General features: G+C 45.4%; 1 protein-coding gene and 2 pseudogenes across 1 annotated transcript; all 3 read left to right on the top strand.

Moving 5' to 3' along the window:
* The first annotated feature begins 27,540 nt into the window (after positions 1-27,540).
* Positions 27,541-30,567, top strand: LOC101959441 (protein unc-119 homolog B pseudogene; annotated as a pseudogene).
* Positions 30,568-57,490: 26,923 nt separating this feature from the next.
* Positions 57,491-60,968, top strand: Cd70 (CD70 molecule). Its single transcript, XM_040291021.2, has 3 exons — positions 57,491-57,881; positions 58,586-58,619; positions 60,106-60,968. The coding sequence occupies exons 1-3, from the start codon at positions 57,564-57,566 to the stop codon at positions 60,501-60,503; spliced, it is 750 nt and encodes a 249-aa protein (XP_040146955.2). The 5' UTR covers positions 57,491-57,563; the 3' UTR covers positions 60,504-60,968.
* A 17,672-nt stretch (positions 60,969-78,640) lies between these two features.
* Positions 78,641-91,524, top strand: LOC144370704 (heterogeneous nuclear ribonucleoprotein A/B pseudogene; annotated as a pseudogene).
* The last annotated feature ends 22,245 nt before the right edge of the window (positions 91,525-113,769 follow it).

Genomic DNA, 113,769 nt, shown 5'->3' with positions numbered 1-113,769 from the left:
TTTACAATGACTTATTACCATTCTCTCTTCCCATCTGGTCCCAGAACCTCTCAGGGTCTGCTCCTGGGGGAGCTCAGAGATGCAAGTGTATCTGAGAACCTCCGACCGAGAGGAGCGCAGAAACTTTAACTTTCTTCTTACTTGGATAAAGCCACTTTATTTATATTGTAAGATCCCTTTGCCCAGGGTCCTGGGAGCTTGCTGTGGGGCCCTCAGGAACCGTCTGCTCTGCCTCCTCTTTGCCTAATGTCCCAGGGGGCGTAGGAGGAGGGCACCGCTTCTCAAGCTGCAGGTCCTCCCGTGCCCGCCCTCCGTCTGCTCCTGCTCTCTGTGGCCCACCCCCACACCCTGCAGCCGGCGGTGACACTCCTCAACAGTCCTGCATCCTCTGCTACCCGTGAGCCTGGCTCGCGAGGCTGCTTCGGGGCTCAGGAAGCTCTCTGAGGCCTGTGGCTTCAGCTGCCCAGAGATACCATTGAGTCATTTCCTTTCTGAGGGCCTGCAGCCTCTCTGGTCTCTGTCATGAAGTGAGAGGTCCAAGCCACTTTTATCTTTGAGGTCCCCGAGAACCCCTCTGGGGACTTTCCATCTTCCCAGGGCTCTACCCGCAAGGCAAGGTGCTGGAACTTCCACCAGCTGTTCTGAGCAGAGCTGGGTCCCCTCTCCACAAAATGCATGTGCTCAGGTCTTGGGCCCGAGTACCTCCGCATGTGACTGCATTTTAAAACAGGTTCTTCAAAGAGGTGATGAAAATGAGGCCATTGAAATGGCTCCTAACAGGACGAGTGTCCCTGGAAGAGGAGGGGATAGGACACAGACCCACACACAGCGACGCTCATGGGAAGACAGGAGCCGTCGAGCATCCTCGGGCCCAGGAGAGGCCTGGGGAGGAACCAACCCTGGCCACACCTGGTCTCCGCCTTCTTGAGAATCGGGAGGAAATGAACTTGTGTTCTGCAAGCCACCCCAGCTGTGGCACTTTGCCAAGGCAGCCCTAGTAGGCTACCGCGCGCGTCCAGCCCTGCCCTGGCACCCATCCTGGAGAGTCTGGCTCTCTGCTTGGGAGGTGGAACCCTCGTGAAGGAGAGAGAGAGGCAGAGCCGGAGGTATGACCACGAGGCAGACTCGGGGGCTGGGCCTGGGAGAGGCCTGTGGGCGAGGAACCTGGGCAGGAGGAGGCCAGGAGGCAGAGGCCCCTCTAGAACGTGCCAAGGAGCCAGCCTAGCCCACACCCCGACTTTACCCCAGACGCTGACCTTGGTGTGGGGCCTCGGTGCTTGACAGTTGGTCACAATAACCCTAGTAAACGCACGCCGCGCCCACCACGGTCCACCCCTTGGCCACCCACGTCCGCTGGCTTTGTGAAGAAGCTCGGCTGCTTCCAGCTGCTTCCTGGTCTCCGTCCCAACCTGAAAGCTGAGGCTGGTGGGAGGAGCTGCGGTTTCCAGAGCTGACCCCAGGGGACACAGTTCAGCTCAGGACAGCCTCGGCGGGTCACGGCGTCCCTCCCTGCCAGCCACTCTCCAGTCCCTTCATCTCTGCCTGGCCCTTCTCCTGGTCTCGGTGGCCTCGCTGGTGGGGCCTCTCAGATTTTCATCCCTGAGGGTCTGAGACCTTGGCCATCTTGGGCCCGAGGATGCTCCACGGCTCCTCGTCTTCCCATGAGCATCGCTGTGCCTGGGTCTGTGTCCTATCTCCTCCTCTTCCAGGGACACTCGTCCTGTTAGGAGCCATTTCAATGGCCTCATTTTCATCACCTCTCTGAAGAACCTGTTTTAAAATGCAGTCACATGCGGAGGTACTCGGGCCCAAGACCTGAGCACATTCATTTTGTGGAGAGGGGACCCAGCTCTGCTCAGAACAGCTGGTGGAAGTTCCAAACCTGGCCTTGCGGGTAGAGCCCTGGAGGGATGGGAAGTCCCCAGAGGGGTTCTTGGGGACCTCATCTGGCCTTTCGGCCTTCGGGAGTGGCACTCGCCCCCGACATTTCATGATGATGCAATGTCGCACTTTACGTAGCGTCTCGACTGCTGGGGTGTAAGGGGAATCAGTTCCAGAGGCTGCTTGGCGTTCTGCACGGAGCGCGTTCAGACGTCCCATCTGCTCCCTGATCTCCACGTGCCCAGGGCTTAACACACGATCATCACACAGTGCTAATGTCGCCTGAGGACAGACAAGGAAACCGAGGCGCAAGGAGCTACAGTAATAGTTCAAAGTCCTTGGTGTAGGAAGCAGCGGAGGCGTTGAGCTTCACAGCCCCTGCCCTAGACCATTCTCCTGTAGCTGCTGTGTGGTGCTCCAGCACCCAGGAGAGACCCTATTTTATTTCTCACTCCCCTGCTGATGGACACATAGGTTGTTTCACAGCATTGTCCACAGTGCGAACCTCGACATCCTCGCGGGTGTTGTTCTGTGTAGGGGTGCCCTTTCACAGGTCCCGGGTGTCCTCCGATGACCATAAAGAGCAGAGTCTGAGCTTCCCTGTGTTGATCTCCACGTGTCTCCTTCCCCCTTCAAGTAGTAGTTGACTTTGCACCATGATGGCAGATACAATCTTTGTTTCCTGTCTTCACTTTCCAAAAACTTAAATATGATGAAGAGGTTTGGGGCTTGGCCAAATTTCAGGGGAGAAATGAAGAGCATCCTGAACAGCCACCATAGCTCCAGAGCCCCCACGAGACCCCCAAGGGCTCTGCTGCAGTGGGCCACCCACAGCTCCTCCACCCAGCCTCCCGCCCTCGCCGCATGGGGGGTGAACTTCACCAAGACTTTGATCTTGGCTCAGTGAAACTGATTCCTGGTCTACAGAACCCCCAGCAGATCTGTAGTATTGGAGGCTGCTAAACACACGGCCGTTTGCTGTAACAGCAACAGGAAATGCATACAGCAGTAATTGGGGGAACACCAGTCCTCGTCCGCGGTCAACCCTTACACTGCTTATTTTCAGTCCTGGGATTGAACCCAGGAGTGCTCCACCACGGAGCTCCATCCCCAGTCATCTTATTTGTTTTGTTTTAATTAGTTCGACATGACAGTAGAATGCATTTCTGCACTTTGTTATATCATGGATAGATGGGATACAATTTTTCACTTTTCTGAGTGTACGTGTTGCAGAATCATATTGGTCATGCGGCCACATATATACACTCACTGATCATGTCTGTTTTTGTTCTACTATCTTTCCTATCCCCACATCCCCTTCACTCCCCTCCCTCCCCTCTACCTAATCTAAGGTAACACTGTTCTTCCCTAGTGCCCCCTGCCTTATTGCGAATTAGCATCCGAAGATTAGAGAAAACATTCGGCCTTTGGTTTTGTGGGATTGGCTTATTTCATTCAGCACAACATTCTCCAACTCCACCATTTACTGGCAAATGCCATAATTTCTCTCTCTTTTTTAAAGCTGAGTAATATTCCATTGAGTATATATTCCACATTTTCTTTATCCATTCATATATTGAAGGACACCTAGTTTGGTTCCATAGTTTACCTATTGTGAATTGAGCTGCTTTAAACACTGATGTGGCTGTATCGCTATAGTATGCTGATTTTAAGTCCTTTGGGTATAGACTGAGGAGTGGGATAGCTGGGTCCCACCACCAATGTGTGAGTGTGCCTTTTCCCCCACATCCTCGACAAGATTTATTGTTGCCTGTATTATTTTTTTAATTGATTTTATTTTTTAAATACATGGCAGTGAAATGCATTACTATTCTTATTACACATACAGAGCACAGTTTTTCATATCTTTGTTTGTATACAAAATATGTTCACACCAATTCCTGTCTTCATACCTTTACTTTGGATAATGATGTCCATCACATTCCACCATCATTGCTAACCCTCTGCCTTCTCTCTTCCCCTCACCCCTCTGCCCTATCTAGAGTTTGTCTGTTCCTCCCATGCTCCCCCTCCCTACCCGACTATGAGTCAGTCACCTTATATCAGAGAAAACATTTGGCATTTGTCTTTTGGGGATTGGCTGACTTCACTTAGCATTATCTTCTCCAACTTGCAAATGCCATGATTTTATTCTCTTTTATTGCTGCTGAGTAATATTCCCTTGTGTGTATATGCCTCTTTTTTATCCATTCCTCTACTGAAGGGGCATCTAGGTTGGCTCCACGGTTTAGCTATTGTGAATTGTGCTGCTATGAACAATGATGTGGCTGTGTCCTTGGAGTATGCTGTTTTTAAGTCCTTTGGTTATAGACCAAGGAGTGGGATAGCTGGGTCAAATGGTCGTTCCATTCCCAGTTTTCCGAGGAATCTCCATACTGCTTTCTATATTGGCTGCACCCATCTGTAGTTCCCCCAGTAATGCATGAGTACACCCTTTTCCCTCAGATCCTCACCAACACTTATTGTTGTTTGTCTTCATAATAGCTGCCATTCTGACTGGAGTGAGATACATTTCTCTGATTGCTAGAGATAATGAACATCTTTTCATATGTTTGCTGATTGATTATATATCCTCTCTGAGAAGTGTCTCTTCAGGTCCTTGGCCCATTTGGGTTATTTGGTGGTTTTGTTTTTTTTTTTAGTCTGAATTGTATTTTATTTTATTTTTTGTTCTGCCTCTGCAATTTATTTTTTATTTATTTTTTTAAAAAAAAGGTTTCTTTATTTCTGCCATCAGAGAACAGAATTATGACAGTGTAATTGAACAATCCTAATTGGCTTCATTTTTAATTTTAAAATCAGGGAACACTTCCTTCCATAAAACAGAACCATTTCCTGTGAGCCAAGCACTCATCAAAAATAATTTGAGGAGTTCACATGAGATTATTTATTTTTCTTACACAAAATAAGGACAAGGGAACCTCACTGTTTCGACAGTTGAGAATGGTCTTCTCCCCCCAATCCACATTTCTCTAGGAGGACCAGATGCGTCCGCTTGGTTTGACTGACTCCATGTTTTGTTTTGTTTTGTTTTTCCCCTGAAATATTGTCTCTGTGAAAAAGTGGCTTCACAAAGAAGGTGGCAGCAGGAAAATTTCAGATCCAAAGCTTTAAAATAAGTCTTGGGCAGTGTGGGGTTATTTTCTGTCTCTGGAAGGGATCATCCGGTGTCCGAGGTCTGGGGACAGAGGCAAAGTCCCCAGCCGCCCATCCAGGGGATGTCACTCTCAGTAGCGCCTGGTGTCCTGACCTGTACTGGCCCAGGATGACGGTGGGTAAGGAGCAGCAGGTCACAGGGGCCCCCTGACCCTCTGGGAGACAGAGCTCTCCCTGGGCAGACCCCGCGGCTGGGGGTCAGCAGCCAGGGGAGAATCAACGACTGTTCCCACCTGTGGTCCCTGAGGTCCTGGGGCAGGGATGCAGGAGGCAGCCAGTGTCACAAGATGTCCCCGGCCCCAGCCAGGCCAGGCGCCTGGCTAAGCGAGGAGAAAGACGGTGTCCCTCCTCAGGGCCTGGCCCATGCGCCTGGTCTCACTTCCTCCCCGGCACGGCCTGGAAGGGGAGGAAGTGACACCCAGGGGAAGGCCGGGAAGTGAGGCCACCGTCACATTCAAGTTCAGAGTGCGACAGCTCAGTCTGCCCCCAACAGGCCCCACACTCGGCTCCCCTTCATGGGCCACGTCCCTTCTGAGAGTCACGCCCTGCCCTTCATAGGCACAAGGACCCAGAAGTTCCAGGGACATGTCCATGTTTAGGCCCTCGGATCCGGAAGTGCCTCAGGCGTCTATGTTTAGGCGCCCAGATCCAGAAGTTCCAAAGGTGCACATCCATGTTTAGGCGCCCGGATCCAGAAGTTCCAAAGGTGCACATCCATGTTTAGGCGCCGGATCCGGAAGTGCCTCAGGCGTCCATGTTTAGGCCCCTGGATCCAGAAGTTCCAAAGGTGCACATCCATGTTTAGGCGCCCGGATCCGGAAGTTCCTCGGCGCACGTCCATGTTTAGGCCTTAGCATCCGGAACTGCCTCAGGTGTACGTCCATGTTTAGGCTCTAGGATCCGGAAGTTCCTTTGGTGCACGTCCATGTTGAGACTCTAGGATCCAGAAGTTCCTCAGGCGTCCATGTTAGGCCCCTGGTCCAGGGTGCCCAGCTTTTTGAGTTCTTTATATACCCTAGAGAGTAGTGCTCTGTCTGATGTGTGAGGGGTAAAAATTTGCTCCCGAGAGCTCTCTGTTCACCTCACAGATTGTTTCTTTTGCTGAGAAGAAGCTTTTTAGTCTGAGTCCATCCCGTTTATTGATTCCTGGTTTTAGGTCTTGCACGATAGGAGTCTTGTTAAGGAAGTTGGGGCCTAATCCCACACGATGGAGATCAGGGCCTACTTTTTCTTCTATTAGACGCAGATTCTCTGGTTTAATTCCTAGGTCCTTGGTCCACTTGAGTTGAGTTTTGTTCCTGGTGAGAGACAGGGGTTTAATTTCACTTTGTTGCATATGGATTTCCAGTTCTCCCAGCACCATTTGTTGAAGAGGCTACCTTTTCTCCAGTGCATGTTCTTGGCACCTTTGTCTAATATAAGATAATTGTAACTTTGTGGGTTAGGCTCTGTGTCCTCTATTCTGTACCACTGGTCTACCAGTCTGTTTTGGTGCCAATACCATGCTGTTTTTGTTACTATTACTCTGTAGTATAGTTTCAGGTCTGGTATAGTGATGCCACCTGCTTCACTCTTCCTGCTAAGGATTTAACTATTCTGTTTCTCTTATTTTTACAGATGAATTTCATGATTGCTTTTTCTGTTTCTAGAGGAATGCCACTGGGATTTTGATCATGATTGTATTAAATCTGTATAGTGCTTTTGGTAGTATGATCATTTTGATAATATTAACTTTGCTTATCCAAGAACAAGGTAGATCTTTTCATCTTCTAAGGTCTTCTTTGATTTTATTCTTTAGGGTTCTGTAGTTTTCATTGTATAGATCTTTCACCTCTTTCATTAAGTTAATTCTCGAGTATTTTATTTTGTTTGAGGCTATTGTAAATGGAGTCGTTTTTCTCATTTCCCTCTCAGAGGATTTGTCATCGATATACAGAAATGCCTTTGATTTGTGGGTGTTTATTTTATAACCTGCTACTTTGCTGAATTCATTTACTAGTTCTAGAAGTTTTCTGGTGGAGCTTTTTGGGTCTTCTAGGTATAGAATCACATTGTCAGCAAATAGTGGTGATTTAAGTTCTTCTTTTCCTGTATGTATCCCTTTCATTTCTTTCTTCTGTCTAATTGCTCTGGCCAGTGTTTCAAGAACTATGTTAAATAGAAGGGGTGACAGAGGGCATCCCTGTCTTGTTCCAGTTTTTAGAGGGAATGCCGTCAATTTTTCTCCACTTAGAATGATGTTGGCCAGGGGCTTAGCGTAGAGAGCCTTTATGATGTTGAGGTAGGTTCCTGTTATCCCTAGTTTTTCTAGTGTTTTGAACATGAAGCGGTGCTGTATTTTGTCAAATGCTTTTTCTGCATCTATTGAAATGATCGTATGATTCTTATCTTTGAGTCTAATGATGCAGTGAATTACATTTATTGATTTCCATATGTTGAACCAACCTTGCATCCATGGATGAATCCCACATGGACCATGGTATACCATCTTTTTGATATGTTTTTGTATTCAATTTGCTAGAATTTTATTGAGAATTTTTTAATTTTTCATTAGAAATATTGGTCTAAAGTTTTCTTTCTTTGATGTGTCTTTGCCTGGTTTTAGAATCAGGATGATTTTGGACTCATAGAGTGAGTGCTCCCTCTTTTCTATTTACTGAAATAAATTGAAGAGTATTGGTATTAGTTCTTTCTTAAAGACTTGTAGAACTCGGCTGTGTATCCACCTGGTCCTGGGCTTTTCTTGGTTGGTAGGCTTCTGATGGCGTCTTTTATTTCATCACTCGATATTGGTCTGTTTAAATTGTGTATATCTTCCTGATTCAGTCTGGGCAAGTCATATGACTTAAGAAATTTGTCAACACCTTCAATATCTTCTATTTTATTGGAGTGTAAATTTTCAAAATAATCTCTAATTATCCTCTGTATTTCTGTAGTGTCTGTTTTGATATTACCTTTTTTATCACGTATGATGGTAATTTGAGTTCTCTCTCTCTCTCTTTCTCTTCGTTAGGGTAGCTAAGGGTCTGTCAATTTTATTTACTTTTTCAAAGAACCAACTTTTTGTTTTGTCAATTTTTCAACTGTTTATTTTGTTTCGATTTCATGGATTTCAGCTCTAATTTTGATTATTTCTTGCCTTCTACTGCTTTTGCTGTTGATTCGTTCTTTTTTTCTAGGGCATTGAAATGTAATGAGAAGTCATTTATTTGTTGGCTTTTTCTTCTTTTAAGGAATAAACCCCATTCAATGAACTTGGTACTGTCTTCATATTGTACCAGAGTTTTGATATATTTTGTCTCTGCTCTCATTTACCTCTAAGATTTTTTAGTCTCCTCCTTGATGTCTTCTGCAACCCATTGTTCATTCAGTAGCATATTGTTTAGTCTTCTGGTGTTGGAGTAATTTTTATTTTTATTTTGTCATTGATTTCCAATTTCATTCCATTAAGATCTGATAAAATGCACGGTAGTATCTCTACTTTTTTGTACTTGTTAAGAGTTGCTTAGTGGCATAGTATATGGGCTTTTTTAGAGAAGGGTCCATGTGCTGCTGAGAAGAAAGTGTATCTGCTTTATGCAGCTTGAAATATTCTATATTTGTCAGTTAAGTCTAAGTTATTGATTGTATTATTGAGTTCCATTATTCAACTTTTGTTTGGAAGATCTATCCAGTGGTGAGAGAGGTGTGTTAAAGTCACCCAAGATTATTGTGTTGTGGTCCATTTGGCTCTTGAACTTGAGAAGAATTTGTTTGATGAACATAGCTGCACCATTGTTTAGGTCATATATATTTATGATTGTTATGTCTTGTTGGTGTATGGTTCCCTTGAGAAGTATGTAATGTCCATTTTTATCTCTTTTGATTAACTTTGGCTTGAAGTCTACTTTATTTGACATGAGGATGGAAACCCCTGCTTGCTTCTGCAGTCCATGTGAGTGGTATGATTTTTTCCAACCTTTCACCTTCAGTCTGTGTATGTCTTTTCCTATCAGATGAGTCTCCTGGAGGCAGCATATTGTTGGGTCTTTTTTAATCCAATCTGCTAGCCAGTGTCTTTTGATTGGTGAGTTTAAGCCATTAACATTCAGGGTTACTATTGAGACATGGTTTGTATTTCCAGCCATATTTGTTTATGGTGTTATTTAACTTTTCTTGATTTTCTTCTTTGATTAGCTTTTTCCTTTAAGGTACCACCCACCTCTGCTGATTCTCATTGTTGTTTTTGGTTTCCTCTTCATGGAATATTTTTCCAAGGATGTTTTGTAGTGCTGGTTTTCTAGCTATAAATTCTTTTTAACTTTTGTTTATCATGGAAGATTTTTATGTCATCTTCAAATCTAAAGCTTGATTTTGCTGGATACGAGATTCTTGGTTGGAACCCATTTTCTTTCAGATCTTGATATGGGTGGTTCCAGGATCTTCTAGCTTTCAGGGTCTGTGTTGAAAAATCTGCCGTTATCCTGATTGGTTTTCCCCTATATATAATCTGATTCCTTTCTCTCATGGCTTTTAAACTTCTTTGCTTATTCTATATGTTGGGCATTTTTATTATATTGTGCATGGGTGTGAATCTGTTGTGATTTTGTACATTTGGTGTCCTGTCGTCTTCTTGAATTTGTATTTCCAATTCATTCTTCCTGTTTGGAAGGTTTTCTGATATTATTTCATTGAGCAGATTGTTCATTCCTTTGGTTTGGACCTCTATGTCTTCCTCTATCCCGATAACTCTTCAATGTGGTCTTTTTATGCTATCCTGTATTCCTTGAATGTTCTGCTCATGGTTTCTTACCTTTATCACGGAGTGGTCTATGTTCTTCTCAAGATTATATATTTTGTCTTCATTGTCTGGTGTCCTGCCTTCCAAGTGGTCTACTCTGTTGGTGGTGCTTTCCTTCAAGCTTTTAATTTGGTTTATTGTTTCTTTCATTTCAAGGATTTCTGTTTGTTGTGTTTTCTTAGCACCTCTCTCTCCTTGTTGAGGTGATCTTTTGCTTTCTGTATTTGTTTATGTAGCTCCTTGGTGAAGTGGCCTTTCACTGCCTGTATTTGCTCTCTCATATCTTCCTTGAGTTCACAGAACATTGTAACCTTGCGCACCCTGAACCCCTTCTCTGTCATTCCTCCTGCTGTGGCTGCCAATGATCCTAATGAAGTGGTGTCTCATTTGTTTGGGGCACTTTCTTCCCTTGTCTTTTCATGTTGCTCGTGGGTCTTCCTTTCCAGTTCTGTGGGTCTAGACTGTCGCTGTTTTTACCCTACAGGTTTGTAGTGCTCTTGTAGGATTCCAAGACCTCTCCTTTGTGGAGAAGGTCAATGTTAACAGATTCCAATGTCAACAAGATACCACCTATGAACAATTAATTGTTATTAAGACGTTTACAGCTTAGTCTCAATGTACAGAAATGTTGGATTCAATTATTATCTAAAATATAATCAGTAGTTTTGTAAAAAGGCTTGCAGATTCTGATGGTGGACAGTGACAGGGGGTGGGGTGTAGGACGATGTGCGGAGGAGGTAGGATGTGAGGATACAGAGTTAATAGATCTTAGGAAGTGTGGAAGGGAAATCTAGTGAAGAGGGTTAGTAGGAAGAGAATAGACTGGAAGTAATTTAGGGTAGGCACGTGTGTGGGACGACAGTAGAGCACATAAAACAAGCACACGTATGTATTTAGAAAAATACAGGATGTTAAAACAGTAAAATTTGGAGGGGAAAGAAAAATGAAAGAATAAAAAGGAAAAGAAAAGAAAAAATGGCATATACAACACCTCTATATTATATCATCCGGATGACTCAGTCCTCAAAGCCGTGTTTCATGCAAAGTTCTTGGTTTCACATATGTTGGGGTGTGAGGGCCGGAGGACAGAGGGGGAGAAGCCAGGGTTGTAGCTAGCTTTAGAGCTCCGTGTCTGCCCTGCTTCTCTTCTCCTCCAGTAGGTGACGTCCTCTGCTGAAGCTGGTGTCTCTGCCCTCGGGATGGCGGAGGTAACCAGGTGGAAAGACAGGTCCTGGTGCAGGGTGCCTGGAATGGGGAGTGGCACCGTCAGCCCTGCAGGGAGACTGACCTCACGGGTCTCTTCCTGGGACCACTGGTATGACTTGAGTGCCCAGTCCTATCTCCCTCTCTACCTGGCGGTTTCCCAGCTCCTGGTCTTTCTGTTGGGCTCCAGAGTTTAGCCCCGCCTCCCTCTCCCCTGGCAGTTCCCAATTGAGGAACCTCTCACCCCAGGGCTCCCGTGGGTGGCTCCTTGGTTGCACTGCACACCTGTGTTGGGCAGCTACTGTGTTGGTTCACCGCTGCTGGGGAGGGGGAAGGTTGGAAGCCTGGTACCTGGCCGCTGGAGATCCCATCTGGGAACTGCCCCCAGCTAATATGGAGAAAAGGTTGAGCCAAGATGGCAGTGTCTGGGGAGGTGGGGGAGCCTGGGGAGGCGGGGGGAGCCTGGGGAGGCGGGGGGAGCCTGATGAGGGGGAGAGCCGGGGATGGCGTTGTGCTGTGGGTAGGGAGCAGCCGAGTGACCTGCGTGGGAGCGGAGCGAGGTCTTGGCCATCTGCAGATGTGCTGACAGGTGGTTCTGCTGTGGCGCTGGCCCAGCCTTGCGTGGGCTCGAACTTCGGGCTTTGGGCCCCGCTTGAACACCGGGCATCCCAGTTGAACCCTGAGGCCCGGGGCCCTGCGCAGGGTCTCAGCACTGGTGATTTCTGCGGAGAGCAGCTGGACAGGGGTCCTCCACCACTCTCAGAGATGCAGGATTCCCACCAGGTGAGACCTGGGTCATGGAGCCACACAGCATGCTGCCTCCCTCTGGCCCACCATCTTTACCCCCGCGACCTGTGTTCTTGATGACTGCCATTCTGACAGGAGGGAGATGAAATCTTAGTCTTGATTTGCATTTCTCTAATTGCTAGAGATGCTGAACGCTTTTTCATTTATTTGTTGATGAGTTGTATTTCTAGTTCTGTGAAGTGTCCACTCGGTTCCTTAATGTCACTTACGACAACGCATTCTCACCAGAACTACCTCACTCCCGAAGCCCAGGATTTGTCTTAGGGCAGTGCCCTCTGTGACCTGATGGCCTTCCATGAGGTGCCACCGCTTACAGGTTCCACCACCTCAACATGGCCACACTGGGCATTCCGCTTCCGGTACATGACTGTGCAGGGGACACATTCAGACCATACCCAAACCATAAAGGGCCATTATGATAAAGCAGTTCTAGGAACACTCTATATGGGTGCTGCCCTGCTCTGGCTGAGTGTCCCCCACAGAGTCCTGCCTGGTGTCCCCAATCCATGGTGCTGTTGGGAGGTAGGGAGGTGGGGCCCAGCGAAAGGGTGCTGAGTCCCTGGGGCTCCTGACCCCTTCCTCACTTCCTGGCTCCCACGAAATGAACCCCCATCTCCAAACAGGTGAATGCTTACGAGCAGCTTCCTCTACCACGTGCTCCCCCTGATTTACTGACTCAAAACCGGCTCAAAGCAACTCACCGACCAGCCAGGCACCGAAATCTCCAAAACCACAAGGCACAACAAACCTTTCCTCTCTTGATATCTCAGGTGGTTTGCACAGTAATGGAAAGTTGACTGACAGGTGGGGAGAAAAGTCGCCTGTGAGAAAGCAAAACCTCAGGCCCGCCTGACATGGGAGTGAACGGAATCTCTAGTCGCCACAAGGCGTGAGCGCAAGGAAGCAGGGTCCCCCTCATGACCAGAACCCAGAACAGTGACAACACGCAGGAAGTTCTCCAAGAGCACATGCGGAATGAAACCACCGTGACCTTGACCGGCCGAATGAGGCAGAGGGGCTGTTTCGTGGACTCTGGAGTCTTAGGAGGTCTAGCAGCTTCTGCTTTTGCCTTCTTGGAGCCCTGAGTGACCAAGTTAAGAAGTCTGGTCATCCACTGGGAGAGGACGGGTGGACAGAAAGGCCCTAGAGGGTGAAAGTCATGAGAACAAGGCTGAGAGTTCTGCCAGTCCCAGACGAGTGCCCCAACTCATGGAGGGGAAGCTGACCATCCTACCAAGCCCTGCAGGCCACTGGCAGAACTGGGGGCAAATAAAGCCGTGTTTGCTTTATGTCACTAAATTTTGAGGTCATTTGTTATGCACCAGGAGGTAGTGGAAAGTTCCTTCCCATCCCTTTTCCAAAACCGTACAGGCAGGACAGATGGATGAGCATTTGAATGGATGTATAGAATGGGGGGAGGGTTAGAGTGGAGGCGGGGTTGGGTGAGTGCCTAGATGGGGGTGGAGGATAGAGTAACAAATGGGGGGGTGGGAGGCTGCGTGAGTAATTGAGTAGGTGGATGGATGGACAGATGGATGGATGGACAGACAGATGGATGGGTGAATGAACAGATGAGCGTGCGGTTGGGAGGGAATGGATGCCTTTGTGGTGGGTAGATGGCCATGCAGATGGGGGACAGGCAATGAATGGAGGAATATGCATGTGTTCTAAACAGAACTCTTAACAGCCATCGATTTGAGGCTAAAAATAATGAGTAACTCACGTTTTAGCCAACCCTTGAAGGATGCACCTCAACTTCAGGTTGAAATCTGTACAACTCAAAGCCAAAAAGGGAGCCACCCTACGTCTTCCCGATTTCCATCTAACTGAGGGGAGGCAGCAGGTTGTCGTGTTACTACCATCCCGATGACAAGGATGACCCCGAGATCATCCTTCGTGCCCCAAGAGGAAGCGAGGCAGACACGTCCTGTGGCCTTGGCCAGTGTGTCCACCCTGTGCCAGAAGCACTCTGTCATCATGAACGCAGGGGACACCACACGTCCTAGAACACACAGCCCTCCCCGTGCCTCGTCCTCAGGACTGTCTCGGCCCTCTGCTCTGCTCGTCCAGCTCAGTGGAAACCTTGGTGGGCCCCGCTGGGTCCACAGAGCAGACTGGACAGCTCTGGTAGTTTGGCAACAGGGCCAAGCGCGGTGCGACTCCCTTCCACGGGGGACTTCCTTGATGTCTCTCTGAACACTGTTCCCTGGGCTGTTGGTTAATGAGCATTTTCTTCCTTTTCCTTTTCCACGTTGGAAGTTCCGAGCTTTCCCTACCTGTGTTAGTCAGGGAGCAAAATCAACAACCGGAGGGACAAGTGATAAAAGGGACCTATTAGGTTGGCTTCTGTGACCACTGGCTGGAGAGTCCGCAGTGGCCGTCTGCAGGCTGGACAGCTGGAGGAACGGGCAGCTGCACAGTCCAAGAGGCTGAGGCCCAGAACAGGAGGGGTCAGCAGTGCTGCCCTCCCTGAGACGGAAGCCCGCTCTGGAAGAGCGAAGGAGTGGAGTCCCACGTCCTCGGATGATCGCGCAGCGCTCGAGAGCCCACGCACGAGGAACCGAACTTGCACCCTCGGCTGAGGCCTCTGTTTTCTTCCCGCTTTTCTTCCACCCGAGCTACCATCCCGTCGGACGGTGCTGCCCACACCCAGGGAGGGTCTCCTCTTCAGTGGCTGTCCATCCCACAGGCAGTGGTTCCTAGACCCCCTCACCGACACGCCCAGAAGCCTCTTAACCCTCTGCATCTCTTGATCCCGTCAAGTTGACCGTTCAAATTAGCCGGGTCAGACCTGTTTGTGGAGTCTGGTGCTAAGGAGCACAGTCCCCACGTGGCCCCTGAAAACCCCAGGGCTGACTTAACAAGGTTGAAGGGGGGGGGAGAGAGAAGAGCAAAGAAGGCCCGGCCTCCCCCACCTCCGCGTGGGTAGGCACCAGGCCGGCTCCATTCTCATCCCGAGAGAGACTTGTGGATGTCCTCGCAGGCACAGGGGCACACGGGGACTCTGGTCAGATGGCGTGTCCAACTTTGCTCTCTGAAAACACCTGCCTTCTGCTTTTCCTAATTGGTCACCCTAGCAACAACACAGACTGAACCCCCTTTCTAGACAGGTGGATACTTGGGGGCACGGTGGACGTGTGGGGCCTGGTCATCCCGAGGTGGAGCTGCCCTTGTGCTGCGTCCCGGCCTCCACCTGCTCCAGCACCCACCCCAGAGGTCTCCGGACTCTGCCAGGTGTCTCCTGGGGTGGGGGGCCAAACCACCCCTGTGAGAACTGCTGAGTTAGGTGATGGCTGGACACTTTGCGTTTCCTATTTAAAGAGCATCTGAGTGTCTCTGTTTGTTTAGATGAAGTTTCTACTTATTTCCTCATCACATTTGGATTCCTCCTTTGACCTCATAGGGACCCTAATCTAGCACGGATCCCTCTGGTAGTGGTGTGACTTACGGCCCAGCGTGGGGTCAAGCTTTGTAAATATTCCCTAAGCAATTCTAAATGAGGCATTTTGAATTATGTAATGTAGTTTTAACATAAAACTTCCCATTTTAACCATTGTGGAGTGCCCTTTTCTGTGGTGTTACACGTTTCCACACTGTTGAGCGCCCATCTCCAGACTTTCTCCCACCCTGTGCAGAAACCGTCCAACACCCTGCAAGCCCTCCCGCCAGCCCCGGCACCCACCCTTCCGTTTTCTGTCTCTATGGATCTGGGACTCCAGGGGCCTCCCGTGAATGGAATCACCAGGATTTGTCCCTTTGTGACTGGTTTATTTCACTCTGCAGAATGAGAGTGATTTTGGTCTCGTTTTGGTTTGGGGTTTTCTTATAGAGATGGGGGACCTCACTATGTTGCCCAGGCTGGCCTCAAACTCTGCACCTCAACCCATCCTCCTGCCTTGGCCTCCCAAGGAGCCGGGGCTGCAGGCATATGCCACCCCTCCCAGCTAGAACTGCCCTCCTTTTAAAAGCTGGGCACTATCCTGTTGTGTGAATATAGCCCATTTCCATCCATTTATCCATCCATAGACAGGGAGATGCTGTAAGACGGCCAAGACCACAGGTGTGAACACCTGTTCGGTCCTGCTGGGGGTATCTGAGAATCATTGGATCCTACGGGGGTGGCTTTAATTGTTGGAGGAGGTACGTGGTGTTTTCCGTAGCTGCTCCGTCTACATTCCCCAGCTCCCCAGCACCTTCTAATGCATATCACGGGGTTCAGCAGCTTTCCGTGTATGTGGCCGTGAGATGGAGCTTGTTCATTGGGCTCTTTGGTTACTTCCCTGTTAACATTTTGTCTTCCTGAGTCATTCTTTGCTAAAGACGTGCTTTAAAACAAACAAACACACAAAAAAACATTTTAGTGGTGAAGTTGTGTAAGATAAGATATTTTACGTTATTTCTGACTCCCTGTCTGCAGAGCATTTTACATAAACAGCACATTTCTTTTCTTTTTAATTTGTTGTTTTTAGATAAACATGACAGTAGGGTGTATTTTGACATATTACACATACATGGAGTGCAACCCATTCCAATTTGGATCCCATTCTGGTGTGTTGGGGATGCAAATCAAGTCAACATGGCGCCTGGCAGTTTGCCAGGAGGAGTGGTTTGTGAAGTAACGCCAGCAAGCCATTAAGATGGTGGAGATTCCTTATTGGCTGACTGCTGTATCTAGATGATGTTAATTGAGTCAAGCTGTGTGTAATCAGTTAGGTATATAGACCTCTGCTGTCCAGCAGAGAGGGGGCTCCTGCTACCTTGGGTGCCCGCTACTTTGAGTTCTCGCTCAGTTCATGCTAAGTTCACTCGCAATAAAGTAGTTCCCTTTTCAACCTTCAAGTCGCTTGTCATCTCCCGGTTATTTGTGCCCAGCCGGGCTGTGGTACTGGTGGTTGAACATGATGTGGAGTTTCACTGGTTGTGTGTTTACATATGAACGTAGGAAAGTTATGCCCCATTCATTCTGCTGTCTTTCCCATTCCCAGTCCCCCACCCTTCCCTTTACTTTCCTTAGTCTAATCCAACGAACTTCTGTACTTCCCCTCCCTACCCTCCCTTGTTGTGTGTTAACATCTGCATATCAGAGAAAACATTTGGCCTTTGGTTTGGGGAGATTGGCGTATTTTGCTTAGCATGATATTCTCTAGCTCCACCCATTTATCTGCAAAAGCCATAATTTCAGTCTTCATTAAGGGCGAGTAATATTCCATTGTGTGTGTATACCACATTTTCCTTATCCATTTATCTGTTGAAGGATGCCTCAATTGGTTCCAGAGCTTAGCTACTGTGAATCGAGCTGCTATAAACATTGATGTGCCTGTATCACTGTACTATGCTGATTTTAAGTCCTCTGGGTATATGCCAAGGAGTGGGATAACTGGATCAAGTGGTGGTTCCATTCCATAAACAGCCCATTTCAATTCAGACCATCCACATCGTTTGAGCAGTTCTGTCAATTTTTGCTACATCAATTTTGAGGCTGTGTATTTGAACCAACACACTCTTAGAATGGCTTCATGACAGAGACTTAGTTGACTCTAACAATGCTTTTTGCATTAAGCCCTGTAATATCTGGTACTAATACGGTTAAACCAGATTTCCTTCTATTTCCTTCCTTTAACTAGTAACTTGTTAAATCATTTATTTCTTTCCACTTTCATGTAGTGCATGTTGCTGGATTTTAATTATTATCCAGCCTGAAAATGCCTGTCTAATATCTGAAGTATTTAGACCATCACTGTCCAATAGGCATGCAATATGAATCATTTATGTATTTAAAAGCCACAATTAAACAGTTTTTAATGTGGTGAAATGAATTTTAATAATATATTTTACATAACAACCTACATGGCATATCCAAAATATTATTGTTTCAAAATGTAACCAATATAAGGATATGTTACATTCTTTCTTTTTCATTTAAGGTCTTCCAATTCTGGAGTGGATTTTAACAGCACATGCCAGTTGGGAGGGTCCTGTCCAGGAGCCTGAGAGCAACATACCGTCAGGTCACTGTACTGAAGAGTGCACACCATTTGCCTTAATTCTAATCCCTAGTAAATTCGGATTTCTTTTTAACTGTTTGTCATCCCAGGCATCTACTTCTTCCTTGTTTTGGATTATTCTCCTCTCGTTTCAGTTTCTTCTCCTACTTAATTTATAAACTATGCCTTCTTGGGCTGGGGCTGGGGCTCAGTGGTAGTACACTTGCCTGGCATGTGTGAGGCACTGGGTTCAATTCTCAGCACCACATATATAAACAAATAAATAAGTAAAGGTCCATCGATAACTAATAAAAATATTTTTTTTAAAAAATTGCCTTCTACTCCTATTCTTCTGGAAACTTCCTTAGAATTTTTAGTTTATACACCTAAACCATCAAAGTCTATGGCTACTACTCCATCTCCTCCACCTCCAAAGTCCTGGACCAGGTCTGAGCACAGCCACTCTCGCCCCCTACAGGACGGTCGCCACACTGCAGCCGGTGGGAAGCTCTGCGCCAGCTTCCATGGTATTCACAAACCCAAACCAGCTTTCACGGGGAACTGGCCCCTGCCTGCTGCTGCTTCCCAACCACAATTCCCAGAGGGAAAGACTACTCTGGATTCTAACACCATGACAGTCTGCCAGTTTTTGAATTGTGTGTGTTTACTGGGCTTTTCCTTTTGGTTTGGTTTGGTTTTGGTACCAGGGACTGAACCCAGGGGCACTCCACATCCCCACCCCTTCTTTTACTTTTATTTTGAGACAGGGTCTTGCTAAGTTGCTGAGGCTGGCTTTGAACTTGCAATCCTCCTGCCTCAGCCTCCCGAGCTGCTGGAATTATAGGTGTGCACCACCACGTCTGGCTTGAATTGTGCCTTACTGCAATAATGTTTTCTTATCTCTTGCTTCTTGCACCCAACATTGTTTGTGAGGTTCATCCTCCCGTGTGGAAGCAAACGGCAGCCCTGTGTTCATTTTGATTGCTGTGTAATATTTCATCTGCTGTCTTGGCTCCTGTGAAGTTGACTTGTTTAGACTCCACACAGTGAGATCGCGCGGTATGCTCTTTCTGTGACTGGTTTGTCTCACTTAGCATGACGTCCTCCAGATTCAACCGCGTTGTCACAAAGGGCAGGACGTAAGTCTCGGCAATTTAGCAAGACCCTGAGCCACTTAGCAAGACCCTGTCTCAAAATTTTAAAAAATACAGAAAAGGGCTGCGAATGTGGCTCAGCAATTGAGCACACCCGGGTTCAATAACCCCTTATTCCAAAAGAAAGAAAGAAAGAAAAAAAAAAGGACAGGACTTCACGTGTTTTAAAGCCAAGCAGCCTTCCATGACACATCCGTGTCACTCACTTTACCCATTCATCCCTCGAACAGCGCTTATGTCTCCCTGTCTTAACTATGGGGACTAATGCTGCAGAGGATGTGGGAGGTGTGTGTGTCTCTGCAAGATAATAACTTCCCTTCCTCCCTGGCCCTGGAGCTGGCTCCTGGAGCATACGGCACCTGCTCTCCATGTTGGCTGCACCCACGTGCATCTCTCCAACCCTGGAGAGTCCCCTTCTCCCCATCCTCACCATGTTTGCCACCCTTTTCTTCTTGGTGATGGCATGCTGACCGGTTAAGGAGATGCTCCTGTGTCTAGAAAACCGTGTTCCCCTGCTGAACGTGAAGTGAGCATGTTTTCATACACTAGTGAGTTATCTGGGTCTTCTTTTGGGAAGTGTCTATTCTAGTCTTTTGCTGATGTTTAAACTGAGTTATTCATTTCTTTTGATATTGAGTTATATGATTACATACGCTTCTTACCTATTTTGGATATCAACCCCCAGTATGAATTGCATCCCCCCATTCCATTGGTTGCCTTTTAATTTCACTGATTATTTTTTTTTTCTTTGCTGAAAGGAAGTTTTTTAGTTCATTGTAATCCCACTGGTTAATTTTGCTTTTGTTGCTTGTGCTCTTGGTGTTGAATCCAAAAAAAAATTTTTTTGCTAAGACCAAAGTCACAGAGTTTCTTCCCTGTTTCTTCTAGGGTTTCATAGTTTCTGGTCTTAGGTTTAAGCCTGAGTCCCTTTTGAGTTGATTTCTCATTTGAGGCAGGTTCTCGCTCTGTTGCCCAACCTGTCCTTGAACTCCTGGGCTCCAGTAATCCTCCTGCTTTAGCCCCCTGAGTAGCTGTGACTGTTGACATTCCACCATGTCTGGATCGAGCTGATGTTGATATATGTATGAGATGAAGGTCTAGTTTATTCTTCGGCACGTGGATACCCAGTCTTCTCAGAACCGCTTGTTGGACAGACATTTCTTTCTTCAGTGTATGTTCTTGCTGCCTTTGTTGAAAATCAGTCAGCTAAAGACACTCGGTTTATTTCTGGGTTCTCTACTCTGTTCTATTGGGCTACATTTCTTATGCCAGTACCATACTGTTTTGATTATTAGAGTTTGCAATAAATTATGAAATCAGGAATATGATGTCTCCAACTTTGTTCTTCTTGATCAAAATTGCTTTGATTACTCAGGGTCTTCTGTAGTGCCATAAGAATCTTAGGATTGTTTTATTTTTAACTTCTGTCAAAAATGTCCCTGAAGTTTTGATAGGGATTGCATTGAATCTACAGATTACTTGAGGTAAGTTATGGACAGTTTAGTTAATTCTTCTAATCCATGAATATCTTTTCTTTTGTTAATTTACTTTTTTATTTATATATGACAGATGAACACATTACAATTCATATTACACATATGGAGCACAAATTTTTCATGTCTCTGGTTGTATATAAAGTATATTCACACCAATTCATGTATTTTGGATAATAATGTTCATCACATTCCACCATCATTTTTTTTTTAAAGAGAGGAGAGAGAGAGAGAGAGAGAGAGAGAGAGAGAGAGAGAGAATTTTTAATATTTATTTTTTAGTTCTCGGTGGACACAACATCTTTGTTTGTATGTGGTGCTGAGGATCAAACCCGGGCCGCACGCAGCCAGGCAAGCGCGCTACCACTTGAGCCACATCCCCAGCCCCCCACCATCATTTCTAACCCCATTTCTCCTTTCTACCTCTTCCACCCCTCTGCCCTATCCAGAGTTCGTCTATTCTTCCCATGTTCCCCCTCCCTACCCCACTATGAATCAGCTTCCTTATATCAGAGAAAACATTCGGCATTTGGTTTTTTTGGATTGGCTAACTTCACTTAGCATTATTTTCTCTAACTCCACCCATTTACCTGCAAATGCCATGATTTTATTCTCTTTTATTGCTGAGTAATATTCCATTGTGTATATATGCCACATTGTTTTTATCCATTCATCTACTGAAGGGCATCTAAGTTGGTTCCACAGTTTAGCTATTGTGAATTGTGCTGCTATAAACCTTGATGTGGCTGTGTCCCTGTAGTATGCTGTTTTTAAGTGCTTTGGGTATAGATTGAGGAGAGGAATAGCTGGGTCAAATGGTGGTTCCATTCCATTCCCAGTTTTCCAAGGAGTCTCCATATGCTTTCCATATTGGCTGCTCTTTTTATTAATTTGTTTCTTCTATAATTTCTTTGATCAGTGTTTTTCAGTTTTTGAGTGTTTAGATATTATCTCCTCCTTTCGCTGGAACTATATCACCTGCTCTCCTAGGTCCCCATCTTGCCAGCTGTAGATCTTGGGATTTCTTAGCCTTTATAACCATGTGATCTAACTCCTTTGGAGAGGGAAGAGAGAGAGAGAGAGAGAGAGAGAGAGAGAGAGAGAGAGAATATATAGCTATCTATCTGCATATCTTCATCCATACCTACATCTTCTTAGTTCTGTTTCCCTGGAGAACACAGATAATGCATTGAGAAAGCACAATGCCATTAGAGAAAAGCAAAGAAAGTGAAAATCCCACGGGGCACTTCTCAAGCAAGGTGAGAAACAAATCACTTGCGAAAGTCTGAGAGTCCTATGAGGCCCTTTGCCCATGGATCTTGGAAGGTGTTGGCCAAAGCTGTGGGTCATTCTGGAAGAGGCCAGCAGATTGCATGGGGCATCTCTTCAGCTGTGCCAAAGAATCCTAGTACTAGGGGAAGCCCGGGACTGCACTCTTGGAGAATGCTAATGAATTATTTGTATAAGTTTTTCAGTTCTGATAATGAACCTTGGTCCTATTTTTTTAGCCCATAACTCCCTAATTTCATGTGTTAGACCAGACTACAGGTCCAACAGAGGGATTCGGAAAAAGTTACGGCCCTCTGACCATGAGACCAGAGGTGGCAGTAGAACTCCCAAAGCTGAGTAACTCTAAGAGGATCCCTGGTACTGGCCAACACCCTAGAACGCAACAAATTCCTGAAACTTTAGAAGAACCCTCAAGGATTGCTTTGCCCTACAATCCAAAAAGAACTTAGAGATTCAGTTAGTTCCCCTCTGCGGGTATTCTTGCTAAAGTTAATAAAGGAAAATGGCAGAGAATGAGGTGCACTACTACAAACCTTTCACCCCCCCACACACTTTTTTATTTTTTAACCATAACTAATGCATGTCTACTTGAAAGTGTTGGAACTGGGATTGTCGAGCTCACAGCTGACTGCAAGAAAACAATACAAAATCAAAGGGTAGGAAACAAGCCTTGTGAGATACCATGCAGTATGTTCTAGCCCATCCCAAGGATTGAAACCATTTCAGTCATCGAACAGCTTTTCTGTAAAATCGGCAGGAGATGACATAGCAATTTCCCTATTTTCATAACTTGGATGTCATGGTACAGTGTTAAGAAACCTAAATGAGCATTTTTATGATTCCAAATTCCTAATAGATGTGTCTTTGTCTTTTCCCAATCCCATTGGGAGCTATTGTATGGAATAGGTGTAACACAAAGAAACTGATAAGCAGCATGGCGCCCTAATTGTTGTCTGACCTTAAGACTCTGTATGTGGTCACCAAACTCATGACAATGGTTTTCTAATTCATTAAACTTAGCTTCAAGTTTGTCATAATAGCCTCCTGACCTGGAAAGGCTCCTGAAATATTTTGTGCCAAAGCATTGATGATGGGGAGTGCTATCTACCCATTTTCTTTCTTTTTTCTTTTTAATTTTTTTAAATCAGCTTCCTGTCTTTGTTCCAGTCTCATCCCCACCTCCAAGTGAGGGAACCCTTGCTGCCCCAAGGGGAAATGGGCCATGAATGCTCTGGATGGTTCAGGCTGAGAGGGGGTAACTTGGGGCAAGCAGTTTGGGGTTTTCTTTTAGGGATGTTTTGCGTCAGTCAAGAGTTCCATGGCCAAAGTCTGCTTAGGAGAGCACAGTTTGTAAGTTCATCTGAGAGGTGGGCCGCTTCTAGGAAAGAAACATGAAGACATGAGCACTGGGGTGAGACTCACACAAAATACACCAATAGGATGATGACAATGGACACCAGCAGTTTTTATTTACCAGGAAGTGTAAAAGCTACACTTTTACACTTCCCTTGACAACCAGGGATGACGTGAACTCCTTCTGGGAATGTAAATCTTCAAGTATATTAGCTACGTTGTCAGAGTTAGCGGGAATGTGAACACAACACTTAGTTTTATAATGTCACAGATGTCCCCATAGGATGTAGCTCAATACCTGTTATTGGCATCTCCTCTGTGTTTGGTAGACACTCCTTTATTTCTGTCACTTGTGATAGATAATCATACTAGCAAACAGACTTAAGTCTGTCTAAGTAGGAGGTTAGGATTTTTTAAAATTTAATCTTCAAATTTTGGTTGTAATCATCCACACGCCAGTTTCACCAGACTTAGAGTAGGAGTGCTGGGTTTTAACTTTAATGTCTATAACTTCACAGTTATTTACCTCTATTATTTAATTGGGGTCAGTATCAGTATTGGAAGTTAGCCTTACATCCTATTTGTTTATAGCTGATGACCTATTATCTTAAATTAACTCAGTTTGTTATATTAGAAGTTGTACTTTTGTAAGGTAATAACAGACAATAGTTATAAAGTTTACAAGGAAAATACAAAATGAAATTAACAAGAATAAAAACATAATTAGTTCACGTATTAACTATGAACTAAGAAACATGATTTTTATCATTGTAAACCTTTACTTCAAACTTTAGTTTGAACAATACCAGTTTGGAAAAATGTTTTTCTAAACCTTATATTTTAAAAGATTTGTATACTTAGAAGGATACATCTACTATACAAAAAAGCCAGTAAGAGTACCACAATTACAATGACGTTCTTATATTAACCAAGTTTAGCTTTTAAAGAAAAACTTAGAATCTGCAATGTAGTGTAGTATTCTAAAATAAAAATTGTTGTTTAAACAGAATTGTACAAAATCTAATTCCTTTAAGACCAGTTTCTCTAAATAATAAAAACTTAATGAACATAAGAAATTATCTCAATAGATAAGAGTGGATTAATGTTTTAAGAAATTCTTGTTACTTTAACACACAGAGAATTAAACTTTGGTTTCTATCAGTACATTAATATTTGACCTTAAGTGAAAGCCTTAAGTAACTTTAACTGATTGTGAAAATCACATATAACCAATTTAATTGCACACAAACTTTTTGAAATTTACCATGTATAAATCTTCTATAACTTATGTAGACATTTTGCAATATTTTACTTTATCACACAAAAGACTTTCACATCCAGAAACATTTTTCTTTCCCTTTACTTTTTGTATGAAAACATAATTTTTTTTATTTTGCTTATTTATTTTTATGTGGTGCTTAGGATTGAACCCTGTGCCTCATATGTGTGAGGCAAGTGCTCTACCACTGAGCCACAACCCCAGCCCTCATGAAAACATAATTTTATACCCAGAACTCTCTATATCTCCTTCCTAGCTATTGTCCCCTATTTAAATTTACATTTTGAAACAATTCTATAATAAATTTTGAATTTAGATAAATTACTCCACTTTAATAAGATGAAATACTTTGTTTTTATGGGACTTCAGTTAAAACCCAACTAAAACCTTTTGTAATTTTTGTATATAAAATTACATCTGGGGGCTAGGGTTGTGGCTCAGTGGTAGAGCATTCACCTAGCATGTGGGAGGCCCAGGGTTCGATCCTCAGCACCACATAAAAAATAAATAAATAAAAACAAAGGTATAAATAAATCAATCAATAAATAAATATTACATCTGATAGAATCTTTCACTCCTATTAACTTTGTTTTTAGTGAAGACACAGAAACAAAACAATCTCAAACTTTTTCTATTTACCAATGTATGAAAACACATTTAATGTTTAAACATACTACTTTATATAATTTAATAAGTCAAGAGTACTTGATTTGGGCTGGGGATGTGGCTCAAGCGGTAGTGCGCTCGCCTGGCATGCGTGCGGCCCGGGTTCGATCCTCAGCACCACATACCAACAAAGATGTTGTGTCCTCCGAGAACTAAAAAATAAATATTAAAAAAAAAAATTCTCTCTCTCTCTCTCTCTCTCTCTCTCTCTCTCTCTCTCCTCTCTCACTCTCTCTTTAAAAAAAAAGAGTACTTGATTTTATATTTAACAGTTGATGTTTACACTTCAATTTTGTAAATTAATCAGATGTTTTAATTTTTTTAACAAACATATTTATGAAAATTGATCCCATTTATTTTAAATATAATTTACTTATTTTGAACTGTAAAAATTGGGGTATCAGACAAGTATAGTTAACAGTATTAGCCATTACTTCCTTGTTAAAGAAAAATCCTAGACATTTTATAGAAACCAACATTTTATTAATTGTCTGACCCCCTAGAAAAACTTATAAGTTAGTAATTTTAAAGACATTTTTATTCTCATTTGGTTTCTTAATTTAAATTGAAACTTATTTTTAAGTCATGTGAATTAAAAGACATTTAGATCCATTTTCATTTAAATTTTAAATTTTGAGCACTCGTTTATCTATATGTCAATTTTTATGTCATGTACATGATATACGGTCACAAACACACATATGTAGTACAACAATACAATACACAGGTGTGCATGCATACATACATAAAACAAAGATCTTGTAGTCTTTTGTAGGTAGATCTCCACAGGTAGGAGGTAACATTACAGATGTTTATTAAAGCTTCTATTAGATTTAACCTGTTAGAAATTAAAATAGAGCCTATCAGACTTTTACATTATGACTTAAATATAGAGCTGGCCTGTACAGTTGGAAATGCTAGGTGTAAAGTTGGACAGTCACTTGTTCTTGATGGCTATCAGGTTTATCCCCAACACCACCATGTTTATGTCCTTTAGGATTTTGTAAAAGGAGATATTTTAATGCATTTGAGAGTCCACCCTTGAAAAAATTGGCCTTTGAACAAACAGAGTGCAAAAATCTCTATAGTTAGATAAAATCAGACTGATCAGAAAAATATATTAATTTAGGAATGCAGAATCAAATATGAATTTACCATAAAACTATGAACTCAAAATATAGAATTTTTAAAAACAGGAGTTCTAAAAATTATATGCCCATAATTACTCTAGTAAAGGAGTATGTAGAACTTTTTTTTTTATCAGATCAGAATGTTCCATTTTTTACTATTTATTTTTTGTTCTTTTTAGTTATATATGACAGTAGATTGTATTTTGATATATTATACAATGGAGTATAACTTTCCATTCCTGTAGTTGTATTTGATGTGGAGTTACACTAGTCGTATATTCATATATAAACACAGGAAAGTTATGTCCAATTCATTTCGCTGTCTTTCCTATTTTCACTCCCCCTCCCTTCCCTTCATTTTCCATTGTCTAATCCAATGAACTATACCATTTACCTGTAATGTTAGTGGAGAGCATAAGAAAGGAAGGCTAGTGTAAAACCAAAATATCTTGATCTTTGTTATGTCTAGTCACACAATTAGTGAGATTACACTTAGTACACTGTACCAAATATCGATCACGGTCCATTTTGTGATGTAGTTTTTCCTGTTAATATATAAGGAGTCTGGACACAGGCCTGCCAACCATAACATGCGTCAGTAATGCAATCATTGGTTAGATCTGAAGCAGTTGACTAGCAAAGTTAACAAGATCCAAAGCAGCAGTTAGACACCATAAATCCTTCTGAATACCTCCTGAACTTGTGGTCAAGACATGACTAACAGATAGTTTGCAAGATGGTGGAATAGAGGAAGTTGCTTTCTGGGCTGCTCCGTGGAGTAAAACCAAGAACGCAGACAGGGAGCTTCTCAGCAAATTTAAGTGACAAAAACAAAAGTGGGAGGACATGACCAGAATTTAAAAGTTTCAAAGTGGACATTCAAAGCAGATCAGGGACTCAGGATGTCAGATATAATAAAATAAAGAAGAAATCCCCAGCAGCACAGCCACTGCCACTGCACCAGCCAGAGCAGTCCCTCTGAGATCAGAGTAGAGGGACAAGGGAATTAAAGGAACCCACATTTTTGAGACGCCCAAGACATGTCTGGGTACAGAGCATTTAGAGATCAAGACATTGTCTGGCAAACCTGAAAGACCCGCTGCACAGTATCCATGCGCAGGGAAAGACACCACCAACTCCCTCCAGGCAGTGTGCCTGCCCAGGACGAAGGAAGGGACCACTTTGCAGTGCAAAAGGTGACAGCTGAGGGGGCCAAATCCTGGCCACCCTGAGTTTGGCCCAACATACAGGCCCAATAAATAGCGCCGCATGACCTAGAGTGTGCTTAAGTGACCAGGAGAAAATCAAAGGTGGCGAGGGGCTGATACGGGGGACCATTGGTCATGGAGACGTCCAGCTCCACCTTCCCCCTCCAGTACAGCTGCTTGCAGGACCTGCTGGGAGAGACGCATCTGGCTTGGAACTCCAAGAGGGGGGTGGGAGAGATCGTTTAGAGACCCAAGATCAGGAAACATGGGGTCTGCAGGTGACGCAGGGAACTAAGAATTGGGTCCCCCACCTCACAAGTGGAACCCATGGAGATCCCTGGGGTATAGCTTCCAGTTTGGACCAGCAAATACTGGGTGCTGGAGGTGAGCGGATTTAAAATCTCCAGACCAGCTGTGGAGGCGGCGGCCACCTCGGCTGTGGAGGCGACGGGTCGAACCCCAAGGCTATGGCCGCAGGGTGGGCTGCGGCCCGGGGGCTGGTGGCTGGCAGGGAGGAGAAGAAGACAGCGCGTGGTGGCGTCCTGAACCGGCTCGGAGCGCGGCGGCAGGCGCCCCCCGACGCGGCCGACGACGGCATGGGGCAGCGGTCACCGGGCAGGAGCTGCTGGCCCTGGACACCATTCGCCCTGAGCACGCCGGGCGCCTCAGCCGGGTCACTGAGGATCACTTGAGTAAACCTGAAGACAGCATCGATTTCACCCGCTTCAGAATTCGCGATTTGGAGACGTGGACAGTGCTTTTTGAAATGGCCAAACCTTGCGTTTCAGACCAGGAGGAAGAGGAGGAGGAAGAGGAAGGCGGAGAGGTGGACGTCACTGCAGGACGCTGTGTGCGACGTCAGTTCACGCCAGCATTTCCCCGCCTCCGGACACGGTGGAGTCCACAGTGGGAGACAAACCTGTGTCAAACTTCCCTGAGACAGAAGGGCACTATTTCCGGGGACGCTTACGGAAGAACTCAGACTTGGGTTTTGGCTTCGGCATTCCCCGCAGTAGGAACACTTGTGAACGCATCCATGAATTTCCCCAGCCTTCGGAGGACGTCATTCGTCTGATGATTGAAAACGCGACAGCTTCTACGCTGTGGACCACAAGCTGATGATGCCCAACAAGGCTGGTCATGCCTGTAATGGGGGCCAGTGATTGCTAAGGAGTGCACAAGGGAGGTGCTTTGCTGCAGCCATGTAGTCCTGGCCCACAGAGGGGATGCGGGCTGCTCTCTGTCAACACAGCTGGAGCCTGGCCCGGGAAGCCAAGGATGGGGTAGCAGTTTCCTGTGCTCCAGGGAAGTGCCAAACAGGGCTGGGTTTTCTTCCCTAATATTTTTTTCCCCTTCCCCCCTTCCCTGTAGGTCACAGAGGTATTATAGTAAAGTAAGATTAGAATAGGGCTCTTGGAATCCAGATAAAAAAGGAAGTGGATTTCCATGTGATTCTAGCTCTCTGCTGCTTGTCCTGACAACCTCCGTCCCTCCAGGCACATGTGCGTGGGTGAGAAGGCTCTGGCTGGGCCGCCTGTGGGTTAGCAGGACCTCCATCTTGAGGTCCCTGGGTGCTGGGGGTAGCTGAAAGGTAGGCCATCAACACAGCCTGCCCTCACCTGTCGTCTTAAATCAGCGGGAAGAAACCTGAAAGGCAATAGAGGGGAGAGGTGGGGTGCTGAGCACTGAGGCACCGTGGACAGGAGATGCTGCCAACCTGAAGGATCCATTTTTTGGAGAGGCCTGCTTGTCTGTCCGACTACAGGGTTTTCAGCCAGTCCTCCTGGAGATGGACCAAGGTTTCGGCCCGGCAGTGCCTTCTCCTTCTAGGATAGATGAGCTTGCTCTGCCTCTCCTGGCTCCTCACTCTGAATATCTCCTGGAGTAAAATGTGTCCGTTTTGCTCCTGGAGCATAGTATCTCCAGGCCAGAGCAGGCCTCCTTTTATTTTGATTTTTTATTTTTACACTTTGGAGAAGTTTTTACAAAATGTCGGTGGTATTCCCAGCACATGTGATGTGTGGTTAGACTTCTGATAGTATTGATCAGCCTCCCCCGGGGCTAATCTGGCTCCTGTAGCAGGAGGTAATTACAAACCAGCAGCTACTTTAAAGAGAGAGTTGGTTTTCTCAACACAGTGTAGCCAGGAAGGTTTGCTCTGGGTGGGGGATTTGCCTCCCAAACTCATTGTGGATTTCTTATTTAGGGTTTTCCCAGCTGCCTTTCTAATGAAGTAGTTTCTGGGACCATCTGGCAAGACAGACTTAAGTAATGAGTATTCTGATCCTTCAAGCTGCTAGTTGGAATTGTTTGGGGTATTTGGAAAGGGTGAGAATAGGCCAAGGTAGCCTGTCAAAGTGGTATGTTCTCAAAATAGCTTCCTTGCACTTCCTGTGGGTTGCTTGTGTCCTCAGACCCTCATTGGACAGACCCCCCACTTCCTTAGCTCCTTATGGTCATCTCTGTGGGTGACTTTAGGTGCTCAACTCAGACTCCATGACCCTCTGCTGTGGGTGGGGTCCATTTAGTATTGATAGAAGGTGTCAATAGCAAGGGGCCAGGTGGGGTGAGTCCCTGTGAGACGTCGAGGTGAGTACCTGTGATAGGAACTGCGTCCCACGGTGATTAGGAAAAAACCACATGGGGCCAGGAAAAGAAGGGCCAGCACTTTGCCCCAGAAGGCCCCGTGGCCAGTGTTGCTCCCCGTTGGGCTTCTAGAGCATGAGAGGCCCTGAACCCTGGCCCGGTGCTCAGTGCCTGGCTGAAGAATCAGCGATACCCCATGCTGGCAGCCATCTCCCCGAGGAAGCCCTTGAGTACCCTGTGTGCTGGCACTGGATTCACCCACTGAGGGAGGGAGGAGACCTTGCGCCCTGCAGCATGGGTGCTTCTTCACCAGATTGGCGAAACTCAGAACTGGAGTCACTTCCAAATCCAGGTGCCTTCAGTGTGGCTGTATCCCATATGCTGCTGGGGAAAGCCGCCATTCCCTCCTCCTCACCTGCGGACAGACATCAGCACTGTCTTAACCTTCTCTTTCTGTTTATGGTTCCTCTAACGAGATTTGTGTGTCCCTAGCAAGCTTCCGAACGCTCCCTTCTCTCTGTAACAAAAGCCCAATTGGGAGCGTTTCTGCCACCCGGAATTGAAATAGTGACTAGGATATGCTTTCTGGAGCTGCCCAGAGCTCTGCTGAACAGAGTGTGTCTTAAAGATGTGTCCCCGGGGCAGACTCTCTCCTGTGCGCTAAGGGGCTGCCTCTAACCTGCCCTGTTAGCTTCTGCCAGGCAGAGTACCTGGAGGATGGAGAAGATGGGCACCCTGGCTCGAGTAGTGCTGTACCCCCTTCCCTTTTAGCTGGCCTTAGTCTCACTGGAGACCATTTTGAGACCAAGTGCTCACCTGTGCCCAGCAGGACAGGAATTTGCCATCTTCTCCTGAAAGCCCAGGGTTCTGCCTGGGGTTCTCTGGAGTCCTGTGTCTAGCTGCTCAGGAAATCTCAAGAAGCATTACCACTCTGGGTGTTAACTGAAATGAATTAAAGATTTAAACATTTACACCTGAATCCAGGAGGGAATTGGAAGTCATGCTTTCTCGGAGAGTAGATGAACCAGTCCGAAGTAGAGCCAGGAGGCTGTGCTAAGGGATCTGGACTGTTGATAGCGGTTTTCTGGTACGTGACATAATACGAGGGAACAAAACAAGCCCCATGCAGGGGAGCCCGCGCCCTCTGTGAAGAGCTGGCATCGGAGGCAGCTCCTGGAGAGAGCTCACTCCAGCAGCCCACTTGGGGGCAGGTCCTCTGCCTCGTCCCTCTGTCCCCTGTCCCTCTGTCTTGGAATCCCTAGAGAGGGCCTCTCCTTTCCTGGACAGACTTCAGGCTAAGTTGCCCTCCTGGGAAGACCCGATGGAAGATTCTGGTTTCATTCCGTGTTCTAAAGTGTACGACTAGAAGTGATTTGAGGCTTAAGAAGGCTGTCAGCTCTTTTGTGAGCTCCAAGTTGCCTGGTGGAGAAAAGATCCTCCAGGGGTGTGGACTTCCTGAAGAGACCCGAGGCTTTGACACCTGATTTCTGAAACCTAGGGACCGTGGCTTCAGATGTCTGGCAGTGACCACAGAAATGTCAGTGATTGGTGATCTTCAACTTCGTTTTTTAGTGACAGTAGAGCCCATTTCTGGGCTGGATTAATAGATTGTGTCTAAGGTGCAGACTTCAGTGAGTTGGCATCTATGTGTTCTGCCAACATGGTGAACTCCCAGGGTATTTTTTTTTTCCCTTGGCAAAGTCACTTTCTTCTGGTGACCAATGTCACCATGGTATCAGTGGGTGTTTGGGAATGGGAGCAGTGTGTCTTAAGAATGACCGCGTAGATCCTTGTCGGTGCACAGGATTCCTGTTGAAGAGCTGCCGCCATACCTAGTGTAGGAGCCTAGTCGTTGAACCATCTCATTACCTTCCGTGTCCCAGAACCTCCTAGCCACAATAAGGATCTGATGGAGATGGATTTACCCTTTGATTTACAAAGTATCATGTAAAGGCATTAAAATTGTGAAAATCTATTTTTTCCCTGTAAGTCTATTTCTCACAGAATATAAGAAACGTCAGTGACCTGATCTGTCCTTCCTCCTCTTCCTCACTTCACCTGAGATCCTCATTATTGTTTGTATTGTTTTTTGTGTCCAAAGTAATCTAGGTGACTTATTTGTATAAAACGTTATTTTGCCACAGAGACAGTGATTAAAGAAAGATTTTCACAGTAAAAAAAAATAAAATCTCCAGACCAATTGGCTTTCAGGGAAGAGCCTAGAGTCCACCTAAACCTAAACCCTGCCTCCAGGAACTCTGCCTGGGGGATCACGTCTCTCACTCCAGCTATCCAGAGGCTGGAGCATCACACTCCAGACCACCCACCTAGAGCTACTAAGAGGAGAAGCTGAGAAGCTTCCGCGCTCCAACAGGAAGAATTCTTTAACTTTTTCTCAAGGTCTCTTTTTATTCTTTTTCTGTTTAATTGTGACCTTAATGATACATCAACACATATTATAGATGTCATAGTAGGAGCTATTCGGTTTAATAATGTACATTGTTTGCATTAGTTGTTATTATTTGTCTTCCCCTAAACAGTGATGTACTAGAAACCTTCAGGGACTCTCTAAGTCCACAAGGTAGAAACTCGACTGCCCGAGATCCCTACTGTTCGTACTGTTGGATGGGTAGACACACAAACAACATGAAAAAGCAAGGAAACAAATTGTTCCCAAACAAACCAAGATACTCCAATAACAGAATCCATTGACCCACAGTAAAATAAATAGAAGAGAAGGATTTTAGAATGTATGTAGTGAAATTGATCAACAAAGTACAGGACAGTATAAGAAATTAAATCAAACAGAAAATACAGGAAGTGAAAGATCACTTCAACAAAGAGGCAGAGATTCTGGAAAAAAAAAAGCAGAAGGAATCAGTAAGCCAAATTAAAAATTCAATAGAAAGCATCACCAACAGACTAGACCACTTGGATGGAAGACAGAACCCCAGGTACTGAAGACAAAATATATAATCCTGAAAACAGAGTTGATGATGAAGAGAAGATGTTAAGAAACCATGAACAAGAACTTCCAAGAGCTATGGGATAACATTTCGAGACCAAATTTAAGAATATTTGGATAAATGAAGGCTCAGAGATATAAACCAAAGGAATGCACAATTTTTTTTTCAATGAAATAATATCAGAAAATTTCTTCAACCTAGAGAATGAAATGGAAAATCAAATACAATAGGCTTACAGGACCCCAAATATACAAAATTACAAAAGACCTACACCAAAGCACGTTAAAGTGAAAATGCCTAACATACAGAATAAGGATAGAATTTTAAAGTCTATGAGGAAAAAAATATATCAGATTACATACAGGGGAAAACCAGTTTGGATCTCAGGTTGATTTCTCAATCCAGACCCTCAAAGCTAGAAGGTCCTGGAGTAATATATACCAGGCTCTGAAAAAAAATAAAAGGACACCAACAAAGAATCTTATACCTAGCAAAGTTAAGCTTCAGAATTGAAGATGATACAAAAATCTAACAACAAACAAAAGGTAAAAGAATTTGAACTAGGAAGCTTGCACTACGGAATGTTCTCAACAAAATATTCTTTGAAGATGAAATGGGGAAAAAAATGTGAAAACCAGTAAAGGAAGGAACAACACTAAAGGAAGTCACCAAAGGAGAAACTCACTCAAATTAAAAACTAGAAATAAACCCAAATGACCAGGAATATAGGTCATATCTCAATAATAACCTTGAACATTAGTGACCTAAACCCATTAATAACAAGACACAGACTGGCAGGTTGGACTAAAACACAAGACCCAACGACATACTGCCTCCAAGAGACCCACCTCATGGGCAAAGACATCCATGGGCTGGAGATGAACGGATAGGAGAAACGTATCACTCACAGGGACCGCGGAACAAGCAGGGGTCTCTATCCTCGTGTCAGATAAAATGGACTGAAGCCAAAGTTAATCAGAAGGGACAAAGTAGGCCATTTCATACTGTGTAAGGGAACTATACATCAACAAGATCTAATAATCATAAATACTTATGCCCAAAACAATGGAGCATCTGCTTATATCAAACAAACCTTCCTCAATTTCAAGAATCAAACAGACCACAACACAATAACACTGGGTGACCTTAGCACGCCTCTGCCAACAGTGGACAGATCCTCCAAACCAAACTAAATAAAGAAGCTATAGCAGTAAAAAATACAATTTGTAATTTATACCTAACAGACATACAGGGACTATATCATCCATTAATGACTAAATACACTTTCCCCTCAGCAGCTCACAGATCCTTCTCGAATACAGACCGTGTTATGTAAGCTATCACATATATCAGCATACAATTTTAATATTACCTTAATATATTTTTAGCATCTGTAGAGTTACTCTGAAATAATTTTGATTATTATCTTAACTTCTCTCTGATACAAATACTTTAAGTTATAAATATTCATCTGAGTACTGTTCCATCCCAGAGATCCTGCTATTTTAAGCTTTTATTATCACTTAGCTCAAAGTACTTTTTATTTACTTTCCTTGTGTCTCCTCTTCCTTGACCTCTGGGATATTTATAAGTGTGCCACTTCATTTTGAAATAGTCAGCATGTGGGGGTGGGGCTCTAAATATCTGAAGGTGATTGATGTCTGATGTAATAAATTGCTGCGCCCCTCCCCTGACTCAGGCAATGGCAAGGCCCTACTGAGGTGGATGGCGCAAGGCGTCCATCCTCTGGAGGAGCGCAGTATGTTTCTGGGAATGGGCTGATTTGTTTTTGTATTCCTTTAATAAGTATGGTTTGGATTTCTCATATGACCATTAAGTATAAAGGAAAAATCATGACTTTCCCAATTAATGTAACTACTTCTAAAGCATAGATCTGTTTGCTCTAAATGCAATGATTCAGCTGTGGAGTGTAAATTGTTAATGTCTAAAGAAAAACTCCCTGTATTCCTGTCAAGGAAGTTTTTGAGAAATTAAATTAAAATCTAGAGAAAAAAAATTAATGTTAAGAAGACAGATTAGTGCTTAGTACTGGGCAACTTGTTCTTGTTCCTGTGCACAATGGTTTGTGCTCTTACTTCTGTTTGATTAAAAGTAATAACAAGTCAACCCCTTGCCATAACCATGGCACCGGTTCCAGTCAGTAAGTCAAGAAAGAATAGTCAAGGTATAGGCCAATAGTTTGGGACATTTGTAACTATTATTAAAAGTTAACTAAGCAGAAACTGCTCAAAGCAAAACGCAAACTGAAAGTACAAATGCTTGCTTATGCATAAGCCAAGATACATTCTTCTATTCTAATTGTAGCTATGTAATATTTTGTTTTGTTTGAATAATGATTCCTGTTTTGTAACCACAAAGTACTGTAAGCCTGCCAAAATTAAAAGTATATATGATCAACTTCACAAGTAAAGATTGGGATCAACACCTTCACTTTGGTGTCTGTGTTGTTTCTCCACCCCCTCTTTCGCCGACTCCTCACCATCCGTTCGTCTCCTGAGACCCCCTGTTGGAGCTGGTCTCCGACATCTGGCGCCCCCCGAACAGGGACGATCGGTAATCCGTAAGTCTGATGCATTCATTTCATTGAGAAGTTTTCGGGTGAGGATAGGATCTTACCTAGGGTACTGCAGACCCCTTAGCAAGGTGCTAAGTAAGTGAAGGGTAAGTAATCAGAGAACTTATTTTGAGAAGTCATGGGCCATAAAGAGTCTAAAGAAAGAGGACTCTTTATTGATATAGCTAAGCATATGCTCCATAAACGGGGCATTTCAGTTTCTTCTAAGCAGTTAAGACATTTTTTTAATTTTATTCAAGAATGCTCTCCTTGGTTCCCTGAGGAAGGAACCTTGAATTTAGAAACATGGAAAAAACTAGGTAAAGAGATGAAGGTTTATTATGATCATCATGGGCCAGAAAAGATTCCTGTAGATGCTTTTGCATTATGGAATGTTTTTAAAGATGCTTTGGATCCGACCCATGAGGCAGTTTGTTTGGCTCGTCAAGTGACTGAGTCTGAACAGACCCCCTTAATTGAGGCTGCTGCTACATCTAGATTTTATAAAACTACATCCCCTCAAAAACAGTCTCAATCTGATGATGAACAAGGGGATGAAGAGGAGGACAAACAACTTTCTCCTCAAGATCAGGAGGACTTAGAGGAGGCTGCAGCTCGATACCATAACTCTGATTGGCCACCAAATTTGTTAGTCTCTATGTCTCCTGGGCCTCCTACACAGCCCTCTGCTCCTCCTGATTATTCTCAACAAAATAAGACACCTAAAAAACAACCTAAAAATCTTCCCTTTCTGGGAGCCATCACTGAAGCAAAAAATCAGGGTGATTATTCTTTATGCTTTCCTGTTATCCCTCAAGGGGAATTTGATGATTCACCTCAATGGGAACCTCTTCCCTTTAAATTAATAAAAGAATTAAAAACCTCTGTTACTAATTTTGGTCCAACTTCCCCTTATACTTTACAATTGGTAGACTCAGTTGCTGCTGAATGGCTTACGCCTTTTGACTGGCAGCAGACAGCCAAATCCTGTCTAGCTCCTGGACAGTATTTACTCTGGAAATCTGAATTTGAAGATCAAGCAAAACAATTAATAGGAAGAAGTATTATTAAAAGAGGACAAAAGTATACTCTAGGTATGTTACTGGGTAGTGGAGATTATGCTTCTCCTCAGAGCCAACTTTCCCTTAACAAAGAAACCTTAACTGAAATCTCAAAGTGTGCTGTTACTGCATGGCGAAGCTTACCTAGTTCTGAAACAAAACAAAATTTTCTTTCTAACATTAAACAACAGGCTACAGAGTTATATGAAGATTTTGTGGCTCGCCTACAGGAAACTGTTTCTAAGGTTATTACTAATACTGAAGCTGCTGATATACTTATAAAGCAGTTGGCCTTTGAAAATGCTAATCCCACTTGTCAAGCTTTACTTCGACCCATTAGAAAAACTGGGTCTTTATCTGATTTTATTCGTATGTGCATGGATTCTACTCCAGCCCATATTCAGGGGATTGCTATTGCTGCTGCATTACAAGGCAAGACTTACTCACAGTTTTTAAAGGGTTATGGTACTAAAAATAACAATAAAAATTTTCCTTCAAAAAATAATACTCCTAATATTAAAGGCCAATGTTTTTCTTGTGGACAGACAGGACATTTTAGTCGTGATTGCCCAGATAAACTATCTAATAAAAATCCTTTTATACAAAATAATCCTCCAAAAATTCCCTGCCCCAGGTGTCATAAAGGCTTTCATTGGGCCAAAGATTGTAGGTCAAAATTTGACAAGGATGGAAACCCTATAGTCCCTACTTCTCAGAATCCAATGGAACCAAAAAACGGGGAATGGGGCTCTCCCCGGGCCCCACAAAACAACAGGGGCTTTCCCAGACAAATCCCTTCTTTCGTGGGCTCTCAATTAGCGACTTGGCCCGAGCAACTCCAGGAAGTGCAGGATTAGACTTGCCCTCTTCAGTTCATGCTATACTTACTCCAGATTCTGAAGTTACTTTGATTCCAACTGGGGTCTATGGACCTCTTCCCCAAGGCTATTTTGGTCTAATATTAGGGAGAAGTTCTCTATCTTCCCAAGGCATTTTTATCTTGCCAGGTATTATTGATTCAGATTTCCAGGGAGAAATTAAAGTTATGATTCAACCTCCAGTTAAAACTGTTCAAATTAGACCTCAACAAAAAATCGCACAAATTTTAATTATTCCTTATTTAAACAATCCTAATGCTGTACTTAAAAGTAATAGAGGAGATCAAGGTTTTGGTTCTAGTAATGTTGTTGCATGGATACAAAAGATTAAACAATCTAGACCTATGAAATATATTTCTGTGGAAGGCTTACAAATAAAAGGTATTTTGGATACAGGGGCTGATGTTTCTTGTATAGCTGGAAAAGACTGGCCTCCTTCTTGGCCCACTAGTAAGTCTCCTTCTACTCTTATAGGATTGGGACTTGCCTCCAATGTTGCCAAGAGTACACAAATATTACATTGGCAATGTGAAGAAAAAACTGGGACTTTTCAGCCTTATGTCATCCCCTCTTTGCCTTTTACTTTATGGGGACGGGACATTTTACAACAATTTAATGTTGTTCTGACAAATGATATACCTCAGATTTCAGAGCAGCCTTTTTCCTAGGGGCCACTGTCCTTAAAGAGGCTGATCCTATTGTTTGGAATTCCAATAACCCTGTTTGGGTGGATCAGTGGCCCTTAACTCAGGAAAAACTGGATGCTGCCTCTCATCTAGTTAAAGAGCAATTAAAATTGGGACATATAGAACCATCTACTAGTCCTTGGAATACTCCTATTTTTGTTATAAAAAAGAAATCTGGCAAATGGAGACTCCTACAGGATTTAAGAGCTATTAACAAAACTATGGAAACTATGGGAGCTCTGCAACCAGGCCTCCCTTCTCCTGTGGCTATACCAAAAGGACAATATCTTGTAGTTATAGATCTACAGGACTGTTTTTTTACCATTCCTCTTGCAAAACAGGATTGTAAACGTTTTGCTTTTAGTTTACCATCTTCTAATTTACAAAGACCTTTTCAAAGATTTCAATGGAAAGTTTTGCCTCAGGGAATGAAAAATAGCCCCACCTTATGTCAAAAGTTTGTTGATGCAGCCTTAGTCTCCACAAGAAATAAGTTTCCATCTGGATACATAATTCATTATATGGATGATATTTTATTAGCTCATGCTGATTATTTGATACTCCAACAAATGCTTAATTTTATGATTACAAGTTTACAAGACTGGGGATTAAAAATTGCTCCTGATAAAATTCAAACTCAGGCTCCTTTTTCTTACCTTGGAAGATTGATTAATTCCAACAATATAACTTCTCAAAAAATACAGATTAGGGTTGATTCTTTGTGTACTTTAAATGATTTTCAAAAACTTATTGGGGATATTAATTGGATAAGGCCTTACTTAAAATTAACCACTGCTGACCTTAAACCTTTATTTGAAATTTTACAGGGAGATTCAAATCCAAATTCACCTAGACAATTATCTCCTGAGGGAAAGAAGGCTTTATTTAAGGTGGAGAAGGCTATTTCAGATCATTATTTACAACAAATAGACTATAATAAGCCCTGGATGTTAATAATCTTACAGACTTCACACACTCCTACTGGATGCCTATGGCAAGATGATCCTTTAGAATGGATTCATTTGCCTTCTACTCCAAAAAAGATTAATATTTCATATCCCACCCAGGTGTCATCATTAATTTGTAAAGGTAGACTTCGAAGTAGAGAGCTCTTTGGACGAGATCCATCCTCCATTATTATTCCATATAAAAAGGAACAATTAGATTTCTTATTAAATGTTAATGATGAATGGCCTATAGCATTACAGGGATTCTATGGAGAAATATTGTTTCATTTGCCTAACCACCCATTACTACATTTTATGACTAAGGTAAATACTATTTTTCCTAAAAACTTTTCTCATGTGCCCCTTGATCAGGCTTCTCTAATTTTTACAGATGGATCCTCTAATGGAATAGCTGTTACTATTATAGATGACCAAGAGCCAATAGTCCAACAAACAACTGAAACCTCTGCTCAAAGGACAGAATTAATTGCTATTATAACTGCTTTTGAAAAGGTTACACAGCCTTTTAATCTTTATACTGATTCCCAATATATAGTTAATCTCTTTCCAGCCATAGAAACATCTTCTTTGTCCTCTCATTCATCAATTGTTAATATATTACAAAAGTTACAAAAATTAATATTACAGAGATCCTATAAATTTTTTATTGGACATATTAGAGGACATTCTAACTTACCTGGACCTTTAGTGGCAGGAAATGCTAAAGCTGATTTATTAACTAGGACTGTTTATAATGTTATTGAACAAGCTACTAAAGATCATCAATTACATCATCAAAATTCTGCTGCTCTTAGAGCACAGTTTCATATAACTAAAGAACAAGCTAGACAAATTGTTAAACAATGTCAAATCTGTCCTACTCACTTTCCTTCTCCACAGATGGGTGTCAACCCTAGGGGTTTATTACCCAACAAATTGTGGCAGATGGATGTTACTCATATTCAAGAGTTTGGAAAGTTATCATTTGTTCATGTTTGTGTGGATACTTTCTCACATGTTATTTTTGCTACAGCCCGTACTGGAGAAGCTTATAAGGATATTGCCCAACATCTTTTTGCCTCCTTTGCATATATGGGATTACCTCTTCATATTAAGACAGACAATGCTCCTGCTTATATTTCAAAATCCTTTAAACACCTGTGTCAGACACTTAACATAGTTCATTCCACAGGCATCCCCTATAACCCACAAGGACAAGCCATAGTGGAAAGAGCTCATCAGACCTTAAAATCTCAAATTAATAAATTAAAAGAGGGAGAACTACATTATAGCTCTCCTCATCAAATTCTTCAACATGCTCTATTTGTCATTAACCATTTAAATGTAAATGATTCTAAATTAACTCCAATGCAACGTCATTGGTCTGAGCAAACAGTAACTCGAAAACCTTTAGTTAAATGGAAAGATCTTCTTACTGGACAGTGGAAAGGACCTGATATTCTCTTAACATCGGGGAGAGGATATGCTTGTGTGTTTCCACAGGACGCTACTTCACCTTTGTGGATTCCAGATCGACTCATCAGACATTATGACTCACCCATATCGCAGGCGGAGGTTCCTCCCCAAGCCATACCCAAGGATGCCATCGACCCAGGATGAAGAACTTGCCGAGGACACGACTAATCTTCACCTTCATTCCCCTCGACAGGCACGAACAACATTGACATCAAAATTACCCTCCTGGGGTCAAATAAAACATCTGACCAGTCAGGCACAAAACTTGGTTGTTAGCCAAGGTGCCTCTGCCTCTCCTGAAAAAGTGTTTCTTGCTATGCTAGCACTCTTATCCTGTCAGGTATCACTGATTTCTGCTAATCAATCTTATTGGGCTTATTTTCCTGATCCTCCTCTTTTAAGAGTTACTGATTGGGGAAAACTTAATATTAAGGTGTTTACTGATAATCCTGATTTGTTAGGAGGGATTTCTGATTCCCTTATTCCTCATAAGATGTCCTATAATATTAATTTCAAGGGTTTAATAGAAGAGACTCCTATTTGCTTTGCTACTGATAATAAATTCATCCCTCAAGGATGTATGCCTATTAATTATAGACAATATTTTACTGATTGCCCTCCTGGCTTCCCAAACATGGATAATAAAAAGAGGAGCCTTTGGCTCCTCGAAATGGTTTCTTTAGGATATTATATAGTTAATGAAACCTATGTTAATAAGACATTACCTGAAGCCATTGATCCATGTGAATTAAAGAATAACAAAAAAGATTTTTATTGGAATAATATGATTGATCCTTGGGAAGAATTTCCTCATTGGTTTCAATGTGGATTTATGCAAAGGGCACAAGTCTTTCAGCCTAAGTCTTCAGATGTTAAGATCTATGATTGGTCTGCTTCTGCCCCTCATTTTGATTATAAAAATTATTTTAAGACTAAGTTTCAAAAATTTAATCATACTGAAGGAATGTATACAAGTTTTCCTATTCATAGATGGTTCTCACCTGGTTGGGTCACTCCCATATTTCAGAGTGAGCTCCCTAATGGAAAGGTTTCATACTTCCCAGATCTCTTTAGATTAATTGCAGCTACTAATATGGTTCTTTTAACCAGACCTGGTAAAACTCCAGAACCTTTCAATATTCGTGCTTGCATTAATGCTCCTCATGCTATTTTAGTAGGTAATAATAATACCTTGACAATTAATCGTAACAATAGTGTTTATTCTATTTCCTGTGATCAATGTATGTTAACTAATTGTATACATGCTAATCTTCCAAAAAACTATACTACTTTTATAATTATACATCAGCCTTCCTATGTAATGATTCCTGTCCTTCTTAATGATGATTGGTATGATGATGAAGGGTCACAAATTCTTAAAAAATTTAATGAATTAATTAGACCTAAGCGATTTGTTGCAACATTAATTTTAGGAATTACAGCATTAATAGGAATTATTACTTCTTTAGCTTTATCTACTACAGCTTTAGTTAAAGAAATTCATACTGCTCATCATGTTAATGATTTATCTCATAATGTTTCATTAGCATTGGCTATTCAAGAAAAAATAGATAAGAAATTGGAGGCCCAAATTAATGCCTTAGAGGAAGCTTTATTATATGTAGGAAACCAGATTCAAAATATAAAAACTCAAATGACAACCAAATGTCATGCTAATTTCAAATGGATCTGTGTTACTCCCTTAAAATATAATCAAACTAAATATGGATGGAATCAAGTACAAACTCATTTATTAGGGATTTGGAATAAAACTGAAATAGGCCCCAATATACAAGATCTACAACAACAAGTAAAATATATAAGTAAGGCTTATTTATCTACTGACTCTACAGCTGACCTTGCTGCAGACTTATACAAAAATGTACAAAAAACTATTTCCAATAGTACTTGGTGGTCATATATGATTAATATTGGTTTTGGCTTTTTATTCATTGTTCTTGTTTGTCTCATTCTTCCAGTCCTCTTCAGACTTGTCTGGAAATCAACCAGAAGCATCTCCGTCCAAATCGAACATCTCAAATTAAAAAATAAAAAAGGGGGAAATGCTGCGCCCCTCCCCTGACTCAGGCAATGGCAAGGCCCTACTGAGGTGGATGGCGCAAGGCGTCCATCCTCTGGAGGAGCGCAGTATGTTTCTGGGAATGGGCTGATTTGTTTTTGTATTCCTTTAATAAGTATGGTTTGGATTTCTCATATGACCATTAAGTATAAAGGAAAAATCATGACTTTCCCAATTAATGTAACTACTTCTAAAGCATAGATCTGTTTGCTCTAAATGCAATGATTCAGCTGTGGAGTGTAAATTGTTAATGTCTAAAGAAAAACTCCCTGTATTCCTGTCAAGGAAGTTTTTGAGAAATTAAATTAAAATCTAGAGAAAAAAAATTAATGTTAAGAAGACAGATTAGTGCTTAGTACTGGGCAACTTGTTCTTGTTCCTGTGCACAATGGTTTGTGCTCTTACTTCTGTTTGATTAAAAGTAATAACAAGTCAACCCCTTGCCATAACCATGGCACCGGTTCCAGTCAGTAAGTCAAGAAAGAATAGTCAAGGTATAGGCCAATAGTTTGGGACATTTGTAACTATTATTAAAAGTTAACTAAGCAGAAACTGCTCAAAGCAAAACGCAAACTGAAAGTACAAATGCTTGCTTATGCATAAGCCAAGATACATTCTTCTATTCTAATTGTAGCTATGTAATATTTTGTTTTGTTTGAATAATGATTCCTGTTTTGTAACCACAAAGTACTGTAAGCCTGCCAAAATTAAAAGTATATATGATCAACTTCACAAGTAAAGATTGGGATCAACACCTTCACTTTGGTGTCTGTGTTGTTTCTCCACCCCCTCTTTCGCCGACTCCTCACCATCCGTTCGTCTCCTGAGACCCCCTGTTGGAGCTGGTCTCCGACAATAAATCATGCAGGAAATACCATCTGCATGATTCAAATTAAAAATAAGTAATGGAAGTGCGTTTTATGTTGATTGTATTGGTTACACACATGTCCAAAATGATCAAATTGCATACTTCAAATATAAACATTTTGCCTATATTCCCAGCAACTCAGGAGGCTGAGGTAGGAGAATCACAAGTTCAAAGACAGCCTCAGAGCATGGGGTTGTGGCTCAGCGGTAGAGCACTTGCCTCGCATGTGCAAGGCCCTGGGTTCAATCCTCAGCACCACATAAAGGTAAATAAATAAAATGAATATATTGTGTCTAACTAAAAAATAAATATTTTTTTAAAGCAGAGAGAGAGAGAGAATTTTTAATATTTATTTTTTAGTTCTCAGCAGACACAACATCTTTGTTGGTATGTGGTGCTGAGGATCAAACCCGGGCCGCACGCATGCCAGGCGAGCGCGCTACCGCTTGAGCCACATCCCCAGCCCCAAATAAATATTTTTTAAAAAATAAATATATTGTGTCCAACTACAACTAAAAAATAAATATTTTTTTTAAAGCCAGCCTCAGCAACTGAGAGGCACTAAGCAGCCCAGTGAGACCCTGTCTCTAAATAAAATACAAAACAGGGCTAGAGACGTGGCTTAGGGGTTGAGTACTGAATCCACAGTACCCCACCAAAAAAAAAAAAATCACGTGCATTTTATTGTACTTCAATTTTACCTCAGTAAAGCTGGTGGTAGGGAAGTGGGGTCGAGATACTACTAACACACACTCCAGGAATCATGGGTTCATTATGAGGATGTGCTAGATCCAGTCTCTCAGATGAGCCTGAAAAGTGTTATTTCTTTCAGGAACTACGCTAGCACAATGTAGCAACTGAGGAAAAATCCCCCGCTCTGAAGTGGTACAAATTGGGCAATAAGGAAATGGAGGCTGTTTGACAGAATTAACTGGAATTAGGAAATTCTATTTTTAAAAACACTTTTTGTAGTTGTAGATGGACAGCATGCCTTTATTTTATTTGTTTATTTTTACGTGATGCTAAAGATTGAACCCAGAGCCTCACACAGGCTAGGCAAGCGCTCTGCCACTGAGCTGCCACCCCGGCCTGCAATTTAGACTCTTAACGTGAGATTCCCTTGGAGACCCAGGGCAAGTCTCATCTTCAATTCTGAAGCTTAATTTTGCTAGATATAAGATTCTTTGTTGGCTTCCTTTCCCCCCCGCCCGAGCATGGTATATATTATTCCAGGACCTTCTAGCTTTGAGGGTCTGGGTGGAGAAATCAGCAAGTTGATGACTTGTCACGTTCCACAACTAAACACTCAGCTCACTCCAGGTGACCTGGGCTGGCACTGGATAATCACACAGAGACAGAGAAACACTTTTTTCTTTGGGTCCTGTGACGGCTCCTCTGACCTTAGGGGTCCGTGGAAAGAGAGAGAGGGAGGAGCACGTGCTGAACCCTTTTATTGGGCAAAGGTTAGGATTACAAAGGAATAGGTGAGTGTAGCTGTACCTCCATGAGTGACACCTGCACCTGAAGACCCAGCTTGCTCTCTGAGCTGGGACAACGCCCAAGGCACCAGGAAATGTCGTGATTGGTCAGAGCCTCGTGCTTCAGAACTGGAAGGTGTGCCCATTCAGAGTGGCTCCCCACCATGACCGTTGAGGGACGCCCTGGAGCTTTACCCGTTACTGTGAGCACTTGCACATAGAGTTTCCTCTTGGGAGAACTGGAATCTCCCATGCTTTACACCCAGGGACTGGTATTCTGCTACTGATATTCACTCCTTCTCTGTGACTTCTCATCTCCTCTAAGTTTTGACAGTTATCTTTTCTTTTGTTAGGATGTCAAAAAAAATTTATGCTCATATCCCAGAAGCATCTCTCCATCTGGTTCTTTCTGTTTGAATTCCCCTCTACTTAAGCTCCACATTGGTCACCAACTGCCGCAACCCACGCAGCATCAACAAAGGCTCTCAAGTAGGGGTGACGAGAGATGGTGAATAATACAGAGACATTGTTAAACACGGCTGGGCCCAGGTGGGACACTGCCCTCTGATGGAGGAACACTGACCCAGAATTAGCTCTGTAAGTTTATCATATAGCATATCACAATTAGGAGGTTAAACGATAGGGGCATTGGTAAATTGTTCAAGGCTTGTGGGTTATCAAGAGGCTTCTCTGTGCACTAGAAAGTTACAGAGCAGGCTAGAGTTGCGGCTCAGTGGTAGAGCACTTGCCTCGAAAGTGTGAGGCACTGGGTTCAATCCTAGCACCACATAAAAACAAATAAAAGCATTGAGTCCATACACAACTAAAAAAGTTTTTTTTTTAATTAAAAAAAGTTACAGAGCTAAACACATTTTTGCAGCTATCCTACTGTTGCAGTGCTGGGAACATCCTGCTATTATCCTGCTGTACCCAGGAAGCTCGTTGTCCTGGCATGTCTGATAACTATTAGCAACAGAGCCAGCTGTCAAGGCTGTTAACATCCTTACCTTTTGGGCAAGGAATGCTTCCCAGGCTTGGCTTTTGCTGACACCACAGGATCAGCCAATGACCAGGGGCTCACCCACTCTCCACAGACCCTTAAGGATTGCTTTGCCCCCCCAATCCAAAGAGACCTTAGAGATATAGTTAGTTCCCCTCTGGAGGGAGCTAAAGTTAGTGAAGGAAAACGGCAGAGTATAGGGTGCATTTACTACCCGCCCCCCATCTGCATCAGCAGCCACCAGCAGAATACAAACAACAACTGTGACAACTCACAGGGGCCCACCGTGCACCATCTCCAGCTGTACCAACTGGTCTACCGGGCTTTCTGCTCCTTCCCTCTCTTGCAGGAAACCTGTGGTCAATTCCTGGAGCCCATCTCTGTGACAATTGGGTGCTCTTCCATCCACACACTGTGTTTCTGTACAGGCATCAGAAAGCTCCACCGGTTTTTTCCAGACCCCTAAGTTTTTAGAAGTGAATTTTTAGACCTTATCCTCAGGAGTACCAGAGGCTCCATGCCAAGGATAGAGTTCCGTGTGGAGGCAGATTAAAAAATTGCCTTTCTTGAGCCTTTTAGGTCTCATGTCGGGGTCCCGAGGCCCAGACAAATGTGAGATCACGTGAAAGCAGAAAAGCTGTTGGCACAAAACAACATGAAAACCGATGACACCATCAGGTTTAGGGCCCTCGGCCGTCACCACTGAGACTTTTACCCAAGTCATAATATGAGCGGGTCCCTTGGGGTCCCCCTAGATCTCCACTGTATGATCCTCGGGGCCAAATGTTTAGTTGGCGCAGGTACTGGTGTATTCTCTGTGTGCACCCTGTCAGCTTTCACACAAAGTGTTCCTCAGGCCTTTGTTTTTTTATCATAATGAAATACCTGAGAAAGGCTGACTGGATAGACAAGGAGGTTTATTCAGCTCATGGTTTGGGAAGTTCAAGGGCATGGCAACCCAGCAGCTCAGTTCCAGCAAGGGCCCTCTCAGCCATGTCACGTAATGGCAGATGGCAATGGCAGGAGCGTGCGTGAGAGAAGTGATCACATGAGCAGGAGAGACGGCGGGGTGTCGGCTCGGCTCGAGCTTGTACACAAACCCTGCCTTAAGAATCCATCTGGGTCTCCCAAGAAATACCTTAATCCCTTCCAAGGGCAGGCCCCTAATTGGCCAAGGGCCTCCCACTGGGCCCCAGCTCTCAGAGGTTCCATCCCCTCCCGTGAGCCTTTGGGGCCGCGCTAAGCCATATCAAACCATAGCACATGCCGCACCCTGCCGGGAGTGGGCTGCACCCAGTGTCCAAATGATACAGCTTTGTAATACTGCAAACTTACCCGACTTCCCGGATGGGGCAGAAGCCCAGCCATTTTAAACAGAGCTGCCGGAAAGCCTGGGGGTGGCACAGAGAACGAGTCCTACCGTGGGGACAAGAGCTTTGGGAGAAAATAAGTTTTCTTCTAGGAAGGTTTTTGTTACTCAGATGAATGGGGCCCAGACAGACCCTAGGTGGGAACAGGGATCACCTGCAGGTCACGCTTAGCAGCAGCTGAATGTGCGGAACGCCTTGTCCTCCACTCTAGAACAAGCAGATGTGTGCCCACGTCTTGACATCCCAGAAGGGAAGACCTATGGGAATTCAGACTCTCCGAGGGAGGAACAGCATTAGTCAGGGTGTGTGTGTGTGTGTGTGTGTGTGTGTGTGTGTGTGTACCTGCACATGGGCGTGTGAATTGCTCCTGAGAGGTTCCCCCTCCTCCTAAAGGAAAGCTCCAGCTGCCTTTCTGAGCTGCTGTGGAGCTCTGGGGTCAGAGGGGCTGCCGAATCCACAATCGTGCCACTCAGGGCTGACCTCGAGGCAGCCCGGCATGGCCTCAGCTCCGGCACTGTCCTTGTGAAATGCCTACGGATACATCTTAGGAATTCTGCGCTTCTCTTGGGAAGCTTGACCTTCCTAAGGCCATTACCCTCGGGACCTCTTTAGGCACCACAGTTATCACTGTTTGTTTCAAAAGGTCCTTCCACAACAGGCCGCGCTGCAGAGGCCACGGATCCGTTACTGACTCACACCTCGGCAGCATGCACAGGAGCGGGTCACAGCTACACATAGCAGTACGCCAGACCTCTTGGAAGAGGGGAGCACGGGTGGCCTTCACCTACTGAAGTGCAGGCACAGGCAACCATGAATTATGGCAAGCTGCTGTCTTTGGGAGTTTATTACCTGTTGGGGGCTGGCACAGAAGCAGGGAACAATTTACATGGTGACCTAGAACCCCCACAGGTGCGTACACACACAGTCATTGCACTAAATGCTTAAGTTGTGTGCATTTTAATATACATGTATTATACCCCAACACTTTTAAGGTGTTACTTTTGTACAGATTTAAGATGTACTGCATGACACTTTGATATACATAGCAAAAGATTATTATAAGCAAATTGACATGTCCATCCCTGTGTGAATCAGCCTTCCATTACTCTACCAAAATACCTGAGACGACTTTGTTACAAAGAGAGGTTTAACGAGGATCACGGTTTCAGAGGTTTCAGTCCCCTTAGGGGATCAGTCAGCCCCCTTATTTAGGGCCTGGGACCAGGCAGCATATCACGGCATGGGGATGTTGTGGAGCAAGCTGCTCACCTCACAGAAGCCGAGAGAAAGCAAAGACAAGCATCCCCTTGAGGATGTCTCCAGTGACCTTAGCCCTCCAACTCCAGCTGGGCCTCACCCCTTAAAGGTCCCACCACCTCCCAGTGGCACCAGACTGGTGAAAAGACTCTGAATACAGGGACCTTTGGGGGACCCCAAGATCCAGGCTATTGTGATCACCTTCCAAAACTTCCCTTCTGGGTGTGTGTGGGTGTGTGGGCGTAAAAGAGAACCCCAAATCTCCTGTATTAGGGAATTTTCAGTGTCCAACACAGAATTCTAACTATGGACCTCCTGCTAGGCACTGGATCTCTAGCCTTGAATTTGTGCCCTATAGCCTGCTCCTTCCCACCAACCACACTCCCAGTGATCCCTCATCTACTCTTTGTTTCTGTGACTTTAAAAACATTCTGCATGAACGACCACACAGCATGATTCCTTCCTGTATCTTAATTTACTTCACTTGGTATAATCCCCTCCAGGTTAAGATGGCAAGTTCAAAGCCAGCCTCAACAATGGCAAGGCATTAAGCAACTCGGAGACCCTGTCTCTCAGTAAGATTCAAAATAAGGCTGGGAATGTGGCTCAGTGATCAAGTGCCCCTGAGTTCAATCCCCAGTAGCCCAAAAAAATAATAATGAAAATAATTTCCTCCAGGTTGATCCTTCTTGTCACAAATGGCAGTATATCCTTCTTTTTAAAGGCTAAACAATATTCTACTTTGAATATATGCCACAATCTCTTTATTCATTCCCCTAGCAATGGACACTTAGGTTGTTTCCATATCTTGGCTCTTGTGAATAGTGCGAGGATGGACACAGGAGTGTGGAAGTCTTTGTGAGCTGTTGACTCCATTTCCTCTGAGTACATACCAAACAGAAGAACTGCTAGATCTTATAACTGTTCTGTTCTGAGTTTGCTGAGGAGTCTCTGTACTCTGTTCCAGAAAAGCTCTACTAATGTACATTCTACCGACCGTGTGCAAACGTTCCCCTTTCACTGCATCCTCGTTGATAGTTGTTATTTCTTGTCTTTTAGATAATAGCCAGAATGGAAGAAAGACCAAATTTAAGACTGGAAACTGTGAAATCTTGAAAAGAAAAAAAATACAATAATTTCAATGCATACTGCAAAATAATGTTTCAAAATTCAACATCAACTCATGACAAAATTTTATCAGTAAACTTGAAATAGAAGAGACCTTATTTGAACACCTAAAGGGCTTTTACAGAAAAAACCTACAGGTAGCATTATATTCTGTGATGAAATAGTGAATCTTTTGTGCCTAAAAATCAAGAAAAAGGCAAAGATGACCACACTTACTCTCTTCAACATTGTACTGGATATCCCGATCAGTGCAATTAGGCAATAAAACTAAATGAGACAGATGTCTTATAAATGAAGAAATAAATGCTTTAAATGGTCTGGATCCACAGATTCCCATAACCTTCTACAAAGAAAACACTAAGCAACCTAAAAACCACAGTAGAACTACTAAGTAATTTAGCAAGTGACAGGACACAAAGTTATGGACTGAATTACCCTCCCCCCCCAAAATTCAAATGTTAAGGCCCTAATTTCCAATGTGACTATATTTGGAAATGAGAACTGTAAGGAGGTAATTAGGGTTAAATGAGGTGATAGGAATAAGAAACTAATTCCATAGGACTGGTGTCTACATAAGAAGAGGAAGAGGCACCAGGAAGGTGTACCGACAGAGAAAAGGCCCATTTGGACCTAGCAAGAAGATGGCTGGCTGACAGGTACAGAGGGCTCACCAGACACCAGTCCTGCTGAGGTCTTGACTGAATTCTAACCTGCAGACCTGTGAGACAATCCATAGCTGTTGCTTGCGCTACCCAGTCTGTGATAGTTTCTTCTCTCAGCCCTAACAAAGACCACGAGTGCAGTGTACAAAAATCAATTGTCTTTACACATATTTTATCCATTTTACGCAATAAAAAAAATTGGAAAATGGATTTTTGAAATTCGATTTGCAATATCATCCAACAAGAAAATATTTATAAATAAATTTAACAAAATATGTGCAAGATCTGAATATTAAAAACTACAAAACATAAAGAGACATTAAAGAATAACTTAATAAATGAAGATGTACACAATGATCATAGATTGGAAGGGTCAAATTAAGATGGCATCCTATCTGTAATCCTGGTCAAACTCTTGTCAACTTTTTTTTAAAGCAATTGAAAATTATAATTTTTTTGAAAAAATTAAAATTATAAAATAAACATAGAAGGAAAAAAGGGCCTAGAATAGTCGAACAATTTTTGGAAACTAGCCAGTAGAACACACACTATTAGATTTCAAGACTTTTTAATTAAGATAAATAATCAAGATCATATGGTAATAAGAATAGACACAGATTTACAGAATATAGTAGGGATCAACATATAGAGCCACATGTATATGGTTAATTGATTTTTGATAAAGGTACCAAGTAATTCAGTGGTGACGTCTTTATAAAAAACTTAACCTTGACCCTTATCTCATAGTCACACCAAAAATTAATTAATTCAGAATACATTACAGATCTAAGTATAAGAACTAAAATTATAAAAACTTCTTGGAGAAAATCTCTGTGACACTGATTTGAGCAAAGTTTTCTTAACCAAAACACTAAAAGCATAAACCACTAGAGAGTGATCAGGTGGACTGTACAAAGATTAAAAGTGTCTGCTCTTCTAAAGTTAAGAAAAACAAAAAGCAATCTCAGAGCAAAAGAGAATAGTTACCTATAAGATCATGCGTCAGCAAGGGGTTCATGTGCCGCATATATAAAGAACATGTACGACTTAATAATCCGAAGACATCTTCAGTGAAAAAATGGTCAAAAATTTGAGTGGACATGTCCCAAAAAAAAGATATGCTGATGGCAAATCAACATAAAAAGCTGATCAAGGGCTGGGGCGGGGCTCAGTGGTAGCGCACTTGCCTGGCATGTGGGAGGCACTGGGTTCGATTCTCAGCACCACATATTAATAAATCAAATAAAGGTCTATCAACAACTAAAAAAAAATATTTTAAAAAGCTGCTCAACACCAGTAGTCCTCAGAGAAGAACAAATGAACAAATTAACATGGCAACAAATTACCATCAGATTGGCCAGGACTAAAATGAGGAGCCAAGCCAAGCCCCCTGGAGGAAGTGGAGTCTCTTAGACCTCTCCATTGCCGGCTGGACTGACCGCAACGTGGGGTGGACTCTTGGGAGGACAGACAGCAATTTCTGACAAAGCTAAACACACGTCTGTCTGCCTGTGACCCACAACCCCATTCCCAGGCTTTTTCATGATCACCGACACTTGGAAGCAGTCAAGATGGTGAGTGAACGGAGAAGTGAAATTTGGTACATCCAGACACTGAAATACCATTGAACACTGGGAAGAAATGAGTTGTCCAACTATGGAATGACCTGGAGGAGTCTCAAATTCAGGTCCCCCAGTGAAAGAAGCCAATCTGAAAAGGCCACTTTCTGCCTGATTCCAGTTTCCTGGGCTGGTGGGAAAGAAGAACAACGGTGGCAACAGAGAGATCAGCAGTTGTGGGGGGCTGGGGGTCAGAAGGAGCACAGAGGGTTTTAGGAAAGTGAAAGTGGACTCTGGGGTCAGAACCCACAGAATGCCCACCGACAATGAGCCCTGATGTGGACTGTGGACTTGGGTGATGAGGGTGTGTCATGTACTTTCATGGGTTGTAACAAATGTGCCACTCTGATGCCGATTGGTGGCAGTGGGGTAGGCTAGGGCAGTGGGGGCCAACTCTTTCTCTTTCTCTCTCTCCCTCCTCACCCCTCTTCCTTCCTCTCGCTCTGTCTCTCCACACTGGGGCTTAGCCCAAGGCCTTGTGCCTGCTGAACACGTGCTCCACCCCTGAGCTATGCCACAACCCACCCCCAGGCTTGTTCTTTAAAATGCTGGGATTGTGGCTCAGCGGTGGAGCGCTTGCCTAGCACCCGTGAGGCCCTGGGTTGGATCCTCAGCCACTTATATATAAATAAATAAATAAACAAATAAATAAATAAATAAAGGTACTGTGTCCATCTACAACTAAAAGATGCATTTCAATCCTGACATCAATGAGTGCTTGAGGTACTGTATAAAAGGATAAAGAGACCCCTGGAGTCAGAGCAGACTTTGTATTTGAATTTCCTCTTTGCTCTTGACCTTTAACAAGGTGCCTAACCTCTTTAAGCCTAAGTTTTCTCATGGTGGTTCAGGACATCTTTTCGTGTATCCACATCATAGAGCTTAACGGAGGGGGTGCTAACAGTGTCCTCTCAAGAGGGCAAGAGCCCTGTCTTGTGGCTTGGACAGAGCAGGGGCTCAGTCAACGTAAGTTCGATACTTGAAAAAAAAAAAAAAAAAAGAAGCAGCTTGGATTTGGCTTCTGAATAGTAACAGATCACACGGGAGAAACTGAGGCTCACCAAGCATCAGTGTAAGGGGCACTTCTTGGGTGCCTCTGTAGATACCACGCAGAGCAGGTGTCAACAGGTGTCACACGGAGCCCAGCAGCCCATAGAATTGCTTTTGTTTGTTTGTGAAAGTGCTTTATATTTTTATTTTAATTCTCTATTTGTTCTTTTTAGTTACACAGGACAGTAGAAGGTATTCTGACATACCACACTTACAGGCGGTAGAACTCCCCATTCTGGTGGTTAGACACCAGGTGGAGTTACACCGGTCACGTGTTGTTCATACATAAACATGGGAAAGTTACGTCTGATTCATTCTACTGTCTTTCCCATTCTCAGCCCCTTCCCTTCCGCTCTCCTCCAATCCAATCTGGTGAACCTCGGTGCTTCTCCTCACTCCCCGCTCCCCTGGTCCAGTCCTGTGAACCTCCACCCCCCACACCCCATTGTGAGTCACCAAGCAATCCCCCACCCCATTGTGAGTCAGTAACCACACATCTGAGAGAAAATTATGAGGGAAAAAATATCATTACTTTTGAAATCATTAAGTTTTCAGGAGGTTTAATAAGATAAGTGAAACCACATTTCTAGATCATTCCTTTAAAAAAAAATCAATAAAGAAGCACCCAAAAAATAACGGGAACTTTTCTCCTATGTGAATGTCTGTGCTGGTACATCACCCGTCTCTGCAAAGCATTCAAGAGTGTAAACTTTTTCTCCTGTGTTTCTGCCGTGCCAAGAGTGACGTCCAAGATCGTACACCACCATGGCCAAGTTCCGGGCAGCAAGAGAGGAAAGGGGAAAGGAAGGCACCCCCCTTCCTTTTAGCAAAAGTAGTTGCTGGAATCTGGTCTGCCTGCAGAAATGGCCAGAATTTAGTGGCTTCGCCAAATCCCTCTTAGTCATATGACCCAGGCAAGAGATGCTGGGAAATACTGTTCTTAGCGCTGAATAGCCACGCACCCAACTGGAAATGGAGGGTTCTGTCATTGAAATTGGTCTTGAAAATCAGGATGGGGTCTGGTCCCCCCAGCGTTGAAGATTGAACTGAGAAACGCTGGGGCAAGAGCAGAAAGTTTAAAGGGCAGCACAGAGGGGTGGCGGGAGGCTTCTCTGGAGAGGAGGGGGGTCCAGAGCTGGTGTTCAAGGGAGTGGGGGTGTCTGGCCCCTTTTATAGATTTTAGGTTTCCTTTCTTCTCATGGCCCCTCCTCCTCTTATCTTGCCTACGTGGTCAACGGGAAAGAAGCCACACACGAGGGTGCTTCTCCCGATTTTCCAGATCTGCCCAGAAAGGCAGGGAGGGAGCAGCCCAGGGGGAACTCCTTAACAACCCCTCTCCGACCGGGAGCAATTCCCCCAGGCTCTTGCCGAGGGGTGGGAGGAGGGGGAGGGCTCTGGAGGCCTCTGCCAGGTCTTCTGGACCCGGCTCTTCACCGTCTGCTCTGACTTTCCTTTGCCCCGTCTCATGGTTGTGAGTATAAGGAGAGAACACAGGAAGGAAAATGAGAAAGGCAGAGGTCGCCGGGTGAGTGGAGCACCCAGGAGCCCACTGGAGTCCAAGAGCATTCGTAAGATCTGTGCGGCCGCGCTTCAGAATTGCTGCTGCGTGTGCCCAAGAGGTTTCTGGTTCCAAGTGGGAGTGTCTCCTGTGGGTCCATGACACCCCACTAGAGGTTGGGAATGGAAGGGGTAAAATACCTTGTATTGGGGGGTCTGTGGACTTGTCGTGGAGATTCACACACCACCCGCCACGCCGTCTAGACCACTTAGGTACCCGAACTTGAGGTGGATACTCTACCGGGTGGCGGGGACGTGGGGTCACTTTCCAGGGAGTGATGAGTGGATTTTACAAGCAGGAGGGGAAGTGACCTGAGCTTTTTAGTAGCCGAATGGGTGGGTTCTGGTACTGAAGAGTGCTCTCTTCAGCCTGGTTCTTTTCAGGTCCACGCAGGCGCCCCACTTCCCTATATACCCTGAAGCTAGTCAGGGCCACGGGACATGCTTCGACCAGTGGAAAGTGAGTGGCGCTGACGTGAGTCCACCTGAGACTTTCTACTTTCCCTCCCGACTCTTGCGACTCTTGCGTGGGCAGGGAGCCTTCTTCAGCCGACCGTGAGCCGAACCCCTGGCTGGTATGCAAACAGTGTGAGCAAGAACGGGTACTGTGCAGAGACACTGGAGAGCTGTGTGTTCCTCAGCTTCACCAGCTCAGCCTGCTCGGACCAACTCGCCACCTTCAGGAGGAGGAGGAGGAAGTATCAGCTTGGATGACCAAATTCAGATTCCTTTTGTTGTCCTAACCAAGGCAGAGCCTGGGTCATGTGACCTTGAATTCTGGCCGGCAGGTTGTGAGCAGAATTGATTCCTGTAACTAGTGTTGCTAAAGAGGGGGAGTGCCTTTCTTTACTCCCCCCCACCCCGTGCTGACTGGCACTTGGCCAGGCACTGTGCCATCTTGGACTCTGAAGACCAAGGCTTCACTCCTGGCATGTGACAGACTCCGTCAGATCAGAGCTGATGTACCAGCCCAGACTTTGACCTAAGAGAACACTGTGTCTCCTTGCCTATTTCAGCATCTAACTCTCCCTTCTGGCTTGTGAGGGGCAGAGGGCACAGGGGTAGAGTAGGGGAGAATAAGTTCTGAGACACAGGCGTCCTGACGTCCCTCCTCCCAGCTGAAATCGCGGGAGTGGGGGGCCTGATCTTTAAGGTGGAAGCTCTAAGCCAAGGGGCCTTTGTCCCTTTTCTTCTTAAGGTTCTGACAAGGATCGTGTCAGTGGGCACAACCCTGTGGGGTGTGAGCCAGCCACATAGAAGGGAAAGAGGCAGCCAAGTTGGATAAGGAGGAAGCCTGGGTTTCCAAGATGCCCTCAGATCCCTGGGGCACGAAGGGAGGCAGAAGTTTCCAGGTGTCCCACGGGGAAACCAAAAGGCAGCGCAAAGGCGCCTGGTGGGTCCTCGGCTTCCTTTTGGGGGAAAATTTCCTTACCTCCCGCGTCCCAATTTTCCCCAGAGTCCCCTCAACTCCTTCTCCTGCATGGAGGAAGAAAAATAGTGAGGGAAGGAGGAAATGAGTTTTCAAGGGTACGGGAAGCAATAGCAGGGAATTCTCTTCCCCCAGCCTCAGCTATACGGTCTGCGGTCTGCGGGTGGGGAGGTCTTGGTTTCAGAAAACGTCAGACATCTCCCATGCTGTATGTATGAGCTTTCTGCGGCCATAATGAAATGCCTGAGGTAATTAACTGATCATGGGAGAAGGGTTATTTTGGCTCGCCATTTTGGAGATTCCAGTCCAGGACTGGACAGATTAACACTTGGGGCTTCTAATGAGGGTGCCACATGGCATTGGCAGGGAGTGCCCCGTGAAGCAAATTACTCACCTTATGGCCAGGAAGCAAAGAGAGCTAGGAAGTGGCCATGGACCCCAAAGACCTAAGGACCTCACATCAGGTCCAACCTCCTAAAGGAGACCAAGCCTTTAACAGTATCCCCCTTGGGGAATACTGGGTGCCAACCATAGCAACTTGTTCAACTTCCAGCAGGGCTGCAGGACGTGGAGCACAAACTACACCCAGCTCAGTCACCAAGTGGGGAGGCCCCAGCTCTTCATGTCACAATGCAAATCTGCTCTGCAGCATCAACCGTGCTCCATAGCAATCACTTCAGAAGGGCATTTGGTCAGGTGGAGTGGGGGAAGGAATCCAGGCAGACAGCACAGACCTGGCAAAAATCTAGAGTGGGACTGAGACAGGGTGCAATGTGACTGTGAAATGGGGGCTAGAAGATTCTACAAATGGAGCTAGTGACAGAACACAGTGGGGAGTGTATCACATAGTGATAAAGAAAAAGTCCCTAAGGTCACGCCCCCATGCTTGGGATATGTTAGGATGGGGAGTCATTTTGGGGTGCTGTCAGCTGAACCCCTAGACCTGGAATCTTCAGTGATTGGAGGTGGGTGGGGGGAGTGTATGCAGATTGCCTGGACTCTGAGGACTGTCCACCTGCAGGACTCCCTTTCGCCTGACCTGTCTGCCTGCTATAGCAGCAAATGAAATTGTTCATCTCCCTCCTCTTCCAGCCCTTGAACCCTAGTTCAGACCACCATCCTCCCTCACCGTCAAATGAAACTGTCCAGTTTCAGTGTCCACAGTCCCCCCTCCCCCATACACACACTCTGCTAAAGGTGACAGCGGCGGCTCCCAGGCCAGAGCCCGCTGTGATTTGATGCTCAGTGAAGCACTTACCCAGCACGCAAGGTCCTGCGCTCCACCCCAGCCACGGCAGGGAGTGACGGGAGTCCCCACACCGCCCACCCCAATAGATGCCCAGTGAGGATTTGTGAGTGAACGAAGGCGCACCAGGTGGGGACCCCAAAAGGAAGGTGGAATGCTCGGCCTGGGGGCAGGGCAGGGCGTGACGGGCAACTCCCCACCCCCCTCCACGCCCCTCGCACTCGGCTCGGAGCTCGGGGATGGCTGAGTGGGAGGGGATTTCCCTGCCCGCAGAACAGATCAAGCCCTTCGCCTCCATCGGACATCCCCAGAGAGGTCCCGGCAGGTTCAGGCAGGCAGAAGTTCAAGAGCTGGGCGAGGTGGCCGAAGCTTCCTTCTCTTCCGACCGCGCTCCGGGTCCCCTCGCCCTGCCCGCAGCGATGCCGGAGGAGGGCTGGGGCTGCACCGTGCGCCGCTCGCCGTGGAAGACCGTCTCGCCCTACGTCTTCTCGGTCATCCTCTTCGCTGTTTTGGCCGCCTTCTGCTTTCAGCAGCCGCCGCGGCTCGAGGGACGTGAGGTGAGTCGAGAAGGAACAGTGGAAAGGAGGCACACTCGCCCCCAGCTCCCGGGGCCCAGGGACCTCCGGTGGGGAGCCCGGGGGAGAGGCGCAGGGGCCGTGCGCCGGAGCGCCAGGCACGGCCGAAGAACGGAAAAGACAAAATGGAAATGAAACGATTCAAAGCAAGATCCCGTAGCGCAGAGAGAGCGGCGGAGCAGGAGGCCCCGCAGGGCCCCGCTGCCCGGGAGGTGCGGGGGATCCCGGGTGGGAAAGGTGCATCCGACTCGCGCAGGGACGATGACTCGTCCCTGGTGTTCCCCCGCGGACTGACTCAGAGGCTGCTAGGGGCTTCACAAAGCTGGCATTGGGGGCGGGGGCCCTGGGGAGGGGGCTGCCAGGGCCGGAGAGCCAGCAGCAGCCCGTGAGCCCGGCCGCCTGGAGACGCTCGGGCCGCTGCTGCAGGGAGGCGGGTGTGCGGCCGCTCCACCCTCGCGGTGGCTCCGGGAGGGAGCTCGGAGGCGCAGAGTTCCAGGAAAAGTAGGAAGTTCTTTTCAAGGTTTTGGCTTTAATGTCTCTGCCGTTCAAACCGACTTCCTCTTTAAGAGGTCTTTCAGAAATCACGCCTGGGCCCGGAGGGATGAGGAGTGGACGAGAAGACCCTGCCCGAAGGGGCGTGGAGCACTGTGCTCACGTCCTCTCTCCTTTCTGGTCTTTTCTTCCAGGGGGACATAGCCGAGCTCCAGCTGAACCTCACAGGTAACTCTGGTCTAGTGGGGGCGGGGGACACGGAGAGCCAGCAGGGCAAGTCCAGAGAGCCCGAGTGTGTGCCCTGCCGGACACCACCTTCCGGATATAGACCGTGTGCTCCTCACACCGGGTCTCTTCCCTTGGAAAAGACTAAAACTGCCCCCCTCACCCCAGAGCTGGCGCTGCCTTCATTCTTTTCCACCATGTGGAACAAAGGCCACTATAGGTGCCACTGTGGTGAACAAAGCAGGCAAAGCCCCTGCCCTGGGGAGTGTCCTGCCACCCAGGGGGATGACAGTGAGCATGGGCTTGTTTACCAGGGCAGCTCTGGGACCCAGTGCTGCCCAGCCTTTGCAGCCCTGGCTTCCCCCAGCACCTTCCCCAACACAAACTCACAAAGGGACAGGAAGACAAGTGGAGGGCCACAGGCAAGGGGAAGAATTAAGCCAAGTGGGGGTTGGGACTGCCATATGAAGTGAGGCCCCCGTGCTGTCTGCCGGGAAGAACTTCTAGCCTCTCCCTAATGCCTTTGGGCCCTGGCCCCCTCTGTGTGAGGCTGCCTGTCTGCCTCCCTCCCTCCTCCCCTCCCCCTCCCCCCTCCCCTCCCTCCTCTAACTGGCCTTGGGGGTCTCCGGAGAGTGGCTGTGGGCTCTGGCGCTGCCCTGACGCGGCTCCAGGACATTTGGTCTGGAGTTTACCATGTGTCCTCCCAAGGAGGCTTCTTGGTCCTGGCAGATGCTCTGTTTGCTCAAGTGTCCAACCCCTGACCAGGTGTCCCTCTCACAGGAAGCTCGACACTGGCAAGCACTCTGGTGGCTCTCCTCTGACCTGTGTCCAGCTCATGCCTCTCACGATGGCCCCTGTCTGGGAGCCTGACCCAGAGGAGAGGGAGACTCAGGTGTGCCTCAGGAACAGGATGAGACTGAGAATGGTGCACAGGGGAGAGAGGCAAGAGCCCCTCTGGACCTTGTAAAGGCCTCACCCAAGGCCTTTTCTTCTTGAAAGGCACAACAGGAATGGGTAAAAGAGAGAGAAAAACTGAGAGTGGTCCCTGTGGCCTAGCTGTACAGGCTGTTCAAGGTGCAGGGATCAGGGGACCAGTCAAAGTGACTGTCTTCAGGGAGGGGGCCACCTGGGAGTAGTCATGCCTGGCACAGAGGGGGCAGAGGACAGGACCATGTCACTGGTGACTCAGCCCTGCTTCTGGCACGAGAACGCCAGCTCATATTCGAAATGATGAAAGGCGGAGAGAAGCCCAGGACCCTGGCACTCTCCCTCCTTCCCTCCCTCCCTCCTCTCTGCCCCTCTGCCTGAGGTCCAGGCTCCTCTGGGTCTCCTCCATGTCTCTTCTTCCCTCCCTCCTCCCTCCCCTTCCTGCTCCTTGTCCTCCTCCTTTTGCCCCCTCCCTCCTTCTCCCTCGCACTCCCTATTTCTGTCCACCTAGGTTTCCCTAAATTCTAAATTCCACCTTCTGTCCCCCAACCCTCTGCCCCAGGTCCCCGACTGGACCCCAGGCTGTGCTGGCAGGCGGACCCAGCCTTGGGCCGCTCCTTCCGGCATGGACCAGCGTTGGTCAACGGGCAGCTGCGGGTCGTTCGTGATGGCTTCTACAGGCTGCACATCCAGGTGACACTAGCCAACTGCTCCTCTGTGTGGACCACGGTGCCTCCCAAGGCCACTCTGATTGTGGGCATCTGCTCCCCAAACACCCACAGGATCAGCCTGCTGCGCCTGAATTTCCACCAGGGCTGCACTGTCACCTCCCAGCGCCTGACATTCCTGGCCTTTGGGGACACCCTCTGCACCAACCTCACCCTGCCTCTGCTGCCTTCCCAAAATGCTGATGAGACCTTCTTTGGCATTCAATGGGTGCATTCTGGTCAACGTTCCTGATTGGTTTATTTGATCTTTTTGTTTGTTTGTTTGTTACTATTTTCCCCATTTTGGGAGGATGGGGAGGCAGGGCTGAGTGTGGGACCCAGGGCTTCCTACCGGATGCCAGACAAGCTCTGTATTTTTAGCCACATCCCCAGCCCTTATTTTGAAACAGGGTCTCACTGAGTTGTCTTCTCAGGCTGGCCTCATACTTGCCATCCTTCTGCCTCAGCCTCAGGAGTCCTGGGATTATAGGACTTGCTCCCCGGTACCAGCTCCTCCTTGATACACCTGTTGGATAGGCAGACAGCTTCCTGGGATGGACAGGAGCTACCTCACCAGCCCTGCTCAAAGCTAAAAATAAGAGCAGTGCTGTAGCATATCACCTCCCAGAGGATCCTAAGACACACAACGACTAACTGTCTTGGGAGAGTTATTGGAAAGAAAAATATAATAAATAGAAAATAAGAAAATGTAAATAAAGTGTGGGCCTTGCTTGATGACAATATATCTACCTTGGTTCATCAATTGTTAACAAAGGTATCAGACTAGTGAAAGATACTGCCTTGGTCCTTTGGGATGCTGTAACAAAACACCTTAGACTGGGTATTTTATAAACAGCGGGACAACCTCACAGTTCTGGAGGATGGAAGTCCAAGATCAAGGTACCAGTGGATTTGGTGTCTGGTGTGGGCTTCAAAGATGGCAGCTTCTTCAGTGTCCTCAGAAGGTGCCAGGGCCTCCCCCAACCCCTTTCTTTTTTTTTTTTTTTTTTTTTTTTTTTTTTTTTTTTTAATTATTATTTTTTTTTAAAGAGAGAGTGAGAGAGGAGAGAGAGAAAGAGAGAATTTTTAATATTTATTTATTTATTTTTTAGTTCTCGGCGGACACAACATCTTTGTTGGTATGTGGTGCTGAGGATCGAACCCGGGCCGCACGCATGCCAGGCGAGCGCGGTACCGCTTGAGCCACATCCCCAGCCCCCCCCAACCCCTTTCATAAGGACACAAAGGTGGAACCCCATGACTTAGTCACTTCCCAAGGAATCCACCTGACCATTGCCATTCTATTGGGCATCAGGTCCAGCACATGACGTACAGGGTGTACCTAGACCACAGCAGATGTTAAAAAGAGGAACATGTGCATGGGCATGGGGTATGTGGGAATTTTGTACATTCACTGATCAATTTTCCTGTAAGTCTAAAACTGTCCTGAAAATAAAGGCCATTAATATTTTTAAGTTAATAAATAAAAGTGACTCACTTTGTGGGAGGATATATCTCAGCAGGTTTCAAAATCAGCGCTGGGTTTGTGAAACTGGAGCCTCCGAGGGATCTCCACAATAGACACCAGAGGACAAGAACAGATGTGAACCAGAAGCTTCCTCTAGTATGCATTTGTGCAGGGTGGCATTGCTTACAAAAGCCAAAAAGCAGCCCACCTGACAAACACAATCTGGTCCACCCATGCCATGGAAAATCACACAGCCTTGAAAAGCAAGGAGATCCTCGCCTGCCATGATATAGATGAGCCCCGAGGACATTATGGTCCATGAAGTAGACATATCTGGTCTGATCCCATTCACAGGAAGTCCCTAAAGTCTTTGGATCCACAGAGAAAGAAAGTAGAATGATGGGTGGGTTAGGGTGGGGAGTTCATGTTTAACGGGGACAGAGTTTCAGTTTGGGAAGATGGAAAGTTCTGGAGGTAGGTCGTGGTGATAGTTACACGACGATGTGACTGTGTTTCATGCTGCTGGTGACTGTTATAAATTTTATGTTATGTGTATTTTGCCCCATAAAAAATTAAAATATGATCAGACAATAATGGAAGGTTTCCGACTCACCACCCTCCATCCCTACTACATAAAGACTCCCAGGGGAGACAAGGGAGGGCTGGGTGGGGATCAAGAGCTTAGAGATTGCTAGGTGACTGGGAAAGGGTCCCTCCGGCCTTTCCTTGAGGGAGGGACAGAAATTCCAGGGGGCTGTGGAGAGCAGCAGCGACATCCCACCATGTGGGGCAGGAGGGAAGTCCAGGAGTGGTCCAGGGTCCGAAATGACATGGGACAGCCTCTTGGAATCCACCCACCACAGAGCCAGCGACAACCTGGGGGTGTTGGGGACAGGGTTACTATGTGCAGGGACTAGTCCTTTCGATTTGAATAGGTGACACTTGTAATGACTTGTAATGGAAATATGGACATCTGCGGTGACCTCATCCCACACACTGTCACTAACTCCTTGCACACACTTATAGGAGCAGCTTGTGAATGTGCACAGACCTGTGCCCTGTCTTCTCCACTGCTCACTCTGTGAACTTTGCACCTTGGTTTTTTTTTTTTTTCACTTAATGCATTTCCAGATCATTCCGCAAAGACTGCCCCTGTCTGTTCTTCCTTTCTTTCCCTCTTTCTCCTTCTCTTTCCTTTTTTCTCTCTTCCCAGATTTAGTTTTTATTGATAAAGTTATCAAAGAAGCTATTATCTGTTATTTTACAATAAAAAATTAAATAGAAAACTTTGGACCCTACTCTTGGTGAGAAATTTTTTTTTTAAATCAATGACTGCTTTACCTTGTTTGATAACTCCTTTCTAAGAATTGGTGATTAGCTAATAATGACGCCTTCGGAGGGCATTCTCCAGAGGGGCCCTGGGGAGTGGCGGTGGCCCCTGCGTCTTCCCAGGCTTCTGTTACCCCCCCCCCCAGCCTGTGACAGCCGCCTGACAGGAGTCCCCTCACCTCACCTGCAGGGGTTCCTAGAAGTCCAGCTGGTGAGGAGCTCGGGGTTGTAATTTGGGCGTTTATTAGCATAGACAGCTCTTCGGCCTTCATCTCCCACCGTGCGTGCGAGGGCAAGGGCTCCGGAAGAGGAGCCTCTTAGAGGTGCAGCGTTTCAGGTCCTTTGTGTCATTGCTGGTCAAAAGGACGCTGGAGTCCGGCGAGGCCCTGCTATTCTGCTTTCTGTGAATCCACGGGCCCAGCACCTGACCTGCCTCTGAGCTGCATCCCAGCCGTAGGATTTTTTTTTTTAATGGAAATGAAAACGCACGCGACATAAAATCAGCCCTTTTAGAATGCACGGTTCCGCAGCGTGGGGTCCACCCTAAGTCCACCCCGAAGCACCTCTACCTAGTTCCAAAGCGGTTCTCACGGTCCCAGAAGGAAGCCCCGCGTGCCCTGGGGTGGATCCCCACTCCCTCCCCCCACCACGGCCGCCACCCACCCGCTTCCCATCCCCCGGGTCACCTCCCCTCAATGGCGGCGCCACACGATTTGCTCTGACTTAGCCGGTGTTTTCGAGGTGCACCCCCGCGGTCGGCACCTCACTCCCTCGGATGGCGGGTTCCTCACCCCTCGCTGACCCGCTGCTGCGGGGACCTCGCTGCTTTGAACCGTGTGTCCTTGAACTTGGGTCCTGGTTTCCGATCTCCGGGTAGCGCCTGGGGACAGCCTCGCTGGACCGTGTGGACGCCTCAGCCTAAGGTCGGGGGAAACACCAAGCCCCTCCGCTCTTCGCCCACCTTCTTTAGAAACCAGGCTCAGTCCGCCCTGCTCACGGTTCCCTTCAAAGTCATGTTAGGTAGAGCAGCAGGAAGGGATATGGGGACAGAGGACGGGCAGCAGGATGAAACAGCCATTATTCCTGCTCTACGCGAATGCATGTGTGCGTGACCATGTGATTCTGCACCGGGTACAGTCAGAAACGAGAGATCACACTCCATCTATGCAGGATCTATCACAGTGCATAAATGCATTCCACTGTCACGGATAACTAATTAAGACAAATTTGAAATTTTAAATAAAAATAATGACAAGAAAAAGAAAAGAAATTAGAGCCAGGCGTGGTGGCACACAACTGTAATCCCAGCAGCTTGGGAGCCTGAGGCAGGAGGATTGTAAATTCCAAGATTGTAAATTCTCAGCAACTGAGAGGCACTAAGCAATTCAGTGAGACCCTGTCTCTAAATAAAATATGGAATAGGGCTGGGGATGTGGCTCAGTGGTGGAGTGCCCCTGAGTTCAATCCCCAGTACCAGTCTCTAAAAAGCTGCAAATCTTTTCTCCTCTCTCTCCCATGACTGTCTCTCTCTCTCTCTCTCTCTCTCTCTCTCTCTCTCTCTCTCTCTCTCTCTCTCTCCCCCCCCCCTGCCCCATACAAAGAATTCTATATATTGAAGATAGCCCAAGTTGGCATTTTGGCACACATGTACATTACAAAGTGATTCAAGTTAATTTGCATACTCTCCTCCCCCACCCACCTAGGCTACTGCCAAATATTTCCTTTTCTATAGTGAGAACACTAACGGTCTCAGCAAACTTCTAGGGGACAGCACAGTACTGTTAACCTCAGTGACCATGGCCTCCAGAGCCCTTCTGTGATGTGGAACTGAAACTTCCTCCCTTTTGACCAGCATCTCCCATTGCCCCCGGCCCAGGCCCCAGCAGCCACCACTGGACTCTCTTTCTGAGCCTTGCCTGGCCTGTTTCCCTAACCTAATGTCCTTCAGGTTCACCCAGGGCTGCCCCAGTGCAATTTCATTCTTGTAGGTAAATGAATAAACTCCATGGTGTACATATATCACATTTTCTTTATCCATTCTTCTGTTGATGGGCACTTAGATTGATTCCATAACTTTTTTTTTCAACCTGATATATGCATTTTTAATGAATTTCTAATACAAGCAAGGTGGTATCAACATAAGTAAATAAATACAATGTGGGTAGCTGAGTCCATAAATAAGTAAATAATCTGACTCCTTGAAAGAGTGGCTGGAGATAAATAATGCTTACAAATTAATTATTTGAACAAATTAATATATAAATGCATTCCTTTGGAAAGCATTATAAAGGTTCATAACAAGAAATATTCAAATATGGTTTATAATTCATATAGTCAGTGATTCTATATATGTATATACGCATATATACATGAACATGTATATAGACATACTTATTTATTGCGTAGAACTGACTGAATTTAAATGTATTTCTAGTTGTTTCAACACACCATAATCATGTTAACATCTATGCAACATGACCAGTGAATATATAATTCCATAACTTTTTTTGAACAAGTCACATTCTATTTAGATCAAAGTAAACTATAAAAATCTGAGTTTCTTCACCCAAAATGACAGCAATATTTTCTGTATTATTTCTAGATAAACTGCAAAATATTTTATTTTGTAGATTTTCCAGGTTTTGCTTATAAATCATGACTGAAGGATACAGAAAATCATGTTTGTAAATGATTTCTTTCCCCTGGGAAGGACAACGGCCCTGAGTGCATACAATTTCCCTTATCTGTAATCCTTCCTCCTGTTGCTCAAGGCCTCTCTCCCTGCTGCAGCCCAAATTTCTCCTGCTATGATTCAACCAAAATTCACCTGCCCACCTAAAGCCCACCAAAGGTAGTCTCTCCTCCCAAGACCTGGTTCTGCTAAGGACCTATATAACTTCAACCTCTGTTGCGCCCGGCCCCCGGACATTTTCTACCCCTCTGAGGCGTGACTGATGGACTAGGCTGCTTCATGAAAGTCATTGCTGATCGGTCGAAATCTGCTCCCATTTTGGTCATTTCTGCTTACAAAGATGAAGGTATAATCGTGGAAAAAGACAGAAGAAAGCAGAAATGTCAGTTGCCCGTGGATGGCCTCTGATTGTCCTGTGGAGCGGAATGTTCAACAGTCACCTGCTAAAGGCTTTAATCATCACTTATTCATTTGATGAAGACAAAGTCTACATGGAAATCTGTTTGAGGAATTCACAAACGTGTCTCTCTGGTTGTTCCCTTAACTGTTCCATAACAGATTTTCAACACACTTGAAACTTCATCCCAGCTCCTTTGAAGACCCAGCCCTTTCCCTGCAGCTCCTCAGTGTATTTTTCTTCAAACCTCCATCACCAACAGCTGGACCCATGGTGATAGTACATGTTGTGTCCAGAGTGCCACTAGCAGAGGTCACACAGAAGTGAAGCATGGTGCTTCCTGTGCAGGTCCTCAAAACCTGAGAGCTAAACAGGGGCCGGGAACAGGCCGATCACCAACCTGTGGGCACTCGGTGACCATGTGGCCAATGCATGCCTAAGGCTTCTCTTCCAAATGTGGGGCATTGAAACGTCTTTCGGGTGTGTCTGACAGTTTCTGGATTATCTGTAGGAAGCCCTGACTTGCTTTTGTGCCGTTGGATATGTGTCCACCATTAACTCCAGATCCTGTGTCACATCAAAACTTATGTGAAGCAGAGCCAAGTTACCGGACCTTTGGTCTGTCCCAGTGTTCCTCAAGTACTTTCTTCTGTCTTCCTAGGTCTCCTTCTCCACCTGCATCACAGGGAGAGTGCACAGGACCCTCAGCAGGGGACCTGCATGAGAAGAAGACCCAGTGTCACCAGGGGGAGTGGGGGCTCTGCATCTTCCACTTGCTTCTCCTGCAGTGAAGAGCTGGGAGCTGTCAGCACTGGGCAGGTCACTTCCGGGCATATCAGCGTGGTGCTCCTCTGAGCCCAGGAATTGGAGCTGTCCCAGTACTGAGCTCTGAGACCTCTGAGGCACTGTTCGGAGAATGTGTCTTTAAATTCCTGGATAATGGGCTGCACTGGTGGAAGGCTCAGGGTTTCAGGAGCTGAGCTGAGATTCCCAGTCACCTTGCTGAACCCTGCAGAATTTCCTGAGGACTTGCATTTGGGTATCAAGTTTGGTTGCCAAATTTGCAGCCTCCTCAAACCAAGACTCATGGTAAACTTCAGAGCTTTCCATCACTTCACAGAGTGAGCGCAGCGCCACAGGAAAGCTACTGACGGCAAAGAAGACACCAGAAACGCAACCCCGGAGAACTTTCCCAAGGACCTCTGCGAAAGAGAAGACATTTTAAGAATAACAACAGCACCCATGAAATGAAGATCTGTCCCTGCCCTGTACAGACGCAGTCATCCCATCTGACATTTGTGTCACTGTGTACGGCATCTGACCATAAAATGAGTGCTTTATGAGGTCCACTAAAATCTCAAAAGCATCATGCCTGCCTGGCCACTGAGAATGGCTGATTTTCCTCAGTTCTTTACCCCTTTCTGCATCATCCTGAAGTCCCACTGTCCACTTCCCAAAGCACTTGTGATCAATGAGGAAAGACCACGCTTCCTCCCTTGCTCCCGGGCAGACACCCCCGCACACACACACACACAGGCACTGGCTTTGCCCACCCTGTGTTGAGGCCCAGGAAGAGCAGAGTGTGTTGCCAGCCGGAGGCTATTTCTCTGAAAGTCTAGCAGCAACGACTTTCACTTTGGAGGAGGATCCACGGTGTAAGCTGGGCCACCACCATACTCCAGATTGGGACCCTGGTTTTTAGTGACGGTGGTGTGAAAATTCACAGCCAGCATTTCTGCACCAGTCAGCTCCACAGGAAAGGAGGCCCACAGATTCCTCCCTTGGTTATGAGATTCGTGGAGAAACCTGGCCAGCTCGGGAAGGTGCTCTTACCCTGCTGTGTCCACCCGTCCTCCGCCCTCTTCGATCAAGACAGAGACTCCCCCGAGGGATTCCCCCCCAACTTACGGCCCTCCCAGGTATCTAGCCTGCATCTCTGCCACGCTTTCCAACAGAGCAGATGGCCACTGCTGTGGCCTTGAAGCCGTCTCTCAGGACCGGGACGTCCCTGGCCTCGTGCCCACCCAGAGGTACATTTTGTTTCCCCATAAGAATAAAAATCTCAAATAAGACTGCAAGGGGGCTGGGGATGTGGCTCAAGCGGTAGCGCGCTCGCCTGGCATGCGTGCGGCCCGGGTTCGATCCTCAGCACCACATACCAACAAAGATGTTGTGTCCGCCGAGAACTAAAAAATAAATATTAAAAATTCTCTCTCTCTCTCTCTCTCTCTCTAAAAAAAAAAAAAAAAAAAAAAAAAAAAAAAAAAAAAAAAAAAAAAAAAAAAGACTGCAAGGGTCCTTTGCTTTCCCTCTCCTCAGGGCTCAAGGTGAAGTGTGTCCTCCTGCTGTCATCCTCTTGTTTGAGCATCTCTGTTGTTGGCTTCTTTGTTTTTGCTCCTGTTCAGAAGTTTGGTGACTTTCTTTCTGTTCTGGTGTCCTGGTCTCCTCTTCTCTCGATTTTTTTTTTAATATCTTTATTTATTTTTATGTGGTGCTGAGGATCGAACCCAGTGCCTCGTGCGTGCAAGGCGAGTGCTCCACCACTGAGCCCCAGCCCCAGCCCCTCGATTGTTTTTCTTGGTGTCCACTCTGTGGCTTGTTCCAATGATTGGGATCAGATGACAATGGTGTTGCATTACCTGGAGAACCGTCTGTGAGGACAGATCTAGAGATGGACAGGTCTCCAAGTGCTCGGCACACACAAAACGCTGCCTTCCCTGAGCGAGGGTTTTGTCTTCCAAGTCAGCATCCTACAGTTCTCCACCCTCTTCCCGCATCCACCGGGATCCCTGGGAGCCCCAAGGAGACTAGGTCCACCTGTGTCCTCTGCTTGCAGCTGGGGCAGCCAGAAGTTGGACACTGTAGCCCCAGGTCAGGGTGGGGAGCAAAGCCAGGCTGAGGCTGAAGTCCGGCCCATGTCTTGACCACTGCAGTGAACCTGGGGACGATGGCATCACTCTGAGGTCCTGATTTCCTTTCCTTTGGACAAATATCTAGAAGTGAGAGGCTGTGTCGTACGGTTGTTCTGTTTTTAGTTTTTTTTGTGTGTGTGCCAACTACATACTGTTTTCTGTAACGGCTGTATACACAGCCAGTGCCCAAGGGTTTCTTTTTCTTCAACACCCTTGCCAACATGTGGTGTCCTTTGATTTTCTATTTTTATTAGTTCCTTTTAGGGTTTATTTTGACATAATTATACAAGCACAGAATATACTTTGCCGTAATTCAGCCCCCAGTACTTCCCCATTCCCTCCCTGCTTCCTCCTCTTCCCTTCCCTCTACTGACCTTCCTCCTATTTATTTATAATTTTTAAAGGCAGTGCCTTGTGGATGTACACGAGGGTGAGATTCACTGCAGTATATTCATATATGCACACAGGAAGGTTAGGTCTGACTCGTTCTGCTGTCTTTCCTTAGCCCATCCGTCCTGCCTCCCCTCAGTCCCTACCTTAAAGAAAACGTGGTGTATATATATATATATACTCAATGGAGTTTTAATCAGCCATGAAGAAGAATGAAGTCGTGGAAATTGCTGGTCAATGGATGGAACTGGAGAACATCATGCTAAGTGAGATAAGCCAGACCCAGGAAGTCAAGGGTGCAATGTTTTCTTTCATTTGCAGAAGCTAGACCAAAATAAGGAAGGGAGGGAGGGAGGGTGGGGAAAAGGAAGGAAAAGGGAAACATCCCTCTTAATAGATAGAGGCAATATCTCATCCTAGTTTTGATTTTCATCTCTCCCTAGTGATCAGTGAATTAGAGCAGCATTCTGTGTCACCTGTATGTCTTCTTTAAGAAATGCCTATCCAGGAGATTCCTTAGAAAACTTTGGAATGAAACCACCATTTGACCCAGCAATCCCACTCCTCGGTTCATGCCCAAAGAACTTAAAACCGGCATACTATACCAACGCAGCCACATCAATGTTCATAGCAGCACAATTCACAAGAGCTAAATGGTGGAACCAACCTAGAGGCCCTTCAATAGAGGAATGGATAAAGAAACTGTGGTATATATGCACAATATAGAATATTACTCAGCATTAAAAGAGAATAAAGTCATGGCCTTTGCAGGTAAGTGGATGAAGTTGGAGAATATCATACTAAGTGAAGTAAGCCAAACCCAAAAAACCAAAGGCCAAATGTTTCCTCTGATAAGTGGATGCTGGTTCATGGTGGGGGTAGGTAGGCGACATGGGAGGACTGGAGGAACTTTGGATAGGGCAAGAGGGAGGGAGGATAAGGGAGGGGACATGAGTATAGGAAACATGGTGGAATGAGATGGATATCATTGCCCTAGGTACATGTATGAAGACCCCAATGGTGTGATTCTACTTTGTGTACAATCAGACAAATGAAAAATTGTGCTCCATTTGTGTACTATGAATTGAAATGCACTCTGCTATCCTGTATAACTAATTAGAATAAATAAATAAATTAATTAATAAACAGCTGACTGGCCGACATATGCTTATTTCCAGGTTCTCTGTTCTGTTCCATCATTCTACGTGTCTATCTTATGCCCACTCCACACTGTTCTGGCTACTGTATGCTTAGAACATAGTTTTACACCAGGAACTGGGGGGCCGCCATCTTTGTTGGGTTTGCTCAAGACCGCGTTGGCTTTTCAGGGTCTTTTGTGCTTCCTCGTGAATTTTAGCATTCTTTCCCTGTTTCAATAAAGAATGTCAATGGGGTTTTGATGGGATCACATTGATTCTGTCGATCACTTTGGGTAATAGGAACTATTTAACAGCATAAATTCTTCCAGTCCATAAATATGGGGTGACTCTCCAATGATGTGTGTCTCTCCACTTGGGCTCACCACTGTCTGGCTTTAGTTTTCAATGTGCACACCTTTTGCCTCTTTGGTTAAGTTTATTCCAAAGTATTTTACTCCTTTTATTGCTATTGTAAGTGAACTGTCCTTCAACTTTCAACTTAGTTATTTTTGTTTTTTCTCTTGTGTTTTCTGTCCTTGGGTTTCTGTCTCTTCTCATCTGTTTTCTAGGCTTTCTGAATCCATGATGTCCAGAAGTCCACGCTGCTCAAAATCAGACCTCACAGCCCAAAGCCCTCCTGAGAGCCCAGCATCATCCCCTTCCATAGCAACTGCTCCCCTCGTCCCACTGGTGCTCACAGAGCTCTGGCCCTTCAGAAATCCCCAAATCCACCCACTGGCCAGAGGGTAGTGTATCCAGAGGGGTATGGAAGCTCCCTGTGCCTTCCCTTGCGGCCCCACTATGTGCACCTCTTTATCTGTACACATCATCAAAGCCCTTATGGTGAACTGGTGAGTGTGAGTGCTTCCCTGGGTTGGGTGAGCCCCTCCAGCAAATGACCCAGCCCCAGGAAGGGGCCACGGGACTCCTGATTCGGAGCCAGTCGGGAGCACAGAAAAGTGAACCTGGGCTTGCAGCTGCATTAGACGTGGGGGCCATCCTTGCAGGCCTGGACCCTCTGCCTGGAGATGAGACCATCTCTGGCTGGGGAGCGTCAGAACTGAATTGACCCTGGTGTGCATCCATCCCCCACACATCTGGGGCCAGAAGCGTGTTGTGAGCCATCACGGGAGAGATTGATTGACTTATTTCTGTGCTTCTCATACCAGAGGTTTAGTCATCTTGCAGTTTCCAGCTCTGCACCTCCTCCCAGTTCCTCAATATGATCGATTCAAACATCTGCTTTGCTTAACTTAGGAGGTGAGACCTCCCTAAGCTAGATTCAACCACTGACCCAGCAGCCCACACCTCGGCCACTGTCATCTCCCAGCCTCAGGGTGACAGCCCCACAGAACTCTCGCCTAAACCACTGGGAACCTGCTCAGATCACAGCCGCTGGTCAGGGCTTCAGCCCAGGGACCCGCGCTTTCTCTTTCTTGTCCTCCCTCACTGCCTAGAGCAGCATCTATGGATGGCTCCACTTCCTGCTGGCCCTGCCAGACCAGGTGCCCTCTTGGCTCCTGAGGAACCAGCTGCTTCCTCTCCTCTGGGTCAGGCTCCCAGACAGGGGCCATCGTGAGAGGCATGAGCTGGACACAGGTCAGGGGAGAGCCACCAGAGTGCTTGCCAGTGTCGAGCTTCCTGTGAGAGGGACACCTGGTCACGGGTTGGACACTTGAGCAAACAGACCATCGGCCAGGACCAAGAAGCATCCCAGGGAGGACACATGGTAAACTCCAGACCAAATGTCCTGGAGCCGCGTCAGGGCAGCGCCAGAGCCCACAGCCACTCTCCGGAGACCGCAGGGCCACTTAGAAATTTAAAAACTAGTAACACTCCGCTTCTCTAGTCTCTTCTTATCACTATGGCAACCACCTGGTCAGAGGACCATCTGCTCCAGGGGTCGGATCCTTACCTGGATTTTGAAGGTTTATACCCGACTGGTTTCACCGAGGCCTCGAAAGGACAGGTTCCCTGAAGTTTATTTTTTAGTTTATTTGTCCTTGGAAATGGGTCACCTATGAGGATCACAAAATGCAGATGACCCAGAAGGGGGCCCCCAAGGGAGAGTCCATCTGGCCCTTGTAAATAATGCACTTTAAAATAATCTCAGATCCGTAGGAGGAGTCTGGGACCTTTCTCTGCTGTCTGTTTATTTGCCGTGTTCTACGGACACATCCGGCGTCTGGGTGGCTACTCTGGTCTCCTGCTGCTGTCCTCCTTCTTTTTCTCCCTCCTTCCTTCCTTCCCAGGCCCTTCACCTCCTCTCTTGTCCTTCACTCCCTTCCCTAGGTCCTTGAGCCCCTCCCACTCACCCCTGAGCCTTCCTTCCGCCCTCCCTCCTCCCTGAACATGCCCCCCCAGGGCCTCTGCTCCCATGGGCTCTCTCTCCCATGGGCTCATCCCTTCGTCTCCATGGCAACATGTCCCATAGACTGTCCAAAGGCCGAGGTCAGCACTGTTGCTACTTTTCATGGGATCAGAAGTTGAAGACTCTGGCCTAGGGGCTGGGAGAAAAGGCCAAGCTCAAAAGAGGTCCCCTCTGGGGCCAGGGAGAGGTTGGTGAACAGGGGCAAAGTCGCAGTTAGATACAAGGTATAAGGGTTAGTGTTCTGTTGTACAGCCACCAGTCAGTCTATTACAAGATAAGTAGAAGACAGGGTTTAGAATGTTCTCAGCACAAAACGTGAGGAGTGTCTGGGCTGATGGAACTCCTCATCACCCTGATGGGATCATTACCCCTCCTACACAGGTGTCAACATATCACCCTGTATTCCTTAAACACGTACAGTCATACAAACTAAAATAAAATTAAAACGATGCCCTATTCGTTTTCTGTTGCTAATAACCCAATTCCACCGACTGGGTAAGTTTCAGGGTAAAGAGATTGACTTGGACCCCATCTAGAGGTGGCCCCCCTGCTGGCAGAGTCCCAGCGTGCAGGAAATCACATGAGAGACAGGAAGGACGGGTGCGTGAGCATCTCCTGGTCGTCTTCCCTCTCAGAGGGCTGCCCCGATCCAGTGACAGAGGCTGCACCCTGAGGACCACACCTGATGGCCAGGCAGAGGTCCTGCCTCCAGACACCTTCAGCAAACTCACCTCCCACCCTCTGACACCTCCCGGTGCGGGTGGAGATTCAGATTCATTCTGGAACCACAGAAGGCAGCCTCCAGACACCAGCCCCGAGGTCTCTCACGGGCTCTCCCATGAGGGCAGAGGTGCACCTCCTCTATACAGAAGGAGAAGGAGAGGGGAGAAGAGGAGCAGGATCTACAGGCCGCAGAAAGGAGTTTTGAATCATCTAACCTCAGTGGGAAGGTATGAGTTACCTGTACCAACTTTGAAATAGGCCAGGGTTAAAACAAACAAAACAAAGCAAAGAAACAGCCAGCATGGGTTAGTCCCCTGGGTGTTGATTCTTCAAGAAAACTTTTAAATAGTTCTAGAAAAAGGCAACTCTATCTCCCCCACCCCCACCATGGTACTGGGGATGAGACCCAGGACCCCACTTCTCTAAGGGACCCAAGCCTGAGCCCCAGACCCCAAATACGTCTTTAAAATAGAATTTGTGCATTTTTTCTCTTTTGAGCTGACTTTGGATAAGAAGTATGGAAATACAGGTGTGAAGGAGCCCCTTCACTCAGGACCACGCTGGGCGGAGGGCGTGCCCACAGGAAGTCTAGGCCGTGCTTGTGGGCAGGTGAAGCCAAGGCCCTCAGCCCCAACACATCCCTGACACTCATGTGGTATATTTTGGGTCATAATCTGATCCCTTTCAGAGCCAGCTCACTAGGTTATAGAAAGAGTTGGCCTTAAACAGTCCACAATCTCACTCACGGTCACACACTTGGGGCCAAGACTGTTTCGTCATGGAGTCTCTTACTCAAAGAGGCCTGTCCCCGGAAGTCTGTCTGTAGCCAACCTTCCAGCAGAGGCTAACACCAGAAATCCCCCAACCTCACCTAAACCCCTGGTCTTGGCCTCACCGAGAGTATATAGGAAAGGCTGTGCCTTTTTTTAGAGTTTCTATTTCGACCACAATCTCGCTGTCAATAGATTGCAGAAATCCAAAAAAAAAAAAAAAAAAAGAGAGAGAGAGAGAGAAAGAAACAGATTTTGTGGATCCGAAGGTTGAGAAGAAATGGGCCAAGGTGTCAATAACGGTCACAGTCAGTTGATGGGCACAGGAGAGGCTGGTGGCTGGCCTGCTCTGGCTCCTGTGAACATCTAGACGCAGGCTGTCCCATCTCAGTACCTACCTATGTCCTATAGTCATAGAGCCAGGGACACAAGCAGGTGGCTTAGGGCAACAGACACTTTTCCCTCAAGATTCTGGAGGCTGAAGACAAAGATCAAGGTGTCAAGGGGGTCCGTTCCCTCTGAGGGTGTGTCCGGCTTCTCCCAGTTTGCTGACCGTCTTTGGGGTTCCTCGCCCTGAACCCCACCTTCATCTTCATGGGGCATCTTCCCTCCGTGGGTGCCCAGGGTTCCCTTCGGATAAGGACACCATCCGATCGGGTCAGGGGCCCACTTCTCCAGTAGGATCCCAGCTTAACCCATGACATGTGCAAACTTGCTGTTTGCAGAAAACACCACGTTCCACGACACCGGGCCCCGGGGCTTCAGCGTGTGGACCTGGGCTGCTCCAGTTCAATCCACACCAGTTGGACACACCCCAGGACCGCGGTCACTCGAACGCTGAGGCAGACCTGTGAGGTGGGCTGCAGGCTGAGCTCCGGGAAGCGGCAGGGGGAGAATTCTAGCTCTGCCCAGCGAGCCGCACCAGTCACACGCCAGTCACACAGCGAGCTCCTAGACACAAAACAAAAATCGCCGTTCACCAACAGCACACTTTCAGAGTAAAACCATAAACTGGCCCCACAGTGCCAGTGTGGAGCGACTCTTCTGGGCCTCTTGACCCTAACGGCTTGGAGCAGTGACGTGTTCCAGCTGTGGCCGTCTGTTTCCTTGACTGTAACGCAACGCCTGAGGCAGGTGCTAGAATTCTGATCTGGAGTGTCGAAGGCCTGGCCCCCAGAGTGGCACTAGGAGAAGTGGTAGAGCCTTGAAGAGATGGGGCCTGGTGGGACACCTTCGGTCACTGGGGGTGTGCCCTTGAAGGGGACAGTCCCTACCTCTTCCCTGCTTTTGCTTCCTGGCTGAGGGAGGGTAGTGACTTTCCCCATCCCCACCGCGATGTGCTACCATAGGCCGGGAGCCAACCCCACGCACCCCGTAACCTGCAGACCCCGAGCCAGAGTAAGCCTTTTCTCTTTTAAGTCGCTTCTATCCGGTGTCTGTTACAGTGACAGAAAACTGACACTGCAGGCTAGCACCAGAAAGAAAAGGGGCTTATTTAGTTCGCAGCTCTGGAAGCTGAAGTCCAAGATAGCTCGGCACATTAGTTTTGGCCCTTGGCAAGGATCTAAAAACACCATGATATCTACCACAGCAGTGGAGCGAGTGTGGGAAGACGGATCACATCTCAAGACAGGACTCCAGCAAGCACATACCCCTATGACCTAAGGACTCCCCAGTCGGAGCCACCTCTTATATGTTCTGTATGGGCTCTCTGTCACTATAACAAAATGCATGAGGCAATTAACTTTTATTTTGGCTCACAGCTCTGGAGGTTCAAGTGTAAGATCGAGCGGCCTCACTGCTTTGGGCCTCGGGCAGGTCAGTACATCCTGGCAGGTGTGTGGGGCAGAGCAACCACCCGCTGACCTCAAAGAGAAAGGCAGGAGAAGAATCCCGTGATCCACATTCCCTGTCTAAGGGCACATCCCCTGTAACCTAAGGGCCTTCGTAGACCCCAGCACGACAGGTTTCAAGATATCACAAAAGTAGCAGGAGAGAAATTCTTCAGCATAGGGGCCTTCGGGAGACATTCAATGTCCCACCCCTCCCACAAGGCCACACTGGAGGCCAAGTCCCCACATGAGAACCTCTGGGCGGCCCACTCCACCACATCCCAAATACAGAAGCAGCTGGAAGATTCTCCTCTCGGCAGTGGCTTATTGTGTTTTGTTATACTCAGAATAAAGTCCCCAGAGAGGCCCACATTCTAGTCCCCAAATCCTGGTCATGTGTCTCCTCACATGGCTAAAGGTCTTGGCAGATGGGATTAAGAGTCCTGAGATGGAAGTCATCCCATCCAGGCGGCCCAATGTCACCACTGGCTCTTCTAAAAGGAAAACAGCCAAATCAGAGAAAAAAAATATAATAATGGAAGCCAAGGTTTGTGTCGTCAGAGACTGGGGAACGCTGGGCTGCCGGCTCTGGGGACGGGTGGAAGGGCCAGGAGCCGAGGGCAGCAGGCATCCTAGACGCTGGAAAGGGCAGGACAGGTTGTCCTCCATAGCCTGGGAACGGAACAACAGCCCTTCGGCCCAGGGAGATCCACTGCCAACAAGATTAGATCCAACGGCAAGATCAGAAGTACCTGTTGTATGAAGGGGTGAGTTGGTGGTGACAGTAGCAGCCACAGGGACCTGGTTCATGCCCCCTGTCCCCCCAGGATGGTCTCATGGGTCCCCAATCCTCCCTGCCTCCTCTCTCTTCCTGCACCTCACTCCCTGTTCTCAGGATTCTTCGGACCTTAATTGGTTCTGCTGGTTCCATTCCCAGGGAACTTCCTTTCCCAACAGTCCTCTCAGAAAGTATGCATCAGGACCACCAAGAGGTCTTTGTACCCCAAGACAGCCTCTGCCTGGACAAATGAGTGACGCTGACTGTCCGGAAGGCCACGGGCCTGCCAGCTCTGGTTTTAAACTGGTAATCTTGGTTTTCTTTCTGCTACAAAGCATTAAAAATAGAGCAAGATTCTCCAGGTGAAGACAGGGGAGAAGCTGTCCCAGAGTTAGGGGAGTGGGACACAGGGTCCTGTGAGCACTGCGGGGTTCTCGTCTTGTGAGCACCCACAGAATGACGTGCGCAGATGACAGTCAGAACTCAGTAGCCATTTATCAGAGGCCAGCCAAGGAAGCTCCAATGCTTGGGAGAGGTACCAAGAGGGCACCATGGGTGGCTGTCTGACTACGGATTTTACACTGCTCTGATGAAGAAGGAATCTTTCGCTGGAGAGTTCCCGGATTGTTTTCTTCCTTTGATCAACTGAAAGTTTATAATGTTAATTTCTTATTCCCACAACAGGGTGATCTAATGTTATTGTAAGCTGAGTTTGTCCTGTACTTGTTCCTATATATGTATCTGTGTGTGTGTGTGTGTGTGTGTGTGTGTGTTGTAGTTGAACACAACACCTTTATTTTATTTATTTATTTTTATGTGGTGCTGAGGATCCAAACCCAGGGCCTCGCACGTGCTCGGTGAGTGCCACCGCCCTAGCCCCTGTACTGGTTCCTTAAACTGAAGAATTGCTTGGGTTCAGACAACTCTCTGGGGTGAACTGATGTCAGGTAATCAGGCAGGCGGGGTAACAGCAGCACCCGTGGACACCCAAGTGTGAGCGGGGCTTCCAGTCCGCACCAAAATCCAAAAACAAGCCCAGGGGTGTCACCAGGAGTGGGGGGCCTGAGGTGCAATCCGGCCTGGCCGCGGATCACGCGCCCCGGGCTCAGGTGATGCGGTGCTCTCCGGCCGCCCGCGGCAGGTGAGAGAAGGAGGCAGGTGAGAGAAGGAGGCAGGTTCTGCAGGGCTTGCAAGGCCAGGCCAGGAACGGAAGGCGGTGCCTAGAAAGAAAGCGGTACCGCAGGCCCGGATCGCGGAGGGGCTGACCAGACGCGGGGTTTTCAAAGTCATTCCCAGAACCCCTGCAGGATCCCCAGGCCCGAGCAGGTGGGAGCCTCCTGGGTAACTGCAGAACCCCAGGTGCTTTCCTTGGTGGACTCCGCCGTCCTTCCTGTAAGAGGGCGGGAATCCAACTTTTTAAAAGGGCAGGGTTTGGGCTCCGGGTGGTGGAGGTCTCCCCTGCCTCGGGGCAGGGCAGTGGGTCGGTCCTGGGGGGGACACGCGGCCGAAGAGACCTGTTCCGCTCGTGGCCGGGAAGTGGGGGACAAAGAAGAGGAAGAGGCCAGAGTCCCGCTGTCCCCTCCGAGGGCATGGCCCCCCGCCACCAGGCCCCACCGCCTCCCGACAGCACCCCGGGCTGGGAGCGGGTCCTTGGCGACACCACGACCCCAGCTCCGCGCCTTCGGAGCCCCACGCGCCGGTTTTCTAGGCTTCCGCGAGGAAACGGCCCGGAGCGGGCGGCGGAAACGACCGACGGCGACCCTCCCGCAGCTCGGGAGGCGGGAAGCCGGCCTCTCCACCCGCCAGCAGAGGGGCCAGCCACCCGGGGACACCAACGGGTAGCGATCGCCGAGGTCCCGGCTGCGGAGGCCCCGGCGGCCGCCCCGCGGAACAGAAGGGGGTCCCGGGCCGGGCCGCAGCGAGGGACGCCGAGGGTCGCCCGCCGCCAGCCAGGGAGCGAGCGGGGCCGAGTGGCGCCGTGGTGTCCGACGTCCAGGCACCGGTTAAAAAGAGGATCGGGAATCAGGACTTAGAATAGAAAGAAAGAAAGAAAGAAAGAAAGAAAGAAAGAAAGAAAGAAAGAAAGAAAGAAAGAAAGAAAGAAAGAAAGAAAGAAAGAGAGAAAGAGAGAAAGAGAGAAAGAGAGAAAGAGAGAGAGAAAGAGAGAAAGAAAGAGAGAAAGAAAGAGAGAAAGAAGACAGAAAGAGAAGAAGAGAGAGAGAGAGAGAGAGAGAGAGAGAGAGAGAGAGAGAGAGAGAGAGAGAGAAAGAAAGAAAGAAAGAAAGCAATGGCTGGTGCGCTTGAGGTCGGTGACGCTTAGGGAACGAGAGCTCCATCTCAGTAAAGCTGTGGCCAAGGTTGAAAGAAAGGAAACGAGGAAGACGGACGGGAGGGAAGGAGAGGAGGAGAGAAGAAGGGACGGGAAGGGACCTGGGGGAGGGAGGAGGGAGGAGGAGGGCGCGTCCAGGCGGAGGTGCCAGCAAGGGCTAGAGATGGAACCCGTGTCCCCCGGGGAACTTGGTGGAAGCCCAGCCCCAAATTCTCATGAAATTCAGCAGCTTCTGAAAGCGTCCTGAAACCACTCTCTACTCATCCGGCTACCAAAATCCGAGGCCATTTCTTTCTCTTCTGTCCGCATTTCCCTTTTCTCTCTCCGACCATGCGCCCTTTCAGCCAGCCCGGTCTCTGGTCGTGCTGTGTGAACTTTCACCGCCTGAGATGACAGCACGACTCCCCACCACACATGTCTTGGACACGTGATGTGCATTACCTCTCTTAACCTTCATGATAGTTCAAAGAGGTGTCCTTGGGTGGTCACTGCCATTTTTAAAAAATATTTTTTTATTTGTACATGGACACAACACCTTTATTCTATTTGTTTGTTTTTATGTGGTGCCAAGGATCGGACCCAGTGCCTCACACATGCTAGGCAAGTGCTCCACCACTGAGCCACAATCCCATTTTGAAAATAAATGGGACACAGAGAAGTTAAGTCACTTGCCAGAAGTCACACGGCTGGGGGAGGCAGAGATGGGAATTAAATTCAGATTGTCTGGCTCTGAGGTCTGTGACCTGCTCATTACAAAAACTCAGTGACTCTGGCACCATTATTTCCCCATTTTTCCAACAATGAAACAGGCTCCAAGGATTTAAAGACTTGTCCACTGTCATTAGCGAATGGTAGCAGTGCTGAGCCCAGGTTATCCGAGTCCATGGCTGGTGATTTTCACATTCTCTGCACACTCTTTATTTCTATTTATCTGTTGATGATTGAATGCTAGGACTGGAACTGCTAAGCACATGTTCTGCCACTGAGCTGCACCCCAGCCCTGGTGCTTTTTTAAAAGGACAACAGAAGGGAAAAAACTGTGCCCCTTTAAGATTCACAAACCCTGCTTTTAAAAAAAGCTATGTGAGCATTCATATGTAATCTGAATTTCCAACAGACCTCACCAGCCCTAAGACTCATGTGAAATTATTTGAACCGAAAACTCAAATTGCCCAAGCTGGGTAAATCCACCCCTTAATGTGATATCAGCCCCAGAAAACACCCACATTCTTTCTACACTTCTCAGAATCCAGGGGGCGGGGGGTTGGTGTTAGAACTCACAGCAGGATGGCAATTTTAATGAAAACTGTCACTTTGCTCAGGAGGCTGGGGCAGGAGGATCGCCAAGTTCAAAGACCGCTTCAGCAACTTAGTGAGGCCCTAAGCAACTCGGGAAGACCCTGTCTCAAAACTCAAAATAAAAAAATAAAAAGGGGGAACTGGGGTTGTGGCTCATCTGTAGAGTACTCGCCTAGGATGTGGGAGGACCTGGGTTCAGTCCCCAGCACCACATAAAAATAGACAAATAAAAATAAAGATATTTAAAAAATAAAATAAAATGAAAGTATTGTGTCCAAACTAAACTACAACTAAAAAAATATTTTTAAATAAATAAAAATGAAAAGGGCTGGGGATGTGGCTCAGTGGTGAAGAGCTCCTGAGTTCAATCGACAGTACCAAAAAGAAAAGAAAGTGAAAACTGTCACCACTTCTTTTCAGATTAAGAAATTTTTTGGGGGGGGGGGCATCTGGAGTGCAGCTCAGGGTTCAAGCTCATGCTTAGCATGTACAAAGCCCTGGGTTTAATCCTCAGTGACAAAAAAATAAAAATAAATTGTGATAGCCATAATTCTTTTTTTTTTTCAGATTTACTGAAGCATGATTGGCAAATAAAAAAAAAAATGTGTGTACTGCCTGGCAGAGTAGCTCCCGCCTATCATCCCAGCAACTCGGGATGCTGAGGCAGGAGGATGGAAAGTTCCAGGCCTATCTGAGCAACCTACTGAAACTGTCTCAAAATTGAAAACAAGAAAAATAGAAAGGGTTAGGGTGGATATAGTTCATTGGTGAAGCTCTCCCGGGGTTAAAAAAAAAATTTATTTTTATATATCTATGGCACAAAAAGTGTCTGATAGACAGCTATCCTATGAAATGGCTGCCAAATCAAGCTAATTGATATCTCCATCAGCTCAGGCAGGTACTGTGCTGGGTTGGGGAGGGGTGGGCACCCTCAAGATCGACCCTCAGCAAATGCCAAGTCTCCAATGTGCTATCCTTCATGCCTGTCACCCTGCCACCAAACTCGGTGCCCACCTCTCCCCACTTCCTCCTGCCTCCTCCAGCCTGGCAGCCACCATTCCACTCTCGGGTACCATAACTTCCACTTTCTCTAGATTCCACCTGTAAGTGAGATTTTGCAACATTTGTCTGTCTTGAGCGGTTGGTTTTGGTTTGGGGTACTAGATACTGAGCCCAGGGCACTCTACCACTGCATTACCTCCCAGCCCTTTTTTTGTTTTTTTTTTTTTTTATATTTCCAGACAGGGTCTTGCTAAATTGCCTAGGCTGCCTTCAAACTTGTGATCTTCCTGCTTCCATGTCCAGAGTCACAGCTCACTGCTTGTCTTTCTCAGCCTGTTTCCCTTCCCTGGGAGTAGCTGGTTTCAACCACATTATTGCAAATGGCAGGATTTCCTTCTTTTTAAACAGGACCCAACGGAGTGGTTCCCTTCTTAATGGGAACGTCAATGAGCAGGAACAGGAGATAAGGACTGGAGAAAGATTCATCACTTGCAGCAAGGAGAGCCCCCCCCCCCCCCCCCGGGGGAGAGGCAGGGGGTGTCCTCAGCCTGCACACCTGCACACTCTCAGTCAGGGAGGCGAAGTAAGAGTGCTGCTCGGCAGAGCCAGGGCCAGCTCTGCTGAAGTCACAGTTCAAGGAGGAAATAAGGTGGACACATTTCTGAGCATGCCCAGCTCAAGGTCAAAGAGCACATGTCACAGGTTAGGGTGGGCACACTTGTGTATGCCTGCTTCAGTGCTGCCCTGAACCAGATTCCCCAAGATAGGAAGTCTGGGGGCCTCAGTGCTTGGAGGTGTATCTTCATAAGCTTCTCCAAAACGTTTTAGCTGAAACACAAGGAAAGAAAGGTCACCTTAAGGTGGGTTACTATGGGAACTTCTTCCCTGGTGATGCCTGTCGCATTGTCCAGCCAACAATGTCCCACAGTGTGTACAAACCACACTGTCCTTAGGCAGTCAACTAACACACGCTTGGCTATGGTGGGCAGCACTGTGCACCTGGGAGTCCCTGTCTCTTCTCTCACTCTTTGTCATATTTGCTGGAGTTCCCCATAGGGGTCGCACAAGACCTAGAGAAACTTAATAAAAATACAATGGCAGACCAGGGGCAGACTTCTCTCTCAACATCATATTACATCATCTTCCCCTCCTAAGTGAATCTTACCCTCCTAAGTTCAGCACTATGTGCTACGGGGAATGCACCATATTTTCGTCATGCAAATAGGCCCAGACAGGGTTTGTGCTTCCGGCCGCAGGGGACAAGCCCAGGCATGTCAGAGCTTGCTTTAGATTCCAGGCCATCTGGACTTGAATACAAGGTGCAAACATGCACACACCGAGAGCAGCCTACTCTGCACACTCGGCCACAGTCTTCCCCGCACATGTGTGGTTCTGCTCATGTGAGTTACGTGGTAACATCCACCTTTGTGAACTGGCATCATCTCTTTATGGGGAGTGCACACCAAAGAAGGCGTAGGTGACATTATCAGTGCGAGCTGCAGTGATGCACACCTGAATCCCAGCAGCTTCCTGGGTTTCGGGGAGGGGCCTGAGGCAGGAGGATCACAAGTTCAAAGCCAGCCTCAGCAACTTAGTGAGGCCCTAAGCTACTCAGGGAGACCCTGCCTCAAAATCGAAAATAAAGAGGACTGTGGGTGTGGCTCAGGGCTTACAGGGCTCTGGGTCATTCCCCTGTACCCAAACAAAACAAAAACAAAAATCTGTGCTTAGTAAAGGCTTGAGTCAAAGGATTTCAGTTTGGGTTTGGTTTGTTGCCGTACTGGAAGTTGAACCAGGGCTTTGCATGTACTAGGCAAATTAACTCCACTGTTATGTGTCATCATAATGCACTAATAAAAGCAGTTTATAAAGAAAAAGTTCTAAAATTTAAAAAAATCTGGATTCAAGATGATGGATTAGAGGGAGACTGCATTCCGGGTTTTCTGTGGCTGGGAATTCCAGCAGCAGGACTAGTGCTGCTTCCCGGAGAGGCAGGAGAAAGAGGGAACCCTGTTGACAGTTCACAGTTGACCCTGAGTCTCTCAAAGCCTCAGAAACGGCTGCACAGAACTGAGAACCAGAGGAGCACCTGGGAGCCGAGCTGCTGCTGCAGTGGCAGAGGCTGTGCTGGTCCACACAGAGGGGAGGGACGACACAGAGAGAGACACAGTGGACAAACAGGGCCCCCCAAACGCTGCAGAACAGAAAAGCAGCCCGAGCGAAGCTGACCCAGGGCGGGCACAGCCTCTGGGTGTTGGAAAGTGCTGTTTCTCAGCGGGCAGTGGAAAGCTGAGCGGGGCCACAGGAGCCCCAGGAGACCACAGCGGACACCACCAGTCCCTGCAAGCTCCTGCCCCGCTGCCAGGAAACACTGGTCCCCAGAAACTCAAGGCAGAGGATTGGGGTTTTCTGACTCTCTCTTGAGAGGCGGGGTTCTGGGTTCCTCTGACGGCAGGATTCCTTGTTCTGTTGTGACAATGACTGAACAAGCCCGAGTGGACACTTTGCCCACACACCTCCTTCTCAATGTGAGGGAAGGAGAGCTGGACTGTCCTCCCGGCTCACTTTGGTTTAGTGGCCCCCAAAGCCCACCCAGCTGCTTGCCACTCCCTAGGGAAGGGGCCCCTGCCCTCTGGCCTGAGGGTGCCAGCCCCTTTCTGGACTTAGACTGACCGTTCCAGTAAAGTCCTCCTCTGGGTCTCATCTGTTGTTTGTTTTGACCACTGTCCATTTATTCTGTCCTCTGAGTCACTTCCTACAGACTTCCAAACTGTCCCTCTTTCCCCTGCCCACCGGGGCACCAAGCCAGCAGGCCAGCAGCAGTGCCAGAGGGCAGGAGTGTAAGGGACAAACCAGAGAGGAGTGCCGGGACCCACACACAAGGTTCCAGAGCCGGTGGACCTTGAAGGGGGGCCGGGGGCTGGGCTGGGCAGGGAAGGGCTGGGCTGGGCAGGCAGCAGGACTGCCCTGACCACATGGCAAGGGGGTGCCAGAGGGGAGGACGCGGGGAGTCCTTCAGGATGAGGCACTTGGAAGTGTCCCAGGGTGAAGCATTGAAGTGTCCCAGGGTGAAGCACTGAGTGTCCCAGGGTGAAGCACTGAGTGTCCCAGGGTGAAGCATTGAAGTGTCCCAGGGTGAAGCACTGGGTGTCCCAGGGTGAAGCACTGCGTGTCCCAGGGTGAAGCACTGGGTGTCCCAGGGTGAAGCACTGAGTGTCCCAGGGTGAAGCACTGAGTGTCCCAGGGTGAAGCACTGGGTGTCCCAGGGTGAAGCATTGAAGTGTCCCAGGGTGAAGCACTGAGTGTCACAAGGAGAAGCCCTTGAAGTGTCCCAGGGTGAAGCACTTTGTAAGAGTCGCACAGGAGGCACTTTGAAGTGCTGCAGGTGCGGCACTCTTGAGTGTGCCAGACCACGGCACTTTGAATTGTCACAGGGTGAGGCACTTGGAAGTGCCCTGGGGTGAGGCTGTGTAGTGCTTGGAGGGAAGGGACCAAGAGGTGCCAGAGGGGAGAGCCGTGGTGGGGGGGGAGAGTTAGGGCAGAGCCCAGAGGGGAGGGCACCAGGAGGTGCCAGATGGAAGGGCAGCGGGGGTGGCGGGTGTCTCAGACTAAGGCACTTGGAAGTGCCCAGGCTGAGTCACTTAGGTGGAAGTGCCCTGGGTGAGGCTGTGTAGTGCTGGAGGGAGGGCAGCAGGGCGCCCTGAGGATTGACAGAGGTGCCAGGCCAGCTGGGCGGTTGGAGTGCATGTTTGGCAGGGCGTGCCTGGGGAGTCACGCCTGTGCCAGGACGGCTGGCCAGGGGGCTACCTGGACGTGCTTGGAGTGCGGTGTCAGGTGGGCAGCAGAGGTGCGGGGATGGGGACGACTGCAGGTGAGTCCCTGACTGATGGATTGGGCACAGTTGGGACAAATGCTCAGCATGCTGCCTGGATGGTGTTTCTGGCTGATAAAGAACCTGGCCTCTCCCCTGCCTTCCAGCCCCTTTTGCCCCTGGGGGTGTGACAATACGTTCCAGCACTGTTCCTCTATGACTTGAAAAGAATGGTCACTCCTTTTAAGACATGACAAGTCTCCATTTGGCAAGAGGAGCTTCCTCACTGGAAGGAAAGTGGATCTTGCTAAAATAGTATCCCACCCTTCTCCAACCCTGTCTTGGGATAAAATTTTGTTATGTAAATTAAATGCACAGATAACAATCATAAGGTCTGTTTCACAATTCTAAAAAGGTCCCAAAAATTTCAACTGAGTTTCCATTAGAGCACTGTACGTAACAAAGTATTTCATCTTATTAAAATGGAGTCATTTGTCTAAATTTAAAATTTCATCAAGATTGTTTTCAAATTGTAAATTTAAAAGGCAAGAAAGAGATGTAAGACGTTTTGTGATGGGAAATTAGATATAAGGTTTGTGATGGGAAAAGGAAAGGGAGAAGGTTTGTGTGACAAAAAGTTTCCTGCAAGTGACAAAAAGTTCTGAGGAAGTGATTTAAAAAAAAAAAGTCTGAGTAAGTTAAAGGTAAATTTCAAGGGCTGGGATGTGGCTCAAGCAGTAGCGCGCTCGATCCTCAGCACCACATACAAACAAAGATGTTGTGTCTGCCGAAAACTAAAAAAAATAAATATTAAAATTCTCTCTCTCAAAAAAAAAAAGATAATTTTCTCGTATTTGTCAGGTTTAATTCTTGGTGAAACTAAGTCTTAAAGAAATTAAGGTGAGTTCCTGTTTTAAATTCTTTTTTTTTTTCTTTTTCTTTTTTTTTTTTTTGGTGGTGCTGGGGTTTGAACTCAGGGCTTTGTGCATGTGAAGCAAGCACTCTACCAACTGAGCTATACCCCCAGCCTGTTTTAAATTCTTAAATGATTACTTTGTAACTGGTTAAACAAACAACTGTTATTTAGGTTATAACAATATTGTTGAAACCCAAAATATATGTGACTAGGAATATGTGTGCATCTGAGAAGGTATCTGCCGGAGCTTTGTCCAAGTGTTAGGTAAACGTTTAAAGACCTGCCTTGTATCTGTGGGCTTTGACTAAGTGGATCTCTGATCACTAACACTGTTTCCTGAATGTATAAGAGATTTAAGGTTATTCTTTGCTTTCCGTTTACCCATACAGACCTGTGATTATTGTTACCGTACACACTGGATTCTAAATTGTATTTTAAAAGTTAAAGATCGTGAAATGTAAAACCTAGGAGAACACTTTGCCAAGTTAGTGCTCTCCAAACTAAAATGGTGTGTAACAAAGGTTTCAAATTTGGGGCTCAGTGGCAGAGGCACTGGGTTCAATTCTCAGCACCACATAAAAGTAAAAGTATGGGTCCATTTACAACTAAAAAAATTTTTTTTTAAGTTTCAAATTTGTATAAAAATAACAAATTTGGTTGATATTTATTCATGTCATTTCATGTTTTATAACTGGCTAAAGTAACCTATTGTCAACAAGTTATATATACAATTTTGTGTTACTCTTCACACTAAATTGGAACTTAAATGCATTTTTTAATATTTATTTTTTAGTTGTAGTTGGATGCAATACCTTTAATTAATTAATTTTTATGTGGTGCTGAGGATCGAACCCAGGGCCTTGCCCTGCTAGGAGAGTGCTCTACCACTGAGCCATAACCCCAGGCCTTTAAATGCATTTTTAAAAGATAATAAGGAAGACTGGGGTTGTGACTCCATGGGAGAGCACTTGCCTAGCATGTATGAGGCACTGGGTTTGAGTCCCAGTACCAAAATAAACAAATAAAATAAAGGTATTGTGTCTACCTACAACTAAATTAAAAAAATAATAATAAATAAGGAGATCCTGGCCAGTTAAAAGTGACATTGTAAAGCATGGAAGCATTCTGCCACTTTTTCCACAAAGAGAAAATTAAAAGCTCTCTTAGCCTTTCTTTGATTCATATTTCAGATGTAACATTGTATTGTGTTATTCGTCAGGAGCCTGATGAGACAAGGCTCTGCCTCCCACCTTACTCCCTGTTAGAATGGCCCCTAAATAGGCTAGACTTGAACTCATTTAAAGTTGTGTTCAAAAGATTGATTTTCGTTGTAAAAATGGCTGTGATCTCAGACAGGAGATACAATGTATAACTAAGTAAAGGTTCAAGATCATAAAATTCATTTTTCTTGGTTCATAGCTATTACAAACCGAAATAAGTTTTTGCTCTGTTAATTTCATTTTGTATTTTTCTTGCAGACTTTATAACTGTTGCCTGTTAGTGTTTCCAGAGGTGCAGCTGTTAGGGGGAAAAAAAAAGTTAATTTGAGATAATAAGCCATCACCTACAGGAGAGAGAGTATATAATGCTGACTTCCAGTACTAATATTAACCCCAATTAAATAAGAAGGATAACTGTAAAATTATAGATATTAAAGTTATAACCTATTACTCCCTCTTTAAGACTGGCTTTCTGGATGTTTAGAAGCAAAAACTTGGAGACCAAAGTCAAGGAAGTGAAAGGGCTGAGGGAAAACTCGGCCAATATCTTGGCCCTTGCCCTCTATGCTCAGCTGGAGCTCAGGGAACAATGGGACTTCTCCAGACTCTGCTGAGTCACCCCATCCACTCATCAATGAGGTGAGGAAGAGACCCTAGAGAGCAGGAAGCCAACCAGCGCACATTCTGCAAAGGGGAAGTCATTGGAAACAGAAATGTCCCTGATGCTTCCAAGAGAAGCCACATAAGGTCAGCAAGACCTTGACCCATTCTAGGACAGATGGCCCTACTTGGAACTAAGAGGCTTCTCATAAGTCCCCAAGAGTGATCCCTGACAAGTCGCAGCTAACTCTTGAGCAGATAGGAACAAGGTCCGTTTTGCCCAACTTGGGCTTAAACCCCTGGCAGTAGAGTATACCCTGAGCACAGTCTTACATGGACATTTAAAAAAACATAGCTTTTTAAAAACTAAAAGATGCACATTTAAGATGCACATTTGTGTCAGTCTTACCCACAGTAAATAAAGCTAAAGACTATTTTTTAAAAAAAGGTTCTTAGGCTTGGGCTGTAGCTCAGTGGTAGATCATTTGCCTAGCATGTGTGAGGCACTGGGTTCCATCCCCAGCACCACATAAAAACAAATAAAATAAAGGCACACTGTCCATACACAACCACCAAAAGAACCTAAAAAGAAAAGGGTTCTTATGCAAAAATGCCTAATATAATGATCCTCAATACCCAGTATCTGCCCCTAAGCCAAAATCACTGATGGATGAATGGATTTTAAAAAAGTGGTATAAAAAATAATAAAATAATTTTTAAAAACGTGGTATAAATACACAATGGAGGGGTGAGGTTGTGGCTCAGCGGTAGAGCGCTTGCCTTGTACATGCGAGACCCTGGGTTCGATCCTCAGCACCACATAAAAATAAAATAAAGATATTGTGTCCACCTAAAACTAAAAAAATAAATATTTAAAAATATATGAATAAAATAAAGGTATTGTGTCCAACTACAACTAAAAAAATAAATATTTAAATATTTAAAAAAAACACACAATGGAGTTTTTTTCAGTGTTCAAGAAAAAAAATGAAATCATGTCATTTTCAGGAAAATGGATGGAGTTTGAGAATGTTGTGTTACACTAAATAAGCCAAGTTCAAAAATTCTGTCAAGGATCCTAGTTTTCTCTCAGATGTGGAAGCAGGAGAGGGACAAGGAAAAGACCTGGAAGTGATGGCCAGGAAATGGAGGGGGAACCAGTGGGTGGAGGAAAAGGGCCCTGAGAGAGGTAAGAGAGGAGGGAGGGGCTGACACTGACCAGTCATGGCTACCTGGTGTGCACCTGTGGATGTGGAGGATGAACCCTGCAGCCACCACTAAGAACAGGAGAAACAAAGAAACAAAAGGAAGCTCAGCCCCAAGAGACAATCCAAAAGTGGATACTCCAAGAAGGAGGAGCTTTAGCTTTAAAAAATATGTCATGCCTGGGATAAAGGGTCGATTCTATGGGGTAAAATTGGGAGTTCATAACCCAGTTCAATCTAATGTATGAAACATGATATGTCAAGAGCTTTGTAATGTTGTGAACAACCAATAAAAAAAATTTTTTTTTAAAAAGGGTCGATTCTAATTAAGGTAAAAATTCCAAGATAGTGATTCACATTAGCTGGCAACATTAGCTGGCCTCACTGTGGCTGGTTCTTATGTATAACACGTCAACACTTCACAATTCACCCCGCAAGCTTTTGGTGTGTATGTTTGTTTTGTGTTTTGTTTTGTTTTTAAGGTGGATGGTGCTCACTGGTAGACTTCTTGAGCTGCAGGCTCTTGGTGGATCCCAGCACCAAATAAAAATAAAAATAAAAAAATGTTTGCAAGGGGATTGGGGGATTCAATGCAACCCTGTCAGGACCACAGGCAGATGGAGGTCTGCAGGCATCTCACTCCTTGTGCAAAGTTTTTCTTAGATACAGAGAAACTAAGCTAAAAGAAGGATGTGCACGGAAGGGGCCGAGATCTGGGTGGGACTGCGGAGGGAGGGCTGGACTGAGCCCAGCCTGCCCTTGGGAGGGGCTGTGAGCTGGCTCTGGCCAGGGTGGGCCCAAGCTGGGGGTGTGGGAGGAGAGAGGCCTCACCAGGGCCAGCAGGACTGGCAGTGGCTCCCCCTGGGAGGCAGGCTGTGAGTCTGGGGGAGCCCCTCCACCTGAGCGTCGCCTGGGTCACACAGGCCAGGGCAGTTTGGGGCTGTCGCTGCTTTTCAGGACACAAAGAACAGGGGATTTCTTGGAGGCAATGTTGCCAACTCAGCGCGCCACACCGAAAGCCTCCAGGGACGGTGAACTTATTGGGGGACTAATAACAAAGAATTCGTTACCTATCTTCTTAAAAAATAAAAATTAAAAAAACCTACAAATTGGGCGGCACCGCGCGAGTCGGACCGGGGCTGTGGTCGGTGGGTCCTGGGTGGCGGCGGCCGAGGCGGCGGGAGCTCCACGGAGCGGCTCGGGCGGTGGACACGGGCGAGGTCCCGGCTCGCGAGCTTGAGCGAGGCCGAGCCCGCGGCGCCTTCCGCGGCGGGTGGCGACAGGTGGGTCCCTGCCCTGTCGCAAGCGGCTGAGGAGCAGCCCAGGGAGACCACGGGCGCCCCCGAAAGCCAGTCGCCGCAGAGGCTGGCCCTGGAGCCGCCGCGGGCTCTGGAGGCGCGACCGCGGCGCCCGGAGCGGGAATCGGATGGGAGCGCGACCAGGTCTACGCCGGCAAGGACCGGGAAGACCGGGAAAGGTTCGTGGGTGGTCTGGGCTGGGCCTCCAGCCAAGAAGACTTAAAGGACTGTTTTAGTAAATTTGGAGAGGGCCTGACAATGGAAATGGATCCCGATCCATAAAAATGGATCCCGACCCCGGGCGGCCACGAGGGCTGGGCGCTCTCCTCCTCAAAGATGCTGCCAGGTGGCGAGAAGGATCCCAGGCTGCAGGCCCGTCATCCACCCTACAAAAGCCATGGCTATGAAGAGGGACCCTGTCAAGAAAATCTTCGCAGGGGGTCTGCATCCTGAAGCCACAGAGGAAAGTGGGAGTCCTCTAGAGAGTTTGGGAAACTGAGGACAGTGAGCTTCCAATGGATCCCAAGTTGGATAAAAGACGGGGTTTTGTTTTTATTGCTCTTAAAGAAGAAGACCCTGTGAAGAAAGTTCTGGAGAAAAAAGTTCTATACCATCAGTGGAAGCAAGTGTGAAATCAGCCCAAAGAAGTCCAGCAGCAGCAGCAGCGGCAGCAGAGGAAACCGCAACAGACTACAGTCAGGGAAATACAAATTGCGGGAAGAGCCAGCGGACAGGAGGTGGTCAGCAGAAGGACTCCAAGCCATACTCAGGCCATGCAGGAGCAGCGGGATGACTGACCGCACGTGCTTTGTTGGATACGGAGTGAACGCAATTATGTACCAAATTTAACTTGGCGAACTTTCTATGGCCTGTTACCATGTGCATCTTACTTAAAATCCACCCCCCTGGAAATCACTCTCCTGCTTACTATTTCCAGAGCTCTAGTTGTTTTAAGCAGGGCGTGGTGTCTCAGGCCAGAGCAGCATTAGGGGTTGATTTTATTACCAGGTGACCTAGAACCAGGTGGAGGGTCTGCCTCCTGCTGCCCCTCTGCAGCCTGCACCTGTGGACCCTGGTTGTAAAGAGTAAAATGTATCTTAGGAAACCAGTGTCACCTTTTCCCCCACCTTTTAATTTTATATTATTTGTGTCTTACATTTCCTGTAACGAAAGTGTTAATTTCACTGTATTTTCTGGTACCTTTTGGGAATCTAATATATTGTGAGGTATTTCACACGTGTCCTGATTTTGCCATGACCTGGATATTGAAGCTATCCAAGATTTTGAAATAAAAATAACCCCCCCAACAAAAACCTGAGGGAGGATAGAAGAAATGAGAAATAGGCAGGAAGGAGACAGAAAGGAAGATGGGGAAAAGCAATTGGCAGGGAGAGCAGGTATTGAACTCAGGGGCACTTGGCCACTGAGCCACATCCCAGCCCTATTTTGTATTTTATTTAGAGACAGGGTCTCACTGAGTTGCTTAGCATCTCGTCTCACAGTGGCTGAGGCTGGCTTTGAACTCCAGCCTCAGCCTCCTGAGCTGCTGGGATCACAGGCGTGTGCCATCTCACCCGACAAGAAATACAATTTTAATATGAGTGACTTCATACCTTTCTGGACAGTCATTTCTCAAACCCATCTCTCAGATCTGTCTGTCACTCCCAAATTTCTGAGAAATCTATAAATCTTAGAGTTACTGTAAATTTGCCTACTTATGAAAATTACAGGGCTGGGGATGTGGCTCAGGCGGTAGCGCGCTTGTCTGGCATGCGTGCGGCCCGGGTTCGATCCCCAGCACCACATACCAACAAAGATGTTGTGTCCGCCGAGAACTAAAAAATAAAATATTAAAAATTTCTCTCTCTCTCTCTCTCTCCCCTCTCTCACTCTCTCTTTAAAAAAAAAGAAAAGAAAATTACACTGTGCACTGTTAATTAGTCCACCAAAAATAGGTTAAGAACAGATCAATATTTTTTTTAAAAATCAATAATTTAGGGGACTTTCCTATGTCATCACCAGACCATGGAAACCACATCAGTCAAAGAATTCTGAAAATGACCAGACTGATATCAGCTCTCTATGCCTTCCAGGCCCATCTCTGACCAAGTTTCCTTCCAAAGAAGAGTCTGGAAATGCTGAAAGTGTCACTCTGGAGATGGCCTACATTGTCTCTGGAATGAGATTCCCTGCTCTCCCAAACCAATCTCTTTGCCTCTTCTGACCTGAGCTGAAATCCTCCCTCACCTAGATCAAGGACCCTGCTCGTCCTGAATCAGGTGCCCCTAGTCTCTGAAAACTACTCAGGACCTTCTTCCAGTGACATCTCTTCCCCAATTTAAATTCTGCAAATGCTCAATGAAAACTTTTATATGCTGCTAACTATCTTCTGGGAACATTACAGGAACACACTGAAGCCCAAGAATTGCAAGGTCAAGGATTGCAAGGTCAAGGCCAGCCCGGCAGCTAGCAACATGCTGTGGCAAAATTTAAGAAGGGGTGGCATTGCTGGAGCACAGATCAGGGGCTGAACACCCGGATGCACAAGGCCCTGAGTTTCAGCCTCAGCACCACCGACCCAAATGCATTTTCCTCTTATCTATTGTTCTAGGAAAAGTCAAAGCTAAGGGCACAGAATCAGGCTGTTGGGGGCTAACACAGCACAGAGGGAACTGTGCTGGGTGGTGGAAATGCTCCAAGTCTTGATGGAGCTGATGGTCACAGAATTGCATGCATTTGTGCACACAGATGATGGGGGAGGGTGGACAGGAGGACCAGGAAGGACATTGGGGGCAGTGGATATGCTCTGTATGATACTCAATGGTGGAGACATATCACTGCAATTTTATCAAAACTCACAAGAATAAGTCCCAGTGAGACTACAAATTGATGATGTGCCCATGTAGGTGTGTCAATTGTAAGGGAGGTACCAGTTCACACTGGGAACTGGGGACGTGCAGGGCACAGATGCAAACTTCCTATACTTTTTCCATTCTCCTCGACCCTAATCTTTCTCTTTAAAAAGAAGTTCTGTTTTTAAAGAAAACTCATCTATTGTACTGTAGATAAATTATACCTCAGTTAATGACCTCTTTTCAAAATCACATTATGGAAAGATGATTGACACACAGCCACCTGCGGCAAATCCAGCCGTAAACTGACGAAATCCAGCCAGCCTCTGAGGACACTCAGCCACGGTAACAACACCCAGGCAGCTGCAGACCTCAGCAGCCATCCTCTGACAAAGCACAAGTCATTCACTGGCAAATCCAGCCATCAGATGTCGACACCCAGTAATCGGCTGAAATTCCCAGCCGTTACCTGACAAACGCATCCATCTACTGGCAACACACACCCCCTCCGCGAACAAGTCCCACACAAACTGGCAAGTCCCAGTCTTTGGATTCCAAGACCCAGCCATCTGGGCGCAAGTCCTCCACCATCGGAACACGAGTGCACCGCCATTCGCGTGCAAGTCCTCCACCATCGGCGCGCGAGTCTCCCACCATCAGCGCCCAAGTGAGCGGCGCACAAGTCCCCCACCTTAGGAAAGCGAGGGCATCACCATTCGCGTGCAAGTGCCTCACATCGGTGCGCGAGACCCAGACCCTCCGCGTCCTTTTGTGCCCGATCCGCGAGCGTATGCGCCCGATCCATGCGGGTATGCGCCCTGGTCCGCGCGCGTATGCACCCGGATCCGCTGGGTTATGCGCCCTGATCCTCCGGGTTATGAGCCCTAATCCCCGGGGTATGCGCCCTATCCACGAGCAAGTGCCCTAGTATCCAAGTGCGAGAGCGCCACCTGTGAGAAGTCCCAGCTATTCGTAGGCAACGCCCAGCAAACCGCGGGAAATCCTAGCCACCTGCGGTCTAATCCCATCCTTTCACTTGCAAATTACAGCACCCGCTGGGAACGCTCACTGGCTAGTCCCATTCACCCGCTGGAAAATCCCACCCGTCCTTGGACCAAAGCGAACCGTTCTGACACTTCTGTTCTCAGGATCTGGAAAATCCTAGCTGTCAGCTGGGGAAACCCAACCATCCACAGAGGATACCTATTCTATTCACTAATGACCACATCCTTTGACCACATCTAGCCACCCACTGAGGACATTCAGCCATCAACGCGCTTCATTTCCAAGGTTTAGGGAAATTTCTTAAAACAGCTTTACCGAGCTATCCTTCAGGTATCCCACAATTCACCCAGTGAAACTTTACCATCCCATAGTTGGAGAATACGTTCTGCAGGTCCTATGGCACACACCTGTACTCCAGATACTTGGGAGGTGGAGCCAGGAGGAGCCCACATCAAAGGCAAGCTTCTGCAGCTTAGCGAGACTCTGTCCTAATAATTTCTTTTCTTTCTTTTTTTTTTTTTCCTTATGATCCTGGGGATTGAATCCAGAGAAACTCTACTATTAAGCCAAATTTCCATCCCTTTTTATTATTTATTTTGAGACAGGGCCTTGCTAATTTGCCCACATGGGGCTTGAACTTGCAATCCTCCTATGTCAGCCTCCCAAGTCACTGAGATTACAGGTTGCAGGACCACCCTGACTTCCCCTGAGAGGCCTGATCAGAGCATTTCTTCACCCCCACGGTAATCTCTTTACCAAATGGTTGTTCCCTCATACCCTTGGTGTTCTCTGCAGAATACATATTCCTCATTTTTTTTGTAATATGAATAAATTGTTAAAATACATACTCCTGGGATCCCTACCAGTAAATTCCAACTCTAGGGCTTAGATAGGCTCAGAGGGCTCTGTGTTGTTTAGACCTCCCAAGATGATTCTGGTCAGCAAACAGTAAAATCTTCCTAGTGGCTGTTTCTCCCAAGTCTGGAGAAGTTCTAACCCTGTTCAGTCCAGGCCTGGGTCAAGGGTGGGGCAGAAAGGGAGAAAAACACAATCTCTTAAAAGAGAGAGTTATGCAGAACCAGTCACAGGGGAGGGAGAAAGCTTCCACCAACATCATTTTTGGATTTTCATGTTCTGTAAGACACCCCTAGAAAGTCCAAGCTGCCAAAAGAGAAGAAACATGAATGCAAAACACGAAAGGTACAGGAGGAAAAGAGCTCTGAAGACAGCCAGGACGACAACTGAGCTAACTATCTGCCAGCTGCACCCTTCTAAGTCAAGGAAGACAGTAGCCTGTGTATTGCAGCAGGATAAAAAATCACACGGAGCGGCTGTGGGGAGTCCTTTGCCACTGCACAAAACCTGTTCACCTTGGGGTGCCATGTTTCCTGCAGATGCTGCACACGTACCTACGTTTCCAAGTTTCTTTGTCCACTTGAATAAAAATGGGTTTTAAAAAAAAATGTGGTATGAGCCTTGTAAATTCAATGTGTTCCAATGCCCATCAGCAATTCCACTTGTGATATTTCCCCCAAGAGAAATAAACATGTCCAGGGAGGGTCTTGGATCATGTTCTGCAACAGCTGTATTCAAAATGAGCAAACACTAGAAATAGCCCAAACCCTCAGTGAGACAACAGGGAAACAAAGTTCCCCATCTGTGCACTACGAGGTCACTCAGAGATGCAAGGGGCAAAGAATCGCTGCAGTGTGATACAGGAGTCAAACGGACAGATCACAGTCTTTTGTTCTTCCGGTAGGGCCTCACACGTGCTAGGCAAGCACGCTCCTCAGCTTCCCTAGTAGCATGTGCCACCAGGTGGCCCAAAGCCTAAGATGTAGTCAGTCTTGAGGCTTGAGCAGATCTTCTTTGGCTCAGTGATCTGCCTTCCAGACCCGTGCAGGAGCTGTGTTATCCCCTTTGGCTCAAGAGAGAGACCTGTCCCCTCAACTCCACTCCTCAGGCTCTCCACCGGGACTCTTGCAGCTGCAGAGGCCACCTGCAGGTGGGCCGAAGACAGCTTCCTTCCTGTGGGCACCGACGTTGACAAAACAGGAGAAAGCCACGCGGCTGCAGCCTTGCCTGAGAGCGCAGCCCTGAGGCCATCCGGCCGCCCCTGCTCACACTTGCCAAGCCAAGAATTTTCCAAATCTCCAAGTCCTGGTTCCTTTTTATTTTTGAACTCTGATGTGTCTCTTCCCTCCTGCCTTTTCCTGGAGTTTGCGAGAAACCCAAACTCTTCCTTTTACACTTTACTTCAAAATCTCTTCAGCTAAAGATCCAGTTTTATTGCTTGCAAGTTCAATATTAAAATAAGTAAACGAATGAAACACCACGAGAACACAATTCAGCCTTCGGTCAACCTTCCTCCGTTTCCACTCACCAGGCTCCTCTCTTCCATCTGAAACCTCGCCACAATGACCTTTATTCTTTCCACCATATTTTCACTGGTGCACACAGGAGTGGGATTCACTGTTATGTACTCGTACATGCACAGGGCACATGTGCAATGTCGTTCCCCGCGTTCCCCCTTTCCCTCCTCTCCCCTGGCCCCAGGTCAATTTCCTCAACTCCGCTGTCTCCCTTTGGTTTTCATGAGATCTGCCCCCACCTCTCTTTTCCTTTTTCCTCTCCAGCTTCCACATATGAGAGAAAACAGATGACCCTTGACCTTCTGAGTTTGACTTATTTCACAAAACATAATGGTCTAAGATCCACCCCACCCTTTTCCTAAAAATGACATAATGGCATTTTTCTCTCTGGCCGAATAAAACATTTTCTTTACCTCTCCATCCACTGATGACCACCTAGGCTGTGGCCTAGTTTGGCTATTTTGAACTGGGCTGCTATGAGCCGGGGTGTGCATGTGTCACTGCAGGTGTAATGACTTCAATTCTTCGGGGTAAATGCCAAGGAGTGGTCACAGGGTGTGGTTCCAAGCCTGCCCTTTGGAGGTCTCCCCCTGCTGACTGCCATAGTGGCTTTCCTAAGGTCCCATCGCCCGTGGGAAAGTTACTTTTTCTCCACCTCCTCTCCAGCACGCACTGCTGTTTGTGTTCTTGATGACTGCCGTTCTGAGTGGAGTGCCGTGAAATCCGTGCAGTTTTGATCTTCATTTCTTTAATTGCTAACAACGAACATTTTTACGTGAGTTGGCCATTTGTATTTCTCTCTTGAGAAGTGTCTGTTTCCCCATTTATTAACTGCATTGTTTGATTTTTTTTGGTGTAAAAGTTTTTTGAGCTCTTTATATATTCTGGATATTAATCCTCAGTCAGAAGAGCAGCTACAAACATTTTCTCCTATTTAGTAGGTTCTCTCTTCACATCCTTCTTTTGGGGGATGGTGCTAGGAATTGAACTCAGGGACACCCAGTCACTGAGCCACATCCCCAGCCCCAGCCCTATTTTGTATTTTATTTAGAGACAGGTCTCACTGAGTTGCTTAGTGTCTCACCATGGCTGAGGCTGGCTTTGAACTCCCAATCCACTGGGATTACAGGCTCACATTATTAACTGTTTCTTTTGCTCTACAGAAGTTTTTAAATTCAATGCCCTCCTGCTTATTAACTCTTGGCATTAGTTCCTGAGATTTAGGGGATCCTATTGAGAAAGTCATTGCCTGTGCCTAAAAGCTGGAGTGTTGACCCTACATATTCTTTTGGGAGTTGTATAGTTTCTGGTCTAATTTCCAAATCTTTGATCTATTTTGAGTTGACTTTTGTGCAGGGCAAGAGATAAAAATCTAGTCTCAGTCTTCTACATAGAAGTAACCAGTTGTCCCAGCACCCTTTGTTTAAAAGTCTCTCTTTTCTTCAAAGTGTTTTTGGTACCTTTGTTGAGGATCAGATGACTCCTCTGTGTGGATCTGTCTCATTGTCTTCTATTCTGCACCATTGGTCTACAGGTCTGCCTTTATGCCAGTACAAGGCAGTCACTATAGCTCTGCAGTCTAAGTTGAAGTCAGGTATCGCAATGCCTCCAGCGTTGCTTTTCTTGTCTCAGAGTTGCTTTGGTGATTCTGGGTCTATTATTCTTCCAAATGCATTTTAGGGCTGTTTTTTTCTGTGAAGAATGTCATTGGTGTTTTGATAGTAATTGCCTTGAATTTGTGTATTGATTTGTGTAGTAACCTCCAGGAGCAAAATGCGGGGATAAGCGAACCCAAGGAGCCTACGTTTCTAGGAGTTCTGGGGCAACTGCTGGATCACGGAGAACTAGACAAAGGGGAATGAAGGAAAGGAGGGGGATGGGAGTCGGAAAGACAGGAGAATGAATGGGACATCACTTTCCTGTGCTCATTATGGTTACATGACTAGGGTAACTCCAATCATGTGCAACCCTAATTAGAATAAGTTATACTCCATGTAGGTATGATATGTCAAAATACACTCTACTGTCATGTATATCTAAAAACAACAAAGAAAAAGACTAAAATATCACTATATAATTATACATTCCTTAGATTAGGAAAAATTAGGACATCTAGCAATGCCAAGAGTTAGAAAGGGTGCATAGAAATGTGAACTGTTTCTCCCTGCTCTTGGGTATAGTATGCAAACTACTTTTGAGAACAATGAATGTGGTTGAAAAAGTACATGTCGTACAATTTAGTTATTATATTTCTAGGTGCATACCCTAGAGAAGGTGTCCCACATATGCTCGTGGAATAATGAAATCGTGTCCATTATTTATAGTAGGATCAAATTTGAAACAATTTAAATGAACATTGATAGGAAAATAAGATAAAATGAGAAATAAACCATACTGTAGAACATTATAGAGTCAATAAAAAAATGAATGAATTAGAGTTGAATGTATCAACATGACTGAATATCACAAACATGCTATTCACCCTGGAAACACAATATAATGCCTTTTTATAAAAAGTTTCAAGGTGTGATAATGCTGTGGGTTATTTAGAAAAGCTTACACCTACAGTTACATGTATAAAGAAATCAAGGGAGGACAGGGGTTGGGGTTCAGTGGTAGAGTGTTTGCCTATCATGCGTGAGATACTGGGATCAATTCCCCAGCACCACATAAAAATAAGCAAATAAAATAAAGGTACTGTGTCCATCTACTACTAAAAAAATATTTTAAAAAATAGATCAAGGGAATGATATATCAAATTCAGAGAATGGTGAATATGGAGAATTAACTGGTTTGAGAATGTTTTAATTCTTCTTTTTGCAGTGCTGGAGAGTCATGTTTTACTTCTTAAGCTGAATGTTCATTTTACCTTTCTCTACATATTTGGGAAGGCCTTAATATTTCTTACAAAGTATTTCACAATAAATTTCATGATATATAATATTTTAAAAAATCTTTTTTCAGTGTCCTATAGTTTTCATTGTAGAAGTCTTTCATCTTCTTGTTTAGATTTATTCCTAGGCATTTATGCCTAGGCTTGTTACTTTTGGCTTTGAAATGCATCACTGGGTTGTTTATTTAGGATCTTTGTGATTTTTGCATGTAGGCACTCAGCTATAAATTTTCCACTTAGAACTGCCTTCATATTGTCCCAGAGGTTCTGATATGTTGTATCACTGTTCTTGTTTGAGTAAGAATTTAAAAACTTATTCCTTGAATTCTTCTATCACCCATTCACCATTCAAAAGTGTTGTTCCATCTCTATGTGTTTATATAGTTTCTGTAGGCTTTTTATTTAATGTTGATTTCTAATTTCCTTCCCTTATGATTAGATAAGATGCAAATACTTATTTTGATTTTTTTAAGAGTTCTTTCACAGCCTCAAAGAAGTTGTATTTTAGAAAAGTTTCCATGAGAACCTAGAAAGAAAGTGTATTTGTCTGTTACTGGATGAAATATTCTATAGGTGTCTGTTAAGTCCATTTGATTTATAATATTTTTCAGGTCCAAAGAGTCTTTATTAGTTTTGTTTCTTGGTGACATATCTATTAATGAGAGAGGTGTGTTGAAATCACCCAGTATTATTGTACTTGGGAGTATCTCAGTATTTAAGTCAAGTATTGGCTGATTTATGTAATTAGGTGTTAGAGTCTGTAAACAAGTCAGGATGGCACCTGGCATTTTGCCAGAGAAATGTTAGAGTTCGTAAACAAGTCTGGATGGTGCCTGGCAAAAAGCCAGAGGGAGTGGTTTGAGAAATAACAAAAGCGAGCCATTAAATGTGGAGATTCCTTATTGGTTGACTGATGTATCTAGTTTATGCTAATTAAGATAAGCTGTGTGAAATATATAAATACCTCTGTTGTCCTAACAATAAACGGCTCCCACTCCTGCTGTATCAAGGTACACAAGTTCTACTCCGGCAATTAGGTGCACCAATGTTTGGAACATAAATATTACTATTGTTATATCTTCTTGTTGGATTGTTCTTTTTACCAGTATGAAGTGACTTTCTTTGTCTCTTCTGATTAATTTTGGCTTGAAGTCTGCTTTGTCAAATATGAGAGTAGTTACTCTTCCTTGTTTTCAAACTCTATTTGCATGGCATGTCAATTTTAAGTCTTTCATTTTTAACCTGTGGCTGTCTTTGCCTGTAAGATGAGCCTCTTGCAAACAACATATACTTGGGTCTTATTTTTTAATCCATCTGTCAGTCTTTGTCTTTTAATTGGAGAGTTGAGGCCATTTACATTTAATATTATTATAGAGAAATGTTTATTAATTCTTGCAATTTTTATTTATTTCTAATGTTTAATTTGATACTGTTTCCCATTTGCTTGACTATTCTTCAAATAAGATTTGTCCATTTGTAAGCTCTGGGGTTTGTTTCTTATTTCTTGTGTAAAATATTTCTTGAAGTATTTTCTTCAATACCAGCTTAGTAATCATGAATTCTTTTAGTTTCTGTTTTATCTTGGAAGGTTTTTGTTTCTTCTTTGATTCCAAAGGATAGCTATGGTGGATATAGCAATCTTGGTTAACAGTTACTGTCTTTCAGGACTTGGAACACATTACTTTAAGTCCTTTTGGATTTTAGAGTTTGCACTGAGAACTCATAAGCAAATCTGTTGCATTGCCTTTAAATGTGACCTGATGATTTTTCTTTTTTTTTTTAAGAGAGAGAGAGAGAGAGAGAGAGAGAGAGAGAGAGAGAGAAAATTTTTAATATTTATTTTTCAGTTCTCGGAGGACACAACATCTTTGTTGGTATGTGGTGCTGAGGATGGAACCCGGGTCGCACGCATACCACGCGAGCGCGCTACCGCTTGAGCCACATCCCCAGCCCATGATTTTTCTTTTGAGGCTTTAAAAATCCTATCCTTATTCTGCATGTCAAGTATCATGTGTCATGAAGTTTCTTTTCTGATCTTGCTTATTTGAAGTTCTGAATGCCTCCTGTATTTGGGTGTCCATATCATTCTCAAAATTTGGAAAATTTTCTGTTATTATTGCCCTGCAGAGGTCATCCATTCCATTATCTGGAATCTCACAACCCTCTGCAGTTCCCAAGTTCTTGTATATTTTGGCTATGGTTACTTATTTTCTTTTCTTTATTACTGAGTGTCGAAAGCCAGCCCTTTGTCTTCCAGCTCTGAGACTGTCTTCAGCATGGTCTACTCTATTAGACAGACTGCAGATGAACATTTTATTTAGTTTATTGTGTCTTTCATTTCCAAGATTTCTATTTGGTTCTTTTTTCAATATGTCTATTTCCTCATTAAATTTCTCACTCATATCCTGCACTGATTTCCTTAATTTGTTCAGTTTGGTTTCTGTGTTCTTTTGGAAAATATTGACGGTTTTTATAATCACTCTTCTGAATTGTTTTTCTGATATGTCATCCACTTCCATATCTCTGAAGCCAGTTGCTGGCAAAATATGAATATTAGGAGGCATTGCTGCCTCGTTTTCTCATATTTTTATATCTGTTGGATGCAGTTCTCTTCTGCTCCTCTGTGTGGACCTTTTCAGGGCACAGCCTTCTCTTACTAACATGTCCTAGAATGATGTAGTTTGAGATCCCTTATAGGTGATCTAATTATAGGTGATCCAGTTATAGGTGATCTTTCCAGCTCTTCACAGCTTTGTGCTAATTCTCCCTGTTGCTGCTCTAGGAATGGATATCCAGCAGTGGGACCTCAGCCATTCTTATTTTGGGGGTCTGGTCATTAGTTTGGCATTTTTGTCTCTTCTATTATTTGTATTAAAAAATCACTGAATGGGGCTGGGGATGTGGCTCAAGCGGTAGTGCACTCGCCTGGCATGCGTGCGGCCCGGGTTCGATCCTCAGCACCACATACCAACAAAGATGTTGTGTCCGCCGAGAACTGAAAAATAAATATTGAAATTCTCTCTCCCTCCTCTGTCTCTCTCTCTTAAAAAAATAAAATAAAATATATGAGATAAAATAAAAACATTTGTTTAAAAAAAATCACTGAAGTTTGAGCTTGACACATTTGTGTGTGGAGCAAGATGCACTGTCCTTTGGCTGGGATTAGATGATCAACTGTCTACCCTGTGACTTAGAGGGTCCCTGTAGATCCCCAGCCCCTCTCTGAGAAGCAGTATTCCCACTGCTTAAAACTCAAACCGAGGAGCAACTGGAAATACAGCCTTCTTCTAACCTGACATCTTGGATCTTCATATATTTCCTCTTTTCCTTCAAAATGTAGGTGATGTTCTACTTTCTGATTCAACTTTTTTTAATTTTATTTTTTTTAATTTTTAAATTCTGATTTGTTATATATGACGGCAGAATGCATTACAATTCATATTACACATATAGAGCACGATTTTTCATATCTCTGGTTGTATACAAAATATAGTCACACCATTTGTATCTCCCTACATGTATTTAGGGAAATGATGTCCATCTCATTACACCATTTTTTTTACCCCCTTGCCCTCTCCCTTCCCCTCCCTCCCCTCTGCCCTATCTAGAGTTCGTCTAATCCTCCCATGCTCCCCCTCCCAATCCCAGTCTCCTATGACTCAGCCTCCTTATATCAGAGAAAACATTTGGCATTTGTTTTTTGGGGGGATTGGCTAACTTCATTTAGCATTATCTTCTCCAACTCTATTCATTTACCTGCAAATGCCATGATTTTATTCTCTTTTAGTGCTGAGTAATATTCCATTGTGTATATATACCACTGTTTCTTTATCCATTCATCTACTGAAGGGCATCTAGGTTTGCTCCACAATTTAGCTATTGTGAATTATGCTGCAATAAACATTTGCTGCAGTCTGGCTGGGCACAAGATCACGAGCCACTCACACCTTGTAGATTCAAACAGCAATTCTTTATTCCCGAACTCACACCGGCCCTCTACAAACACGTTCTGGGGAAATCCAAGTTCTGCCGTGCACTCACCTACTCCCCCAGGCTTTCCATCCCAAAATACTTTTCTGAATCCCAGGAGAACTCAAGGGGAACTCAAGGATTGGGCGTGCCTGAGGCAGCAGGATATGCCCTATTCCTAGCAGGAATAACCTTAAACCTGGAACCGCATTAAACCTGGATTGTTCTAAACCAGGAACGCCCTAAACACAAGGAGCGGGATACTTCCTACAACCTGCAGGATACACCCTAATCCTGGATCCACCCTGGTCCTTGAGCAGGGTCACCTTTCTCAAACACACATGCAATGTCACAGCGAATTTCCAAGGCAAGTCCATTTAACATGGGGTACGCTGGCAAGGAAATTTCGATGCGTCGTTCCTACTTGGCAATGGCCCTCAGCAAACATTAATGTGGCTGTGACCCTGTAGAATACAGTTTTAAAGTCTTGGGTATAAACTCAGGAGTGGGATAGCTGGGTCAAATGGTGGTTCCATTCCCAGTTTTCTGAGGAAACTTCATATTGCTTTCCATATTGGCTGCACCCTTTTGCAGTCCCACCAGCAATGTGTAAGTGTGCCTTTTTCGCCACATCCTCATCAACACTTATTGTTGTCTGTATTCTTAATAGCTGCCATTGTGACTGGATTGAGATGAAATCCTAGAGTAGTTTTGATTTGCATTTTTCTAATTGCTAGAGATGCTGAACATTTTTTTCATATACTTGTTGATTGACTGTATATCACCTTCTGAGAAGTACCTGTTTAGGTCTTGGCCCATTTATTGATTGGGTTATTGGGTTTTTTGGTGTTTAGTTTTTTGAGTGCTTTATATACCCTAGAGGTTAGTGCTCTATCTAATGTGCAAGTGGTAAAAATTTGCTCACAAGCTACAGGCTCTCTTTTCACCTCATGATTGTTTCTTTTGCTGAGAAAAAGCTTTTTAGTTTGAGTCCATTCAATTTATTAATTCTTGATATAAATTCTTACACTATAGAAGTTTTATTAAGGAAGTAGGGCCTTATCTGATATGATGGAGACTTGGGTCTACTTTTTCTTCTATTAGATGCAGGGTCTCTGGTTTAATTCCTAGGTCCTCAATCCACTTTGAGCTGAGTTTTGTTCATGGTGAGAGATAGGGGTTAAATTTCAAATCCAAATTACATATAGATTTCCAGTTTTCCCAGCCACCATCTGTTGAAGAGGCTATCTTTTCTCCAATGTATGTTTTTGGCGCCTTTGTCTAATATAAGATAACTGTAATTTTGTGGGTTAGTCTCTGTGTCCTCTATTCTATACCATTGGTCTACCAGTCTGTTTGGGTGCCAATACCAGACTGTTTTTGTTACTATTGCTCTTTAGAATAGTTTAAGGTCTGGTATAGCAATGCCACCTGCTTCACTCTTCCTATTAAGAGTTGCTTTAGTTATTCTGGGTCCTTATTTTTCCAGATGAATTTCATGTCTGCTTTTTCAATTTCTATGAGGAATATTATTGGGATTTTGATTGCAATTGAATTAAATCTGTATAATGTTTTTGGTAGTATGGTCATTTTTACAATTTTTTTTATATTTACTTTTTAGTTTTAGGTGGACACATATCTTTATTTTATTTTTATGTGGTGCCGAGGATCGAACCCAGTACCTCACCCATGCCAGGTGAGCATGCTACCACTTGAACCACATCCTGAGTCCTTTTTTTTAATATTTATTTTGGGGGGGGCTGGGATTGTGGCTCAGCGATACAGCGCTTGCCTAGCACATGTTTTGAACAATTCTCAGCACCACATAAAAATAAATAAAATAAAGGTATTGACAACTAAAACTAAAAAATAAATATTCAAAAAAATATATTTATTTTCTAGTTCATTTTGACAATATTAATTCTGCCTATCCATGAGCAAGGGAGATCTTCCCATCTTCTAAGGTCTCTGTTAATTTCTTTCTTTAGTTGTAGATGTCTTTCACCTATTTTGTTAGGTTGATTCCTAAGTTTTGTTTTGTATTTTTTTAGGCTATTAAATATTTTAGGCTATTAAATATTAAAAAATCAATATTTTTTATTGTATTGTATTTTTTTAATTTAGGTAGTTTTTTGCTCATTTCCCTTTCAGAGAATTTGTCACCAATATACAGAAATGCCTCTGATTTATGGGTGTTGATTTTGTATCCTACTACTTTGCTGAATTCATTTGCTAGTTCTAGAAGTTTTCTGGTGGAATTTTTGGGGTCTTCTGGGTATAGAATCATATCATCGGCAAATAGTGCTAATTTGAGTTCTTCTTTTCCTATCTGTATCCCTTGGATTTCTTTCTGTCTAATTGCTCTGGCCAGTGTTTCAAGAACTGTGTTAAATAGAAGTGGTGAAAGAGGGCATCCCTGTCTTGTTCCAGTTTTTAGAGGAAATGCTTTCAATCTTTCCTCCATTTAGAATGGAGCGTTCTCCATTTAGAATTGGTCTGGGGCTTAGCATAGATAGCTTTTACAATGTTGAGATATGATCCTATTACACCTACTTTTTTTAGTGTTTTGAACATAAAGGGGTTCTGTATTTTGTTGAATGCATTTTCCTGCATCTATTGAGATGATCACATGATTCTTATCTTTAAGTCTATTGATATGATGAATTAAATTTATTGATTTCCATATGTTGAATCAACCTTGCATCCCTGGGATGAATGCTACTTGATTGTGGTGCACTATCTTTTTGATGTTTTTGTATATTCAATTTGCCAGAATTTTACTGAGAATTTTTGCATCTGTGTTCATTATAGATATTGATCTGAAGTTTTCTTTCTTTGATGTGTCTTTGCCTAGTTTTGGAATCAGGGTGATATTGGCCTCATAGAACAAGTTTGGAAGTGCTCCCTCTTTTTTATTTCCTGAAGTAAATTGAAGATTATAGGTATTAGTTCTTCTTTAAAGGTCTTGTAGAACTCGGCTGTGCCCATCTGGTCCCAGGCTTTTCTTGGTTGGTAGGCTTCTGATGGCATCTTCTATTTTATTGCTTGAAATTGATCTGTTTAAATTGTGTATATCATCCTGATTCAATTTGGGCAAATTATATGACTCTAGAAATTTGTCAATGCCTTCAATATTTTTTATTTTATTAGAGTACAAGTTTTTAAAATAATTTCTAATTATCTTCTGTATTTTCTTTTTCATCACGCATGTTAGTAATTTTTTTTTAAAAGATAGAGTGAGAGAGAGAGAGGGAGAGAGAGAGAGAGAGAGAGAATCTTAATATTTATTTTTTAGTTTTTGGCGGACACAACATCTTTGTTGGTATGTGGTGCTGAGGATCGAACCCGGGCCGCACGCATGCCAGGCGAGCGCGCTACCGCTTGAGCCACATCCCCAGCCCATGGATGTTAGTAATTTGAGTTTTTCTTTCCTTCTCTTAATTAGCATAATTAAGGATTTCTCGATTTTATTTCTTTTTCTTTTTCTTTCTTTTTTTAGAGAGAGAGAATATATCTTTTTTGTAGATGGACACAACATAATGCCTTTATTTATTTATTTATTTTTATGTGGTGCTGAGAATCGAACCCAGGTCCTGCCCGTGCTAGGCAGGCGCTCTACCACTGAGCCACAGTCCCAGCCCCTTATTTGCTTTTTCAAATAACCAACTTTTTGTTTTGTCAAATTTTTTCAATTGTTTCTTTTATTTCAATTTCATTGATCTCAGCTCTGATTTTAATTATTTCCTGTCTTCTACTGCTTTGGGTGTTGATTTATTCTTCTTTTTCTAGGGCTTTGAGATGTAATGTTAGGTCATTTATTTGTTGACTTTTTCTTCTTTTAAGGAATAAACTCCATGAAATAAACTTTCCTCTTAGTACTGTCTTCATACTATCCCAAAGATTTCAATAAGTTGTATCAGTGTTCTCATTCACCTCTAAGAATTTTCTAGTCTCCTCCTTAATGTCTTTTGCAACACATTGTTCATTCAGTAGCATATTATTTAGTCTCCAGGTACTGGAGTAGCTTTTATTTTTTATTTTATCATTGATTTCTAATTTCATTCCATTATGATCTGATAGAATGCAGGGTAGTGTCTCTACTTTTTTGTATTTGCTAGTAGTTGTTTTGTGTCATAATATATGGTCTATTTTAGAGAAAGATCCATGTGATGCTGAGAAGAAAATGTATTCATTCATTGAAGAATGAAATATTCTATATATGTGATTTAAGTCTAAGTTATTGATTGTATTATTGAGTTCTATAGTTTCTATGGTTAGCTTTTGTTTGGAAGATCTACCCAGGGGTGAAAGAAGTGTGTTGAAATCACCCAGAATTATTGTGTTGTGGTCCATTTGACTCTTGAGCTTGAAAAGAGTTTGTTTGATGAACGTAGATGCTCCACTGTTTGGGGCATATAAATTTAATATGGTTAGGTCTTATTGATGAATGGTTCCCTTAAGCAGCATGAAATATCCTTCTTTATTCCTTTTGATTAACTTTGGCTTGAAGTCATTTGATATGAAGATAGAAACCCCTGCTTGCTTCTACAGTCCAGGTGACTGCAGGTGACTGGTATGATTTTTCCCAACCTTTTACCTCAGTCTGTGGATATCTTTCCCTATGAGATGAGTCTCTTGGAGACAGCATATTATTAGGTCTTTTTTTTAATCCAATCTGCTAATATGTCTTTTGATTGTGAGTTTAAACCATTAATATTCAGGGTTATTATTGAGAAATGATTTTGTATTCCTGGACATTTTTGTTTATTTTTTGTATTTAACTTGACTTGGTTTCTCCTTTGATTAGTTTTTCCTTTAGTGTAATACCTCTCTTTGCTGATTTTCATTGTTATTTTTCAATTCCTCTTCATGGAATATTTTCCTGAGGATGTTCCGTAGTGCAGGCTTTCAAGATGTAAATTATTTTAACTTTTGTTTATCATGAAAGGTTTTTATTTCATCATCAAATCTAAAACTTAATTTTGCTTGATGCAAGATTCTTGGGTTGGCATTCATTTTCTTTCAGAGCTTAATATATGTTGTTCTAGGATCTTCTAGCTTTCAGGGTATGGGTTGAAAATCTGCACATAATCTAATTGGTTTCCCCTATATGTAATATGATTCCTTTCTCTGATAGCTTTTAATATTCTCTCCTAACTCTGTATGTTAGACATTTTCATTATAATGTGCATTGGGTGAATCTGTTGTGATTTTGTACACTTGGCATCCTGTAAGCCTCTTGAATTTGGTTTTCCAATTTATTCTTCATGTTTGGAAATTTTTCTGATATTATTTCATTAAATATATTGCTCATTCCTTTGGTTTGGAATTCTGTGCCTTCCTCTATTCCAATAACTCTTAAATTCGGTCTTTTTATTTTATCCCATATTTCTTGAATGTTCTGCTCATGGTTTCTTACCGTGGTCTATGTTCTTTTCAAGATTATAAATTTTGTCTTCATTGTCTGAGGTCTTTGTCTTCCAAGTGACCTAATCTGTTAGTGATGTTTGCAGTTGAACTTTTAATTTGGTTTCTTGTTTCTTTCATTTCAAGAATGTCTGTTTGGTTTGGTTTGGTTTGGTTTGGCTTGGTTTTTAGAACCTCTATCTCCCTGTTGAAGTAATCTTTTGCTTCCTGTATTTGTTTATGTAGCTCCTTGTCAAAATGATCTTTTGCTGCCTGCATTTCCTCTCTTGTATCATCCTTTAATTCGTGAAACATTTTAATTATGTACATCCTGAACTCCTTCTCTGTAATTTCTTCTGCTATGCTGGACATGGATTCTAATAATATGGTGTTTTGTTTTGTTTGTTGCTTGTGTGTTTTCCCTTCTAGCACTGTGGATCCAAGGCATTACCTTTTTTTACCCTATAGGCTTAGAGTGCCCCTATAGGGATCCAATACCTCTCCTTTGAGGTAAAGGACAATGTTAACAGATCCCAATATAAACAATATACACCCTCAAAACAAATGTTCGCTGTCGCAGTCTGGCTGGGCACAATTCAGGAGCCACTTGTCAAAAGAAACTAACTTTATTTTTAGAACTACAAACACCAAGCAAAACAGCTCCTCAGGAAAAAACCCTCAGAGCCCAACTGCCACCACCGGCTTCCACAAGCCTCTCACCCCCACACCAGCCTCTCCACCTCCCCCAATCCTCCTGCTCTCGAGGCCGATTGGCTGGGTCGTGTGGGCGGAGCCAGAGAAGTCCCCCAATGAGCAGCTCCGTGGTCTGAAAGGGCAGGGAAACAGCCCAATGAACATCACCGCAGAGGGGCCAATCAGCTAGATGTTGCTGGGGCCGCTGTGAGCCAATCATCAGCTGGCAGTCTGAAGGGCAGGGAAACAGCCCAATGAACATAACCGCAGAGGAGCCAATCAGCTAGATGTTGCTGGGGCCGCTGTGAGCCAATCATCAGCTGGCAGCTGGAAGTTTGCTGGCAGCTGGAAGTTTGCTGGGGCCCCTTTGGCTGTGGCTCTCAACAGTTCACTATTAGGACGTTTACAGTTTTGTCACAATGTACAGAAATGGTGAATTCAATTATTATCTACAATATATTCAGTAGGTTTGTAAAAGGGTTTACAGTTTCTGATGGTGGATAAAGAACTGGGGGTGAGGTGTAGAAGGATATGCTGAGGAGGTAGGAGTGAGGATTTAGAGTTGTATCTTAGGAAATGTTAAAGAGAAATCTAAAGAGGAAGATTAGAAGCAGGAGAAGGGAGAGGAAGTAATTTTGTGCAGACAAGTAAGTGGGAAGACAGCAGAGTACATAAAACAAACACACATATATATTAAGTAAAATAAATAATGTTAAAATAGTAGAAATTGGTGAGGAAAAAAAGAAAAAGGAAATAAAAAAGAATATACAACAAAACTGTAATATACTATTCAGATGTCCCAGCCCTCAAAATCTTAACTCATGCAAAGTACTTGGTTTCACATATGTTGGGGATGTGAGGGCGGGAGAATGGGGGGGGTCACGAAGAAAGAAACAGAGATTGTTTTTGTTGGAAATTAGGTTCTTTCCTGCTTCCCTTCTCATCCAATAGGTGGGGTTATCTGTTGTTAGCTGGTATCTCCGCCCTCAGGATGGTGAAGGTAACCAGGATGTCACTGTGCCAGGGTAGCAGCTACTGGGGAGAGGGGAGAGTTAGAAACTAGGTACCTGACCAGCTGGAATTCCAAACTGGGAGTTACCCCCCAGTAAAGATGGTGATGAAGGTGACCCAAGATGGAGGTGGTTGCTTTCAGCGACGGGGTGTCAGGTCTGGTGGGGGCAACCAGGCGACGGCATTGGACAATGAGTTCAGAGATGAGCTCTGTGGCGTGCAATGACTGTGGCTGTTCTCAGAGCCTGTGTGAAGTTCTCGGTGCAGGCAGGCTACTGCACGTAGGGGACTATCTCCACTGCTGCAGAGTCCCAAGATGGCAGTGACTGGGGGTAGATGGAGGTCCACACAAAAATAGCGGCTGGGGTTCCTGCATGTGGAAAGCTGCCGGGTGTCCTGCAGGTGAGCAGCATCGGTGATTTCTGCTTTGGTAGGTGGCCAAAAGTTCTTTGTGGGAGCTGATGGTCGCACTCAGGTACTCAGTAGTCCTGTGTGGTCGAGTAGTTGGGAGACCTACTCTGATGCTGAGGCCTGGAGCCCTGGACTGCACGGTGGCTGTAATTCCTGCACAAGAGCAGGAATATCACTCGCAGAGAAGCAGTATTCTTGCTACTTGAGTCCCAGGTCACAAGCGACACAGAATGCTGCCTCCCTCTGTCCCACCATCTTGGATGGCTCTCTCTGATTCAACTCTTAATCTAAGAAAATCTAACATCAGCAGCTGCTTCCTCCTGCCCCTCCTGGTGGGGATGAAGAGAGAGACAACACAGGACTAGTAACCTTTGCTCCTCTGGACAGCCACAGAAATTATTCATGGCCACTATCCAGGGCCATCTGCTGTTTCTCAGATCATTCTGAAGACCTTTAATGCCCACAAGTCTACCCCTATTCTGTTCATGATATGCATTCCTTAAAGTCACTGACTTTCTCTACAGATCTCTTTTCCTTCCAGTCCCTGACCAGAATCACCTCTAAGGTCCACAGTTCTACCAATAATCCTCTCCAGGATTTCTAGGCATGTCCTCCCATCTTCAAGATGCTTCCAGGCTCTACCTGTCGCCTAGTTCCAAAGCCACTTCCACATTTTTAGATATTCATCCCAGCAGCATCTCACTTCTTGATTCCAAAATCTGTACTAGTCTGCTTACACTTGCATAACAAAATCCCACAGAGTAGATGGTTTGAACAATAAAACTTTGTTTTCTCACAGTTCTGGAAAATAGAAGCCCAAGATAAAAATTCCAACCAATTTGGCTTCTGGTAGGATCTATCTTCATAGCCTTTTTCCATATGTCTTCACGTGGACTTTCTTACCAAAAGGATGTGTTTCTTCTGATGAGGGCACTAATCCTACTGGCTTTGGGTCCCACCCATGTGACCTCTTTGATCTAATGACTTCCTTAGAGGATCCATCTGTGAACACAGCCAGACTGTGGGCTAGTGCTTCAACAGATGAATAGGGGAAGCACAAGCGTTCAGTTTATAGCAGGAGCCTATGGAGAGATCCTAGAGAATCTGGAGACATTGGGCCCTTAAATTTGGATGAGTCTCATAAGCAGCAACTCCCACCTCATCTGCAGAGATAATGGCCTCCCCTGAGGCAATTTCAAGATGCTTTTTAGCTCTCCTCAGGGCCCACCCCACAACTACTCATTGCTTCTGTGCTCATAACTAGAATCAAAATGTGACTCATAGATTTCAGCCCAACCAGTTCCTCACCAAAGCACACTGCAAGCAAAGGGTAAAAGTCAAAGAGTAAAATCTGCAAATAAGCAAAAGAAAAGTACCAAGAAGTGGATTCCCATATGATTATCTGTGGGTTTCTCAGCAAATCCTGTTTGTCAAGAGAGAATGGAGTGAGCCACCTCATGTGCTAAGCCAGATTAGGATGCTTAGTGAAGCTGTGCCTTCAGCAGTGAAGGAAAACATCTTCCAGAGGAGCAGAAGCTGAGAAAATCGTCATCACCTGACTTACTTTACAAGAAGTGCTGAAGGAAATTTTTCAACTGGAAAAAGGATTTATACTCTGAAGAATGAAAAGAATCACCTAATTTCACACAGAAATCTGGGGGGTTTGTGTCGGAAGGGGTATAACGGTTGTGGGGTGGCAGTGGAGGAAACAGAGTTGAACTGATGGATGTGGGTCCAGGGATATAACCTTATGTCAACCTGACGGGTGCCCAGATCTATGAGGAAACGTTATTCTGGATATGTCTATGAGGGTGATGCTGAATGAGATCCCCATTTGGATTGGTGGGCTGAGGTTAGCAGATGGCCCCCCCTAGTATGGGTGGACCCTGTCTAATCTGTTGAAGGCTCAATAGAACAGAAGGCTGGGCCAGAAAGAAGATTCTTTGTGAATTCTTTGGTCCTCCTTTTCTCTGACATGAGGTCTCACCATGTTGCTAATGCTGATCTTGAACTTGCAGTCAAGTTCACTGTTCAAGTGACCCCCTTGCCTAGTCTTCCAGGGGGCTGGGACTGCAGGCGTGAGCCACCCCACCACACTGATGACCTTGAGATGAGTTGCTGGCCTCCTCTTGCTTTGGACCTTGACTGCAGCTTGCACCTGCAGTGCTCCTGATTCCCAGACTCTCAAATTGCTGATCATGAGATGTCCCAGGCTCCTGCTTATGTGATCCCCTTTCCTATAATAAATCTACTGACAAACACGTGTGTGCATACCCACATATGTTTCCAGAGAAGCTTAACTAATATGGACATACTAAGCAGAGATTCTGTGTTTTAATGGTGCCACATGGCAGCTTATAAAGGATTCTAAGAGTTTTGTAGGTTGCCTAAAACATAGACCCAAAGCTGGCTTAAACTAAATGCAG

This window comes from Ictidomys tridecemlineatus, chromosome 2, assembly GCF_052094955.1.
Source record: "Ictidomys tridecemlineatus isolate mIctTri1 chromosome 2, mIctTri1.hap1, whole genome shotgun sequence".
Classification (NCBI taxonomy): domain Eukaryota; kingdom Metazoa; phylum Chordata; class Mammalia; order Rodentia; family Sciuridae; genus Ictidomys; species Ictidomys tridecemlineatus.
This window is presented reverse-complemented; position numbering and strand designations above follow the sequence as displayed.

Excerpts from the sequence above, each read along its gene's own strand:
- Cd70 (XM_040291021.2), top strand. The coding sequence starts at position 57,564 with ATGGCTGAGTGGGAGGGGATTTCCCTGCCCGCAGAACAGATCAAGCCC. Across the intron at positions 57,882-58,585 it reads CGCGGCTCGAGGGACGTGAG|GGGGACATAGCCGAGCTCCA; the intron begins GTGAGTCGAGAA and ends CTTTTCTTCCAG. Across the intron at positions 58,620-60,105 it reads GCTCCAGCTGAACCTCACAG|GTCCCCGACTGGACCCCAGG; the intron begins GTAACTCTGGTC and ends CCTCTGCCCCAG.